Below are 144,179 nucleotides of genomic sequence, written 5' to 3'. Positions count from 1 at the left end.
CCAGATGGAAAGGAGATGAGAGGAAGGCAGGCAGAGGATAAATGTATGGATAGGTGGATGGATGGAAGATTTCTTGTAAGTTGTTTCAAATAATAAATGAAGTTCTGTGGGGAGGCTAATTTCATACTTCCTTGGTTCTATATGGTACGGTCTTTTAAACCCTTTATTCATCATACTGGAACCCCTAAGTTAAATGGATCTTTAAAATAAATATGAGTACATATTTGTATTTATTAGGTGGTGTTAATGGGGAAACAGATGTGCGACATAGGACTGTTACTTCTTTGTGTGTGTGTGTGTGTGTGTGTGTGTGTGTGTGTGTGTGTGTGTTCTTACACAAAGGAAAACAGACTTTTCAGGGTCTTACTTGTGTTAGCCTTTTGGAAGAAAAAATACAAAACAGTCTTGTGGTAGATTAAAGATTAACACATTTCATCTGACATTATCTTCCACAGCCCCCAGCTGTCCTACTACTTGATGTGGGAGTAGAGGTGCCATTCCCAGCAGATTCACCAGGCACACAAAAGGCAGAATACAGAATGTTTATAGAATTACAGAATGCTGTATATATGTTAAACCACTAAGTTTGGTTTTGTTGTTGTTGTTAAAGCCACCCTGGAAGGTGGCTTGAACAAGAAAGAAATGAAGATTAACAAAAGACGGATTTAGAGGTATACGTTTTTTGTGCACCTTCAAGTCATTTTTGATTCATGGAAGCCCTAAGGTTGGTGTGGCATAGGAGTTTGAGTGTTGGGTTGCAACTCTGGAGACCAGCATTCATTTCCCTGCCTGGCCATGAAACCCACTGGATGACCTTGAGCAAGTCACACTCTCTCAGCCTCAGGACAAGGCAATGGCAAACCTCCTCTGAACAAATATTGCCAGGAAAACTCCATGATAGGTGCTCCTTAGGGTCAGCATAAACCGGAAACCACTTGAAGGCAACAACAAAAGACTGAACCTATCACATGGTTTTCTTAGCAAGATTTGTTGGGGGGGGGGAGGGGGTTTAACTAAGCCTTCCTGTGAGGCTAAGAGAATGTGACTTGCCTGTGGTCACTGAGTGGGTTTCCATGGCTAAGTGGGGATTTGAAATCTAGTCTCCAGAGTTGTAGTCTAACGCTCAAACCACTACACTAGCCAGCTTGTAAAGGACCAGCACTGGGGGCAAACAAAGAGGCTGTGCAGACTGCCTCTAAGGGGCGGCCTGCAGCCGCCTCCATTTTCACCAGATCAGGGCTACTAATCTGGTCTTTCCAGTATGCAAAAAGCGGCTCCTTTCTGTGCTCTGGAAAGGGCACGATAGCTGTGGCACTGTGGCTTTAAGGTGCTCCTTTGGCAGTGTGCCACATAAACACATGCCAGAGGAGTGACCTGATGACACTTGCCATGTGGAGTAGCACGCGGCATCACGCTGCTGTAGGGGCGAAGTCAGAGTGTGCATCGTATGGACGCCACACCTTCATGGCTGGTCTGCATAGCCTCAAAGAAATTTTGCTACACAAGGCAAAGCAGTAAATGGTGCCTCCCTTCCCACACAAATAATCCAAGTCAAGCCAGTTAAGTTATTTTGGCACACAAGATAAAAGATCCACAAAGCATCTCTTCTCATTCTTTATATTAAAAATAAAAAAAATGTAAAAAGTAAAATAACTAATAATTTCCAGCCCTTTCATTGCAGCCAAACTTTGTCTAATACTATATCTGGCACCAAGAATACTTTTAGCTCTTTTGTGTTCATTTGATATTGGAAAATTGGGTGCAGATTACATTTTTAAAAACCGCACTTGTATACCAGAGGTTGGCCTTCCAGATGTTGTTGGACTGCAGCACTCATAAACCTGCACCATTGCCTACAATAAGACTGATAGGATCTACATTTTAACATCTGGAAAGCCACACCTGGCCACCTTTGCTGCATAAACAGTGCAGGATTTGTAATCAGGAGCAGAATTCACCATCCTGTAGTCTGATGAAGTGGATGCGGGTAGGAGAAACCTGGAATGCATTTGCCATGAGCAATCTGCAATTGGTGCTGGAGGGGTGTGTGTTTGTGCAGGTGAGAGTCTCTCCATCTGCAGAGCAGTAATGTGATAGAGCAGATCTTACAAAGCTAAGCAGCAGTGGCAAGCGGGGCACTGTCCATTGCACTCACAAAGAAGTCTCACATGGCAGCAACATCAAGTAGAGCTCACTTAATTCATTCTGTGTCCCTAACTTGGATAAAGACTTGGATAAAGTTGCATTTACTTAAAATGTTGCCTGCCTACTTCATTACATCTAAAAAATTGCACTCAGCCTCCATTGGCTTGTTGGCATACAGTGCCAATACAACAAGGAGTGGTGGTATGGCATCATTTATTTGCTCATGATGCACCCCAAAAGGGCGAAAATTGTATGGATCTTTCACAGTGCAAATCCACGGAGACTGACATAGCCAGAAATTTCAAATGTGACCTGTGTGATATATAAATTTATCCACAACCATACTTTCTTAAAAAGAGTCACACAAGGACCATCCAGTCCAACCCCCTGCCATGCAGAAACTCTCAATCAAAGCATCCCTGACAGAGGCACCCAGCCTCTGTATAAAAACCTCCAAAGAAGGAGACTCCACCACTCTCTGAGGCAGCATCTTCCATTATCAAACAGCTCTTACCATCCGGAAATTCTTCCTAATGTTGAGGTGGAATCTCTTTCCTGTAGTTTGAATCCATGTAGTTTGAATCCAGAAAAAAGGTTGCTCCATCTTCAGCGTGACATAATTTCAACTATTTACATGGGGCTATCATGTCACCTCTTAACCATCTCTTCTCCAGGATAAGCATACCTAGTTCCCTAAGTCTCTCCTCATAAGGCAGTTTCCAGACCTTTCACCATTTTGGTCACCCTCCTCTACCCATGCTCCAGTTTGTCAACATCCTTTTGGAACTATGATGCCAAGAGAGAGAAAGAGGGCCCACAACTGCCTGTAACTTGAGCCCATTGTTCTGGAAGCTCTTACAATTTCATATTGAATGTGAAAAGTGGGAGGTTGCCTCCTTTCATAATACTAGTGAAACTGGCTTGCAATAGAGAAAGGGATAACAAAGGAATGGCTGCTTTATGCAGTAGTAATCGACCTATGGGACTCACCCACTGGGATGTGTCCATGGCCAAGAGCCTCCAAAAGGATCTGGCTCCCCCATGTTTGAAACATAAAGCTGAGCTAGATGCTCCTCATAATTGATCCACAAAAACAATTATTAGCAGACACTAATCCTCCTTTGCATATCCTCCCAACCTGAGGCCCTGGCATCAACAACAGAACAACACAAAGATTAACATGGTAATGATTCCTGCCTACCCAGGGTCACATAGAGAGAGAAAGAGAGAGTGAGAGAGAGAGAGAGAGAGTCCAGCTCTCTTCTATGCCACCATTCTCTGAAGATGCCAGCCACAGATGCTGGCAAAATGTCAGGAATAAACTCTTCTAGAACATGGCCACATAGCCCAAAAAACCCACAAAAATTATTACATTGTTCGTCAGAGAAGGGAAGACATGCAGAGTGGCATTCTGCTTGTTTGTTCTTGTGTGCATTCAAGTCATTTCTAACTTATGACGACCCTAAGGCGAACCTGTCATGGGGTTTACTTGGCAAGTATTTTCAGAGGAGGTTCTGAAATCACCATTACCATCCTCTGAGGCTGAGAAAGTGTGACTTGCCCAAGATCACCCAGTGGGTTTCTATGACTGAGCAGGGATTTGAATCCTGGTCTCCAGAGTCATAGTCCAATGATTAAACCAGTACACCACACTGGCATTCTGCTACTCCCCCTATATTATATCTCTTTGTGGCACCAAAAGTGTATTCTCTTAGAGTAGAGGCCCTGTTAGCTATTGGCTTATTTTGAAAACTTCTTATGTCTACTAGACTTCCTGCACAGGTTGCTTTCAGTGTAGAATTAATATCTGAAAATCTCCATTATCTGTCATCATTTGCTTTTGCTCTCTCTCTCTCTCTCTCTCTCTCATACACACACACACACACACACACACACACACAGTGCAGCTGTATCATCCCTTTGTCTTCTCTCAGCATTCTGCTTCAATGAGCAACGCCACCTTGCGGATGACAAGGACACTGTCAAGCTGGTTTTCTCCATGCCCAAAAAATGAGTGGGGTGTGATTCATCCAGCTGCAGGGGCCCTATACATGTGCCAGATGCTACCCTGCTATTTGCTGGCCCCACTCCAAACTGTCAGGTCACAGCTGCAAGTCACAATCAACCTGGGAGATATGTACTACTGCACAAATGGTTGCAAATGAGGTTGTAACAATGAGTAATGCAGATAATGGCAGATTGCAACTCCCATCAGCCCTAGCCAGCATAGGCAGTTGAGAATGCTGGGAGCTGCAGTTTAACAACATCTGGAGGTCTGCATGTTTTCCACCTCTGAAATAATTAAAGGATGGGTGCTTCTCACCTTACACATCCTCCCAGTGCACATAATAAATATGCTCCAGTTCCCTCCTAATGGCCCCAGTACTGTATTATATCTCAGTGTGCCTGGGATGTGGCTAGCATGGTACACAGGCTAGGGCACTGGATACTGGGAAGCTCAGGTGTGAATCCCTCTTAGTGATTTATTTATTACAATTATTTATAGACCAGCTTTCATCATAAAAGATAATGAGGCGGTTTCCAAGGTAACACCAATAACAATAAAACACACTTCTTCAGGTTTATCTTCTGAGGATGGTGGGGGGGGGGGAGAAGGTGGGCTGACAGGGGCTCAGGCGAGCAATCTAGCTGGAATTGAAGGCTCTGAAAGCCACATCTGGCCAGCAAACCACTGCTTCATCCTCCCCTTCACAAAGCAGGACAGAACAATTCTTTCTAACCATCCTCTTAAATAGTCAAACTCAGTTACAAAAAGAGAGAGAGAGAGAATAAGAACTCCTTGCTGAGCTACTTTCTTGCCAGATCATATTGAGATCACGGAACAAAATGAGTCACAGTTGCCCCCAAGAAATCCAATGCAGAACTGAGGTTCCTCTGCCAGGGATCACTTTCATTTAATCCAGCCATCTGATAGGGAAGAAAAAGTACACTCTGCTTCAGGATTCTATTCTCCTGCTATACCAGCACGTGCATACACACACACACAGCATGAACTTTGTGCCCTGCTTCCAGTAATGCTGCCTAGAGATCCACTCCTCTGCTTTGACCTGGTCAAATTTTTTAAGCTTATTTTTTAAAAACAGCAAATGACATAGTGAGACCCAGAAGGCACCTATCTGCACCAGTGGAGCTATCCAAGCAGAGCTTTGAGACAGAAGATTAGAGCATAAATAGGTGGTGCTCCAAATCCAACTGAGTGAGCTTACCACATTTTGGAGTAAGGAAAGAAACAAACATTACCACTGAATCTTCCCCCTGCATTGCCATAAAGCCATAAAGAACAGAGTCTAAAATTACTTAACTGCACCCCCTGTATTGGGGAGAGGCTCAATGACTGCAGTATACTACTGAGAAGGCCCTTTACTGCCCACTCACCTTTGATGGCAATGAGCATTTGGGGGAAGCTTTTAGAAGAAGAGCATAAGATAAAAGAACAGAGAAGTGTTTATATCCTACCGTCCGGAAGCTCAGGGAGATCTATATCATTCTTGGTTTTAACACAATGCAATAAGAAAGTAAGAAAAACCCAACAAAATACTAACAGGAGTCTGCCATGTGAGGAGGTAAAAATATCTAACTCAATTGAAAACAAATGCACTCTAGTAGAGGTGTATTTTCCACCCCCAGCAAGTCACACTCTCTACCTTAGAGGATGGCAATGGCAAATCTCCTCTGAAGAAACTTGCCAAGAAAGTCCTGTGATAGGTTCACCTTGGTGTTGTCATAAGTTGGAAATGACTTGAAGGCCCACAACAACAAAAAGCCAGATAGGGGAAGAGCCCCCAACCTTATTAGGCAAGTCTTTCCACAGCCTTGAGACAATGGTAACAAAAGATCTGTGTTTTTTTAGCTAGAGATATTATGGAATGGTGCTAGACCCTTTTGAACACAAAGTATTCTGAACTATGGTCTCTCCCTGCTGGTTGAGGCAGAGGAAAACCACTCTGCAAATGCTAAGCTTGTGGTTGCTTCCTGATGAGCCCTAATTCAATTTTATTCTGTTTTATATGTGCCATGGTTCACAGGTAAATCACTAACCCTTGTAAGTATTTCATGCATGCTCCATCATCCCATTTAAATGCACTTGCCATGTGTTTTGGCCCATTGGTATGTAGGGTTAGCACACCAGTGAGTGGCAGCCTGCAAGCAAAACACTTTCCCCCCTCACACTGAGATGTTATTACAACTGCCTGCTGATGAAGCAACAAACCAAAACGACCGACAGGCATGTGGCCAAGATGGTAAGGAGTCACCTCCAACCAGTTCCCTCAATTAAACCAATCAGCCTATGGGGGAAATCCCTTTCTTTCCCTTTCTTTCTCTCTCTCTCTCTATCTCTCTTTCCCTCTGACCAACACCTGAGGAATGTGCCTGAAGCCACAGGGCTGACAGCTCCCAGATGCAGCCCCACCACAGCCGGTGCGTTTACAGCTAGCAACTAAGGGTCACGTATCATAAACCCAGGCAGTGCTACAGATGTCTTCATAACATTTTACAAGGCCGTGTGCAGCATTACCCATCATTCAACTGGGAGCGTGAGAGAACAGTAAGAAAAAGGATGGTACTGAGGAGGAAAAGTTTGCACAGAGTCCACAAATGGACATGGAAACAGTTAAAATTAGTTGGATTTCACAGGTCTTAAAATTGCGGTGGGGGAGAAATGGAGAAGAAAGAAGCTGCCAAAGCCCATTTCCTGACATGCACCACATCATCCTCTCAGCTTTGTTTCTTTGTCTCCTTTTGTCTAGAGGAGATGCATTGAGAGGGCCACAGCTGAACGCAGTCTCAAGACAAGTAAAAGCAGCAATAGATTTCCATAACCACAGTTTGGTATCCCTGAACAAATCAGGGCATGCAGAAAATCAAACAAAGCTGTACCTTTGTACATGGTGGGGGAAAGTGATTTCAAAGCAAGATTTGAGTTTGATCTGCTCAGTCCATAATAGTCCTGCATTTTCTGACACCTGTGATGTGGAGGGGCAGAAACAGATGTGGGATGAAAAAGCTAGACATGAGGTATGCAGTCTACACTATTTAATACACACACACACACACCTCTGATTTAGTCTCCAGTCTCAGGAAGCAGGGCTGGAAAGTACATCTAAGCAAAGCCTAGGAAAGTAATTGCTAGAGCACAGGGTTAGATGGACCACAACAACAGGTAAAGACCCAATTCATATCATGGTCTGTAATTAATTCAGATTAGTTTCAACTGTTTTATCAGCAGGACAGACTTTCCCTGATTCTACATTTTTTAAAAATTAAATTTGTTAATACATTCTAAAACAAAGCATGACAACAAACAGTACACCAGAACAACAGTAAACAAAGACAATAACCCAGAAAAGGCCCTGAAAATTATAGACAAAAGGTGTATTCAAGGATCCTGAAAGACATCTTTCCATAAAAATTTAGCTAAAATTGGGGGATGTCTAGAGACTAAATCTTGCTGGATGTATTCAATAAATGGGTGCCAAATCTTATGAAAAGTCAATCCAGAGTGTAAACCTCTTGCTCTGTTGTTATAATCTGCAATTTTCTCCATTAACCACAAGTCCCAGAATCCTTGATTCTACATGATGTGGTAAAAACATAAAGCAGACAAAGTATGAAGTGGTATATAAGTGTAGCTGCTATTGCTATTGCTAATGGTTTGAGTGTTGGACTACAATTCTGGAGATGAGGGCTGAAATCCCCACTTAGCCATGGAAACCCAACCAGTTGGTGACTTTGGGTGAATCACACTCTTTCACCCTCAGAGGAAAGCAAGGGCAAATCCCTTCTGAACAAATCGTGCCATGAAAACCCCAATGATAGGTTTTATTTAGGGTGACTGTAAGTCAGAAATGACCTGGTGGCACACAACAACAACAACAATGCACAGGAAGGCAAATCTGCAAAGACAATGTTTGGATCTGACTAATACCAGGTCTAATTCTTTCTCTATCTAAGTGAGCCTTGTTTACCTAGCCTTCAATGTCATGCATCTATCTTACCATTTTTCTAGATCTTAATGGTCAGCAGGGTATACCAGTGGCACCAACAGTTGCCCTGGAAGTAATAGAAGCACAAGTCTGGCAGAGACCAGCAGAATATCACAGTACATACCCCACAATTGTGAGGGTCTGTTAGGAAGATTTTTAACACCACCGCACCCCTTATGAGGGTTCATAAGCATGGAAAGCATGCCCTTTTATATAGACTGAATGAGATGCCAAAAATCCAATTACCGGGAGGAGGAATAGGCATTTTGAGAAAAAGGGGACCAAATTGCAGGATTTCCCTGCCAATACAGAGAATTACAATATGATTAAAATGAATTCGGGACTGTTGATGCATGTCAGAAAAGAACCCAAGTATGGATTTTCAAACAAACACAAAATTGTCAACCTCGCATGACATAAATTTTGACTATCACTTACTATATTTTGGAAACCTAGCAAATCTAGCACAGGCAACAGATTATCTTTCATATCATGTTGAAAAACTGGAACGTGTCCAAAGGAGGGCAAGTAAAATGGTGAAAGGTCTAGAAACCATGTCCTATGAGGAACGACTTAAGGAGCTGGGGATGTTTAGCCTGGAGAAGAGAAGGTTAAGAGGGGATATGATAGCCCTGCTTAAATACTTGAAGGGATGCCATATGGAGGAGGGAGCTGATTTGTTTTCACTTGCTCCAGAGACTAGGACCTGGAACAATGGATGCAAGCTACAAGAAAAGAGATTCCACCTCAACATTAGGAAGAACTTCCTGACAGTAAGGGCTGTTCGACAGTGGAACACGCTCCCTCGGAGTGTAGTGGAATCTCCTTCCTTGGAGGTCTTTAAACAGAGGCCAGATGGCCATCTGTTGGGGATGATTTGATTTGGATTTCCTGCATGGCAGGGGGTTGGACTAGATGGCCCTTGCAGTCTCTTCCAATTCTATGATTCTATGATTACCACCTCTTCTACACTCTTGTGGTTGTTGCTGTGTGCTTTCAAGTCATTTCCAATTTATGGCAATCCTAGGGTGAACCTATGAGAGCAAGTGTAGTGTAGCAGTTTGAGCGTTGGATGATCACTCTAGAGACCAGGGTTCAAATCCCAGCTTGGCCATAAACCCACTGGGTGACCTTGGGCAAGTCACACACTCTCAGCCTCAGAGGAAGGCACTGGGAAGCCCCCTCTGAAAAAACTTGCCAAGAAACCTTGTGATAGGTTCACTATGGAATCATAGAGCTGGAAAAGTCCCCAAGGGCCACCCAGTCCAACCCATTGCCATGGAGAAATACACAATCAAAGCACTACCGGCAGATGGCCATCCAGCCTCTGTATAAAAAACTCAAAAGAAGGAGAATCCACCATTTTCCGAGGGAGTGTGTCCCTCTGTCAAACAACTCTTACTGTCAAGAATTTCATCCTAATGTTGAGCTGGAATCTCTTTTCCTGTAGTTTGAATCCATTGTCCCATGTCCTACGCTCTGGAGCTTATTCCATCCTCAGTGTGACACCCCTTCCAATATTTAAACAGGGCTATCATATCACCTCTTAACCGTCTCTTCTCCAGGCTAAACATACCCAGCTCTCTAAATCTTTCCTCACATGGCATGGTTTCCAAACCCTTAACCATTTTGGTCACTTTCCTCTGGACATGCTCCAGCTTCTCAACATCCTTTTTGAATTGTGGTGTCCAGAACTGGACACAATATTCCAGGTGAGGCCCGAACAAAGCAGAATAGAGTGGCACTATTACTTCCCTCAATCTATACACTATACTTCTATTGATGCAGCCTAGAATCACAGTGCCTTTTATAGCTCCTGCATCACACACTGCCATAAGTCGGAAATGACTTGAAGGCTTCACAATGGCTGCAGCTGAAATGCGCTTTATGAGTTCTCCTTTCCTTCCACGGAGAGCTCCAGAAAGCTCCAGAGCCTGGGAATCCCCTGGTTTTCCTCTACACACTGCGACACCTGGTGGCCATTTAGGAAACAGCAAGTTCATTCTGGTGTCAAAGGCACGTCAAATTGATTAATACTTGACAATTAATAAATATGCACGGTAAATTCATAAAGTTTCCGCACACTATAACATAGCAATAAATGCCAACATCCTTACTATAGATTGACGGTGTATAAATACCGAGGATGTAAAATATGACCCCAGTAAAGAGTTTGTTATATCCTAATTGTGTATTCTACATTCACTCTTTATCTGTGTGTGTGTGTTTGGTTGATAACACACACACACACACACACACACACACACATCCTTATATATCCTTACACAGTGGCCCTTTCCTATATGTGGGGGATCCATTCCGGACCCCCCCACACACACACATATGGGGAAAAAACGTGTATGTTTAAATCTCATTATTTTCTATGGCGGCGTGTTCTGAGTTTCTGAGCCCTGAACAAGTTGCACTTGCTGCTAAGAATATCCTCTTTTATATCTCCATAAAAACTACAGAAAGAGCCCCTATCTCAGGTCCTGGCCAGGATACTCAGGGAACAGCTGATGCAGGGCAGCTATTGGCATGCGTGTGCCACTTGCTGGAGCATATTGCTTCCCTCTGAGGTCAGGACAAGGCACCCAACACTCAATCGCGATTCGCATGGCACAGCATGGCAATGGCAGTGCCAGGTGGCACAGCAGGATGTGTTAGGATGGATGGCTCCCAATCTCCTGGAAAGATTTGGAGCAAACAGGGAGTTATTTAAGATTAGCTTTAAAAGGTATATACCGTGGATTCTGGCGCTGAACAGACCAAACGTCATCTGATCTGTTCACACCAGAACTGGAGTTTGGGCTGCGTGTTATCCAATATCCCCACCAAGAACATGGGGGAAACCTGGTTTATTTGACCAGTGCAGACAGGGTCCCATTTACATCTGTTCACCTGTTGCCCTGCTGCAATGAGGATTTTTGATTAGTGGTGCATAGGATTGCACTGTTAAGTCACCACAACCGTGCCTGCTGGAAGCATTGCCAAGACATAAAGCCAAATTGGCCTTTATGAATTCCTTGGCTCAGGCAGCTGGTTTGCATTTGATCAGGGTCAGAGTCAACCCTGCCATAAGACAGACTGAGGCATTTGCTTCAGGCAACTGATTTTGAGTGTGATGGAATGATAGCAGATTGTCAGCTATTTAATTTGTAATTATACTTTTGCTGCAAGGGAAAAGCTTATATCCTGCCTCAGGTACTAAAAAAACATGGAGGCTATTCAGCAGAATTTTGGGCATGACTTTGCTTGCATGGGAGTTTAGTACGATGGTCTTGTAGTTACTGCAATCTTGTGCATCTCCTTCTTTGTGTATTTTTTTATAAACTACTAAACAACTATGTACCATTCTTTGGTTGGTGTGAGGAAAAATACACAAAGACAAGGATGATGCCCGTCACCACACAAGAGAGGGTAAAGGACTCAAATGTTTATTTTTATTTATTTATTTGAGAACTTATACCCCGCCCTTCAGCCTAAAGGGGCTTACAATTATTATTTTTAAGGTTCCCTGCCCTAGGGTTGCCATAAGTGAGGACCTCCAAACCAGGACAAATGTAGGACAAATGTAGGGCAACATTTTCAAATGTAGGACACGTTTTCATAAAAATGGAGGGCGTGCAATAAATTGAGTTGTTTTTTTTTAAAATGTTAATATAAATGCATGTTTTTTAGGCATGATCAAAATGGAGGACATTTTGGCATTATTCCTAGACAGATGGCAGAAATATACTTGCCCTCAGGTTCAACTGTACTTCTCAGAAGTGTGTACTTGGTCAAGGGACTGTGGTTTTTCTTCACTGCGCATGAGTTTGTAAAAATCACAGCAACTTACATTGGCCGTGCCTCAGAGGCTTGTTGATATCAATATCACCATCATCATCATCACTATAATTGTCCAGGAAAGGCAGACTTGTTAGCATTCAAAGCGCCATAAATATACAGAAAATGCACTTGCATATATTTAATAATAAAAAATAATGAAAAAAAACAAGGCAGGGGTGTATATATTTGATAATAAAAATTGTAATAAAATAAAAAACAAGCAATAATAAAATTAATGAAATAAAATAAAAACAAGCAATAATAAAATTAATGAAATAAAATAAAAACAAGCAATAATAAAAATTAATAAAATAAAAAATAAAAAGCAATAATAAAAATTAATAAAATAAAATAAAATAAGTATTTTATATTTTTAAAAATAATTTAAAAAACCCCAAAATACCAAGGCAGACCTAAGAGCCACTGATTCAGCTTTCCTCCTCCTCTTCCTCCTCCTCCTCCTCTTCTGGCCCAATTCTGCCCTGGCCTTCAGGCACCCTTCCTCCGGCTCCTTCCTCCTCCTCCTCTCCCCCCTCCTCCTCCTCACGATGGCTGGCACGCACGGAGGAAAGCAGGGCAGGTGCGCGCACTGCCACTGGCCCCTGCTGAGGCCTGGGCAGCGCGCGCCGAGGAGCCCGTCCTCTTTGGCCAGCTGGCCAATGGCTGGCTGGCCAAAGCAAGGGACGAGCTCCTGTTTTGGAGCCCCGCACACGTGTGCAAGCCCTCACACTGGAGGCGTGGTGGCGGCGGCACTTCTGCCACCAAGGAGGAGGGAGGCGGAGCCAGAGGAGGAGGAGGGTTGGCGCTGCCCACCGCGAAGATGACGAGGAGGAGGTGGGTTGGCACCGCAGCAGCCGCATTAGCAGCAGCGGCAATGGCCGGAGCGGGCCCCCGAACCGGGAACAAGGCACAGGTGGGGGCCCAAACCAGACCGTGACTGGGAGGGCCCCCCCAAAAGCGTGATTGTCACGGGGGCCGCCATGTTATGGCAACCCTACCCTGCCCTCAAGTTTACAATCTAAAAAGACACGACACAAAAGGAGAAGGGAATGGTGGTGGGAAGGGGATCATGTCCAGCAGTTCTTTGCTCCCTCTGAGGCCTGGACCAAGGCAGATGGACTGGAGGGAGAGCTCTTCGTCTGGCCAGGTCCAATGGAGCTGGCAGACCTCACTCTCCCTCTGATGACATATACTCAGGGAATGTACCTATGAGGCTGGGGGCCAATCGAGGCCTTTGCCCCCACAAATAATAATTTAGACCCCAAATCAAACTTTCTTTCATTCTCCAAATTTCTAGCATTGCGGAGAATGAGATAATTAAATAATTCACACTTAGATCTCTTCTATTTGATGTGTTCACATTCCCTGGGAACTTAAGCCCTTTTCTTTCAATAATTAACTATATTTTTTAATTTCAACTGAAGTTTTAAATTACGGCAATTCTAGAAATCTGAGGAACCAAATGGAAAAAAAATCAGGATGTGTGTGTGTGCCAATGCTCTCATGGTTTTTTGTGGGTTTTTCGGGCTATGTTCTAGAAGAAACATGGCCACATACCCAAAAAACCCACAAAAAACTATGGATAATAAATAGTAATAAATTGTTTGTTTATAAACCGCTTTTCCCAAGATCAAAGCAGTGTACAACATATCAATAAAAAACAATACCGTGAATAACATAGTAAGAATACACATGAATACAAATTAAATCCAAAATGTTAGGTAAAAAACATATAATTTATGTTCAACTTCCCAATGCTCTCATCTTAACCCACCCTATACTCCCCTTCACTCCAGTTTCCTTTCCTTGTTATGGTGACTCTAAGGCCATATCATATCATGGGGTTTTCTTAGCAAGATTTGTTCAGATAAGGTTTGCCATTGCCTTCCCCTGAAGCTGAGAGAATGTGACTTGCTCAGGGTCACCCAGTGGGTTTTATGGTCGAGCGGAGGATCAAACCCTGATCTCCAGAGTCATAGTCCAGTACTCAAACCACTCTGTCACACTGTTACTTCATATAAAATGTGACTGCCACTTTGGAATCACCACTGAATTGTGTTCTCACTGCCATTTGGAAACTATAGCCTATGCACAGCAACCTGCCCAATCACTCAAATGACTAATTCAGTGTCTATGTAGATGGCCCAGTTGCTTAAAAAATGGCAAGAATTATATGGTAACAGACACCCCACTCAACGTCTGAGAGATTTGGAGACGCTGTCTGGATGCCAGCACTAGATTGCATGGGGAGTCCTATGATCATGGATTTCTTTAGATTAGCTTACAATTTGTAAACTGCTTAGGGAGTGCTTAAGTGCACTGATAAGCAGTATAGAAATGTACTTGCTATTGCTATTGCTAAAATGAATAAGGTTTGACAAGTGGCAGGAAGGAGCTCAGTTACCGCGTGTGTCCACCATTTCGAAAGCTCTTTGGGCAGCCGCCATTTTGAGAGCATTATTTCCCCTTCTGTTGCAGCCGCCATGTCTCAGTTCCTCTCAGAACTGATTGAATGCCATCCTGCTGGCCGTATCCCTCTGTCTCAGAGCAGCCCCTACCCACTCAAATAGGATGGCACTCGTCCACAGAGTATTCACTACCCCATTCCAAGGCTTGGGACCCAAAGAGCAAAATGCATCCAAAAAGGCCTCTTCAGTGTCATAGAACTTGAGTAAATGTTGGGAGCTAGGCTGATGTGGCACTGAACTCTAAAGTGACACCTTTGCTTATTAAAAAATATTGTGTATAAAATTACCTCCAGGCTTTGTGTATAAGGTGTATACAAAACATAAATGAATTTCATGTTTACACTTGGGTCCCATCTCCGATCTCCGATATATATACATATATTAATGTGTGTGTGTGTGTGTCCATGCAAATAGTCCAAAATCCAAAACACTTCTGGGCCCAAGCATTTCAGATAAGGGAGGCTCAATCTCTAGTGTCTTCTCCCTCCCTGGAGTAATGAATAGTTCAGATGAAACAAGAGAAATGGTGGAAACTCTTTCCTCCTGTTTTCTTTTTATCCTTACTCTTTTTATTCTAGTAGTCCATCACATTCTCACAAAATTGTTAGTCTTTCTGAAATGTTCTGTGTTGGCATGATTTCAGATTCCTGTACCATATATATATTAACTGCATCAGGCATAACTAGGGTTGCCATAGTGCCGGAACTCCAAACCGGGGAAAATGTAGGACAAAATTTTCAAATGTAGGACACACAAAATTGTGTCCTACATTTGAAAATTATGTCCTACATTTTTTCCTCATGATCGCGGCGGGGAGCGGAGGCCAAGCGGTGAGGGAAAGCCTCCACTTAAGGAGGCTTTCCCTCCCCGCCTGGGCCCCGGGCCTCGCCGCGATCGGAGGCCAGGATCGGGGCCTCGCCTCCTTCTTGGCCCCCGCAGGGACCAGGAAGGAGGCAAGCAGGCCAGCGGCGATCGCCGTGGCCTTGCCTCGTTCCTGGCCCCCGCAGAGACCAGGAAGGAGGGGAGCAGGCCGGCGGCGATCGCCGCGGTCTCGCCTCATTCCTGGCCCCCGCAGGGACCAGGAAGGAGGCGAGGAGGCTGCAGGGAGGCGGGGAGGTTGGCGCGGCTGCGCCCAAGAGGCACCGCCTCCCTGCAGCCTCCTCCGCCCCAGGCCTTGCTGCCCTCCTTTTCCTCCGCGCGGCCATGCGCGGTGGAGGAGGAGGAGGGCAGCGAGGCCCCAGGGTTGCCTAGCAACCCCGCTGCAACCGGGCTTTTCCCGGTTTTTGGCGGCACCCGTGCCGTGACCGGGCAGATGCCGCCAAAACCGGGAAAAACCCAGTTGCAACCGGGTTATGGCAACCCTAGGCATAACACCCACCCACCAACACACACACCCCTTGAAATTCAAACTCTGGATAGAAAGGTAACAAACCCTAGAATCTTTTTCCATGGAGATATTTGTACCTCTCCCCAGGAACAGAAGGGGCAGAAAGGTGTTTCTGGGCTGACAAAAGGATTTCCCTTCAAGTAGAGGACATTCCCCCCTTGAAACTGCATTAAATAGGAGGAATAGTTTGTTCTGAAATCTTCAGAGATTTCTTATTTTCCCAAAGCAACTGAAATAGCACCTATGTAGATCTGTCAGCAGGATGTGTGCAAAGAAGAGTTAATACAGCCCTTCTTGAGTCATGAGTTCAAAACCCAGTGAAAGAGGTAAAGACTTGGGTTCTTCTAATATGAGAAGTCTATACCTTCTGCAGAAGTAATGCAAGTATAGTTACTACGTGAAGAACAGAACTCCTGTACCTTTAATATTTGTGTAGAAGAAGACATTTCAGCAGGCACTGTATGTAATACAAGCTTTACCTGCTGAAATTTCCTCTTCCACACAATCATTAAAGTTAAAGGAGCCCTGTCCTGTGTCTCACTTGGCAGTCCTACATGGGAGGATTTAGTCTGTTGCCTTAATCCAGAAACTCCACTGTTAATTGCTGTCAGTATAATATGTTTCCATGCCTCCCTATTAACATCTTGTGGCAATAATGGTGTAATGAGTATGATGTAGTGGTTTAAGTATTAGACTACAACTCTGGAGACCAGGGTTCAAATCTCCACTGAACCATGCAAACCACTGGGTGACCTGGGGCAAGTCACATTCTCTCACCTTCAGAGGATGGCAATGGCAAATGCACTCTGAAGACGTTTGCCAAAAAAATGCCATGATAGGGTTGCCATAAATTGGAAACAACATGAAGACATACAACAACAACAACAACAACAACAACAACAACAACAACGTCACTGCCTTAGAAGATGGTAGAGAAGCTTTAGTTAATGCAACTTCAAGATTGAAAACTGGGCTGCAAGGGTGGTCATAACTTTAAGTAAAACAAGTGGCTGTCTCAGGCAGCAAATTTTGGGTGGCAAGAAGGGAGAAACGGATCTCTTATTATTGTAATGATTATACTTATACCAGTAGAAATTACAGGCTTGTCTACTCAAGGGGGGGGGGGGGAAACCTGTACTCCCCCGGAATCTGGTGCGATAAGGCCACATGACATGATAAGGCCAAACTTGGGGTATACCACCTGAATCCAGGTTTTTAAACACAATTTTCTTTGGAGTCTTCAATAAACTCCAGTGTTCCCTGTAGTGTGGACAATAGATCAGCCCTGGATTTGGGGTGGGTGTGGAGGCAGGACCCATCACTGCCTGTCAAGCACCACCATTTACCTCACTGTCTGGGCTAGATCCCAAACTGGAATAGCTGTAAAAATGTTTTTCCCTCCTCGGTGCCACCCCACCACTGGCATCCAGTCCCTCGCTCTGAGGTCAGAAACAAGGCATCTATATCTCAATGGCGCCAAGGAGGGAAAAACCTTTCTGTAATTGTTCCAAGCCAGGAATTGTCCTGGACATTGAGGTACATGGTGGTGCCTGAAAGGCAGCAATCTGTCCTGGCTCTGCCAGGTAGCTTGATGGAGGAAAGGCAGTGATGGCGAATCACAGCAACATCTGGATTCAGGGCCATGTGTAGATATCTATTCCATGTCTTTGTGGAGAAAGAGGTAGTGTGGTTCTGCTGATTCCCACAGTTTAAATGCTGTTTTTGATATTTAAATACTTTAACTATTTGAGGCCTACTTACTTACATTACCTATTTCCATGAAATTTTCCAGACATTAAGATGTTCCTGATCCCTTAGCTGGGTATGACAAGTTGCTCCTGCAGATAAAGTGCTTTCTCAGTTGTGGCAGCTTGGCTGTGAAATGCTCTCCCCAAAGAAGCTTGACTGGTGCTTGCTTTTCAATGTCATTTTAGGGCTGGATAGAGAACCAGCGTGATGCAGCGGTTTGAGTGTTGGACTATGACTCTGGAGACCATGGTTTGAATCTCTGCTTGGTCATTGAAACCCACTTGGTTACCTTGGGCAAGTCACATTCTCTCAGCCTCATAGGTTGGCAGTGCCAAACACTTCCTGAAGAAACGTGCCATGAAAACTCTGTGATAGGGTTGCCATAAGTCAGAAACTACTTGAAGATACACAACAACAACAACAACAACAACAACAACAACAACAACATACATACACATTACTTTCAATCCTTTTTACAGTGTATATTTTAATTTTAATTTAATTTACTTATAGGGATCTGCCCCCGCGCCCCTGCCAATTTTATTATTGGCACCATATAAATTGTTGCTTTGTGTCTTCAAATCATTTCTGACATGATGATCCTAAGGCAAACCTATCAAGGGGTTTTCTTGGTGACATTTCTCCAGAAGGGATCTGCCACTGCCTTTCTCTGAGGCTAAGAGAATGTAACTTGCCCAAGGTCACCAGGGATTAAAAGCTTTTTCTCCCAGGAATCCTAGTCCAACACTCAAACTACTACCACCATGCTGGCTCTCTGTACTTCCGATAAATAAATGTCTTGGTGAATGAAGCTCTGGTTTAAAAAAAAATCACAGGCATTTAATTTTCACACATAGAATCTAGATAAACGTTACAGCTGATTTGTGATAACTATTTAAAATATAACAATTATTTTAAATTTTGCTTTATCTGAGTTTTGGAGATTTTTGTGAAAGTCCCCTGATCTGAATTGGGATTTTTACTAAATCATATTTTTTTAAAGGAGAAAGGGTTTGCATTGTATTTCTTTCTCTGAGATATTATAGTTTGTCAGGACAAAGGTCTAAATACAGACTGAATAGTGCTGGGTGTCCCCCCCCCATGCCTTAGCATCATCTATTCCTTTTGTTTCATAATAGTTGAAGAATGACCCACTCTTTGCATAACAATAGGACTGACCACCACAGCATGCATGGCTCAGCCTCTGCATTTCAGAACACTATCTCAGCCACAAGGAGGCACTAGAGGAAAAGCTCAAAAGAGCAGTGCCCTATTCCTCTTTTACAAGGTACTGAGTTTGCTCCCAATTCTCTTTGCAATATCTAAAGAAATAGACTTTATCAGTTTACTGAGCTAAGCATTTAAGCCCAGCTGATAAGGGAGCTATAGTGCATTGCCTGCAGTTGTTTACTACAATCTCCAAGGCTGAGGCAGCTGTAGCATTTTCAATTACACAGACCTCTTTCAAACCAGGAACTGCTTGATGTTCCTACACAACACACATCTGGGGTTCTAAAGCAAGGACTCTCATCCATCAAGGTATTGAAATATCCAGAACATCTTAACTTTCACAAGGCTGTTGGATCATGTGCCTTAGACCATGCTACAAGAGTACAGGTCTACCTTACAGTGGATTGCTGAGACAGTAATTCAAAATGCTTTGAAAATATAAAGTGCTACATAAACATAAGCCTCCACCTCAACATTTATCAGCAAAATGCCCAATGTCCTAACATATGAGTTATATGCAGATAAAATTCAGGTATGGAACACCAGTGTGGTGCAGTGGTTTTGAGCACTGGACTGCAACTCTGGAGAACAGGGTTTGAATCCTCCTCACCATAAAACACACCAAGTAACCCTGGGAAAGTCACACTCTCTCAACTGCAGAGGATGGCAATGGCAACCCCCTTCTGAAGAAACTTGCCAAGAAAACCCCATAATAGGTTTGCCTTGGGGTCACCATAAGTCAGGAATGACTTAAAGGCACATAACAACAATAATAGACTGTAAAGACTATGCATATGGTTTATATGTGCATCCAACATGCTGTAGTAATCAGGGCCATGTACTATCAGAGGTGCTGGGTACATTTATTGCTCTTTTCCATTTTGTCTCTGATCGCAGCATTTATCCACTTCCTATTGACAGCTTGCTTGTGTCACTGTGTGCACACTCATATGCATGTGTGTATTTGTATGCATATGTATGTCTTTATATGCACAAATACATGGCTGTGTTTACCTGCATGTGCACACATATATGTATGTGCAGGTGTGTATGTTCAACTTTCTACATACAGAGAGAGTCTGTTTCTGCTATTTCTGGGGAGAAATTGCAAGATCTGTTTCTAATTAGGGGTTAGCAGTATCCATGTCGTTCCAAAGATGTCTCTTTCTCCTCAGTAGGTAAAAAGTGGAATTAAAACCAGAGGTTCCCCCATGGAACTTAATAGTGCATGAAAAAGTACCCTAATCTCTAACTGAAAAATTAGAATTTATCCTGGGACTGGAGAGCAAAATTGAAGCACACTGCTTTCTATTACTACCCAGATGATGAAGGATCAGTGGGAGACTCTGCAAGCATATACATTCCTACATGTGTGCACACACAATTTCTCCACAAACAACAAGGTAAGAGGAAGACCAGCCTGCTCTGCCAAGAAGGAAGTACTGTATATATTCACGTATAAGTCTACAAATTTTAGTTAAAAAATTGACGCCAAACAACAGGGTTGACTTATCCATGGGTCAATGTAAGTACAGTCAGCCCTTCTTATACACAGATTTTTATACACAGATTCAAGCATCCATGGTTTGAAAATGTTCCAAAAAGTATACATTTCAAATATCAAACCTTGATTTTTCAATTTTTATAAGGGACACCATTTTGCTATCTCATTATATTTAATGGGACTTGAACATGCACGGATTTTGCTATCCACGGAGGATCTTGGAACCAAACCCCAGCGTATAACAAGGGTCCACTGTACTGTATTTTAACTCATCAAAAAAGGAACCATCCCCTTCTCTGAGTAGAGTGGTGAAAGACAAGAGCTTAATCCATCCCAAAATACATAAAAGAAGCACCAAACTCTCTCTACTCGCTCTGCTGCAGTGCCGCATCTGGCCTTTAGTCTCTGGGTGGGAAAATGGTGGCTGTGGCAGTGCTTTCTCCCAATGGAGAGCCAAGAGGAATCAAGCTTTGAAGGATTTTAATAAAACGTTTCTCTAAAGATGCCAGCCACAAATGCTGGTGAAACGTCAAGAAGAAACTCTTCTAGAACATGACAACATAGCCCCAAAACTATAAAAACGTTTGTATGTTTGTCAGCTTTTCTGGGTTAAAATCCAGTAAAATTATCACATAAAGTTAAAGGCTATAATCACTGCTTAAATAGTTGCCACTTACTATGCTTTCCCTTTTAATTCTTTTTGACATGTGTGTATTTTCTTAGCCCCACAGGTACCTGGTCACCTCCCCCACACATCATACAGCCATGATTTACTGTAGTTCCCTCTTCATCCAGCCTTTAGGGCAGGGGTAGGCAACCTTTTTGAGCCAGGGGCCGGGTTGGTGTCCCCAAGACAATGGGGGGGGGGAGCCAAAAAATAAATAATTAAATAATATAGAACAACATTTTCAAATGTAGGACACTTTTTAAAAATGGAGGACATGCGAAAAAATTTGATGATTTAAAAAAAATGTTAATATAAATGCATGTTTCTTACGCATGATCAAAATGGAGGACATTTGGGCATTATTCCTAGACAGATGGCAGAAATGGACTTCCCTTTCTGGCCAACCCCCCCTCCCACCATTCCAAACAGCACATTTCAGCACTGAACATGGCTTTACTTAACATGGCCTCTTGCATATTTCAGAGGCTTATTGCATAACCAAACTCTTTGGGTTTCACACTGAACATGGGTTCACATGGCTATGCATATTGAACATGTCAAGGTGGTCTCACAAGAAGTGATTTGCCCTCGGGTTCACTTGACCAAGTGTGTACTTGGTCAAGGGACTGTGGTTTTTCTTCACTGCGCATGAATTTGTAAAAATCACAGCAACTTACATTGGCCGTGCCTCTGAAGCTGGCTCATATCAATATCACCATCACCATCCTCCTCCTGCTCCTGCTCCTCCTCTTCTTCTTTCTCTGCCTTCCTCCCTCCTCCTCCTCTTCCTTCCTTCCTCCTTCCTTCTCCTCCCCGCGCGCCTGCGCACAGGGCCTTTGCCCCCTTGCCTGCCGCCAAAGGCCCCACGCACTTCCACGGGGCCTTTGGCAGCGGCAATCAGCAGCAGGACCGAGCAGGGGCTGGTCCCAATGGCTCGGCGGGCCGCATGTGGCCCGTGGGCCATAGGTTGCCGAACCCTGCTTTAGAGTGAGCACAAACAATTGTGCCTGCCAGAATGTTGTAAGTTCTTTGGCATTGTATCCCTTTGCTTCATCCATTACATCCTTTGTTATACGCCCTACATTTTACCCTCAACTTATTCACAGGTTATATCAAAATCCATGATTTGGGCGCCTAAACCTGCTCTCAACTTACACATTGACTTATAATCCAGTATAAACAGTAGCTTCCTTCCTCACTTTCTCCTAGAAAGTATGCTCAGCTCCAAATGACACCTACTACCCTGGGACTGAAAAGAAGTATGATGGCATCCTCCCGCTCAAATCTGTAGGAATCAGTTCTTATTCAAGCAAGACAACCAGACAGGAAAATGAGCCTACTCCTACAATCATAGACTCACAAAGTTGACCACAAGGACCATCCTGTCCATATCCATCCTCTCCTTAAAAACCTCCAAAGAAGGAGACTTAATTGGATATAAATCCCCCGCTTACAAGCTTACCACTCTGTTCTGGCCTTGAAGATCTGATCTCCTGCGTTCTTCTGTGTCTTTCCAACACTCCCTTTCCTTTGTGTGTTTTGTCTTTTCAGTTAGATAGGTTTTGTTATCAGGTTTACCCTCCTGTCTGTGAGCTGCTTTGGGAGAAATAATTGCCTGAAAAGGAAGATAAAAATATAACATCCAAACATGCCATTTGTCCATAGCCAACATCCTTTTGAAGGTCTACCCCCAGAAAGTTTTGTTCAGCAGAAGTCACACTTTTCTGTACCATTATCCTTTAAGAAATTATTTAATCCTTCTCTCTTTATTTTAAAACTGGTAATCAACTCAAATAAATTAAGCCAATCCCAAATAGTCCTGAATTAGTCAGCTCCTATCTCTGGCTGGGTTGGGGGCTTTAATTACTCATTTCCCCTCTGGAAGGAGAAAACAAGTGCCCATTTATTACTTTATTTTATTATATTAGGAACAGAATTTCAAATTGCACTCATAAAAATACGTGAAATACAGTATATATATATTTATATATAGCAAGCAATTGTTCTAGCTGCAAAGAAGATGCCAGTAACGACCCTCTCCCACTGGTGCCCCAGCAGGGAACAGGAACCGACTTATTAAGGGCAACAAGTCAGGACTGCTCTGGCTTTAGAGATGGAACAGGCAGCGCCTAAACACTCACAGTTCTAAAATGGGGTTATTATTTAAGGAGAGAAAGCTAGAAAACTCAGCATATTCTCCTGCATCTTGCTCTTGTTCTTGTGTGCCTTCAAGTCGTTTCTAATGTCAACCCTCACACAAACATATCACAGTTTTCTTGGCAAACTGTCTTCAGAGGAGGTTTGCCATTGCCATCCTCTGAAGCTGAGAGAGTGTGACTTGCCCAAGATCATCCAGTGGGTTTCCATGGCCAAGCTGGAAATTAAACCCTGGTTTCCAGAGTTGTAGTCCAACACTCAAACCACCAACAGTTAATTCCAGAAAAAATTATTTAAGGATAGACACTCCCAGAGCAATCTAACCATACTTACCCACCAGATAGCATTCTTCTGTCTACTTTTCAATCAGCCTCTTGACATTGTGCTTCAGGAGTCACTGTATGTGCAGTATCTATTAATTGAAGCCCACCATGACAAAAGAAAGGCTGGATGCACCATTGACCACAGCAGAGAGCATCTTCAAATGATCTCCTGGACTTGGAGAAACAGAATCACCATCAAGGGCACAAGAAGCTGTGACCAGTGAAGAAATAGTGGATTGGCTCTCTGAGGCTCGTGCAAGACCTGCTCTTCCCTCTTCTCTTTGGACATTCACAAGAATTCTACTAGAATTACACTTGTCCCTCCATATTCACTAGGGTTAGGGACATACGACCCCTGTGAATATGGAAAAACTGCAAATAACAAAAACACCATGTTTTTACCTGAGAGGACACCTCTTTAGGAATCTCAAGATCTTCCAGTGCAACTCTGTGGTCAACGTCTGACAGACACTGACCATAGAACTGCAGTGGAGGAGCTACAAAATGCCTACTAGAGTATTCTCTCTAGGAATCTCTAGGTCCTTCAGTGTGACTTTTAGTTAAAGTTGGCCATAGAGTTGCACTGGAGGACTTAGATATTCCTAGAGAGAACATATTAATCAAATCTGTGAATAATCAAAGCCGCAAATATGGAGGGATGAGTGTATTACTATTCCACTCCTAAAACAGTTACTGTTATGGTACAAGCTGCTATTGTTCCCACTCTGGATTCCATTGCATATGCATCTCACATTTCCTTGGACTGCAAATCCTGCTTCACCACTTGTATCCTGGGTCATGATTACAAACGTTTCCTAACAAAAATATACATGTCCACTTTAGAGTGGCTATTATTTCAGATTCTACATTAAAATTAACTGGGCAAGTAATAGCAATACTAAACGGGTAGCATGAAAGCAGTAAAAAAGTTTCATTATTGTTGTTCATCTTCATTTTGGTAATATACATTGAGTCTCCCTTACCTGCAATCCCAAATTCTGAAGTACTCTAAAATCCAAAATTGTCCACATGGATGGCTGAGATAGAGACACCATTGTTTTCTGATGATTCAGTTTAAACAAACTTTGTTTCAGGCACAAAAATATTAACAATATTGTGTATACAATTACCTTCAGGTGTATATGAAATATAAATGAATTTAATGTTTAGACTTGGGTCCCATGTCTGCAATCTCATTCTTTGTGCTTGCTTGTGTGTGTGTGTGTGTGTGTGTGTGTGCACATGCACAAACATTTCAAAATCCGAAACACTTCTGGTGTTAAGCATTTTGAATAAGTTAGACTCAAGCTGTATATCTAAGTACTTCACAATCATACCAGAAATCTACATTGCAAGATTTACTTTTTCTGGACTGCTGTGCTCAGAATCTTCCATCCAGCATATATTTGGTTTTGACCAGCATCCTGTTTCCCATAGGGCCCAAACAGACAGTTTGTACAAAGCCTACAAGCAGGATGTGTTGCTGTCAGTGACAAGTATTACCAGGCACATCATCAAAAGAAAGCAAAGCTTCCTTCATGCATGCTTCTATTTGGATTTCTTCCACAATCTTCTTCACAATACAAACCACTGTACAAATCTTTGCATTAGTTTTTTTAAATATATATACAAAAAAGTTCACCCATGTTTACTCAGTACCTAATGAGTAAGAAGAAGGACCCTCCCTCCAGTCCATCTGCCTTGGTCCAGGCCTCCGAGGCAAAGAAGATCTGCTAGACTTTTCCCTTCCCCACTGCCATTCCCTTCTCCTTTTGTGTCTTGTCTCTTTAGATTGTAAGCCTGAGGGCAGAGAAATGTCTAATTAACAATTTGTAAACTGCTCTGATAGCTTTTTGGCTGAAGGGGGTATTAATAATAATAATAATAATAATAATAATAATAATAATAAATAATTTGTTGTTGTTGTTGTTGTTGTTGCAAGCCATATACATTCTTAAGGCTGATTCAGTGCCAATCTTTCCTACAGATAATTAAGACAGTAGATTAGAAAGGACAGGTTGCTTACCTATAACTGTAGTTCTTTGAGTGGTCATCTGCGAATCCACACAAATGGGTTATTCTGTGCCTGCACAGCATTTCCAGATCCTACAGGAATCGTTAGGGAAGACTTTTTGGCAGTAGTTCCGCCCACCTACCATATAGGCAGGAGGTCTTCCCACCCTTTCTCAGTTCCAAAAGGTCCGCCGTAAGAGCAGACAAGGAAGAGAGAAGGACACGACAGAGGAGAAGATGGGTGGGATTTGTGTGGATTAGCAGATGACCACTTGAAGAATTACAGTTACAGGTAAGCAACCTGTCATTCTTCGTGGTCTCTGTGAAGCACACAAATGGGTTAGACTGGCAAGTTTAGTCCTCTGTGGAGGAGGGAGTGTCCTGGTAATAAATAAAATATTAAACCAGAAAACAGTGTGATTGTCAGTTATTTGACAGGTGCCAACTAACCTTAGTTCATGCCAGAAAGGACAACAGCTCTGCCAAAGGCTGCTTCACGTTGGTGTCAGGTACAAAGTCTGTAGTGCTTGATAAAGTTCAAAGGTTGTGACCATACCACAGCCTTGCAAATGTCCTCCAAGAGAATTCTGGAGAGGAAAGTTGAAGATGAAGCTACCGCCCTGGTGGAAGGTTGACGATGAAGCTACCGCCCTGGTGGAATAGGCTCGAATTTGATCAGATGGAGTCTTCCCAAAAATCTCATAAGAGAGGAGGATTGTGGAAGTCACCCATTTGGAGAAATGTTGAGGTGTGACTGGAAACCCCTTTTTGGGGCTGAAATAGCAGACAAAAAGTCTGGGAGAACGACGAGACGATGCAGTCCTGTCGAGGTAGAAGGCTAGCGCCAGCCTGAGATCAATAAAATGGAGACAGCACTTAGTGTCGGTGGTCGGGTTCGGGGCTAGCATTGGGAGAATGATGTCTTGACTGAGATGAAAGGTGGACACGACCTTTGGTAGAAAGGAAATGTCTGGGGGGAGGACAACTTTGTCCTTAAAAAATTTCAAGTACAGAGAGTCCGTACAGAGGGCACAGAGTTCACTACCAAGAAGGCTGCCTTCTAGGTGAGGAGCCTGAGGTCACAGGAAGTCAGAGGTTCAAAGGGTGAGGTAGTGAGTGCTGCTAAGATGAGCAGGAGGTCCCAAGCCGGGATCGGGTTCAATGCTGGTGGTCTTGGCAAGGCCTTTGAAAAATTTCTTCATGAGTGTGTTACTGAAGAAAGATGGCCAGCCGGAGAATTGATAGTGGGCACAGATGGCCGCAAGGTAGTATTTTAAGGACGAAATGGAGAGCCCAGAGGTGGTGTAGGAAGTCCAAGACAACACAGACATTTACTTCCGAAGAGGTGAGTCCCATTGAGGACAGGAAAGTCAAAAAATTAGCCCATTTAAGGTGTAGGAGCGCTGAGTGGAAGGCTTTCGGGAAGCCAGGATGATCTCTTGGACCACTACCGAGAGTCAGGTCAGGGCCGAATCCTCCACGCCACGGAGAGTGTCCATGTCAGGGTGGTGAACCCGACCGTCATGAAGGGTCAGGAGGTCGGGACAGAGCGGCACAGTCCAGAATTGGTTATTGAAGAGATGGAACAGGGGAGCAAGCCACGGCTGCCTCGGCCACCAAGGGGTGATTAGGATCGCGTCCGATCTGTAGGTGCATAGTTTTGCTCTCACTCTGGTGATTAGAGGAAATGGGGGGAAGGCGCAGAACTTTTTGCCAGACCACTGGAAGAGGAAGGCGTCCCCGCGAAAGGGACAGAGATAGTAAAGAGAAGCCCCCAGAGGAACGGGGCCCCGGCTTCTCTCCAAAGAAGGTCTGGTGGCCGAGGACGAGGGCCTCACGAGGAGGTACTGTTAAGAAACCCTCAGGAGGAAGGGGACTTTACTTACCTGGACCCTGAAGGGTGGAGGCAGCCAGGAGGGAGCGGCTTGGAAGGACAGTGGTGGGACTCCAAAGGAGACAAGTGGGAAGCGGGGCCTATTCCTAGAGAGCGTGAAAAGGCGGAAGTGGAGCCCCTGGAGAAGCATTCGGGAGGGCGGCGAACTCAGCAAGAGCACGGACCCGGCTCCCAAGAGAGACCCCAGCCCTGAGGAAGCTTATCTTGAGGACAGGCAAAGGGTTGGGATCGGGACTTAGAGTTATTATTGTTGAAGAGTTCTGTTTGGGAAGTTCCTATTAAAGTTTATGTTACTGCTGCACTAGAAGTGTAAGTTTGTTGCGCACGTGGGCTTCTGTGTGCTCAGGACACGTGTTTCATTTCAACGTGCAACCAGCCCCGTCCACAGTCACTTAATACTGTGATTTTTCTCCTGTGGAGAATATTAAGGCAAGCCTTCCTTTTCCTATGCCCTTGACCAGGTCTGTCTGTGATAATGGACACTTTGGTAGTTGTGCATTAGGCAAGGAAGCGTCTCTACCTAATGACAAATTTACTACAATGGACTACAGTGAAGAATAGGTGTACTTTTCCTCACTGCTAGCCACTGTCAGTCTATCCACATGAACCTGAACATGACTTCAGCCAAAATCATATGTTACAGCAGATGGAAATGTTCTGGAGTGTGTTTTCTAAGATTGCTTGGGATCTAAAAGCTGAAGGAGGTGATTCACAGTAATGTACCCACCATATCCCCATAAGGTAATAATCACAAGCATATTTAAAATGTATTATAAAAGCAGTTTGCTTTTTGAAAAATAAAATATTAATTGGTTAACTGCTGCAACTGGGGCATGATCCTCTGAAGGATATCAATCATAAAGGAGTCACACTACTATATTTGTACAGTATTTGTGCCAGGAAAAAGGATCAAGAGGTGGAAGAGACCACAAGGACCAACCTCTGACATGCAGGAATATAATCATATTTGGATTTTATTTATATTTATTATATTAGTATAATTTATCTTTGTACAACCAAGCTATCCCAAAAGAGTTCATACATGGGGCAGTCTTCTGAAAGATACTACCAGCTGCACTGTGTCTTTGCAAAACGTTATAAGCAGCAGTTATGCCTAACTACATATATTGTGCTTGTAGTGAGTCTTTATCACTTTTTATTATTAGCAACATTCCATGCCCAATTGCAGTTTTTGCTGTTTTCCATAAACCTGTGAAGCAGAAGGCATAAAATACTCTCTGAAAGGCAATTCCCATTATGCCATCCCACTTCACCACTGTTACACTCTCCACCCAGAAATGGCCCAAACATGCAAAAAGGACTATGCAGAAAGGCACCTTGATTGGCTAGGATTTCCAGCCTTTTTTATCCTCCTGCAGAATGTAGTCAAGATGTGATCTCATAATGTCAGCACCTTCAGTTTCCTGTTCTGCTCCTCTCTGTCCAAATGCCATGACCGAATGGCTGAAAAATGTGGAATCTATTTTCCACCAGGAACTACAAACTCCTGATTATGTTCCAGAAAGAAGAAATGAACAGAACTTAAAATAGGGAGATAAAAAGCCATCCTCTTGGAATGCCTGGGAGAGTTAGAAATCAGTGGCACTGCACTCCAGTGGTTCCAGTCCTTTCTCTCGGGTAGATTTCAGAGAGTGATGCTCAGGGACAGTCACTTCTCAAAAATGGAGCTTAAATGTGGTGTCCCTCAAGGCGCCATACTGTCCCCAATGCTATTCAATATTTATATGAAGCTGCTGGGAGAAATCATTTGCAGACATGGGGCAGGGTGTTATCAGTACAGTCGGCCCTTTTTATACACGGATTTTTTATACATGGATTTAAGCATACACGGTTTGAAAATGTTCCAAAAAAGTATAAATTTACCTTATGTTCCATTTTTTATTAGGGACACCATTTTGCTATGTCATTATACTTAATGGGACTTGAGCATACACGGATTTTGTTATACACGGGGGATCTTGGAACCAAACCCCAGCGTATAACAAGGATCCACTGTAAAATATACTTCTCCATGTCCTGGTCAGCAGCTATGACAAAAGATGGCATTTCTCCCATCAGTCAGTGTCTTGAGGGAGTAATGGGCTGGATGAGGAAAAACAAACTCAAGCTGAATCCAGACAAAACAGAGTACATACAGTAGGGGCCACCAAACCAGGTATAGGGTTGCAACCTCCAGTCCTGGATGGGGTCACGCTCTCCACAAAGGACTGTTCGCAGTCTGGGGATGCTCCTAGATCTGTTGCTTCACATGACGAACCAAGTGAATGCGACGATCAGGAGCACCTGTTATCAGCTCTGGCTGATAGGCCAGCTGCACCCTTTCCTGGAAGTAAAGGACCTAGAAACTGTAGTACATGCACTGATAACTTCACGACTCGATTTCTGTGATGTGCTCTACATGGGGCTACCCTTGTGCCTTGTCCAGAACCTTCAACTAGTGCAAAATATGGCAGCCAGGCTGGTTGCCGGAAAAACTAGGAGTCTCCGAGTAACAACGGGCTGCCTATTAGTTTCCAGGCACAGTACAAGGTGTTGGTTACAACCTTTAAAGCCCTGAATGGTTTGGGTCAAGCCTATTTGAAGGATTGCTTACTCCCATATAATCCACCCCGCACACTCAAATCATCTGGGAGGAATCTATTGCAGCCTTTAAAAACCAGACTACCTCCCAGAGGGCCTTCTCTGCAATTGCTCCCACACTATGGAACGGCCTGCCGGACAAGATCCGTCAAATTGCCAGCTTAGACAGTTTTTAAAAAGCTGTCAAGTTGGATCTCTTCCAGCAGGCCTTTCCTGAATAAAAGTGTCCGGCCACAGAATGATCGCCCCTCACATCATGTATTAGCCCAATACTCTGTCCTTGTTATATTTTATTGTTATTAACAGATAATCTCCAATTTTAATGGTATCATGTTTAATCCTGTTTTAAGGGGGGGGGGATTTGAGACATAATATTGAGTGTGTATATTTTAATGTGTTGTGAGCTGCTTTTATTGTCTCTTCACAGGAATGCAGGATAAAAATAAAAGTTTTTTTTATTATTTTATTATTATTATTTGAGACTAAGAATAGGTTCTAGTTCAGAAAAAGCTTTAGCCCACTGCTATGAATAATATTGTCACTCAGGGCCTCAGGTATGGTAGAGAAAGTAACCAAACTGCTTGCATTAGCACCACTTTCTTCTGCTGCTGGTGACTGCTCTTCCTCTCTGGAATGGATTCTAGATCTATGTGGCAAGTAGATTCAAATGCAGATAGGGTAAAGCTTAAAAAAATCAGGGGGGAAAAGGACAACAGCCTGTATTGAAAAGTAAACATTTATTAGAACCAATACAAGAAGTATGAAAGAGAGGGGATAAGGGATACAGGGCAGAAGAGAGGGGGTTGTTTTTGTAACATGTCAAATTGTACAACAAATAACTCCTTGTTTAAAAATTATTTTAACACTTTAAAAACCAGCGTAACATACATTAGCTCAGAATTAAAGGGATTGGCTAAAATGTCACCAAAAAGGAGGGCTGACACACACACACGCACACACTCTTCAACAATCTGTTGTGGATGGCAGCATGTTGCTAACATTGGTAGGGAGTTGACACTTCCATGCCTCACCCATCCCCCAGAAGAGGCTTCTTGCCAGAAAGAGCATTAAGACTGGGACCTAAGAAATTCAGGTTCTAGTCCCGATTGAGCCATAGAATTCATGGAGTAAGCCGGGACCCAGTCACTCTCTCAGCCTGACTTACCTTACACAGCATTATGCGGATAGGTAAGGTTGAGAGAGACTAACTGTCCCCACAATCTTGTCAGGATAAGAGTGGGGAGGAGGAAAGCATATGCTGCCTTCAGGTCATTGGAAGTAAAATGTAACTGTAACAAATACATGTAATATTCAATTATAGTTTCATTTCTTTGCCCAGCACTACTGTCTTAGCAGCAAACTTCCATGAGCCTTTCACACTATTACACTGTATATAGTTGTGCTTGTTTTTCCGTCTGAATCCAGCCAAGTATTCACAGGTCCTTTGAACTTTTACTTTTATAACGTTCGGAGCATGGTAAACTGTGGCTTCAGTTTGTTATGATCCATGTTTCTCCAACTTCGAACCCACCATTCCTAATCAGTGGCCATGCTTGGGGTGGGGGTGGGGGGCTGCATCCAGAACAGCTAGATGGACACCAAATTGATAAAAGCACCCAGTACAGACCACTTTGTCTACTAAATATATGGTTGGATCCAACCAGTAAGGGTGGTGGGTGGAATTAAAATTAAATCATAAGCCACAAAGAATTTAGCTCTCAAGAAGAAAAAAAATCTGGGCATTTGCCTCCAAAGGGATACAGTAGGTTATCCACCCAGATTTCTCTCTTGTTCAGCTCAAATTTATTACTAAAGAGCTGGCAGAGATGAAATTCCCAATGAATTGTGCCTTTTTGTCTCTTGGAAACCAGACTCTACAAATGGCATTTTTAAAGTTCTCCGATTTAGGAATTAAGGTGGCCTTCTAAATTTCAAACCAGAGAGCAGGAATCAGGATAGCCAAAACACAGCATTTTGCTGTGGGGATGGGCAGACCCAACAACTTTGGCTAAAGTTCCAGATAAAACTAAATGCACTGGGTAACCTTGCAATTAAAAGGCAGCTGTGACATAAGTAATCAGAGAAAATCTAACGCATGCTGAATAGACTTTTTTCTCTCTTTCTTTTCTCCTTCTGCCTTTTCTACTGTCCCCACTAATGGGAGGAAACAGAGTATCATTACAGCCAGTATAACAAGAAAAGATTTAGAGGCCACCCCAGGTAAAAATTAGACCATCAATCAAAAAATTAATGAGTTTAATTAAAACAAAATTAATTCTCTTGCTCTCTATTTTATTTCATTCTCCTAGGCAACTCAGGGTAACAATTCATTTTTGACAGCATGCTAAGAATGGGATGTGGCAAAGACTGAATCTGCAAATTGAATGTCTCTCCAAGAAGTTAAACGATAATGAACTCAGAAAGGGAAGTACTCAATGCTCCCCCAAAAAGACAAAAAAAATTAAATGAAAAAATAAAATAAAATACATGAACACAACAGTTACAAATCTTTTGTGAAAGCCCAGATTTGAAGTTCAAACCTCCCCACCTATCACACACACATATATCCCATCCCCACAACTTCCAAATGTAAGATAACACCAAAAAGCTAACATCAAAATGCTTTGTTTTGCCATTGAAACATTTGAGACCAGGAGCCAAAGAGTGAGGAGGTGGGATCAGTTCAGAATCCACCTAAATGCAGCATGTCTGGCTAGAAATCCTGGATGTTTTGAATCAGCTGGCTAATTCTACTGCACTAAGAAACACACACACGTTACAGGATTTTCAGCAGAAGGGAGGAAACTGAAAAGCAGGAAAAGACTTCCTTTTTTCTGGCACCTAGGAATTTGGCTATGCTTTTTGGATTTTATTTTTAAAAACTTCTTCTAGAAAAAGAGCTCTTTTGAACAGGGCTGAAGCACAGCAGTGGTTCACATTGTGAAACTTTGTAGATTTTGTTCCTTACATTTCCCTCCCTTGAGAAGTCTGAGAGAGATTTCCTGTTTCTCTACTACAGCAGGTTAAGCAGCCCTTCCATGTGTCCAGCTGATTCATTTTGTTGGTGCATATAACTTGACAAGGTGCTTTAAACACCTCCAAGCTCTTGTCTAATGTGTCCAACTGAGAAGGTTCTGTGTACTATATCTGACTAATGGCACATCCCCAAAAAAATAAAGGAGAGGGGGAAGACATGCTAATTATCGCTAACTATTCTCCCTACCTGGGAAAACACCTGTCACGTGTATACACTCACAAAGGGAAACTGGGCTGCATATGTGAGCAGATCTTTTAAGAACACATGCATGCACATCTCTGAGAAATCATAGCACAAATACTTGCATAAGAATAGAATTGTCAATGAGTCTTATGGGAGGGGGATTATTTAAAATGATGAACAATAACAGTATCAAACGCTTATCAATTTCCTAACAGGTTCGTGGTTTGCTTGCTTTTCAAAATGATACAGAAGTGCTTCCAATTGCCAGAGATTTTTTTTAGTTCTAGATAGGAACACCAGCAGCTTGCAAAAAGAGATAATGTTCGTGCTGTGTTGTTTGTGTGTGCATCCACTTGCATATAAGCATGTAATAGAAAAGAAGAAATTAAAAGATGTTCATCCCATGCTCAACTATGCACTCTCCTTAGTGATTTACCAAAACAAGAGCAAGAAGCACTGTCTGACCTAATCAAGCTGGTGTGCTTATCATAAGAAAGGGTCTCAGACTTGGTTCCTCAACAAGGATATTAAAGGAGATTTCTCTTATACAGTCTACATGCTCCAGAATTTAACTTGTTTTAACTTGTTCCTGGCCTTAACAGCCAAGGTAACAGTTGTTGCTAGAAGTGCAGGATGGAGAAATTTCAGTATTATTTAGTTTCTGCTGCAGAACTGTACAATGGGAAACATATTTCCAATTGCAGGATCCATATCTGATCCATGGATTTTCAACACATAAAAGATACTCTTATCAATATTATTTCCATTTGTTCTGAAAATTTCATTTTCTTTTCTGAAAAAAAACCTTGTTTTTTCTCCCCATGGCTTCAAAATTTTTCTAAATATAGCTGTACATTTAGCCACACAGCAGGCTTTTATGCCTGACAATTGTCCTGGAGGTAAGAAAGTTTACTGGTGGCATAAGAGTCACTAGCGGCAGCACAAATTCAACTCAGGTTGCTACATCGAAACTACAAACAAGTAGCAATTCCTGATAAAAGTGACAAGGCTGAGGCAATAGAAAGGGCATAGAAAAGATGAATAGATGTAACACTTCTGTTGTCTACTGTAGGGAAGCAGAGAACATAAATATTCAAAAAAGTGAAAAGCAAGCAAGCAGAGGTACCAAACAGGGGTTTTGCTATCTAACATTAGCAGAAAACAGCTCTGACTGTCTTCTCACTCAAAAAAGTAACTGTCAAAGAGAACAGGAAGTAATGAGGCATTGGTAAAAGAGCTAAATAAAAGCTAGAGCTTGAAAGAGGATCTACACTACAATTCTACAGAGTGAGTATATGATGTTTAGCCTACTTCAAATTGCAAGCTCCCATCAAGCATGTATGGCCCTTAATTGGGATCCAAAAACTGAGCAGGCGAGAGGCTAGTGTTGATCAATGTTAATACTGTCAGTTTTGCCTTTTACTGTCAAAAGTAGCAGCAAAATTTATCTGGAGTGAGGGAGAGTGAAGATGGGGGGAAAAGCCTTGAAATCTCGACTAAACTACACAATACAGACATTCCATGTGGAGAAAAACATGCATGGGCACTGGAAAAAGGGAACACTAACAAGGGAAATTCTACTCTACTTGTTTTTCTGTGATTTGGTCCTCCAGCCCCTCATCATCAGGAACAAGAGGAAAACAACTGCTGGAATGACATTATCAACAGCCCCCAAATACCTTAAACATGGAATTGTCTGCCTGCCACACTGCTGTTGGTGAAAACAACTGGTCTAGGCACCAATTACAAAGAACACCAAGACCAATCTGGAACCATTCTTGCACTTGAGATGCATCTAGATTGGTGTGCTATGTGATAAGGCATGACCGGGGGTCCCTGCTAGTTAAAGGGTGCACACAAAGTTATTTTCCTTTAAGATGTACCTCTGATAAATTGCTTCTAATGGAAGGAGGTGTAGGCCCAGATCCCAGAACAAAAGAGCTCTTCTGAAAAAAGATTACTAGGCTGAAGAATATAGGAAGTTGGTTTACATCAGCTCAGACCATTGGTCCAATTAGGCCAGTACTGTCAACACTGACTGGCAGCAGTGACCTTCCAGGGTTTCAGCCAAGACTCCTTCCTAGCCTTAGCTGGAGATCTCTGCTCTAACTACTAATCAGGTCTCATCCTGCTTAGTTTCTGAAATCAGATGAGATCAGCTATGTGTACACCAGTATGGTAAAGAAGCACCTCAGGGATTCATCCTAATTTTGGAATAACAATGTTTGGCCTTTTTTGGAACAGGCAGTGGCAGAGAAATATCTCAAGTAGGGCATAAGATCTGGCTGGGCTGCACATCAAGCAGTGCATGGGTAATGCAAATCAAGAAACACAAAGAGGAGAGCATGGAAGATTACTAGATCTGACAGGTTGAAGGGAGTGGGGGCTGTCCTGACCAGCTACTTGGTATCTGCTGGCTTCCTCCTCTGATTTACCTGTTTTTGACTTGAAACTACAGAAAATAAAGAGTGTTGAAGGGGAACAGCTGGGGTTCATGCAAGTGAGGAAGGCAGTGGGAACCAGGATGAGAACTGTTATTCAACATCCTGGAACTCAATGCCCAATTAAGATCAGCAGATCTGAAAACAACTAGAAATAGCCCACACATTGTTCTGGCTTAACTGACATTTGAGAAATCTCAGAATCCAAAACATATGTCAAACTAAATGGATCTTCCCCAAATGCAGGCAGCTTCCTGACTCTTTTACTACAACCCTCCAGAGCAATAGGAGACAACATCTCTCCACATGCAAATTGGAGAAGTGAAGGGGCCAAACCAAACTGCCAGGCAGGGGAGGAGAAAAGCTCTCGAGGTTCTGAGAGGGATTTCAAAGTGAGAACTAATTTTGGGGGGATTATGGGACAAGGGGAAGGAAGAACACACACAGCATGTCAATTTCTTAAAGTGAACCAAAACGCAACTCCCACTATTTATGTAGGACTAAACCAACCAATATCAACATTTCTCCTGTTGAGCACAGTAATAAGCACACTTTTTATGGATGGATTTGGGCAGAGGGGAAAGGGGGAAGATATGTACAACTATACGGACAGATGGGGGACCCCCGCCAGTTTAGCTTTTCACTGCTTCCCGCTCTTTGTTTTCAGCATCTTCTGGATATGCATGCCAGGTCAGTCTCTCTTCATAAAATGCTATCACAATTTGAGGACACTTCACATTGGCTTCTTTCGCTAGAACCAGGTCAGCCTCATCTGTGTCTTTCCTGAAGAAGGAAGCAAGAATAACAAAAGGAGGACTGGTCACTAGTTGATCAAGCAGGGACATTCCACTTAATGGGGTAGAACATGAAGAGAAATTACATTCTGGGCACATATAACCCCAAAGACAGCAGTCATGACCAGAGGACATAAACCCACATAATTTAAGCTGTCAATTACCCTGGGGACCAGAAGGGCAGGCAACTCCAGCAGTTGAAGATTTTGAGCCACTACATGTGGTGAGTATTTTAGTTTGCATTTTATGTACTTGCCTTGGCCAGGTTTTTAAAAAAGTAAAGATACTTTGGTTAGCAACTGCCTTTCTTTCCAAGACAATGATGATCAACTTTATTTATACCCCCCTCCTCACAAACCAGGACTCAAGGCCACTTACAAATTAACATTAATACAATTTAAGTATACAACAGATCAGCATTAAAAGTGAACTAAACTAACATTTAAAAACAATTTATAACAGAATTTAATGTGATTAAAAGGTAGGTTTTTTTTTAAAAAAAAAAGAACAATTAAGACTTCAGCACACTCTTAAAAGCTTTTATAACCTCCCTTCAGTCTTTCCAGGAACCTTCCAGTAACCTACCTAGTCTTCCAGGTAGGCCAACATTTAATCAGTTAATTGGATCAAAAAAGCTTTAAAATGTTAATTGCCTAAAATATGCCTTCAATTAATAATTAAACAAGTAACAAATTTTTATAACATTTTTTAATACAAGCACTTTTAAATTATGCAGCTGGCAAACACCATTTTCTTTCATTGTCATTTTGGGAGGATTGATCTGTAATGCACACAGATCCACACGTAAACATTTGCTCACTCCACATGGAGCATCATATTTTGTATTTATGTCTCATGAATAACAAATGAGGAAACCACACAGAGAAATACACAATTGTACAAACCACCAGGCAAAGTGAACAAACTGGATGAAACATAAGCTTGCCTTTTGTATTAATAGACAATGAGAAGAGGAGGTAAGGAGGCAAAGAAAAGAAAGGAAAAAAGAAAAGATCATCTTAGCCAATATTCTAGATGTCCACCTGCACATATTTTCTGTGTTTCATTTTAGGTTTAAGAGATTCTGTGTATTCAGCACGAGTTCTTATAAAAAAAAACTTGTGAAGAACTGTTGATGGAGTAAACTGAAAGCGGACAGAGCCACCTCATTCAATTCACTGGCTTTGCATCTTTTACACCCAATGGAGATTCTACTGACTTGGCTTCTTAAACAACAGCATCCACTTCCAGAGCTAGCATATTCTTATAATAGTTATCAGTCCAGACAATCCAGCACAGATTAGGGTTAAAATTGTAATCAATTAACTGATGCCATCAATCACCAATCACTACAAATTAATATCCATCTGCCACTACTAAACACAATTAATAAAAGGACATGAAAAGCAAACACTTTGGGGCCAGAATTCTTCAGCTGTCTGTCATTGTAGAGACCTCTGAGCCATGATGACTCCAAACAGTACTAAATCTGACAAAAGAAATTCAACAGTGGTTGGCCTTGAACTTGTTTAATATATGTATATATATTTCCAAATTTCTGTATTTGTAAAAAAAAAAAAGAGAGAGAGAGAGAGAGAGAGAGAGAGAGAGGATATTTACATGATTTTTTCTCACAAGGAACAAAAACTTTTACTTACTAAATATAAGTCATAAAAGATCTTCATGACAGACTCTGTGACTTCCATTGGGCTTATTCCCAAGTAAATGCAAGGGCAACCTTAACTCAGTCATTAGTGAAAAAGCCAGACAGCAGTGACTGCATTTTATGAATGAGCACAGAATGACAATAATTGCATAGATAAAATTAAAAAGTGATTGAATACACAGTATAGAGTCATTCAAATTAGTGTAGTGAAACTCCACAATTTGCTTCTATGTTTTACAAGAAGGGTTTTTCCTGTTCCCTAGAAAAATATGAGATTTTTCAAACAGTCTAATGTATCAGACTTAGAACATGGATTGTTCAGGTGCTCATTTGTGAATCAGCAAGCCCTGGCTTAAAATCTATGCAATGTGCAAGCCACATTTTCTTAAATTCAACTCCCATTTGTAAAAGAGCTATATCAGCAACTCAATTATGACTATTACAGTAACCACTGTAAAAAAAGGTATATACATTTACAACAGTGTATATAAAATATGATCATGCTAATCTGCAGAGCAACAGTCTTCCTGTACAGATTTTTCTCTCTCTTCAGAAATCAGAGTAGATGAAAAAACAAGAAGCCTGGGTATTCAGTAGCAACCACCAAGTCTCTCTCTGATGTGCTGCCCAGGAGCTAGCTACTGTTTAACTTGGGCTTCATATATGTAGCCATTGTTTCATAGTGACCATAGGACAGGGGGAATATGCTAAGGATGAAGTCCTCCAGCTGGGAATTGTAACCACTACTAGCGTCTGAAAAAGTATTTGCACTGCCAAAAGACTCTCTCCTCCTGCTTTTCAACAAATGAACCAGGTGAGTGTGAAATGTCCAGTGGGAAGTCTTGTGTGTGCTTTTTTTTCCTGTTTCCCTCCAACCCTTTTGCCAAAGGGCTGTGTGCAGATGGGTTCCCTCCCCGCCTCCACTCTGCCTTGTGGAGAACAGCGCCATCCATCTCAACTCAGCCAGCCTGAGAGAAAGCTGAGGAAGACAAGGGCTTATTTTCCTCAGCTGTACGGTAACAGAGACAACACAAGGGCTCTCCCAGGATGGAAACCTGATTTGGGGGGGGGGGGGGGGGAGGGCAAGGAAAGTGGAGAGATGGTGGGAAGCAAATAGCAGCTCTCTTGAACACAGCTGTGCTATAACCTCTGCCAGGCAGATAAGCCAGGCTCAGAGCTCTTTGTCTGGGCCCTGGCGCTCCCTTTCTCGTGGGGAGGAGGGGCAGCCCCTGCATATGCAGCACAGCCTTTTCTCTCCCTCCCCATCCACAGAGGGGCTTCCAGCTGAGATAAGCCCAGGAGGAAAAAACAAGAGGCAAGTCCAAACCTTTCCAGATGGATTTCCTGTGCTTTCCCTAGGTTTGGACCCTGGGGGAGGGGGGAGAATGATGGGGTTACTGGAGATGATATTCTTGCAAGAGGGAAACTCACAAGCTGGAAGGAGACCACATTTGCCAAGCAGAGGCATCACACCCACACGAGGGAGAACAAAGAGGACCATGGAGCAAACGATCCCTGGGCCCTTAAAGCATGGCATCTCGCCCGACACAGTTTTACCGGCTCTTTTGAAAAAGGAACCCTGAGAATGGAGGGGTGGGAGGGAGAGAACAGAAACCCAGACAATCGGCTTGACTTTTGACAGAGAGAGATATGTACCTATTTTGAAAAGCACACTCACCATTTCATGAGGAACATCAAATCTCCACAGGAGTCTGTGGCTCCAATGATTTTTTCCGGCTCCAGTCCTCTTTCAAAGCCCCTGGCAATATCGGTGCTCTGGTGGGAAAAAAGAGAGAGAAAGAGAAGAGTTAAATACAAACATTCCTCCTCCTTGTTCCTTGGTTATTTGTTAGCTTCCTTCAACCATGAAGCAGAAGGGTTTCAAAGGGCACCAAGAACCAGGTGATAAACAGATGCTGTACATGGCTGGCTGGCAATTAGGAGATGGAGGAGGCCTCAAAAGCTCTTCTGTTTGCAGCATTATTAATAATTATCAAACATTGCTTCTTGATTCAATATTAGAAAAGGAGGAGGTGGGGGGAAAGAAAGGTAAAGGGGAGGAGAGGGGGTGAAAAAGAATGACAGAGAAGCCACTGAAGAGGGGCTAGCAAAAAGGATGGGCAGATGGAGGGAATTCAGTCATCTTGCCTTTGCGGCAGCTGCAGCTGCAGCAGCAGCCATTCGTGATTTCCAAAGCTCCCCATCCCTGCTACGCCTCCCCCGCTCCAGAGCGCACCACCTCTCTGGGCAATCCCCCGGTCCTTGAGGTCTTTGTGCCGGTGCTGCCGCCGTCAATGGGTGTGTCCCATTCATGCGGGGCTTGGGGAGGGCTGGGTTGCCTCTGGGGCCTTTTGGGGGGGAGGGGAGAGAGGCTGCTGCTGCTGCTGCAGTCAAGAGCTTAAGCTGCCACCACCGCTGGGGCCCCAGACAAGGGTCGGTCAGCTCCCTCTCTGCACATACCATCTGAAGGCTGGGAACAGCTTTCAGGCGCTGCAAGCCTGGAGCCAGCGAGTGAGCCAGTTCTCTCTGCTCTGCATCACCACCACACGCCAGTCTGCTCCAGACCCACACATTTGCTGCTTCCACATACTCCCAAGCACATGCCGCTATACAGACCACAAGGCTGCATCCACACGGCAGGTATAAGCCAGTTCAACACCACTTTCACTGCCATGGCTCAAAGCTGTGGAATTCTGGGCACTGCAGTTCAGCATTGCACAGCTCGGCTCTGGTGCCACAACCAACTGCAATGCCCACAATTCCACAGCCTTGGGCCATAGCAGTGAACGCGATGTCAAACCGGATTATACCTGCCGTGCGGACACAGGCCAAGCAGTTAAATGGCTGGCAGCTCCACTTTTTCTGAGGCACTAAAGCCAGTCATTAAAGGACAATGTAGAAAGAAAATAAAATCTCTTCTTCCACCTCCACCCCTTTCTGTTTTTATATATACAGTCGGCCCTCTATCTCCACCATTCTAGCACCCACAGCTTGAAAATATTTTAAAAGTACAGCTGACCCTGCATATCAACGGATTCTTTATGCACAAATTCAAACATCCACAGCAAACCTTGATTTTGCCATTTTATACAAGAGACACCATTTAACTCTGCCATTATATTTTATGGGATTTCAGCATCCACAGATTTTGATATCCACAGGAGGTCCTGTAATCAAGCCCCACCCAGCAGGTACCAAGGGCCCCCATATATAGATTCCAAAAAGCCAACCTTGATTTTGCCATTTTTATAAGACACCAATTTGCTATGCCATTGTATTTAAGGGGACTTAAGCATCCACAGATTTTGGGATTTAATGGGAGTTGAGCATCCATAGAATTTGGAACCAAGCCCCAACAGATGGGAGGAATGCAGATTGCAACAGGACTAAGCCCACTGCCTTAAGGACTGGGGATCCCATGGGAATTAAAAGGAATTCACAAATCATGCAACCTAAACACAAAAGAAGCGTGTCACAGTAATTTATTTCTTGGATACTTCATAACGCAAAAGTGGCCCAGACCAAACTCATTCAGGTTGGGTTCAGCTAACTTTCTCCCGATTGTAGCCAAAAAATGTCTTTTTAAATAAGTGCACAAAAGGGGGCTAGAATTAGTATCTCTGGTGGTGGGAATTCTAAGTGGTGGTGGGGGGAGGGGTTGCACTGCCTGAAATATGATGGTGGAAGGTATGGGCCAAGATGGGGGGGGGGGGGGAAGGAGCTCAGTGAAGAACAAAAATGAATAAAAAATGTTGCGAGAAAGGGGTTCAGAAGCATTACTGGAGGAAAATCATTTAAAAAAAACCATCTAATTCCAAAAATTATTGATGACTGTTGAAGATAGCTTCACATTCAGGTTTCTATAGCTACTGCATTTTTAGCAGCCTGAAACGGTTGTTTTTTTTTAAAAAAGGATTGTTAGCTAAATAAATGTTGTTGTCCAGAGCAGTAATTGGATGGCTTGCTAGCCAAACAATATTAAGAGCCATGGTCTTGACATGGCTGAGTGAAATCTTCTGTAGCTACTACTATTTATCTTCTTTAAAAAAAAGAGTCACAAAATGGAATAGATAGGACAATGACTTTAGTCCAAAACAGAATGCAGAAATAATCCAGCTTGTGACACTTTAACTGCCCTGGCTCAGTGCTAGAGAATCCTGGGAACTGTAGTTTATTGTGGCACCAGAGTTCTCTGACAAAGAAAGCTACAGTTCCTAGAATTCCCTAGCATTGAGCTAGGGCAGTTAAAACAGTTTCAAATTATTTCAGCAGTATGTTTTGGATTTGTGGTAGCAGATAGTCACCAGCAGTTTGATATATCAGACCAAGTTACACATGGCAACCCAGATTTTGCATATGAAATTTTCCCAGTCACATGACATGCATGAGATGGGTATGTAATTTCATATATTCCAGAACCAAGAGTCTAGATTGGTGGACATACAAAACAGGCAGGGCGTTCTCATTGGTTCAAAACACACTACAGAAATAATCCAGCTTGAGACTTTATCTCATTGCTAGAGAATCTTGAGAACTGTAGTTTTATGAGACATTTAGCCTTCTCTGTCAGAGAGCTTTGGTGCTGCAATATATTACAATTCCCAGGATTCCTTAGCACTGAGCCAGGGCAGTTAAAGCGGTCTCAAATTTATTTCTGCAGTGTGTTTTGGACCTTTTGACAAGCACCTAATTTTTGCAGTTCCCTCTCTAGCACTGCTGTCCTAGGGGGCAAGAATGGCTCTATCTTTGCTCGTTCTTTGGCAAGAATTTCTTCCATGTGGCTTCAACTCACTTTCATTATGGGCAGGATTCTGTTGTCTGATGTTGTAATGAAATCTCTATTAATTTGGTTTGTTGTTTTGAATGTCTTAAATGTTCTTTATGGGGCCCTCTTTGGCCCAAAGGCAAGTTCTAAATACCTACATAAATTTTTTAAAAAGTAACATCCAAAGGGTCATGATGGGGGGGAAGGAGACCCCCCCCAGTAATTTTTCTTCACAAAGTTCAACTGTAGAAAGAGACTAATGGAATGTAAAGCATTTAGCATCTCCATTCAAATACTCCAATTGTGCTTTAATTCACATGCCCCACCATGTATTGCATATGATTTGAAGATCCATGTATAAACCACACCATAGAACAGAATTCCCGAAGTGTCCTGCAACAAAATAAAAAAAAAGCAAGAAACACAGTAACAACTAACAATACGTCAACTGCTCAGCCAACAGTATGCTTTTGCCACAGGGTGTACTGTGTGCTGGGAAGTGCTGAGGATTCTTCATCTGAAATACTAAGCCCTTGAGATGAAGCACACACACCTTTCCAGACGTCCCCTTGTGGTCCTCTTCCTGAAAAGCCTTATAGACTCATATACAGAATCTAGAGCAGGGGCTCCCAACATGGGGTGTGAGATGGAATTTCACGAGGTGCAACAAAGTACGGCTAGTGTTTTTGAGCGGTGAGTCACAAGTCATCACTCATTTTTTCTGAGTAAAGTAAAATCTAATTGTTTTATTTAGATTTACATTTTAAGCACTGAGTTAAAAGCTTATTTTTTTAAATTTCAATTTATTTACCTTTATTTTTTGATCATCTGCAGTAATGCAAAAACTAGAAACTAGACTTCTTCGTCTTTAAATGTGGTATTACTTTTGTAGGGGTTACAAACATTAATCAAACATTTCCTAGAAGTGTGGGGCATAGAAATGATTGGGAACCAGTCAATCATGCGGGCATCCAGCTTGGCCAGCTAGATCATGTACAAAGCAGTAGTTGCTCTCCTACTACAAAACTCCACTCTCTTGGAAAGGCAAACTCTGTGTCAGGATCCAAGTCCCTCAGATTTCTTTTCATGATGCAGACAGAAAAAATGCTATTCTTGCTTGTACAGTAGTGTTTTAATGCTGTATTAATTAAGTACTGGACGATGGGAATTGTCACAAATGATTGATAGTCTGGCTGTCTACATTCCTTGGGATAGCCGAGGAGCAGATGTGTGGGGAGTAGAGAGTATGCTGGGAGCTTCAAGGCCAATCTCATGAGAATTGTTAGGGGGCTGGAAGGAGAGGCAACCCTGGGAAAGAGGCAATGTGGAAGTGTTTTGTTTTATGGGATAATAAGGCCCTCGCAAAGCATGCAATTGTTACATATTTTAATTATGCTGGTTAACTGCTTGTACTTCAGTTATACCAACATACACCTGCTGGAAACATGTTTAGTTTCTGCTGGAAACATGTAAAGTTTTCAAGTTCACTACTAAAGCATGAATTTCTAAACTGAAGTAACCCTGGACACGACTCTCTGGATCTTGGAATGCAGTTTCAGCGGTTGAACCAAGCTGTATGTGACTTCCAAAAATATTCTTTAATTGTTGACAATTCTTTAAAACAAATATACTTTTAGCAACCACCACACACCCTAGAGCTCATGAATGGAGCAGATTAGAAGCATAAATAGCACGTGTTCCTGCTCCGCAATTACCAATTACATTGAACCATGGCCTCTCTCTAAAGTCTTGGACAACAGACCTTTCTATCTTAATGTGAAGTTCACAGCATGCATCCATAGATTTTGTGGGGTTTTGGGGCTATGTGACCGTGTTCTGGAATTATTTATTCCTGACAATAGGTTACTGATTAAATAGACATAAAGTCCCCTTGCATATCCTCCTACCCTGAGGCCTTGCCATTCAATAACAGACCATCACACAGATTAACATGTAAATCACTTCTTCCCAACGAAGGGTCACACACACATATATATACTCCACTCACTTCCATCCCAGCATTCTCTGAAGATCTCAGCCACAGATGCAGGCAAAACATCAGGAATAAATTCTTCCAGAACACAATCACATAGCTCAAAAAACCCACAAAAAAGTTTTTCTTTTACTTTATCCTCACAACAAACCTGAGAAATAAGTAGATTAAGATTAATACAGTAACTTGTACAAGTCTGCCCAGTGAACTTCATGGAACTTTGGTATCTACTCCATCATACTCACTTCCATAGGTGTGGGATGAATGAGTACACTGTCAGCTAGGTTTTTCCCCTTTTATTCTTTTCAGTTAAAAATGACTCATAAATTAAAGAAGTTGAGGAGAGTCTCTATGATGGTTTCTGTTCTAGTATACAGCTTTAATAGTTGTGTGAAAGAGGGGATTTTCAGCAGGTGAGGCTTGCCTGACAAGCTCCCTGCTGAAATCCCCTCTTCTACAAAACCCTTAAAGAGCCATGTTGGTTTTTTTCCACCTGCCTCCTTCTAAGATTGGTCAGATATAATGCTTAACTATAACTAAAGCGATACCTCAACTACAGAAATGATGGCCCACCAACCATTCATGTGCCCCCATCCCTCCAATCCCTGGGCCCTATCCCATTTTTAGAAAATGGGCAAAAAAATCACCCCAACACACCCCAAAATGCAGTAGTTTACTTACCTGCAAACACCATAACCTCAAGTCCAAGGACTGCCCAAATATACAGGAAGTAAAAATCAGAGAAAAGCTGTTTGCCATTTGTGTCAATTGGTCAATCTGGGTGTGAAAGATGTGCCATGCAGGATGGTTAGGCCTTGCCCCAGCTAGTTGCCCATGAATTACAGCCATTATGGGTAGTGACTGCAAACTGGAATGTAAAATGGCTTCAACCAAATTTGCTAACCATTCTTAACTGTAAGCAATGGCTACTACTGTGCTTCTGTTCTCAACAGCATGTACTTGCTGGAACAAATGGTGTGCCATCTATTTAGGCTACTGTTCAGTCACAGATCCTTGAATGATCTTAATTTTGGTCCCATTGTTGTTAACTGCCACCAAGTTGACTTTGATTTATGGTCCTGCATGAATGAAAGACTTCCAAGCCACTGTGTCATCAACAGCCCTGCTCAAGTTTTGCAGACTCAGGGCCATGGCTTCCTTAAGTCATTCCATGTGGAACGCCATTCTCCTCTTTTCCTACTGCTATCTACCTTCCCAAACATTGTCTTTTCTAGGAAATCATGTTTTCACATGATATGTTCAAAGTATGACAACCTCAGTTTAGTAATCTTGGCTTCTAGGGAGAGTTCAGGCAAGATTTACTCTAGGATTAGTTTGTCTTTTCAGCACGGTGCGGTATCCATAAAATTTTTCTGTAGCACATTTCAAATGAGTTGATTTTCTTCCCATCAGCTTTCTTCAATGTCCAGCTTTCATAATTACAAAATACAGATATGGGGAATATGATGGCAAGGACCATCCTAAGTTTAATATTCAAAGATATATCTTAACACTTCAGGAACTTATCTAGTTTCTTCATACTATTCTTCCAAGTCCTAGCCTTCTGATTTCTTTATTGCAATCCATTCTGATTAATGACTAAGTCAAAGTATGGAAAATCTTGAACTATTTCAAAGTCTTCAATGTGTACTTTAAAGTTATGTAAGTCATCTATCATTATTTTTGTTGTTCAACTATAAACCTGTCTTTGCACTTTCTTCAGTAATCCTTTCAAGTCTTTGCAATTTTCTGCTAGTAGTATGATATTATCTGTATATCTTAAATTATTCATGATCCTTCCTCCAATTTTCATACCTCGCTCCTCTGACTCCAATCCTGCTTTGCATTTGGTATGTTCAGAATACAGTTTAAACAGATAGAGTGATAAAATATAATGTTACCTTACCCCTTGCCAGCTGGAAACCATTCTGTTTTTCTATATTCTGTACTGTTGGTCCTGAGTACAAGTTATGTGATCCACAGTTTTTCATTAAAGGCTTTGGTATAATCTAGCAAGCACAGGCGGATTTTATTTTTAAATTCTTTGGTGTGCTCCATTACCCAATGCATATTTGTAATATGCTCCCTAGTATGTCTTCCTTTTCTGAACCCAGGTTGGAGACCCGGTATTTTTCATTAAACACATAAAAATAGCCTGAAGAAGAAGAGCCCTCCCTTCAGTCCACCTGACACCATCCAGCCTGGGAGGGAGTGAAAAGGCAGGCCCAACTCCATCAGGCCTAGCCAGAGCAAGAAAAAGAGCCCTCCCTCCAGTCCATCTGCCATGGTCCAGCCTCGCAGGGAGAGAAGAACCACTGGACTAGATACTCTTCCTCACCACCATTTCCTTCTCCTTTTGTGTCATGTCCTTCTAGATTATAAGCCTGAGGGCAGGGAAACGTCTAATTAAAAATAATAATTGTAAGCCATTCTGGGAGCCTTTAGGGCTAGGGTGGGGTATAAATACCATAAATAAATAAAAATCTTTGTTGTAGAATTCTGAGCATTACTTTGCTTGCATAGGAAATTAATGCAGTGGTCTTGTTGTTACTGTCAATTTCTTGGTTTTCTTTCAGTTTGTTTTTCCCAAGTTTCAATTATAAAAACTATTAAGGATTTGGGAAAGGTGATAATTAAAGGTGATAAATGGAAGAAGATCTGACATTGTAAGAAACAGCCCTCCACTTCAGCCAATTCCCATTCATCTGCATATCTTAACTAGCTATTCCATTGACACATTTAGAATTTTCCCCATAATTCATTTAGCAGATGCTTTGAAAAGAGTGATGTCAAAAGAGCCACATACACCATTCCCATTATATTTCCTTGTCTCCTGAGGAAAGGAGTTGTGTTGACTTTGTGCAATCAATTTGCCTTCAATCATGCTTTTCTCAGCAACCAGAAAAAGCACAGTCACACCTGTCCTGGGATGGCACATCATCACTGATTCAGTTTATGAGTGCAGAACTGATCACTGCTAAATCCATCTGTGGTAATGGACTCAGTCTAAGAGGCAGAAATAAACCAAAATATCAGCAGCCAACACTTCTAGGAAATGATCATTCTGTCCCACTCAAACCTAACCTTTTTCCCTCACAAACCCTATCTCACTCCTCAGTCTGGTATAAGCAAGTCTAGATTTCACCTGTACCTCAACAGCTGCACTGTATTTGGATAGCCATCTATAAGAAAGAAAGAAAACAGGTGAATCTCTTAAAAGGTGTTAATTTAATTATATATCAAAAGGATATGGCTTGAGACAAGTGTGGATGATTATGGAGGATGGGTTTTAAACCAAGATGATGTAAGGGGGAATGTTTGAGCTGGAAGAAACTGGATACCAGATGACACAAAGTAATCAATAACACTTTTGAGTAGTCCGGGGGAAAGATAATTTGCTGTGCACTGCATAACAATAGATTAAAACAATATGCTGATTTCATGATAACAGCTAGCAAGCATTATATAATACTAAGGAATGTTGCAAAAATTGGATGCAGAGCATGCACATGAACTTGGTATGGATATGGCAGGTCACATTATATGAAAATTCAGTAAGGCTGCTTAATTGCTGTTGTTTGTGCAAGTACGTCTGTTTCCAGTTACGTTCAATATGGGTGTCAGCACTGTCTCAGCAATAACTAGAAGGATGAGACAACTAACGAAGTGTTCCAGGCTCCTATATCTTTTAGCTAATGGCTGGCAGAATGATATTAAGACATTCGGCCCTCTCTAGATATTGTTCAGCTTCCGTTTCTAAGTAGCCTTAAGCAGCATAGCCAATGAGGAGTGCTGGAAGCTGTACCTCAACAATACAGAAAATTGCAGAATTCTGATCCCTAGTTTAAACAAGTTACAGTGGACCCTTGGGGCTCACTGGAGTTTGGCGCCAGGATCCCCCATGAATACCAAAATCTGTGGTTGTTCAAGTCTCATTACAAAGGGGTAGTAAAATGGTGTCCCTTATATGAAATGGCTCAACCTCAGGGAAAGACTGGGTGATGTCTCTCAGCCTCAGGGGAAGGCCAGGACAAACCTTCTCTGAACAAATCTTGCCAAGAAAACCCCATGATAGGGTCACCATAAACAGGAAACGACTTGAAGGCACACAATCACAACCTAAAATGGCAAAAGTAAAGTTTGCTTTTTGGAATGTATATACTTTTGGAATATTTTCAGCCAAACTCTCTCATCACAACATAACCACCTAAGCTAAAACTGGGCCAGAGACAACTGGGTATACTTCTTGGGAGAGAATAGGAGGATGAGATCCTAGCAGTAGCATAAAAGACACAGTGGTTGTCAGTCAGGTAGCTCACACCTCCTTTTCCTTTTCTTAGTGCTAGCAACTGGAAAATCGACTTTCTGGACTTCAACTCTTTGGATCCTCCAAGATGGGAGAACTGAGATCTGTTAGTCCAAATTATTAATGTTTCCTAGCTGTAGTTACAAGAGCACATGGTGGCATGGAGCAACAACCAGCTAGCCAATTTTCTTCCGAGTCAGAAAATGTCAGTCTTGCTAATGCATCTCTGTAACTCATTTCCTATCATGTATGGAAGAGGTTACAGGAGAAAGGAACCAGATCCCACCAGAACATTCCAGAAATGTCTGGGATACTGTAGTGTACATTTCCCCAATATAGTGCCCTCCAGATGTTTTGGACTACAACCTTACCCAACCCAGACAACATTGCCGATGGGAGTTGTAGTCCAAAATGTCTGGAAGGCACCAGGATGGGGAAAACTACTCTAGGATATATATCCATAAAACCTATAATAATAATAGTTACAATCAAAATAAAACATGGTAAAATAATAACACAATCCCTAATCCACAATTTAAAATACAACAGCACAAAAATCAGTTATCAAAATTGCAATAAAAATTACAGTAAAATTTAATCCCCTTTGCAATGAGGCAGTTTAAGGGAGAGTCAAAGAAGGAATAGTTGTGGGACAGTGGAGAGGGCCCATGTATATAAAGAGTGGGGCACTCTATTGTAATTTGATGTATTTTACTGTTGTAACCCGCCCGGATTCTTCGTGATTGGGCGGGCTAGAAATAAATCTTTATTATTATTATTATTATTATTATTATTATTATTATTTCCAGTCATGGGTGAGAACCTTGCTGTTTCCAGTAGCTATTTCATCATTCTGACTGCTGAAATAGTCGCCTCCAAAGACTAAAGTGTCACTTGATTCTGTGCTTTAAACCATAAGCACTATTAAATCTTAAACCACGGTTACCATTGAAAACATTTAAGCATTGTTTGCACCCAGTTCTTACACACAAGCCCCGAAAAAGGTGAAGCACCATGTCCAAGGAGGAATCACAGCAAGTTAAAACGCCCAAAGAGATAGGATGCTTCAGAAGGAACCAAGCCACTCATTTTCACAGTGGACAGTTTTACTTCCCAAACTTTAAGGAGAATACATAATGGGTTATAAAACTGTAATCCAAACGCACTAAGGATAACCTGCTGGATATGAAATATACAACCTTATTACCCCTTATGATTTCATTAAGGGCCAACCGTAGCAGTGCAGGTTTGAATCTCCACTGACTTAGCCATAATTTTGTACAGACACAGCTGTAAAGGGCAGGGCATTTCTTCAAATAAGGTTATAAAAAAATAACGAACACATAGAACTGCAGGAGATTTTTCTCCTCCAGGAAGGGAAAGGCAAGACATAAAATGTCACTCAACAGATCCTAATTTATACAGAATTTCATATGTTCACATTCCCCTATAAAGATGTGTTTTAATAACCCATGTTCTCATGTCTCCTCATGCATTGGCTAGAGAATATGGCAAATTTTAAAATAAAAGGAGAGAAATGCTATTAAGCTTTTAACCAAGGTGATACATTCGACCTTCACAATACTTCTAATACATAGAATGTAGTCAGCAAGAAGGGTGCCTTTCAGCATCATATGCAAAAGCATATGTATTTTGTCAATCTATGATCACAAGGTGGGAGAGGGGACAGAAATCAGTATCCTGAGAATCTTGGTTTTATTTAAGCTTCTGGTTGTTAAGATTGCAAATACAGGATGAAAGCAAATGTACAATTCCTCATAAAATCTCAGAAGCAGAACAAATTTCGGGAATAGCATTTTAGTGCCTTCCATATCTTTTTGACACCCACTCTATCATTAGTAAAAGCCATGGGAGGATTATATGGGCATCGTTTACACAGTTAACAGAATTGTGATCTTTTTAAAATACAGAGTAAAAACAGGCTTAATTGTGCTGAGGTCACATGCCTTTTCTATGTGAATCACATGGATTTACTCCACAAATCCATTTCCTATGGCCTAACTTGCTTGGGTAAAAGTAGATGGAGGTTTTGAAACATGGAGTAATGTCTCTTGAACAAAAGTATGGCAGGCCTCTCTTTGTCTGTCTGAAATGAGTCCTCTCTCACTGCATCCTTGAACAGAACTTTGTAACATTTCCACAGGGCATGTGCTAGAGAACAACCCCCCAGCACCTTTCCTCACAGATTTCAAAGTGACTGGTATGGAACAAAGGGATTACAAAGGAAGAATGGAAAGGGAAATTGTGAGACATTCACCAATTTCAATCCATCAGCAAAGATATGATGACTTCTTAACACAGTAGATACATTAACAGGCTGGTTTTTTGCTACAGTTGCATGTATCACCTCTGTCCAAAGTAAAGCAAGAAAAGACTTTGCCTTCACTGAACTAATTTGCTTGAAAGGAAAACATATTGCTTTCCACAACTGTCAACAATTAACCAGAACCTACAAATGCTAGAATGTTTATGTTAAATCAGGTGTTTGAAGATTTATGACCGATGTGACAACTGTTGTCATTTGCAACCCATTTCACTTTTATCCCACTCCCACATGTATGTAACCATAGATTTATAATGGGACTTTGAATACTATACCTCATTGCATCTGAGGATGTGAATAGTTAGTCACTGGACTCTTTCCCCTTATTTATTCTTCCTGTTACACTAAAAACAAAACAAAAACTCTAACATGGCAAGGTCTCTGAATATTAGCACCAGGAGTGAAAGCTCCATGGACAATTGATTTTTAGCAGAGGAATCTTAAACTCACCTCTTGTCATTCACCTCTTACAAACAAAAACGTAACAGCAAACTGGACCAAACACAAACACAATATAATAGAAGTTCATATATCTAAGAAGGTATTTTGGTATGAGCTTGTTTATTGGCACAAGAAAGCTTGAAAAGGAATCCTGCTTCAGTCAAGCTTTCAAAAAGTAAATTATATTTCTTCAGATCCTAATCTGCTTAAGATAATTCCAAGATGCTTCTGGTTTGATTGTTAATTTTATTATAGTTTAAAGGCCAATTATTTTACTGAATCTTTTCTTTACAATGAATGGTGGCAATTAGCTTGTCTTGTTTTACAGGATAGTTTTTACTGAGAAAAGGATGAAAGTGGGAACAAATGAAGCACAGCCGACATGTTCTCAGTGTCCATTATTTTAAAACCTTTGTCCAAGCACTGTGAAAGCTAAGAAACATGTGCCACTAGCATATATTCACACTTTTTCTTAGCAGAAAAGATCTAATTGTGGGGGTCAAGAAAGATCTTGGGGATTGGTAAATAGAAAGACAGGAAGCTCACCTCTCTCTTTTTTTTGGCTTTGATGTCCTCAGTATTGTTGGCAAGACTGGACTTCCTCTTGGCACCCTCTGATTTCTCCCGGAGCTTGTTTTCACCTTCCTTCATTTTTTTATATTTTTTCATAAACTCAGAAATCAGTTCAGGGCAGTCAAGGTTCTTCTCAGGTTCCCAAGTATTGTGCTCCCTGACACAATTTTAAAAAAGGGTAACAATGGGGGTGGGGGGGTGGGAATAAGAAACAGAAGACAAGTTGAATATGTTCCCATCTAACATCACAGGCATCAGCAGAGAAGTGTACACAGATATGCTCCAGGTTCCTACTTAACACCAAGACAGAGTGATTGGTTTTCATTATCCTTTATTATCAGCAATTTTTTTAAAAAAAATCTGAGTGAACACAGTTCAATGACAAATTATGGGTAGTGACGTCCATGGTAGAAGAAATTCTAAGAACAGAGAATATCTAAACATCTTATAAAGTTGCTTAAGAAATTTGTTATTTCCTCATGCCACCTTTTTACATTGGTCTTGCTCTTAAAAATCAATTTCTAATATTTTGGCACTTGAAACATGTTTTTAATCCTATTTTAGAGGCTAACCTCTAAATAAAGGATTATATATTCTTAAAAATGATTTTCCCAAAAAGAACTTTAAACAGTATTCACAGGAATGGGTTGTAAAGGCATTATCATCACACAGTTATTTAGGTTTAGGGTGACATCTTGCACTTCAATGTTGGATGAATGATAAAAACACAGAAGACCTATTCCTGAAATGGTGCTTTAGTCTTTAACACAAACTGCCCTAAGAACAGTGCCTGACATATGAATACTACAAAACAGAAACATTATAACACAATCTTCATTTGGGTCAATCTGAACGTCAAAATGCAATGAGTTTGCTTTGAGTTTCAGTGAACTCTTTTCAGGCATGGGATGATGAAAAAAACTAAGAAGGAGAGTGGGGAGAGGGAGGGAGAGAGAGAATGAGATGGGAGGAATATTTGCAGAACAATTTGGTTAGTTTGTGTTCTGTATATGGGATCACAAGTTGTACAAATGTATATGGGTACTGAAAAGAAAAGCAAGAACATGCCACCCTTTAAAAATATAAAGATCATCATAGTTTCCAATAGACCAAGGCTTGAGATTATTAGGGGGACATGAAACCCTTTTAATTAAAATGATGCAAACTCAAAGGAGTGCAGAAAGCTTATGAAGGTTTGCAGGCTTGCCCCCTCAAATGCTGCACACTGAGGCAAGGCCACAGTGCCTGCTTAGTATTCCCTTTCCTGAAATGAGGTAGTGTGCATCCATTTAAACACTAGCTTCAATGCTGATTCTTATAGATACAAAATCAGGGCTTACTTTATGGAATTGTCAAGCAGTCTGCCAGATACTGGGGTCAAATATCCAGGACACATACATACATATATTGATATACATATCTACACACATATAGAAAGATAGATAGATAGATAGAGAGAGAGAGAGAGAGAGAGAGAGAGAGAGAGAGAACTAAGTTTGCAAAAATTACTTGAAATTAACTATTCCGGATTGGGCCAAGTAAAGAGGGCAGTGCATAATCTGGTCAAAATAATAAACAAAATGAAAATCCCCCATCAAATTTGAGGTTCTGTTGCTTGATCCCTGCCAATTCTGTGTGGCCCATTTTGGCTTTGAAGATTTCATCACAACTTTCAAGTTTAAGGAAAATTAAGCGTTAAGGGCTAGAAGATTTTTGCTGTTGTTTTAAGTGAAACCAGAGATGTTCAGGATGCTTAGTTTCACATCCAGTACCCAAATTCTGTGCTTATATAGTTTCAGATTTAACCCAACCCTGTATGTACATAAAAGGAATGTGGTTAGCATTCCTTTTTCTAAGCAGCTGCTTAAGAGCAATCCATAGAAGGGCCATCAGAGTATTTGATCAAATTGTCCTTCCCCCACAAAAAATCAGAAAAGCCAAAATGAGAAGGAAGACTATTTAGACGATAGTGCTGGTGAATAACTCAAGTGGAACTACCAACTCTGTGAAGTGAGAGAGGGAACGCAGATGCCAGGATTTCCAAAAGATGCTTTATGGCCTCAGGCCCTCACCTCGTGACCCACTCATTTAAATGGATGCACGCCACTCTTGTCTGGAGTGAGGAAAGCAAGCTCCCACCCATGAAGGCTCTTTTAAAAAAAGAAAGCTTGAATGAGGGCAATGGAAGTCAAATTTGAAGCACTGCCTGGAGCACTGCTACTAAGAAAGTTCAAAGCCCATGTCAGAAGGAAAGTTGGACTTACTCAGAGAATCCTTTCCACTTGAGAAGATACTCCACTTGACCCTTCACAACACGCCTGTCTAGAACCTTCTCCACAACATATTCCTCCTCATCTTCAGAGGACGAACTATCTGCTGTCCTCTTGTTTCTCTTTCCCATAGCGCAGAAGTTGCACCTAATGCACCAAGGCTACCCAATTCCTGCAAATCGGAAGTGAAATGTTAATTGGTGGGTCACTGAAAACCAGGTTTGTTTCCAGAAATCATACACTGCCATTGCCCACCAGAATGATACACAGCTCAAAGATCTCATTGTCTGCTTACTAACACTGAGAGCCTATATGATAGATCTAGAGGCAGAAGAGACCAACAATGACAATAAATAAGGAGGCATGTGATACACATATACTGGCCTTTTCTTTCAGGTTCAAACAGAGTAATTTTGAAAGGTGCTGGATACAAATGTAATACTCCATAATGCAACACACACACATACTTCAATTGACAAAGTTTAACAAAGAAGCTTCTTTTTACAAAATCTTTTTACCCCTGTCCTTTCATTCATCATCTGTCTAGCTTGAAGCTGTTTAGAAACATCAGCAATGGGAGGGTGATGAAGGACAGCTGGAGAAAGTTGAGAAACAGATATTTCGTGTCAGGTTGTAGCATAATGTTTGTATTAAGAAATGCAATAAAGCCTGAGTCGGGAAAGAATGGTCTTTCTATTATAGCCAAACCTACTGTAGCTGTTTGACTGCCTACAATATAGGCAAGATAAACAGCAACAAAATCTTAGATTTCCTAGCTTAGCCTGTATGAATAGCAAACCATAGTAGAATGGAGGAGGAAACAGACAAGCTTGCCCCACTAGCAACCAGCCATATGTTTTTAAAAACCACAGATCTAGATATTCAGCCACCAGAATGGAAATCACAAGTGGAGGCTAGTGAAAGAAAAAAGTCATCCCCAGGTACATTTAAGATGAAGGCTTGCAGTAGTTTCTAGAAGTTTCAAAATGCTTTTGTTTACTTAGCCAAGGCTTTCTTGACCTGCTTGTTTCAGTCTACATGTATCTATGGTTAGTTTGCCATCCCTCTTCTTTCCATGTTATTCCTGCCTCTGGTACCAAATTTTCTGTTTAAAAAGTCATGCCCAGGAACACATCCACTTTGTTAAGTGAGGTACACTTGCACTAAGGTCAAGTCTATATACATGAATGAAATATCTATGGTGCTGCTTCTAAGTGCCAAGCACTGTTCCCCACAAACTGACTGTGATGCTCAGCAGTAACAAGAGGCAATATTTACCTTACTTTAGAGAGAACTGAAGAATAAGAAAATATTATTTTATAAATTTTGAAATACCAGCACATAGCACTGCAGATCTTACTAGAGTTTAAGAATTGTCTGGCTCCTCATTACAATATGTATCTTCTAATTGGTGGGCCTGAGCTTCTAAACTCCAATGCTCATTTGTATCATTTGCGAATATACTCATCACCTCTTGCAAAAGGAAGTCACTTCTAAAAGGCAGCTGAAAGCTATTGCTTCTATTTTGCATTAAGACATAGAGAAATTTGAACAAGTAAAATGATGCCACTTCCATTTTTATGACAGTCCTCCAAGACTGCTCTTGGTCTTTTCCAGTATGACATGTGAGACTAGGAAGAAGGCCAAGACCATGTAGTATGTACATGGGAAGATGAGTTTTGAATCAAGATTCAGCACTGGACCCAACACTAAGGTTGCCAAAAGGTAAAAACAACCAGGCCCCTGGCCCTTTAATAGGTGTACAGAAAAAAGGGTCCTTTTTGAAAATCTGACCAAACTGCACAATGCTGAACTTTTTGCACCTTTGAAAGGCCAGATCGGGGTCATGGTGTGAGGTTGCCACAGCCCTGATCTGGCTAGGAAAGGGGCGGCATCCCACCCCCACCGGCTGTATATACAGCCCCTAAGAGATCAAGTAGGAATTCATAAAAGTTGCTACTTAAAGACTTTGCCACTTCAGATATTTCCTATAATACAGGAATTAAAAAGAGGCATGAATGTAAAGACAATTAGTGTATACCAGTAATTTTTCCCCTTTTCACACATGAGTACCTAAGAGAAAATTACAAAGTTCAGAAAGTTTAACACTTAGTAGAGTGGTAATGATGAAGATGGCCAGGACTAGCAATGAAGGCAACTGTGTTATAAGGTTAACTGTGGACTACAAGTATAATGGGGGAAGAAATGGATGTTAAGGAAAACAAATTACTGTACACCAAGTTTTTTTTCTGTCCTCTACTGTACAACCCCTTGGAGCTTATGGCCTAAATCCAATGGCAGACAGCCACTAACAGAACTGTCTCCATAAGTGGAGTCGGGAGAGGTATTATCTCTCCTCCACATGGCAGCCCTCCAATATGTTCAGAACCTGTTCTGGAAGGCTAAAATACCCTCCAGAGCTGGTTTTCAGGTGGCACTGCTGAAGTTAGTTATCCTGTGTTGGCACCACAACACCAGTACAACACTTGATTTAACCAAGAGCCCCCTAAACATTAAACATTATTTCTCAAGGAAATCTAGCATGTATAATACTTAATTTTGATCTGATGATCATCTGCAAAAAATATACACTCATCCCTCCACATTTTTAGCTTTGATTTCTGGGGCTTTGATTATTCTCTGATTTTATTAATATGTTCTCTCTAGGAATATCTAGGTCCTCCAGCACAACTCTGTAGTCAACTTTAACCAAAAGTCTCACAGAACGACTTAGAGATTCCTAGAGAGAACACTCCACTGGACATTTGTAGCTCCTCCCGCACTATTCTATGGTCAATGTCTGGCAGATGTTGACCACAGAGTTGTACTGGAGGACCTGGAGATTACGAGAGGTATCCTCTCAGGTAAAAACTTTGGCGCGTTACAAACGGCCATAAGGGATGTCCTAGTTTTAAAAAGGGGCGTCACTTCTTGACGTCCCCAAGCCTAATACGTCCTGAGGACGCACAAGATGGCGGCACCCCATCTACATGGGGGCCACCATGATGGTGTCACGAACGCACCGCCTCCAAACAAGGCGGCGCGGATGTGACGCCATCGCGCCGCACGAGGGCGCTTAGAGCGCCCTTTACGCAGCGCAAGAAGGAGCTCCGTTTCGGAGCTCCTTCTTGGCTTTGCGTCGCTGGGCGCAGCCTTCAGATGGCTGTGCCAGCGACGCAGAGGAGAAAGGGGCCAAGTGGCCCCTTTCTCCTCCTCCCCGCCACCGCGGGGTGTCCTTGGGGCTTGAAGCCCCAAGGACACCCCTTTCCAGGCTGCGGGGAAGGGGCCTTTTGCCGCTTCCCGGAAAGCGGCGGATCGGGGCCTCAGCGGCTGCCGCTCTGGCCACTAAGGCCCCGATACACCGGGGAAAGGGGCGGGTACATGCCGCCGCTTTTCGGCGGTCTGTAACCCGCCATAGTGTTTTTGTTATTTGCGGTTTTTCCACATTCACTGGGGTCCTGTGCCCCTAACCCCAGTGAATGTGGAGGGATGAGTGTAAATATGTACACCGAGAAAATGAACATAAACTGTTTAAATAATAATGGCATAATTTTTATAGAGTAGGGAGAAGAGATGAAAGAAAAACAAAAAAGGGAGATCTTTAATGTTGAGTCTATTTGAACTACTTGTTCAAATGCTGTCCTACTTCTAGTCACATTATCTTAAATGGGCATCATCCCTCTTTAAATTTAAGATGACTCTCAAAAGAAGAGTTGTGTATATATATGCTGTTTTTAGAATATTCCTTCTTCAATTGGATATTGTGGTGTACATTGTGATTTTTTTAAGTAGTTAAATTTCAAAGGGAGCCCAGCACAAACAACAAAAAGCTTGATTGAGAAGCAGAGATGAAATAACTTAAAATTGAAATTGACTGATTCAACAGGCTAGAGCTTCAGTGTTCCAGCTACAATAAACTGGACTGTGGCCATGCTGGTATTCATGGATCAGTAGTTACAAGTTCTGTCACAGCTAGTTATAAAAAGGCATATTTTTCCAGGGATTTATAACTGGGCTATAAAAATTCACTGTGGCTTGAAATATGGGCTTATGAGGTCTCAGCTCTGACTGAAGTTTAATACACCTCCCCCCCCACCCCACCCCAAAAAAAGAATGTGTCTGTGGAAGAGAAATCAATTACACCATTTGAGTTACAAGACCGAAGGAGGAGGGGAGAGTACCGTAGTTATAGTTTCTTTGTGCTCTTATAAATTACACAGCTCCCAGTTTTAACAAGTTTGAATTTAGTAGATGATTAGTCCATAAACACTGTGTGGTCTAGCGCTATCTGATACAGAAATGCCATTTAACTTTTACTTAAAGAAAGCCCCCAGCCCCAACCTTACTGCAAACCTTTGTCACTGTGGACCACACACCACAATCACAATTAATTACTCATTCCACATGCAGACAAGAAGGGACGTGTTACAGCCTTGCATGAAACAAAGTGTAAAAACTTATAAATAGGAGTTGTTAATAATTTCCCAAAACTAGAGAGACATTACTAGCCCCCTGGAAAATGCGTATTTTTAAAATTTTAAATTAATATGCAACAACAAGGTTGCTTGTTCAAATGGAAACCAAGGAAATTCTAAGTTCAAGCAGGCTCCCATTTCTGAATTGGAATTTCCTGACTTGTGTCATCTGGGGCCACTCAACTAACATACTGAACCGGTTATTAGAACACATTCTTGACCTAGAAGTGCCCACCTAGTAAGGTCAATCCCATGAAGCAACAGAGCAACTGGCTAGCCTGACTTCCAAACAAAGAGTTGTATCCTTTTAGGGAGGCCATGGTCCTGGACAAGTACAGTCCCCAACTTCAACTATGGGCATTATTTTTTTTAATTATACAAGTTATGTAAACTGGTATTATACATAAAGAGAAAAATCATATGGAGATAAAAAGTGAAGAAAATATGCAAAAACAGCTTTTGCATTTTAGTTTTCCGTCTGTTAAGGAAAGTTGTCCAATACCTACAGGATTCTCCTTGCCCAAGGCTCATCCCACAAAGGATGTGATTATGCACTTTATTCACCCTCTTGCTTTGGAGGTACTAAAGCTACAGGGAAGCAAAAGGAAAAGAAGGGTTGGATGCTTCATCTGACAGACCAACCAAACTGCCAACAATGTTTGCAATCCTGCTGGTTCTTTACACCAATGTTAACAACAGGCTGTGTTAATCTGTGTTATTTTGAAAAGCTAAAAGAAGTCAAGTATCATATCTCAGAGAAAATCATCCCAAATCTATTAAACATTCTGAGAAAAGAATATTGGAAAATAACCATTTGCATTTTGATTATATGATTTTATTTGACTTGTAAATCTTAATTGGAGCATTCCGGTCAATGAATACTCAGGAACAGGTGATAGATTTTTCTGTTCCCCTTGCTACCTTAGGCTACAGAGCAGAACCAATGATGACTAAACAGTATTCAACATAACATGGGTGGAACAGAGCATTTCCCATCCTCCACTTAATATCTATAAAGTATCCCAACCTAGAGGACTTTGAGGGTGTTATAGGAATTATAAACGGAAGGAGAATCCATTTTGCTGGTAGTGTCCATTCCACTAATGGACAGAAATAGCCAGATACAACCCACTGAACTGATTCTTACTAATAATGTACTGTATTTTCCGGTGTATAAGACAACTGGGTGTATAAGACGACCCCCAACTTTTCCAGTTAAAATATAGTTTGGGATATACTCGCTGTATAAGACTACCCCTCTTCCAACGCATATCAGATTTGATTTCAATATGGTAATTTTAATTCAAATGCTTATGACATGCAGGTACTTAGCAGGAAAATTTGTTGTATACAAAGCCTGCTTGGATTGGTCACCTCTCCCTGCCTGGCCAGTGCTCCCTGTCTCCAAGACTATCAGAGCGGTATTGCATACCGGCTCTTTTTTCCATACCCCGGGCGTCCCGGACGCCTGCAGCTTGCTCCACCCTTCAGTTATATACGCGGCGACTGCAGATTCTCCAGTCTGGCTCAGATGTTTCAGCACCTGCCCTATAAGATGACACCCGGCGTATAAGACGACCCCCAACTTTTGAGAAGATTTTCCTCGGTTAAAAAGTAGTCTTATACGCCAGAAAATGCAGTACATACTTTATTTCATTTTTTATTGTTAGCACTTGAATTGCCTTACCTAAAATTATCCATTCTTCGAATTTCCAATAATCCCCAAAATAGGAAATAGCCATACACTGGGGGAAAAGTTATCTCTATGAACTACAATGACCAGAATCCTCTAAGAGCCCCCAAATCTGTAACTCTGACAAGTTCTGCAAATGGCATTGTATGACTATCCACTGTAAAATGCTTTAATTTAAAGCCAGTCATGCCACACTGCAGAAGTAGCTAAATTAGCAGAGTCCAGGAGGCCTTTCAAGTCATTTGAAACACGCCTGTAAAATAAGTGTGATATACTCTGCAATTGACATTTATTAAGCTAAGTGATAAAATATATTACACTGTACCACTACAATAATCAATAGCCTACAAATATCTAAGAGTGGCAAATTAACAGGCTTGTGAAGTCATATCTGTGGCTAACCCTAGCAAACCATAGTAACGCTATTTTTAAAAAGACATGTAAAACATTTAATACCAATGGTTGAAGGGTGCAAGCAGGGCATCTGATTGAGCCTAAATCCACTTTTCAGCAGGCCTAATGACCCAGGTTAAAGTACATTTTGGAGAAGTTATTTTTCTGGACTAAAATATGAGAATTGCTAGGTGGAATAGCCATCCAATTCTTGAAATAAACAGTTTTTTAAAAAAAGAAGACTACATTGCCTAAGTCCTGAAACACATAGGCTAAATAAAGTAGCTTCCGTATGCTTTGGATGCATGCCATTTACAGAACACACACCTCAAATATGGCCAGAATCCATGCTGAGGCCATGCTCCAATCCTTCTCAACTAGAGCAAAAAGGAGTTGGTGTAATCTGGCTCCTGGTGGTGCAGCTAGTGTCCTGTGACCTGAACTGCTTGCAGCCAGAGTGGCCTCAGGCCGCTCCTTTCCAGCTGTCTGCTTCGCCCCTTGAATTCTGGGACAAGGACACCTGGCATTTTTATAGGGTCCAACACTCCTTACAATTAAGCTTCAGAGCCTGGGAATTATTTAGACACTGAAGAAAAAAGTCATTCAGTACTTTCTGGATAGCATACCTGAGTATATTAACATGTGAGCTTCTACGGATAATTACTTCATCAGATACAGTACAAGGATAATGAAAGCATGAATTAACACACACATACACATGCACACATTAAGATTACAAAAAAATAAATAAATGAAAACAATCCCATCACACCAAGATAGACAGGCCTAGTCACATGAATAACCCCAATGCAACTATGTAAAAAAGCAAATTACTATCTCATATATTTCTATTCAACACTGTTCACTTGAACAAATCTGAAGTAAGTGGTGTGGATATTATAGGGTTATTAGGTCCATGCTCACTCATAATGAACCTTTATTTTTGAGCTGGCCTTTGGGGGCAAGGTGGAATTAATCTTTGGCCTTCAAAGAGTTTGGAATCATTACATTTTTGAACTACATTCTCCTAAAATCTTGCTAGCCAATATGCTCATTGCAAATACTGGACTGGGAATTTTTCAAACTGCAGTGTAAAAGTTAACTTTATAAAACTGTGAAACCTCAAGATATTCATCTGGTTTAATTTATTTTAAACCTGACTATTTGTAACTTCTTGTGCTAGGATCCCTACCAAAGGGGGGGATACTACTAAACCAGCACTGTGGCCCAGATTCATGAAAATAAAAATTGTTTTATGAGTAGATTTTCAACTTGCAGCTCAAGAGTTGGGTCATAAACTTTGGCTTTATTCCCCAACATAACTATTGCCAGGTCTTCTATGCTTGACCATAGTAAGCAATAATAGGAGAAAGGAAAAATAATTAGCAATGTGTGTGTTTTATATAAGCTTGAGTGCCATCTGTTATTTGTAAGCCATATGGAGCTCACATTTACAATACTTGAGTAATACTGTAAAGCAATTACTGTAACAGACCATTTATGATTTAAACATTTAGTTACAAAAACATAATCAAGATATACATTTCCTATAGTAACTCTAGTCCACAAAGTTTTCTTATGCTTCCCACAAAACACACAGTTCACTATTTGATCCAGAAATAATTCCTCTGAATGCCTCCAGCTTTTAAATATTTTAAATGTTAATACAAGTTCCACTGATGAGACTGAAAAAACAATCATGTTAAATTTGCCCATCTACCAAAAATAACAGGAAAAATGGGGAAATTAATGTAAACTGCCTTAATACAAAAGAAGCAACCTAATTAGAAGCCTACAATCACATATTTTTGTTTTTACTTAAATTAAATTTAGTTACCTTAATATTGAGTTAAAATATATTAGCAGACAGCATTTTTGTCCAGTGTGTCTGAGACTGAAACGTATTTACAAGAAATCACAGTGCGTGCATGCATGCATATATATATATATATAACTGACCACCAGTTTAGGAATTAGTTCCAGCTGCAGGATTACACATCCCTGCTTTCTCATGTACAAACTCTCCTAGTATCCACCCTGCAACACTGTGAATGTGGAACTTTGCAAAACTTTGAACCTTAGTAAAGATTCCAAGGAATTTGAGGGAGTGAGGGTCCCCCCCCCTTCTCAAGGTTTTTTAAAAATCCTGAATAGAATGACCAACAAAATGTTTAAGACAGAGTGTGTACATATACTCCGATATATCTTTTGCTTCCCCATCCTGTGACTTCTAATCACACATAGGACCTGAATGTTGGAAAGGACCTTTCAGATTCTGCACAGTATAGACCATCTCCAGTAATGCAGTCTGGGATTCTGCGAAGCATATCCCTATTCTGCAATATGGTGTCAAGGCCCTTACAAACAGCCTCAACATCTAATGCGTCTTGCCCACTTTGCATTCCTTCATCTTCTGTACCATGTGAAAGACACAGCTCTATATTTGGAAATACATTAAGAAATAAAGAGATGTGTGAGAGAGCAGAAAAGCTCATCTCAACCCATACAATATTTTAATTTTTATATGTTTGAGAAAACGATAAAAATAAAGGATCATAAACTGCAGGTTGTGATAGCTCAAAAAAACCAAAATTTATTACACAAAGCTTCATAAACAATATTAGTACTCAACAGTCTTCCATCACTACCTCTTTTCCTCTCATCGCCCGCCCCCCCAAGAAATGTGTATTTTCTGTCCCCACATATAGAGATGGCTAACTTTAATTTTCTTTGTTTTGCTTTAATGGTGATGACTTCTTCTGTTTTCATTGTTAACCTTCATATTAACTGGTAAAGAGTAAGACACTTAAGAGTTTATCAGTTTATAACTTAATCTGCAACAATTTAAAAAAAATAGTAGTAAATTCAGCAAATAAATGTCCAGCTAACATCCCTATAAAATACACTTTCAATTGTCCACAAACATGGATAATTTTATGAGCATTTTTAAATTATACATAGCAATGTACTTTAACATGCTAAACTAACAGTAAAGTCAACATGATACAGTGGCCAGACTACAACTGTGGAGACCAAGGTTTGACTCACGGCTTGACTAGGAAAACCCATTTGGGAAGTAAATCACACACTCTCAGCCCCAGAAAACCCCACGATAATCTTAGCTCTAGAGTCTCCATAAACGACTCGTAGGCATCAACAACAAAGTAATAAAAATCAAAGTACACAAATAATATAATCTTAATAGTTTTGGAAAATATTTAATTTTTTGCCACTTACATAGTACTTCTGTCACATTTTGTGGTACTAAATAAAAATATTACCCTTCCCTGATTTTTGTATGAACCACCAGCCACTTTTTTATTTTCAAAAGTAAAAGAGTTACTAGTTCTATAACAACAGCAACAACAATAATAATTTATATGCTGCCTCTCCCACAGGATCGAGGTGGGTTACAATATAAGATAAAATACAGTATAAAAGACAACATATTAAAATACATTCTATTAATTCCCTCCCTCCCCCGATTATGGGTGCTTTTGAAAAAGCATTGCATTTTTTCCCATTTCTTTCAAAAATTGTGGTTTTTTTTAAAAAAAATTGGGAGAAATCCCTGTTCTATGACAAATATCTGGAAATTCTGCATTTATGTAGAATTGAGTGAGCCACAGTGGTACAGTGATTTGAGCATTGGACTCCAACTCTGGAGACAGAAGGTTCAAAGCCTGCTCGATTGTGGCTACCCTTTGGATGATCTTGGCAAGTCACACTTGCTCAGCCTCAAATGAAGACAAAGGCTAACCCCTTCTGAACAAATCTTGCCAAGAAAACCCCCATGATAGGGAGACCATAAGTTAGAAATGACTTAAGGGCACATAACAACAACAACAACAAACACATTCAAAGAAGGAATCATTTTCCTAATCTGAACAAAAGGTTTTGGACACCCTATTTAAAGAAATGACAATGGACGAATTTAGTATATTTACTTTTGTAACCAAGTCATTCCTGTCGGTTAGAAAATGGAGACTCCTGGTTGAGAACCAAGACAATGAAATGGTCAGAAGCTCCACAAGAATCTAAACACAACTGCAATCATTGCATAATGCGGATTTTCTCCTTTTGGTCAGAATTTACCTTTTTGAATTTAGGAAAATTAGTTGTGTTAAACAGTCAAATCTGCTTCCTTCAATTTGGGGGCTATTTCTTTTGTTTTCTAAAATATTTATAAACCAGCTATCATCTACAAACATATCTAGGAAAATATTTAATAAAAAATCATAAGATACTGAACTGTTTAGGGCCATTTCTCATCAAGGTTGAGCAGAATTTGTACTCCAGGCCCCAAAACAGACAGGCCAAAAGCGGCAGTTTCTGCCAATCTGGGGGCGTGGCATTCAGGTGATGCATGCCCCTGGATCCAGCCAAAGCTGCACCACGGCCACCTCTAAGACTGGCCAAACCCAGCACAAAAAGGAGCACAAAAGAAGCTCTCCTTGCCAATGGTCCATTGAAGACTGCAGCAGTGGGGTCTCATGCCCAGTGGGAAGCAATTGGAGGGGAAGCAGCCTTTGGCCGCTCCTTTTGCCCCACCTGTTCAAGGCCTGGGTGTCATAACAGTAAATCTGAAGAGAATAAGCACATTTTCATTATATGCATCATGTGCAACCCTTTCAATGCATGTTTATTGGAGGGAGGTATTCCAGAAAGTGGAATATACAGCGCGCCCGCGTCATACGCGAGCGCGCCTTACGCGGCTTGAGCATACGCGCTCAAGCCGCGGCGTGCACGGGGCGTCGCGTCCCATTCAATTGAATGGGTGCGTGTGCCCGTTGCGCCCCGCGCGCTGCCGCCCCGCCGTGCACGAGCCCCATTGTTTACAATGGGGCTTGAGCATAGGCGGAATTCGCCTTATGCGGAGGGATCCGGAACGGATCCCTGCGTAAGGCAAGGGCCCACTGTACCACAGAAAGGTCCCTTTGCAGGCATGGGACAACCTTCAGGAGAAGATGAACTGTTGCTCTTGCACAACAGCAATTACAGTGCGCCTGCAGGGCACCTGTCTCCTCTATCAACCTACTCATTTCGGTACAAGAAATCCCTGTTGGACTATGACTGTGCCTAAATACATTAAAGGCACAGAAAGATCCCTTTGCAAGCAATCCTGTCTGATTTTGGAAGCTAAGCAGCTTCAGTTCTGGTTAGTTTTTGGATAGGAAATCACCACGGTATATCAGGTGCTACAGGCTATATTTCAGATGAAGGAACTGGCAAAACCATCTCCAAGTAGCTGCTGCTTAAGAAAACTCTATCAAATTTATGGGGTCACCAGTCAACAAATGACTTGAAGGCACATACAATCATGGATACCAGGCTAGTACTTAAAATACAAAGCTGTGTTATATCAGAGTGGAGAAACCTCAGATCCTGGAGGCAAATTCAATCCTTCTCCCCATAACCTCATGATTTGGTGATTTCTCATGTTCCCCCTCACTGGAATGTTATCCCCAAAACTTATCTGAAATTGAATTTGACCCTGAGCCTAACATCTTCTACTTGTATTTAAAGTGGAGTGTATGGACTCAGTGGGTTCTGCAGTAGCAGTGAGATAACAATCACATGGCAAGCCACTGTCTCACTTTCTGGTAACAATGCTCCAAGGAAAGACTTGCATGATCCCCCTCCTTAGGCCTGCTTTCCTACGTAAGGCCCAAAACAAAATTCACAGCTTGCTTGTTTGACAAGCTCTGGTGAAGTCTCAAGCATATATTCAGAAAAGATGGCTAGAGCTTAATCTTCAACCAAAAATTTGATGAAGAGTTTGGCAGTGCCTCTTTAAATGCACTGTATAGTTTTGTACTCTGGTATCACTCCAATGCATTTGTCAAACAAATTATATTTAAGCTATATAGCCTAGAACTTAGACACATAAAACCAAAATAGTATTGAACTTTCATCCACCCCGTGCAAGGGTACCCTTGGCAGCCTCTTAACCATCCATTATAATCCAAAGCAATTTCTCTCTGTAGCAATTTAAAAGCTGTAAAAAATATAATGGCCGATGACAGGAGAAACAAACCACACCAGAAGTTATTGAACCTTGTAGGTTCTCTCAAGTGTCTCTATTGACATTTAAGTGTGAGTTATTGTGCCACAATATCATAAAATGTGCTCAGTGTTGCAGATATATTGTTATTTAAATGGCATTCCCCCTCCCCCCCAGCTCCAAGGAACAGGTAGCATCTTCTTATAGGAAGAGAAAGCTTTCTTATAACTTTGATGCTCTGGAAGCGGAATCTTTGTTACTTAACTGAACAAACTGATGTAGTCACCCCACCCCATTAGTACTCAACTGATTAACAAACACAGAATCCAACAGACCTGAATTTCAGAATTAAAATGTATGAATAGTGTAATAAGGATTTTTTTTCTCATCACTAGCCATGACACAGTCAGTCTTGAAAACTAGTTTCATGTTCTTCACAGTACACAAATTGCCCTTATTCTCATCACATCCTAAATACAGGCAAACACTGGGAGGAAAGAATTCAATGCACCTCATGTACTTCTGGACAATGAAAGCCAATGAACCACAAACTTTCTCATTCTCATGCATAAAGTTTGTCTATCAATGTTCAACACACTATCACATTCTTGACTGAAAACCAAAACTCAATCACGCCACAAACTTGTGTACCAGATTTCCTTGGGCTGCGAAAGAGTTGTGTATCTCCATATAACAAGAAAAGAGAGTTCACCCAATCACTGGAAAGAACTTCTTAACTATGAGAGTTGTTCAAGAGTAATCGACTTCCTCCAAGGCTGGTAGATTCTCCCTCTTAGAAGAACTTTAAACAGAATTGGATGAGCATCTTTCAGGAGTTGTGTATTACTGCATGGCAGAGGATTGGATTATATGGCCCTTGCAGTACCTTCCAACTCTATTCGATTCTATTCTACTATCAAGAGATCATAGATAAAATTATATTATATAAAAATATATTAATAGACAAAAAACATTAAAATTCATGCAGGCTGGCATTCTGGAGGACTATTAACAATGAAGATGATTACGAAAGGTATAGATTTAGTCCAACAGTTTCACTTCACAAGGACTCTGTTGTCTTTGTGTGCCTTCAAGTCATTTCTGACTTATGGTGACCCTATCATGGGTGTTTTCTTGGCATCATTTTTTCAGAGGTTTGCCTTTGCCTTCCTTTGTGGCTCAGCAAGTGTGACTTGTCCAGGGTCACCCAGTGGATTTCTATGGCCAAGTCAGGATTCAAACCATGGCATCCTGAAGTCCTAGTCCAACACTCAAACCACTTCACCACACTTATAAAATATATGTCACAAGCTTTCAAAGCTCCAGTGGCTTCTTCATCAGGCAAAGATGTTAAAAATAATGCAGGAGAAAAAAATTGACAATGTTAGTCAAAGGTCTGCATTTTCTCAAGATGGTGTTCTGATATCTGTGCAAGCAGGTAATTCTCCCTGGCCCTGTGGTACTGGGAGACACAAAAAGAGACTTCCTATGAGATCCAGAATGTCTCAATCCTTTGTGAGCCCACAAGCTCCAGTCAAATAGCTTATACAGGTTGAGTCTCCCTTACTTGGAATTCTGAAATCTGAAATATTCCAAGAACCTGAACTTTTTTCATGAGTGGCTGAGATAGTGACAACTTTGTTTTCCTATGGTTCAACGTATTAAAACATATGATAAATGAAACCCAAAATACTTTTGGTCCCAAACATTTCAGATAAAGGAAACTTATCCAGTACCAAAAACATGTAAGTCTTTGTTCTACCGAAGAACTGCAAGAACATCAGTAGAATATCACCTTCATGCACACTCTTAGCAACTGCATTTATCACAGTTTCAGAAGTTCACAGGGAAGTCTGGATCTCTGGATGATTTACAGCCACATTCCAGTGATTCAAGATGAACCACTCTTAGGAACATTAGCATTTAAATTGTGACAACTAGCCCTTACCATTAACACTCTATCGAGATAAATATGGGAAATTTACATCTTGTTCTGATGCATTTTCCACACATACTCAGACACAAAAGGTGATCTTTTTGCCCAGAAGATTTGTCTAAACCAGCTTTCTTCCTTTCATACACAGTCCCTCTATATTTTGCTACTTTAGGTTAAAACAAAAATCTGCTACTAGCCCTCTGAAATTACTGAAGCAGTTCTCACACAACTTTCTTGGGACGTTTTTGCAAAAGAGGAGAAACAACTCAGGGAAGTTATTTCTTTTGGTCTACAATGCCCAGAGGCCCAGCCAATATTAGTTTAAGATGAATATTCATATCAATATTTGAATTATTAAAGAGAGTGGCCCATTAAGTCTGTTCCATTCACCATGATTTGGAAATTTACACCTCTGACTTCCTGCCACTTAGTGGCAGACCAAAAAAGTAACTCTGCTGTCCACCTCATCCAGCACATCAAACAAAAGAATATATCTCAGCAGCAGAGAAAAATAAGGCAAACAGGTCCAGTGAGTTGGCTGGCTAAAACAACTCACTGATACCTCTATCCAGTGGTCACCAAGTGTGGCCAAGTTAACTGGTTCAGCCAACATGTGTGTGTGGAGACAATTGATATCATATGGAAGTCTCTCAACTGACTGCTCACTTCCACAGTATCTTAGTTCTTTGACTTGTAGTATGAGAATGCTACGAGAGCCAGTGTGGTGCAGTGGTTTGAGCATTGCACTCTGACTCTTGAGACCAGGATTCAAATCCTGACTCAATCCTGGGAACCCACTGGGTGACCTTTGACAAGTCACACTCTCTCAGCCTCAGAGGATGGCAATGGCAAACCTCTTCTGAACAAATCTTGCCAAGAAAACCCTGTGATAGGTTCACCGTAGGGTCGTCATAAGCTGGAAATGACTTGAAGGCACACAACAACATTATGAGGATGATGTTACTATTGATACAATTATTTACCTTACAAGCTTGTTGTAAGATTTACTGGGATATTATCTGCAAAAAAATTAATGCTTGAACAAACACACACCCTGCGTAAGGGAAATACCACGAATGCTCGAGCCCCATTGAAAACAATGGGGCTCATGTATGCTGTGTGCGCACCACAGGCGCACACATTATTGCCACTACCAGCGCGTGGCTTTCAGCATAAGCTGAAAGCCGCATATGGCTCACCCATGTATGATGCAGGAACACTGTAGAATCAGGATACATTAACAATATCCTCTCAGATATATAGCATTGATCATTAGCCCCAATTTGAAAGACTTGTGAGATGCATATCAGAGATTAAAACTTTCTTTTTGTCATTGCAGACTCTTCTTGCTGTCAAGAGGGTAGAATATGTGAATGGCAAAGCCTACAGACTTTATAATTGCACACAGATCAGAAATGTCATGCATCCATTTGAGTCAACAGAAACTGCTTGTAGCAAATTACTGCAATACAGCTACCAAAAGAGATTTATTTCACATTTTGACCCTATATAAGGTCTTCATGCCCCTAGGCTAATTTTTTCATGGCAGATTTTATCTTTAAGCATTTTTATCTGCCTGAACAGAATCTCCTGTGTTAGAGGTGAAAGTTTTTTTTATTCCTCACCATAAGGAAAAAAGTGTGCTGTATTTGACAAACTGCTGCAGCATTCATTAAGTTCAAAAAGGATAAAAGATGCATCACAGTCTGTCCAGTGAACACTCCTCTTGCTCAGAAAGTGCAGCAAAATCAAAATATTATTTCTTCTAAAAAACACAAAACACGCTTCCCCCACAGTTGAGATCTGCAGAAGAACTAAGAGGCTAAACAGACCGACTCAAAGGGCCAGTGTCAGGGTTGAGTGGGGGCCGCATGCCCCGACTCCACCCCAAGCCACTGTCATGCTGCCCACCTGACTGCAGAGGGTGGCATTACAGCACTCATTTGGCGTGGCTTTCAGACCGTGGCAAAGGTGCCCTTTTTCTGCTCCTAAAAAGAATGGCATTTTGCTGCTTCTTTTGGGGCAAGAAAAATGTGGGATTGAAGCCGCGGCATGGTGCTGCAAGTTGCTCCTATGGGACCAAATTCGACTGTGCTTTACCTACTCTACATATATTTTCCTAACAGCAGAAGGACACTGAAATGTTCATCTGATTATTACTATTCTGTAGAATTCAGAGACATAGCTGTGTTAGTCTGGAACATCAATATGCAAAGGGATCTTTTAGTATTTTTGAGACTGAGTGGCATAGGTTATAGCATAAGCGTTCACAGACTTGGTCTACTTCCTCAGATGCACTGAGTAAAGTTCCGGATGCCCAGGAAGGAACTTCTATGTAGTGTCTAATTTGTGTCTCCTCATCCTTTTATTATGCAGAGAACTATTCTATCTATTCTATGTAGACCTCAGAATGGTAATGTTGGCTGCAGAGCATATGCCACTTTGGAGGATGTAGAGGTCTATGAACTCTTCATAGATCATTTTCAGTTCTGTAATAGAATACTGCTCATATCAACATACAGAGTGTCACAGAGATCTATGTAGGTGGTTTGAGTGTAAGAAAATAAGGTAAAGTAAAAATAATGGATCCATATTTTGTGTGTGTTCATATATGCTATTAAACATATAAAAAGCTGAGTATGTTTAACATCTATATTATGTAGTATGTGAGAGAAAATTCTCTAGAGAAAAATACAGTACGCCTCAACTTTCATAGGGGTTGGAGATGCAGGATCACTGTAAAGGGGAAAAACCAGAAGTATTTTACCCCTTTCTCAAATATGCATGCTAGACTTTGCTGCTACAAAAATCTCCATCTCACCTCCAGGCTGCCTCTGCCGCACCTCCATCACCCCCACCTCCAGTCACCAAACTTACCCCTGTACCTCCTAGGATGGCAGCACTAATTTCCTGCAGTGCCCTCTTCTCAGGGAGAAGGAAGATGACATGAGATTACAGTAACAACCACAATAGGGAAGCAACAAGGCCCCCTTTGTAGAGTTGCCATAGCTGAGGACCTCCAAACCAGGATAAATGTAGGACAAGGTTCAAAAATGTAGGACTTTTTTTTTTTTTTAAATTTCCTGGCCAGGAATATTAAAAAAAAAAAAAAGGTCCCACATTTTTGAACCTTGCCCTCCTTCTCCTTCCCAGCTTGGGAGGAAGCCTCGGGCTGCTCCCAGGCCGGGAAGGAGCATGGGGGCCGCCTGTCATCACAGCCATTGCCGCAGTGGCAAGCGGCCTCCTCCTCGGCCTCTGGGGCTTGGGAGAAGCTCTCCCAGGTTCCTCTGGAGAGGCCTTCGAGGACCCCACAGCCGGAGCTCCGACCGCGGAGCCTCTTCCAGGGCCTCCAGAGGGGCCTGGGAGAGCTTCTCCCAAGCCCCAGAGGCCTTGGAAGGACTGCTCCGCAATCGCGGAGCCTCTTCCAGGGCCTCCAGAGGGGCCTGGGAGAGCTTCTCCCAAGCCCCAGAGGCCTTGGAAGGAGTGCTCCGCGATCGCGGAGCCGCTTCCAGGGCCTCCAGAGGGGCCTGGGAGAGCTTCTCCCAGGCCCCAGAGGCCTTGGAAGAGTGCTCCGCGATGGCAGAGCCGCTTCCAAGGCTTCCAAAGCCTCCAGGCCCTCGCTGGGAGGGGGGTGTCCCGGGGGCGGGGCCAAACCGGGGCGGGATCGTGTGGACCCGCCCCAAACCGGGAAAGTTCCGCCCCCAGGCGGGATATGGCAAGCCTACCCCTTTGCCACCTTTCCTGCTTCCCCCCGCCCCCACTCCTGTCTCACTCTAGCTGGAAATATCGCTGGTTGTTCCTGCTTCTGCTTATGGGAATGCCCCCACACACAGAGAGAGACAGTGAGAAATTGCACCTTTTAAAAAACTGGGATGTAGTGGCTTAGTATTAAAATGCCAATTCTGATGATCAGAAGAAGGTTGGCAGTTTTAGACCCAGGTGCTGCATGATGGGATAAGGTCCTATCACTAGTTCCAGCTTCTGCCAACCTAGAAGTTCGAAAGCATGCAAATGCAAATAGATATATAGGTACCACTTCGGTGGGAAGGTACAGCATTCGGTGCAGTTATGCTGGCCACATGACCACCACAGGCCAGTCCTCGGACAATGCTGGCTCTTCACCTTAGAATGGAGATGAGCACCGCGCCTTATTCGGTTACGAATAGACATTCATGTCAAGGGACTACGTTTACCAACCTTTTAAAAACTTTCTACAGCGATGAGAAGATCTCCCCAGTATGTAACATAAACAGGGAAGGGGAGAGAGACAACCATGTTTCATTGCCTAAGCGGTTCCTTGTCCAGCACAGCAGGAACAACCAGCACCCCTTTGCCTTCTTTCCAACTTCCCTCTCCTCACCCTTCTCACTCTAGCTAGCCTCAGCTTAACATCGTAGGTGGATGCCTGAGAAGTCAAAAGCAACAGGGGTAGCAGGTACCCCGAGTGAGTGGTGGGGAATGGAGGGGCCGCTGAAGTGGCACTCAGGCTGAACAAGACAAACAGAGCGAATCAGCCAATGAGAGGGAAAGTGAGTGAACAGGCAAAGGACCAGGCAGACAAGCCATGTTGGTTGCGGACCACACACACCATGCCCTGGAGAAGGCTGTTGGCAGTAAAGCAGATAGAGAGGAGGAGGAGGGCAAGCCACTGCTGCCAGCAGCCCAGTCCTGCTAAAACTGCTGCAAAGATATCCTTTATGACATCTTCTTTCTCCTTGAGGAGAGGATAACACTGTAAGAGATTTCTGCAGCAGTGTCATCCTTGGAGGTGCAAGGGGAAAGGCTTGGAGACTGGCAGTGAACTCACAAATGATCAAATCTACAGAAGTAAAACCATGAAAGTTGAGGGCCTCCTGTGCAACAAAAGCACCAGAGAGAAAGGAACAAAACTGGGAGGAAAAAAGGTAAGAGATAAAGATATCACATTCTCAGTGAAATATGTGTGATGAAGTTTCTCAAATGATAGAAACTGTTTCAAATGCAAAGCAAACACTTTCACTAAAAAGCACTTTTAAAAAAACTATTAAATTGTATATATCACCTATCATTTCACCAAAACAAAATTGCCAGAAATAGAATTAAAAGAAATAGAATAGAAATAAGGAGTATCTAATATATTAAAATAAACATAGGAAGTACAGATAGAGAGAATTCTGATTATTAGGAGTAAAAGCCTAAATAACAACTGAATCTCATACTTGTTTTGTCTTTTAGATTCAAAAGGTTCAGTATTCTGTGCATGTTTCTAGTTTACAGGCAGTTTTTTCCCCCTTTCTTTCTGAAGATCTTGCTGGAGGAACAAGACCCCTGGTGCTTGTCTCCCTCCCTAATGTCATAGTGAACATAGAAAATCGCTGAACAATGACATTAATTGCTGAATATCCCTCCTTTTTAAAATACACTGGTGAATGCTAACAGTCACATTTTCAATGTGTATCCACATTCTCTGCCAATATTTCTGAATTCTGGGAACTGTTAACATTTATACATGGATGTTAGCACTTGCCCAATTTTGAACATTATTGTTATGTTGCTTCACTGAGATCATTCATCATGAAGTACTAACCTAGTGTATAGAAATACCCATACAATTGTGAGCCTGCATGGAAGCAAAGACACATCTTCTCCTAAACACACTCAAGTTGCTTTTCTCTAGAAAAAGTAGTCATCATTGTGATTGGTTTGCATTCATTTAAAGAGAAAATCTGCAAGAGGGACTAATAAAAATTAAAATGACCACAAACATATTATATAAAGTGCAAAGCTATCATCTAACACATCCATTGACATTTTGTAGCTCACATACACCCAACTTTTTCTAAAGCAAGAAAGCACCAATCAGTACTCTCATCAGTTATCTGAAGGATGCAATGCATGAACAGACATTCAAGGCCATGGCCACTGGACAGGCATTTATACACACAGAGTATGCATGTGAAACATTGCTCCCTTAGTTATATCAAGGCAATATGTGCTCCATCTGTTAAAGAAGTATGTTTCTATATGTTTTAAAAACGCTTTAAAGATTGTATTTTCAACTATATGTTCATATATTCTGGCTGTTCCAACAATTTTCAGTGATGTATTTTGTGAACTCTGGCTTTTGTCATGAAAGAATGAACTTATATTTTGGGAAACAGCAGCTTCTTAAAGCACACTGCATTCATTCTGGCATCTTGTAATGCTATTGAAAATTCACATATGCTTCTTCCTTCTCTGCATCTGAGTTACCTGACGTTCAGGTGGCTTCGTATTGCTCTGTAATCTTCTGATTCTGACGTTTATTTTGAAACAGACTTCCTAAGACATAATTTAAGGATAACATTATTAAAGGGGCAAAATTAGAGTTGATGCAAATGTTTTAAAAGATTCTTTTTACACATAGATATAGCAAAATAGTACTTGCCCAAGGGAGGGGGATTACTCACCCTCAGATGTGTTCTGAAGTCTGTAATTGAATCAAATATAACTGTAGTCTTTTTCTGATTTATGAAGCATGCACAGTGCCTTGACATGCTTCCCATCTTCTGATGCATAGAAAACTAAGATCTTTGCTCCCATTTAAAAGATGAACATGACTGTCTTAGGGATGATAAAGTAAGTTTTCCCCCTCTCATTTCATATCTGATTAAAATTTTGGATGCTTCTTCATTTGAATAAAATCAGAACAATAAACGCTTGCTGCCAGTTCCCCTGTTTTCTCCAACAGAAAGCACTCAAAATCCCACTATTTTCCAGAAAACATTTGCACACTACAATGGACTTCATGTGGTATAAAAGGCTGAAAACGAACCAAGGAAATCCAGCCCTGAATTTCACTAAATGACCTTGGAGAATAGGGGGGACACTTTTTTTCGACCTAAACCACCCCATCAAGAACTCTTAAGGATGAAAGGGGACAACTACATACCTACCATGCTGAGCTTCTCATAGAAATCATGGGATATGGACACAACAAAACAAAATATAGTACTGAGTTCTATTCACCATAGCTGTAAAAAGCAGTGGTCCAGGCAAAATGTCAGCATTCCTGCACACTAGCACTTGTCTAAACAGAAAGCTGCATTCTGCCTATGTAACCCATGTGCCAGCAAAGTCACTCCTATGGACCAGAGGCCCTTTTGAAATGGCACAGAGTGCCACACATTGCAGCTGGAGGGAATAATTTGGATGCCATGAAATAGATATAAATAAGGAACTGAAAGCACATACCCAAGCAGAAAACGGAAAGGAAACAAGTTCCACATGCTCTAAGATGGTCAACTGTTTATTCAGTGTTTAAAAAGCCCAACTTGTTTCCAAGGTCATCTAGAATATGTATATATACAGAAATGCTACACTGTCTGGTCCCTTTATCCCTACTGTCTTGTAACTTGGAGAGTGTTTACAACTCCAGTGATTTCCCTCCAAAGGTATGTATAACTTTGATAAGATTTATAATAATTTTGTATCATAATTAGATGAGCGGTGTCTTATCTTCTAAAGTATTTATTTTAAGTGTATTTATATTTGTTTTCAGCCCCTGAAGAAGGCCTAGTGTGGCCAAAATGTGTCGGGCTTTTTAATCCCTGAATAAACAATTGACCATCTTAGAGCATGTGAGCTTGTCTCCTTTCTGTTTGCTACCATGAAATAGAGACACAGAGACCCCGAAGAAGTGTAAATGTTTGCCGCTCATGCCAAATCTTCACTGGAGCTACATCCATGTGTTTTAGGCGTGCCCTTCTGTGGTCCTGTGGTCTCTGGAATATGTCACAGACTTCAGGAAAATCATGGTTTTAAATATTGAAAGCTGCTGTGTAATCATAACATTCTATCTTATACTAACCTGCTTTACAAAGAATTGTTTTTTAAAATGCCAGCACATTGTACTACAATAATAATCATTCTCCAAGACCTATCTGTTTGTTTGTTTAAGAAGTAGTGATGTCTTAAACAGAAAATTGTCTGACCATTTACGACAGATTTTAAAATTCCAAGAAAAGTGAAAGTTTAAGTGGTGAAGCTTACGTGTTGTTTTATGATAGTATCAGCTCCTCCTATTTCGGAAACTAAAGGCTGTGATTGTATTTATGGGAGCATTGCCTTGCTGATTCACCCAAAATTCAGAAGGCAGTGTTAATGTATGACTGGCTCCCCATGGTTGTTGGCAGGGAATAGCAGGACACTGTCAGCTTTCCCATCACTTCCATACCCCAATTTTGGGTACTAATACTATCTTCTCAGTGGTTTGGATTAACACTAACTCAAGACATGTGTTTAAGAATTTTTGCCTTGTAGTGATACCTGACAAAATGATCATAAAGGTTAGCATGCAACATGACAGTGGAGGAACATATTGCTCCAAGCCTCCTATGCATCATATATAGAAATGCACCTGGATATCTGGCAGCTCCAAACAGGTTGGTAACATAAATTTGCAAGGCTCCTTAATGGATGTAAAGCAGGCATATCTTCTGACTACTTTGGGTGTACTGATCTGACAACAACAGAGTCTTCTACACTCTAGTTGTACGACTGTCCTACATTCTTTATTCTTCCCTCTTAATCTCTCTGGGTTTCTTCCCAATCAACTGTCTGGGCCCAGAAAACTTAAAATGGGCACAGCTGCATGCTGCAATGCCTTGTACACACCCAGTTACTGTTGCCTCAGAGAACAGAATACACATTCAGAAACTTGCGTGGAAGGGTCACTAAAACAACATACTACATACAGAAACTGGGTTTGCAAGAAGGCCCTTACCACCTCAACTCAGCAAAACATAGTTATTACTGGTATCTAGTATCTATTAACTTGTTTTTTTTAACACTTCTGTACTGGTGTTTTTTTCATGATACAGCTTGTCCCAACTAGGGCAATTACAGAATTAAGTACAATGACAGAATTGAAACAAGAATATTAAAACAAATAAAACCAAGTGTAATTTTTTTATCTTAAAATAAAAGCCACTAAAAGCCATGAAAAATAAAAATGCCTTTGCTGCTCATCAAATGCCATCAGAGATTATATTAATGACAGAGGTGCTTAAAGTGCAGCATCAAATGCTTTTTGTGACTCCTCAGTGCCTTCCAGAATTTTATTTTTTAAAAATTAAATCTGTGGCTTGCTACGAGTATTTGGCATGTAACCCCTAAATGCACTTACACTCAATGGAATAGTCAATATTACAGTTAATACTATTGTCAATTTAGTTACTTTTAGTTCAATAGCAATAATCAGTACCATAATCACTAACGTATTAAAGTCAATTTAAATATAATTAAGCCACTGTGGTGTACTGGTTTGAGTGCTAGACTAAGAATCCGGAAAACCAGGGTTCGAATTCCTTGGGTGATCTTGGGCAAGTCACACTATCTGCCTCTGAGGGAGGGAAAGGCAAACCACCTTTGAACAAATCAAACCAAGAAAACCCCAAGTCACCACAGCTCAATGGGACACACACACACACACACACAATAACCAAGTATGAACGTTTGGCTTCAACTTGATAGATGGGAGGATTGTAATGAATTTCATTACTCTTCATTTTAAATTTAATTCAGCTCTTTTACAATGTATTTTACATAAATGTAACTATCTGCAGTATTCATACCTCCCCCCCAAAAAAAAAAAAAAAAAAAAAACACTTTAGGGGGGGAAAAAAGCATGGTCCTCCAGTACTGCCCAGGTTGAAAAGTGGCCCCCAGCACCACAGCAGCTGTTTACCCCTGCATTAGCATAACCTATACGTAAGCAATTATAAAAACAATGGAACAAACTTGTAAACCTCTACAGTTTATTTACTTCATCATCATAAACAATTAGTCTATATATATTGTTACCCACAAAATGGAAGAAATATTAGTTGCAGGAGTTACCACCCCCACCTCTTGAAACTATTTTTTCAAACACAATTCCAGATACATTCATGTACAAGCATTTTTTTTTTTTTAAAGGCCTTGCTTCCGGTGCCAAAACTTCTAAAATCATTTTCAATGTTTTTGGCAACTGTTATGTGTAGCTTGTAATTATAATGTTCTTATAGCATATTTTTCTGAAAGTGAAGATTTGGCGCTGCTTTGAATTCCTTTTCATATTGAACAGGAACTAAAAGGTATTTCCTGCATTATGCTACAGCATCTGCAGGCCCTCCCTCCCCCATGCAGCTTTTTAGTGGGATTCAGTGCAACATGAAGTGCTATACGCTGGAAAGGGAAACCTAGCAAAAGAAAAGCCCTTTCCCAACAAGCAGATGAGATTTCTGCTTGCAAACTGTGGTATTTGAATCCAGCCCATTATGCTGAGCTTCAGTATTTTAATGGAACTTGAAGAGGGTGGGGTCAGATTTAACACAAATTCTTTTAGCAGGACCATCTGGATTGTCCAGACTGATTTATAGTTTTAGATCAATTTAGACTTGAGGGCAGGAATAGCTTGCGGTTCAAAACTCTTTTGACAATGCTACCCTTTGGGTTGTTTTGTTCTGAAACTAGATAGAGTATATCTGAAAAATTATATAGAACATCTCTCAGGTTCCATGTACTGTACTGCTATCCTGAAGTTTAAACAAAAAGATGGATCCAGAAATTAATACTTTTTAGTGCATCAGTTGTGGTGAAACTACTGTCATGTTTTCATAGATTTTTCCAGGGAAAGGGAGGAAAGTCTGAACTGGATAAAAGGAATACCAAGTGTCACATCATTCATTTTAGGGGTTGGTGGACTTTTTTAGCCCTTTATCATCAGCGTGCGCAGAAACGTAATATAGAAACAGTATGGGTGTTGGTTTTTAATAGGTTTCCATATACTAATTTTATTTTTATTAATTTCAAATGACCACCCTCAAAAATGTTGAGGAATAAAGGAGGCTTTCTCCTGTATGGCTGTCTTCTTTGTTTTTCTTGCATGATTTATCAATCCTGTAATGTTCAGAAGCAATTTATCTTGCCTTCTAACACCAGGCACACAAATCCTTCTATCTGAAAACAATACACTGCACTACAAATAGTATTAAGCAATGGACATTTCTGAACGTGAAACCGTCAGCAGCCATCATACAGAGAAACAACACAGATGTTCAAGCCTCATAACATAATTTAAACTTCAAAGTAAGATGTAAAACTATTCTGGAAAAAAGGAACTTAGATTCTTAAACATTAACTCATTATTTTGGCAGACACAGTAAAATTTAAATAAAAAATATCACTAGTCACTTGCAGTTCAGCCACTTAAAGGATATGAAAAGGGTTTTATTAGTACCGCAAATCAGTAATAAAGATGTTTTGCTGCATATTTCAAGTTAGCTTTGGACAGTTAATAAGCAAATCTGCTTGTTGTTCAGGAAATGCTCAGACAGCCTGCTGAGGAAGACAATATACAGAAAGCAGATGAAAGTTATATTATTAAAATAAAGGTAAATGATAGTTGCCAATTTGAATGTTGTAACTTAATTAGCTTCTATTTTAATGTTTATGGAAAAATTCATTAAGAAAGACTATGCTGTACCAAGCTATTTGTTCATTTTGTAAATATTCCCATTGTGTAAACAGGATCTGACTAAAGAAATAATCTACATTCTGGAATCTCTTCCAGTTATAGTTGTACCCTAGTTTTTTAGAAAAGGAAAAATACTGATTTAACATTGTTAATTTCACAGTGTCTTTTATTTAAAAAACCAGCTTTAAAAGGAAATCTGAATTTAATACAACTACTGTACTTTGAAGAGTACACATACCTTCCCAAAACTGTATCATTCCCATTTATTAAACAGGTTGACTAAAAAGGTTGCTTTTTACAGAAAAGCAAGCAGTAAAGGAAAATATGTAAAAATTTAGCATTATATATGATACAACAGTCATATCCATGTTATTCTACAGCAGAAATCTTGGCTTACTAAACACAGTTATCAACTGCTTGCATACCAGTATGCAAAGGCCACTTTCTCTTACGCTCCTATGAACTGGTAAATTAATCAGAGAAAAGAAGAGCCTTGTGTGACATTCAAACTAAGGATGACAGTTTAATAAATTCAAACAAGCTACAACTCGTTTAACTAGCTTTAATCCAATCTTTGTTGTTACTTTGTAAATCCTTGCTTATTTGGGCGTAAATTGAAGTTAACATGAAGGCACAACAAACTTCAGGTCATCCCTGACTAACTTTTCTACAGCTTCCCATCCTAAGATCAACATTTTCAATAGCATAATGTTTAGCAGTTGCTGCAACCCCAATCCAGCTTTGGAAGAGACGGCTTTTGCCCAGAGTCTCCGTTATCTGAAATACAAAAAATATTTTGTATTTTTCTGGATTTTGGAATATTTGCATATGCATAATGAGTAATCGTGGAGATGGGACCCAAGTCTAAACATGAAATTCATTTATGTTTTGTATACACCTTATACAGGAAAGCCTGAATGCAATTTTATACACAGTACTTTTTCATAATTTTGTGCATGAAACAAAGTTTGTATACTCTGAACCATCAGAAAGCAAAGTTGTCAATATTTCCACCACCCATGTGGATGATTTTGGAGTATTTTGGATTTTGAAATAAGGGATACTCAACCTATACCATTAGGAGTTTCACATTTGGATAAGCAACTTGTGGCCCTCCAGAGGATGTTGAACTGAAGCTCCCATCAATCCCAATGGCGAGGAATGCTGAGAGTAGTTCAGCAACATCTGGAAAGGTTGCTGCTGTTTGGCACCATCACATTTCTGAGATTCGTAGCTTTTAAACTATTGTTTTGCTGTAACAGCAACACAAGTTTGAAGGCATTCTGGGTGTATTTGGCAAAGTATGGATACACACAAGAGTCAGAGTGGTGTAGTGGTTTTGAGTGTTGGACTCCGACTCTGGAGACCAGGGGTTCAATCTCCATGTGACCATGGAAACTCACTAAGTGACCTTGAGCAAGTCACACTCCCTCAGCCTCAGAGGAAGCAAGAGCAAACCCCCTCTCAACTAATCTTGCCAAGAACCCCCCTCCCTTATGTTTGCCTTAGGATCACCATAAGGAAAGGACTTGAAAGCACACAACATGCAGAAGCATGGAGAGGTTTTCAGATATTCAGTGTTGTGTGACTAATAAAAGGGTTTGTGGCCTCACAAAGATTGAGACATCCTGGATCTCATAGGATGTCCTTTTTTGTTTTGCTAATGGAATTTAAATTTCCAGGACTTGAAAAAGGAAGAATGGCCTGCTTGCAGAGATTTCCCTCCATACTCAGAACACCACCACCACCACCATCTTGACAAAATGCAGGCTGTGACTGTCATCTTTTTCTTTCTTTCTCTTGTATGATTTTAACACCTTTTGCCTGATGAAGAAGCCAGTAGAGCCTCAAAAGCTTGTAATATGTATTTTGTGCATTTTGCTGACCCAATAAATGTATCACTCTCTCATAGGTTTTGGATATTATTGAACAACAACATGGATATACATACACAGGAAAGGAAAAGGTGTTAAGATTTGTCCTGTTGTTGGGCTGTAAAAGGGGCATGGAAGGGTCAGATAAAATTAGTAATGACAGTAAAGATCTCTTTAGAAGTATCCACGTAGCCATGTGAGGTATATGTGACTGGGAAATATGTACAAACCTTGTGGTTAGGTTATGTGACTTGCTGTGTGCCATCAAGCCATTTCTGACATATGGAGACCATAAGGTAAGCCTATCATGGGGTTTTCTTGGCAAGCTTCTTCTGAGAAGGTTTGTCATTTCCATTGAGACTGAGAGAGTGTGACTTGCCCAGTGGGTTTGCAATCTCACACAGGGAATCAATGCTGATCTTGAGCGCTGTAGTCAAACACTCAAACCACTACATCATGCTGGCTCTCTTTTGTGACCTACTCTTCCTTCTACTTTTTAATACTTTTATTATTATTACTATCCAATGTAAATTTTACATGTTTATGTTTATTGTATTCCATGTCACCTTGTTTTGTTAAATTCTACCTTACGTGTTTATTGCATTGTTTGTGCACATTTGTATTTGTTTGCCAGCCAGTCATATTTTAAGTCATTCAGAGTAAAGCACAAGTTCAAATCCCAGCTTGGACTGGGAAATGTCTCAGCAAGCCTCCTCTGAACAAATCTTGCCAAGAAAACTCCATGATATGTTTTTGCCAGAAGTCAAAAAAGACTTGATGGCACACAAGAAATTATTATTGTGTTTAATAAAAAGGGTTATGTATGGCTAAGTATGAGACCCAGTATGGAGTAGTGATTTCAGCAATGGACTACGACTCTGGAGACCAGGGTTGGATTCCCAGCTTAGCCATGAAACCCACTGTCACACTCTCTCAGCCTCTTCAGGGAAAGTCAATGGCAAACCTGCACGGAACAAATCTTGCAAACAACATGACAGGGTCACCACAGGGTGGAAATGACTTGAAGGCACACAACAACAGATACACGCAATCTTGTTTGTCTGTTGGCTGTTTTATTTTTGCCATGTTTTGTTTTTTGTCTCTCTGCATACACACATTTTTTTAAAGGGCCAGCGTGGTGTAACGGCTTGAGTGTTGGGATAAAGACTCTGGAGACCAGGGTTAGAATCTTGCCTCAGCCATGAAACCCACTGGGTGCATTTTGGGCAGTCACACTCTCTCAGCCTCTTCAGGGGAAGGCAATGGCAAACCTCCTCTGAGCAAATCTTGCCAAGATAGTTTCGCCTCAGGGAAGGAGGCACAGCAGAAGAAACACACACAAATGTATCTATTTCTGAGGTATAGACACACACACATATAACGTATATATTTCTGAGGTGTATATGTGTGTGTATACATATACATATGAGATGTATTTAATATATCTTTTTATTTTGTGTCGGTCTACGACCGTCATGAAATCATGAAGGTAGGTAAAACCAGGGGCTCCTCGACGCAAAACATTAAAAGCAAAGGTTTGTGATTCCAAGGGTCAAGATAAAGACTCTCCTGCGAGAACACGGGCTCCCATTCCCGAGATAAAACGACTTGGTTGTGTTTCTGGTGACTGAGAAGCCAGAAGGGCATGATGGATGGAAACGGGATTAAGCCGCGAATTGGCAGCCACACAAAATGGGGGAGGCGGGGAGAGAGAGAGAGCAAGCAGCGAGGCTCCTCCTGGCGGGAAAGCCGCAGACCTTTCTTTGCGCGCGCGCCTCCCTCCCCGTAATCCCGGCCCCCTTGCCCCCGATGCCGCCTCGCTATTGGCCAGCGCGCCTGTCCTTCAAAACACCACTGCGCCAGCCCCACCCCCCAGCAACCGCCGTTGCTCTCAACGTTCTACGGTTCCAACCGCCTCAACGGTTCCTAACTGTCACTCACGCTGGTCCGTGGCCCCGCCCAGCGACAGCGCGAGCCCCGCCTCTCCTTTCCAACGGTTCCAATCACGCCGAGGCCACGCCCCCTCCCTTCCCCTCTTTCCCTCTCAATATAACGAGCCACCCCGCCGAGTTATTTCCCGTAATCGCTCACCTGAGAGAATATAAAGAAAGAGAGTGGGGGAGTGGGGGGAACGTAACGCCTCGGCGCGAAACCAACTTCCCCCTCCCTGGTTGGTAACACCGCTCAGCCGTCGCGGCCGCTCCTGCGCAACGCCCGCCAAAACAGCGACGGAGTGCGCACGCGCCCAATCCACCCTCTGACTCCGCCCCAAATTTCTCGGCGCGAGACAGGCGAGCGCGCGCGCACACAACGTCCGTTTCTCCCTGTCGCTCCTCTACCCCCCCATCAGATTCAGAGTTACTATGTGCGCATGCGCGACTTGTATGACCTTTTTCTTCCCCGCCTCGCCCCCTCCGGAGCCTCACCGTGTGTCCTGCTACCCTTGAGGCAAGCTTTTATACCTCAAGCGGCCCGCTTTCCCCCTTTATTTCTACCCCGGCTCTCGCCTTCGCCTCCTTCTCCGCCAACCGCCACGCGTCAAAAGTTCTAATAACTGCCAAACGTTTTTTTTAAGAATCCCCAACTTAATTCCCGCCCCCGTTAAGATGAGTGAAATGAAAGACAGCCAACCCGACAAAATGGAACCCTGTGGCGCCAGCCAATCAGAAAGAAGATGCGCCGCGCCTTGGCCAATGAGAGAAAAGCTACCTTCCCAGTCCCCGCAGCGTAGCCGAGGGCGTGAAACTAGTTCACCACCGGAATGTGAAGAGTGACAGGGAAACTAGCCAATAGGAAGCGAGCGTAGGTGTGGCGGGAGACGGAGGGGAAAAGGGCGGGGTCGCCACACAACCGTCCAATAGCAGGCGGCCCAGCTGGCCACTGACCAATGGGAGCAGAGACGGGGCAAGCGGCCGGCCAATGGGGGGCGGGCACAGATAATGAGGCGTCGGCGCGCTGCTGACTCTGCCTCTTTTTCGTTTCGGCTGTAGAGGGAGGAAGCTTGTGTCGAGGGCGTTAGGCCTGCGAAGCACCGCACCATGTCGAAGTCTGAGGTAAGAAACCCCCCAGCACCACGCGGGCCTCCGCCCAAGGCGTGTCTTTTCCGACCCCTAAAACCTGTGGCTTGTATTTTGTGGAATTATGTCTCCTTTGCCTTTAGGGATCCTCCGGTTACGGGTGCGATATGTCTCCTAACGAAGTAAGTGCTCACAGCGACCGACCTTCCTCTCAACCCCCGCCGAATTTAGAGCCGCTACGGGATGTTTGTGTCTGTGTGTCGGTTCTGAGCGCGATTTATTTCTCGCTGTTTGGGCCTGCTTTTTTCCTCTTCCATCTTGGTGTGCGCATGCGCGCTGGCTCCCTTAGAGGCAGGCGCCATTTTTTACAATGCGTGGCATTCCAAAGCCTCCGCTGGTGCTTCGTGGCCTGTAATTGCTGCGCATGCGCTGTGAGACAGGGGAAGCTAGAGCTGCGCACATGCGCGGTGGGTGTTGCGCGGAATTCCCCCCCCCGCCACGTGCTCGCGCGCTTTGTCTGCAAAGCCCTCTTGTTTCATTGCCTTTTCTGTCGCCTGAGGCTGCATCCGCACTGCGGAAACAATCCGCTTCGGGTGCATAGGTCCAAAACACCATAAGAATGTGGCAATGGGGTCCAAAACACTCTGTGGAAGTAATCCAGTGTGAGGCCCATTTAACTGCCCTGGCTCAATGCTAGGGAATTCAGGGCATGGTAGTTTTGTGAAATGTTCTCTAGAACCTTCTCTGTTGGGGGCTCTAGTGCCACAATAAACTACAATTCCTAGGATTCCCTAGCCCTGAGCCAGGGCAGTTAAAGCGGTCTCAAAGTGGGTTGTTTCTCCAGTGTGCTTTCGACCATAGTTAACATATGCTCTTATAGGAATTCAAAGAGCCTACTCTCCATACATTGATTGGATACATAGGATACAAATACACCTCTTTTCAGTAATTGGATACAAAACATATACATATTTCTTGGCCCTGTTGGTTCAATCGTTGATATCTTTTCATATCAGGATTGTTTTTCAGTCACTCTCACATAGTCTTAGCCTGGCATTCCTTATTTTGGCTAAATGGAGACACTAAGACACCACTAACAGCAATAAAGGGGCCTTGAAGCTTCAGGAGGAGACCTCTTTGACCCATCTCTAATCCATCATGCAGACAGTTCTACTCTCTTAACTCATTGTTATCTATTACTTTACTTCTAGGCATTCTAGCTTTTGCTGTTTTGTTAAATTTTGTCTTCCTCGGTTTCTGCAGTGTGGATGCAACCTAAGAGCAGCATTCTGGTCTCGCCATTTTCATTCCTCCCTCCTTTCTGCAGCGTATTGTCCAAAGCTGGTCCTGTTCTTTCCTCCATTTTCTCCTTTTTCTCATGCTTGTGGCCCTTGGTGGGAGGACATATAAGTAATGCCTGCTTTTCCTTCCTAACAAGACCCAATGGTGCTTTTTTGGGGTGGATGGTCCCCACTAAAGGTACATGGAACCGGGGGGGGGGTGGACACCTGTATTGACAACTAGAGAGTCCAGACATACTGCAGAGTTTGCCTACCTTGGCTCTGTCCTATGGAAACATGGGATTTGTAGTTTGTTGTGGCACTAGAAGGCTAAACATCTCACAAAACTATAGGCCCCAGAATTCCATACCATTGAGCCCTGGCAGTTAATGCAGAATAAAACTGCATTATTTCTGCAGTGCAGATGTAGCCTCAGTCTCTCCCAATTTTCCTCTTTGTCCTTAGCTTAATTCATGGTAGTTAAAGCAGTGGCAGACTAAAATGTGCCATCCTAAGAGCCTCTATCCTCAGGCTTTAAAATATTTTTCTTTGCCATGAAGCCTGAAAACCACTGTGGTGATGCCATGAGGTCTCACTTCTTCACTACCTCCCTTTTTTCCCCTGAAATGGCTTGTTAGCCAGCCTGCTATTATCTTTGTCAGAAGTGCTCATGGAAATATCTTAAGTTTTACAGGGAGTTAGGGTAGATTTAATTTGAGGCAGCAAATCTTAAAAATTATTTCTGCACTTCCTTACAAAATTGTGCTGCAAAAAGCAGTACATTTAATAAATTTCTTGTTGCTCTTGGGCATTGTTTTGAGTGTAAACATTGGGAGACTCCCAAAAGTGACAGGTTTTCAGAAATAATAACATAATCTGAAATGCTAGGGAAGGTGTGCCTAAGTGCCATCAGCATAGTTTTAAAGTCTGTAGTAAGAATAAGTAACATATTAGCCTCACCAAAGCCTTTGGCATGACAAGAGTATTTCCACTCATTTAATTCAAAGTTCAGTCCAGTGGACATACGTTAGGGAAGCACCCAACCAATCTCCTTGATTATGTTATCACCCTGCTTTTCTCTGTTTTAGTCCCCAAAGGAGCCTGAGCAGCTGCGTAAACTGTTCATTGGTGGCCTCAGTTTTGAGACGACAGATGAGAGCCTTCGCAATCATTTTGAACAATGGGGGACGCTTACAGATTGTGTGGTAAGTTCCTCCATGAACTTGGACCCAGTTTTTTATATGGAAAAGGGCTAATTTGAACTGGATTTGGTGTTGCTATTTAATTAACAGCATACCTAACAAGTGGTATAAGAGGAATAGGGTGTCCAAAGCATGTTTGAAGGGCTGGGGTTAGTACTAGCCTTTTTATCTTTGAACTAATGGAATGGGACTTACTGAATAGGACTAATGTGAAGTGAGTAACATTGCAAATGAAGAATCCATTAGCCCACCCATCCCAGACACTTGGTATATATTCTATGCTTAAAGGATACATGGGCAGCTTAGGACCATAGGGCTGCGTGTAATTTAACAGGATTTCATGCAACCATAATTTCAAAACCCCATTTAAAGTGTTCAGTTAAGGTCTCTGCAAGAGTGAGCTATCTGCTCCCTAACAACTTCTGAGGGGAAGGAAGGTTAGCTGAGAAAAGGGTTGGTTTTGAATATATTTGCTCTGTCTATACACCACTGGGTTCAGTGCTGCCCAAACTCAGTATGTTACGCTACAAACAAACCCCAAGAGATGAGGTTGGACACACCTGGTTTACACTTAAGCCAAAGCATAACACTGACTTCAGTATTTCGTTCTAGGTAATGAGAGATCCAAATACTAAGCGCTCCAGGGGCTTTGGATTTGTCACTTACTCAACAGTGGAGGAGGTTGATGCTGCCATGAATGCCAGGCCGCACAAAGTTGATGGTAGAGTTGTTGAACCAAAAAGAGCTGTATCCAGAGAGGTAAGAACTGCTGTCTGTTGTATTACTATCAAGCTGACATTCTGTACTCCTTTCTTCTGGGTGAAAGCATTGTAACCACCATAGGTTTGCTTAGCTGTTTATGTGTCTGTAACATTTTGTTATCTGCTTGAATCTGAAGCCCACTGGATTTGTTGAGTAAAAGGTTGCCAGGAGTGCCTCTGAATTCAGTGGGAGAAATTCTCAAAGCAAATTTAGGATTGTAGCATTGATGGCCACTAGATCCATTACATCTTTGGGGTATAAGACAACCAACTCTTTTAACTAAAGCTACAGCATGATCTCTATAGTAACTTTTTCCAGTACAAATAGCTGAAAAGGAAGGTTGCACAAATTTGACATCTAGCTTGTCCTGCCTTGCTGTAGGATTCTCAGAGGCCTGGAGCCCACTTAACAGTGAAGAAAATCTTTGTTGGAGGAATTAAGGAAGACACAGAAGAGCACCACCTGAGGGACTACTTCGAACAGTATGGCAAAATTGAAGTCATTGAGATAATGACAGATCGTGGCAGTGGCAAAAAGAGGGGATTTGCCTTTGTTACTTTTGATGACCATGACTCTGTGGACAAGATTGTCAGTAAGTATACCAGTGTTTGTTGTCGATATATTCTGGTTTAGATATTTGTTTTGGATATATTGTTACAGTGGCAATACTGTAAAAGCTTTTTTCTCTTGCATTTAGTTCAGAAATACCATACTGTGAATGGGCATAACTGTGAAGTCAGAAAAGCTTTGTCAAAACAGGAAATGGCCAGTGCTACTTCAAGTCAACGAGGTGAGTTTCAGATGTTTGTATGTAAAGGCATAGACATGTTGTTATGGAATACCTTGTAGCAACTGTGAGACTGTTGTAGCAAAATCTTTCATAAACTTAGTTTACTTCCTGAGATGCATGCAAGTGTAGGAAACATTACACAGTTATTCTCAGGTGCTAAAAAGCCGTTTGCATACTGTTTGTGTATAAATGTGAACTATTGATGCTTTTCAGGAGTGCTGATTGTTCTTATTATTGTTAGGCCGCAGTAGTTCTGGCAGCTTTGGCAGTGGACGTGGAGGTGGATTTGGTGGCAGTGACAACTTCAACCGTAGCAGCAACTTCGGTGGCCGTGGTGAGTACTACTGCTTGAAAATAACCAGTTATAATATTTTCTGAAATCCCTTTAATTTTAAATACCATTTCTCAACATATTTGGATTATTTAGTCCTTGCCAGCATCATATGTCTCTCCACACAACACACATGGCGGTTGGCATCACGGCGCTCCTCTGGTGCTGTATCCAGATGACACAGCACCAAAGGAGCACCAAAAAGCTCCAGTGGCTATGGTGCCCCTCTGCAGCACAAAAAGGAGCCATTGGCCTGTTACAGACTGCCAAAATAAAGCTGCTTGGGGTCTCTTTGGAGGTATGCTATTTAAATGATGCATGGGTCCTAAGAGTCCGGAGCCACACTCCATTCCTAAGCACTGGAATGCAGCTTTGGTGCAGCTTCCGGATTCTTAGGATGCATGCATCATTTAAGCAGCATACCTCCAAAGAGACCCCAAGCAGCTTTATTTTGGCAGTCTGTAACAGGCCACTTTTTGCAACTTTTTGTGCCACAGAAAGGCCAGATCGGGGCCACAGCATGTAGTGGCTGTAGGCCACCCCTTAGGGGCTTTCTGCTCAGCCGCTGAGTTCCTAGTCTTGCTTACAAATTCACTGCTAAAAGTGCTAACAGCTGTCTTTGTTTTAGGTGGGTTTGGCAGCCGTGGTGGTGGAGGAGGAGGTGGAGGAGGTGGTGGTTATGGAGGCAGTGGAGATGGCTATAATGGATTTGGCAATGATGGTAAGTTCATATCAATCACAGTGATTAAGTAGTCTTTATTATAATCGGTTGGGCAATGTCAGAGAATCTGTGGGCATTTCTGTTTTTTGAAAATCTTCAGGTTGAACCAGGCCTAAAATGCAAAATACAAAAAAAGCCAGAAATAATTAGGAATAAATTAGAATTTTGCATTTTGTTGGGGGAAGGGGGCTGTGACTTGTTTGAAGTGCAAATTTTTAGGTGCAGGAAAAGACAATTTTGTTAAGGAAAACTTTTTTTATTTCATTGGCTATATATCTCTTGTGAACTATATAAATGTTTTAAAAATACAAATCAAGCATGAATTATAAGTTAATTTGAACACAGTTAGGACATTATGGGTAAATTTCTTCCCTCAGTAGTTGGTGCTAGCTGATCTGATAAGGTCGATAGAATTATAGTTGAGCAGGAATGGACTCCAGTTTCTTGATTTGCTTCCTTAGTTCTGTTTTTCACCCCACCCTTGATGAGACAGATCACATTTCTAGGTTCCTTTGGAATGTTTGTGCTTTCTTGGAATTTTAAGTCATGAGAGCTTAGCCTGACCTGCTTGTAATTTTTATATTGTTAACTTTCTATAGGCTATGGAGGTAGTGGCTCTGGATATTCTGGAGGAAGCAGGGGTTATGGCAGCAGTAGCAGCTATGATGGCTATAACAACGGAGGTGGTGGCTTTGGTGGTGGCAGTGGAGGTAAGTGTTGTATTTATCCTTCAAATGGCAAAGAATTGATACAGGGAACCTAGCTAGACTAATTATAGAAGGCATTTCCTTAACTGCTTATGTTGTAGACCCTGTCCTTTAAAATCCTTAAGGAACAAATACCCAAAAATATTTCAGATAGGTTTATTTATCTGCTGTTAGCAGATAAGGTGCTTTTCTTTAAGTATTTGGAAGTGTGCTAGTGACAAATAGTTATGGCTAAAGTGGTTTGTCATTTTTTGAAACTGAATGAAATAAAATATGTAAAATGTTTAAAATGTTATGTAGTTATGAACGCTACTTTGAAATTTAGAGTCAGAAGTTCAAAATGTGTTACTGTCAGGTTCAGTAGATTACTTTGTATTTTTGGAAGAAATTATTTTCAAGTAATACATCCTACATATGCAGTGGCATAAAATAAAACTGACTACATAGAATGAACACCATATTTGCAGGATTTACCAAGCAAGGCACAGAGGAAAGAAGTTATAGCCAGAGTGATGAACACATTTATATGAATATGTGCTGATCATATTCAGCATAATGAGAAAAGAGTTGTTAATCTTTGTTTGGTGAGTTAAAAAGTTATTTTTGTCAAATATCTCTGTAATAATAAGTGGTTTATTATTGCTCTTCTCAGGAAGCAACTTCGGAGGTGGTGGAAATTACAATGACTTTGGTAGTTACAATAACCAGTCTTCAAATTTTGGACCCATGAAAGGAGGAAACTTTGGAGGCAGGAGCTCTGGCCCATATGGTGGGAGTGGTGGTAAGCATCTGAAACTTTACAATTGGAGTCAAATAGAATAGCTGAGCTACCCCAGATTCTGCCTTGATCTTTGATTTCACTGGATTTGTCAACACCAGAGGTGTTGAATATTTGGATCATTAGCCCTTGACCATAGGTTGGTCTTGTAGTCTCTAGTTCCTTCTAAACTTTTCACCTCTGTCATGTATAGTGAACTAGGTAGTTGTTCATTTAGCTTGCAGTCCCTATTTTAATTTTTACTCCTTTCTCACCCTCCACTTGTTGTTTTCTGAGAAAAGAACACTTTTTCTTTCAGGTGGCTACGGTGGCTCTGGTAGTGGCAGTAGCTATGGTGGTGGAAGGCGGTTTTAATTCCTCGGGTAAGAAGTTTCCCTTTAGCCCATAGATAAATATGCAGTACTTTTTGGAATTGTAACATTAACTTTTAATGTAGCTGAGCAAGCTATTGTAGTTTAAGTATATATAGACTAAAATATATGGATTGGCGATTGGTGGGAGCAAATTTGCTATTGGATTGTAGCCTTGAGTCTCAATGTGTTTAGATTAACAACTTTATTCCATATTATTCAACAGGAAACAAAGCTTTAGCAGGAGAGGAGAGCCAGAGAATTGACAGGGAAGCTACAGGTTACCACAGTTGTGAACTCAGCCAAACACAGTTGTGGCAGGGTAGAACTGCCTCATGAAGACATGTTAGACAAGCGCTTGTTTGCAAACATCAGGACTGTATTTGTGACTAACTGTATAACAGGATATTTTAGTTTTTGTGTTCTGTGGAAAGTGCAAAGCATTCCAACAAGGGTTTTTATGTAGATTATTTTTTCCAAACGAATAATGTTGACTGCTGACTGTAATAGACTGATCATGACGCTGAATAAATGTGTCTCCTTTTTTTAAAATGTGCTGTGTAAAGTTAGTTCAATATAAGTTAACACATACTGGTTGTAGCTGCCTGATTGAAATACAGATTTAGCTTAAAACATGCAATGCCTGATGACGGGTATGCTGGATTAAAGATTAATGGCAGAGTTGTCCACATTTGTGAACAGACACAGCAACCAGTATATATTTTGCTGTAATTGAATGTGCAGCTGGAAATGGTTCTTGGGATACTGGTTTTAGCTGTGACACATCCTTGTGTAGCCTGCTGTACACACTAATATCCTGTTGGTTTGGGGATGTTGCAGAAGTATATCAATAGTGATTTTGTCAGAGAAGTTTTAAATCCTCAGTTAAGTCTTACATATATAAATTCTAATAGCTGACTGCCAAGGGTTAGAACTTTCCAGTAATAGGGCAAGTAATACAGATCCAAATGGATTGTTTTCTGTTTTGTTCTAATAATAAGGGGGGAATGGGTTCTGTCACTGAAGTGACAATCAAAATACATGATTTCTTATCCATAGATAGCTGAATGTTTGGCATTTGTTAATGAAATGTTAACCATTAGCTAAAATTTATAAGAGGGCATATGTTAAGATTCACATTTCATGATGAGGATAGGGGAACTTCAAAGGAAACTCAAGCAGATTCCACATTAAAATATCATAGTTAAATTTGTATGTAATAGACAAACTTTCTTTAAAAGCCACAGATGTCTAATGACTACACAGTGTGCTCCCCTTCGATATTGTACTGGGTAGATTCCACTGCTTATGGAAAGCAGTCTCGATCATATAAATTGATATAATAAATCCATTTTATCTTTTTGGCATCAAAGATGCTACTACATTTCTAGAAGCATTTAAGGTAAACATACAGTTCTTCCAAAACGGTTTTCCCCCTTCTCATTGAGGCATCCAAAGCCAGTTCTCATCTCAACCAGTGTTCTGTTTGCATTTGAAATTCCATAAAACATTGTTGAATAATCCTTGGTTCATTCTGTGGAGTAAGTCATTGTCATATTCCCCCTCAGTGCAGTTCTGCAGTAGAAAATTAGCCTTCTGGATGCCTTTTCTTTGGCTTTGTTCAAGTGTTAATTTCTTAATGCTCTTCTGTCCGTTTGGTGGACTTAGAACTGCACTTAATATTTGAGGGTGTCGTGGCAGCATTGGCATAGTGTTACATTATGTTGGTCCAATTAATCAGCAAGAACTGAGCGCACCTTCAATATTTCTATCCTAGCACCTTGTAAAATAGGACCGATCTGCTGTAAACTTGTTCAAAATTACTACAGAACATGTATATGGCACATGTGTATATATAAACTTCTTTTTGACTGGTTAACGGCTTAATTTAGAATGCAAACTTAATAGAATTGATGGGTTTTTACGTGGCTGAGTTTGCAATAGCAGGTGGATCCTTATTCTGTTGAGGGAGACAAGACCTCAGGATTCATGAAGTAATACTCGTTTTTGGCATGGTAGCATAACCACAACAGAGGAGAGCAAGCACATCAGCACCTGAAAACTAAGTAGCTTTACAAATCCGGGAGGCATGCAGATGGTTGAGCTACTAGGAACGGCTAGCAAGCATAGCTCCGAATGGCTTCCAGCTCAGACGCTACCACAGCTGAGAGTAGACACGTGTGTTGAGTCGAGTGGACAGATAAGCCAGGTGCAGGCTTCTGCTGACTAGAAGGGAGTGCTCAGTGACCACCGGAAGGAGGCAGACGAGAGTAAGGATCCTTGCTCTTAGGACTAGCAGTCAGACGCAGAAGGAAGGAAAGGTTATATTTCTGTACTGGTAGGTAAGACCAGATTTTACTTATGTCCTATACAGTTTTGTTAACCTGCTAAAATATCTTGAGGCTGAGGTTACCTTGTAAATACCAATTCAGTTGCTTTAAACTTGCCCAGTGCTGTAATTTATGAGCATTAGATGAACAGAATAATGATTTTGTATACTTAAAAACCCTCAGTCATGGGCCAGAAAACAGTAAATGAAATGTATTTTATGGAAGCACTGACTCTTATTTCCCCCTTTGGGTGGCCTTGTGGACTTAAAATATTTAGCACAGTATCACAGTGCACTGGCTGTATTCCTATAATGGCAGTTGACTGTTTCTGGGGGTGGGGACACGTAATGCAAAGTAGCTGAATGTGATAATGAATGCTAAACACTAGGAGATTTTTAACATGTCTTCCTTTTTATAGGAGAAGAAGAACTGCCCCAGTGCAACAGTGCCACTGTGCCGGGATGATGGACTAGGATGTGTTCGGAACTCTGTGTTTTTAAAGGGTAAGAACAACCCATCTGAGGAAGTCATTGGGAAAGTAAGGATACTATAATGGATAAAAAATCTGAATGAGCATAGTCAAGAGGTCTGGACTGAATTTAACATTTTATTAATTGCCTTGATGGGGGAAAGTTGGTTTGCTAGACATGGAGGGAAGTTTCAGTATCTTTTAAAAGCAAAACAAATATACTTGAATGCGTTTCATGTTTCACTGTTTTGTTTTGTTTTCTGTTTTGCAGGACTCTTCAATTTAGCATAACATAAGCCTTTCAGAGAAAGTTCAATGGCTACTGTGTAGCTAGTATGTACATACTATTCTTAAAAATATTTTTATACTGCAATAAAAAAGATTCTTCCAAGAACTGTCTTATTTTTTTTAGATCTGTCAATGCATAAAGCATTTGAAGGATTCCACACCATTATTCTGACATGATTTTCCTAAACAACTGACATACTGAAATGGCTTGAATCTAGTGGGGAGAAGGGACAAGCTGTGAGATTTGGCATCTTTCCCACTCCACCTGCAGTTCATGGTGCAAGTTTTTCTGCTCAACATAATAAAAACCAGTAGCTAGGGAGCCATAATTTACTCACTCATGTGTCAAACCATCTGAACAAACAAATTCTTAACTGAACAGATAAACAGTAATTGAAATTGAAGTTCTTTCCTGGTCTGCCTCCTAAGTTCTTGAGCTAACATTCCTCTGACTTTGGTACAGTGCTAAAAGAAAGTGCTTGTTCAGAATGCTTTCACTGCAGTAGAAAGAAGGGGTCATTCAACTATCATTTAACTAGACATTGCAGTTTTTTTGTACAGAGAAGGAATATGTACAACTGTTAGGAATACAGGGTTGTGACAGGAAATGGTGCTTTGTGGGACACAACACCCACAATATCTTTATGGCTTGGGCCGACATGTTTTGTCAAGCACTTTGATATATCTTATAGAATTCAAGTGTCCTTTTTTTATTTAATTGCTGCTTTAACCTGGCTTTTTAACAATATGCATTTAAAGAGTGCATTCTTTTAGTTGCGAATAGTCTATTGTATAGCCAGGGTAATTTAAGCTTCTCTGAAATATATTAGTTACTTGCCTTTACATTTATACTACCGAAGAATCATGACTTCCCCATGGATGTGTCCCAAAATAAATTAACAGTTGTATGGTAAAATGTTTTGACATAGCTACTGCCTAATGTTTATCATCACACTTTGGTCTTTGCAATCAGCAAACTTAAGAATTCTATATTAAGGTAACTTGGATACTGTCCAGACATTGTGATTATTACTGGATGAATTATTATTTATAAATGTGGGGCGACCTTAAATGGCATATTTCCTCTTCCCGGAACTTAATACAAGTCTGGTCATATCACTGAAAAGTTCCTTAAAAATTTGGTTTGCATAGTCAGTCTCTGACTGAAACATTGTGTGGATTCATGGGACGAGTCCAGTAGGGAAAAGAACTTGGCAGGGGGAAATCTCATCAGTCCTAGAGCCACAGGTTTCTTCCTTAGCCTTGCCTGTTATCTGTTTCTCCTTAGTCTTGCCACTATGCAGATATAGCCCAAAGTGGAATTGAACAAGAAATTTGTAATTTAAAAGAATGATTTTTTGAACATATGACTGGATGAACAGTGATATCCGCAAGAGAGTTCTTGGTTATGGTGCACATATGCTTATTAGCTAGCTAAAGTGAGCATGACAGGTTGGGGGTGAGTGGTCTAAGGATATAAGTTTTTAAAAGCTCTGGACTAGTCCCGGCAAAGCCCCAACCCTACATGGTAGTGGTTTTGTGTGCTTTGTCCTGGATTGCCCTACATTTGAACATAAATGCAACACATTGTCTCGAGCTCTGGTCAAATATGGGTACTGCTGAGACAATTTCTCCATAAGCCCCTGGATAACGGTACTTCCTAATGTGATTTGGCTTAGTCTATCTCAGTGTCCCCTTCAGTCAGTAGAAATATCTGGTTGTTCATTTCGTGGCACAAGGAAGACACTGCCATCAACAGTAAGTTGCAGCATATACTCCTCAGGAGAGTAGGTGTTGCCAGCTTCATCACGCAACATGCAAAAGACTTGATGGTACAGTGCTCCCAGTTTTTGCTTTGTGAGCATCAGTGTCCTATTAAACTCGCCACGGTCCCGTAACAAGCGCTGCCGCTCACGACTCAGCTCATCAAGCTCCCTCTCCAGATGCACCAGTGTCTCCAGTTTGCGTTTGCGACAATTTTGAGCTGCCACTTTATTTTTGCCACGGCGGCGGATGTCCCGGATCAGTGCCAGCTGAGGCTCAGTCAAGGGGAAGCGTGACACCAGCTCATTGAAGTCATCCACTGGCAAGTTGATGATTTTATCAACAGGCAAGGGGATTTTCATGGCTAGGGCCCGCCGTTCATCCCGACTACCAGCCAGCTCACCATGTGGGCCCTGTCCCTTCTCCAAAGAATGTTCTGGGTGTGGGCCACAGATGGGTATCTCGGGGACTGGAGCCAGCATTGGGTATCCTGGGGCATGGTCCATAGGGTACAGAGAGGTATACTCAACTCGCTCCAGCCCCTCTGCCTCCAAGGACTCTGCATCACTGTAGTTAAGTGACAAGCCAGAATCTGATTCCAAGTCATCCTGAGGCTTACAGGGACCCTGAGATCTATAGCCATTGCTCAACTCTCTGTTTTCCAACATCCCTGACCCTCTACATGCACCCAGGCTGGCAGGTCCCAGAGACTCAAGGGAGGAGATGAGCATACCAGTATAGCTGTGGAGAGAACAAGAGCCTGGCAGAGTTTCTGGGTATGTACTTTGGTATGTGGGAGCAGGTTGGCTGTAGTTGGGCATTGAACTCTCTTCTATCCCTGTGCAGGGTCCATGGACAGGAGGTGGCACCATCTGTTGGGTATGGCCACATATAGCAGATTCATAGCATGTTTCCGTTGGCATATCAAGGCCCTGCAGAGATGAAAAGAGGCTAGCTGAGAAAAGGCATTTGGTAATATCTTCCCCACTTGAGAAAGATGCAGATGCATGGTAGGAGAGAGGCTTAATTTAGATAAGAATGAGGTATAGATCTTAGGTAAACATAAAGGTTTTACCTTTGGCAAGATTCTCAAGTTGTTTCTGACTGTAGAGGGTGGTACTCATTTCTGTTACTAAGCCAAAGAGGCTGCATTGTCAAAGATGACTAGCCAGCATGGCCGCACAGAATGCTGTTACCTTCCCACCAAAGTGGTACCTATTTATCTACTTGCATGTCTTAGCATGCTTTTGAACTGCTAGGTTGGCAGAAGCTGGAATTAGTGACTAGATCACCATCACATTGTACGTGGGCCTCAAATTGCCAACCTGCCGATCTTACAATCATTAGTCAATGTCTTAACTGCTGAGCCACTGATAATAGCCAAGGATTACCTGCTACCCCACAATAACCATCCAGGACTGTTCTGTGGGTACTAACCTCCAAAACTCACCACCCCAAAAACATATCTAGGTTGTGAGTGTTCCCTCTTTGTTTAGAGGCAGGTAATAAGTGGTCCACTAGATGTTGGACTGCAGCCAGCATAGCCAGCAGTGGGGCAAGATGAGGGCTGAACTCTGGGATGCTACACCTGTGATCTGGATGATATTAACTTGTGCTCCCCATTCACAATTTGTCAGACATAGCTCTTATTACCAAGAAGGTAGAATCAGAGGCATAGCCATATTAGTCTGGAATATGTGCAAAGGGATCTTGTAGCATCTCTGAGGCTAACTGTGTGAAAGAAGTTGTAGCACAAGTTTTCAAAGACTTGGCCTATCAGATGCACCCGTTCACTCCATCTGAGGAAGTAGACCATGTCTACAAAAGCTCATGCTACAACTTGTTTCACACAGCCTCAAAGATGCTACAAGATCCCTTTGCATACCAAGAAGGTAATTCTCCAGAGACAGCCCCCTCCAATGCCATTCACTTCTGCTTGCCCCGCCACACATATCATCCAACATTTCAAGTTTGTGGGAGCGGATGGGGAACTAAAGTGGACTGTGCAGGTGCCTACCTGGCTACGATGGCTGGCTTGATAATATCCCCCCTGAGAACAAAAGGCCGATTCATCCCACCACACAGATCCCCCATTGTACACTATTTCCCCCTACCTCTCTTCTCTCCAGACAGGTGCTGAATGGGGCAGTGTTGGGAGAGTCAGGATTAAAGCAGCAGCTATGTGTAATGGATACCTGCCATCCCACAACTGGGACTCGGTCCACATCATTATAGAGGGACTAAACCCCTGTATGCCTAGACAAGCTTTCTGCTACTCTAATCCGTGCTTCCTTCTCCTCCACCTAATTATTAAACAGTGCAATCATACGTATGCAAGAAAAGGGTGATGGGTAGAGCAGTTTGCCTGTGAGGAACGGTTAGCTGTTTGGGTGTTGGATGTTTTAACTTAGGGGGGAAAGCACCTAACAAGAGATATGACAGAAATGTACATTAGGCAGGGCATGGTACAAGTAAGGGATGTGGTGGCTTAGTGGTTAAGATGCCACTTCTGATGATCAGAAGGTTGACAGTTTGAGGCCTAGGTGCTGCATGATGCGGTGAGCTCCTATCACTAGTCCCAGCTTCTGCCAACCTAGCAGTTCAAAAGCATGCAAATGCAAGAAGATAAATAGGCATCACTTAGGTGAGAAGGCAACAGTGTTTGGTGCAGTCATGCTGGCCACATGACCACCAGGGCAGTCCTCAGGCAATGCTGGCTCTTTGGTTTAGAAATGGAGAGGAGCACCGCCCCCTACAGTTGGTTACGACTTGACATTCATGTCAAGGGACTACCTTTACCATTAAGGGGTAGAGAGTGTAGAAAAGCTTTCCTTCCTCTGATGCATAGTGCTAGCCATAACAGATACAATGAAACACTTCCAAACAGCACATTGCTGAATTGTGGAATTTCCTACCACAAAGTGTCATAGATGCCAACTTGGACAGCTCTGAAAGAAAGATTAGATACATTTATGGAAGTTGGGGCCCCAAAAACTACTAGTCCAATGGCTGTATGTCACCTGCAGTATCAAAGGAATAAAAAGGAGAAAGAGAGGGTGAGAATGTGGCTGCACTTTTTAAACTATCTGGTTTTTGTTTTAGCATGAACGTTTGTGGAAATAATTCTACTTCTTCAGATGCAGTACAGAGTAATATTAAAGCCACAGGTATAAAGCATATTTATAAAGATGTGGGAGTGAGAAAGACTGTGGTAAGATCCAGAAAGGTGCAAATCATGTCACTTGCCCTACATTTCTTTCTAGATCCTACTACATTCTGTGTACGCTCCCACAACTGTGTAACTCTGTATACCTGAGGCCTTAGTATCATTCAGTACTGCATCTGAAGAAATGGGTTTATATTCATGAAGATGCAGTGTAGGACCTCAAATATACACACAAGTACAAATCTTTGGGAAGGGCATTACTATGTCTGCATCTAAGTGAGTTGCTAGATCTGCATCTAAGGATGATTCCAAATGGCACCTTTTCATCCTGGAGAGAAGTAACCAGGCTCTGTCCTGGGCCCAGTACTGTTCAACATCTTTATCAATGACTTGGAGGAAAAAATTGGGGGAATACTTATCAAATTTGCAGATGACACCAAATTAGGAGGAATAGCTAATACTCCAGAGGACAGGATCAAAATTCAAGATGACCTGAATAGACTAGAAAGCTGGGCCACAGCTAACAAAATGAACTTCAACAGGGAGAAATGTAAGGTACTGCACTTAAGGCGAAAAAATGAAATGCACTGATATAGGATGGGGGACACCTGGCTTAAGGAGACAACAAGTGAAAGGAATCTAGGAGTCCAAGTAGACCACAAGTTGAACATGAGTCAACAGTGCGATGCGGCAGCTAACAAGGCCAATGCGATTTTAGGCTGCATCAATAGAAGTATAGTGTCTAGATCAAGGGAAGTAATAGTGCCACTATATTCTGCTCTGGTCAGGCCCCACCTGGAATATTGTGTCTAGTTCTGGGCGCCACAATTCAAAAGGGACATTGAGAAACTGGAGCGTGTCCAAAGGAAGGTGACTAAAATGGTGAAGGGTCTGGAAACCTTGCCCTATGAGGAACGCCTTAGGGAGCTGGGGATGTTTAGCCTGGAGAAAAGAAGGTTAAGAGGTGATATGATAGCTCTGTTTAAATATTTGAAGGGATGTCATATTGAGGAGGGAGCAAGCTTGTTTTCTGCTGCTACAGAGACTAGGACCCGGAGCAATGGATGCAAGCTGCAGGAAAAGAGATTCCATCTCAACATTAGGAGGAACTTCCGGACAGTAAGGGCTGTTCGACAGTGGAACACACTCCCTCGGAGGGTAGTGGAGTCTCCCTCTTTGGAGGTCTTCAAACGGAGGCTGGATGGCCATCTGTCGGGGATGCTTTGATTTGGATTTCCTGCATGGCAGGGGGTTGGACTGGATGGCCCTTGTGGTCTCTTCCAACTCTATGATTCTATGATTCCAAAATATTGTCTCTAGTAGTGAGGTCTGGTGGAACGTGTTGGAAGATTTTTGCATTCTCTTTCCCCTTCCTTAGATAGATAGGGATTTCCTGCATTTCCTCTCATTCAGACAACCATGTGATTTGGTCATTTCTCCTTTGGGTCACTCCCCCTTTGAGACTAACAGATTCTTTCTCAAGATTTTCAACTGAACTGTTGCTTTTCCATCTTCTTCCTCTTTGGAAAGATGATGACATGAAGATTTCTTTTCACCTGAACTATTCACTATCAAGATTGGGATATAGTCTTTTATGTAAATATAGACTAAAGCAATTACCATAGTAAACTTATGTTTTAAACTACAAGCTATGTGTTTGTTGTTTTTGAGTCTGTCTCAATTCCTAGGAAAGGATAGTTAGACAAAAGCACATTTCTGCTACTCTGCTAATTTAAAGCTAGGCCATAATAGGCTTGGCTTTGACATTTTTAATATTTAAACATTTTTGTTTCCATAAAGGCTTGAAGCCTTAGGAAGCTTAAATTGCCCTGCTGGGAGCATTAACAGAGACACAGCATCCGAAAAAATTTGGAGGTTTATCAGCAGACTGGAGGTAGGGATGCCATATCCTGCCTGTAGGCGGGACAATCCCGCTTTGGGCAGTGCCGACCAAGTCCCGGTCCAGTTTGGCGCCAAAACAGGGATGGCACCACCCATGGGGGCCTCCAAGGCCTCACTGAGGCCTAGGAGCGCTCTCCACGGTCGGAGCTCCGGCCACGGAGACGCTCCCTCCCAGGCCCCAGCGAGGCCTTGGAGGCGACTCTGCGATCACGGAGTCCTCCAAGACCTTGCCGGGGCCTGGGAGGAGGAGGAGGCCGCTTGCCACCGCGGCGATGGCTGCGATGACGGGCGGCCCCCGCGCCCCTTCCCGGCCTGAGAGGAGGCCGAGGCTTCCTCCCAAGCCGGGAAGAAGGACAAGGTTTAAAAATGTAGGACTTTTTTTTTTAATTTCCTGGCCAAGAAATTTTTAAAAAAAGAAAAAAAAAGGTCCTACATTTTTAAACCTTGTCCTACATTTTTCCCGGTTTGGAGGTCCTCAGGTATGGCAACCCTAGCTGGAGGAGACCATAAAGTTTTCAAAAATGATAGATCTTTTTTGAAAAATCAAAGCAGCTCCATAAGACTTGAGTATGTTTAGTATTGAATGTTTTGTGTCATCTGGAAAAGAGGATGGCATGGCCAACTTGAATAGTTTGTAGGGACACAGAGAAGAAACCAATCCATTATTCAAATGTTTCCAGATGTCCAAGGTGGCTTCTATCATCTTTTTTTTAAAATATCAGGCTAGGCAGAAGGTATCAGAATGATACAACATCCTTCAAGCTTACAAAAGATGGAAAGAAAAATGCAAATCTCACTGGAAATGAAAATAACAGGATGCAGGTGCAGCATTTAGCCCTGGGGTAAAGAGCTCCGTTTCTACTACTGTTTTCTTGGGATGATTTGGGGGATACAGTTGGTGAACCTGTATCCAGCCATGGATAGGACCCAGGCTCTAGGGGTGATAAGGGCCCTTTATCTTTCTGCCACCCCTCTGTCCTCTTTCTGCCTTTGTAGATCCCACATCCTCATTCATATGATCTATCATATGTTAATTTATTCATTCATGTTATCTGCTTCTGCCATCTCCTTCCACATTTCCCTTTCCCCACTCTACCAACACCAACACCTCTTTCTCTCACAGACACCTTTTCCTTTCTTCCCTATTGCAGCAAGGTGCTGGGTGAGGGGCAGATTGCTCTCACAGAAGTTCTGAACTGATAACTTACCAGGAACTTTTGAAATCCATCCAAAGGCCACATAAAATTAGCCTGAGAGCCAATCTCTTCTCGTTGTTCACCTCCCCAGTCACCACCTTCACCTCTTGCAATACACAGCAAAATTATCTTCTTGTTAAGTTGCTGCTAAGGCTAGCATTATTATGTTCATACAGTTGCCCCCAAAATTCACCATTTACGCTCTGACTAGCCCATGCTTACCTGCAGCTCTGAGATAGACAGGATCTCTTGCCAGGTGAGCTCCATTTCCCCTTGTGAACCAAGCTCTCCTGTTGCCAGTGGGTTATATAATGGGAGAAAGGTACCCCGAGGCCATCCTTGCTGGGATGGGCAAGGGGACATTTTGTCACACCGAGTCCTACCCAGTGTCTGCTCCAGCAGACTGCCCCTGAAATCAGCCGTGACAGACAAGTTCTGCAAGGTGAAAAGAAAAACAATTGGATCAGATTGGTCCCATCGCAGATTCGTAATGCCCCAAATCACAAGAACTTCCCTTCCACTCATGAGTTACCTGGAGGTGCAGTTGAATTCTTAGGCTCAGAGTCAGAAGAGGAGGCTAGCTAATGTGTTGTAAAATGATTTAGATTATGCATTCTGGAAAATGGAGACTGGTGATAGTGCTGGCTGTAACAGATAAAATGGTTCAGCCCGGTTTTCCCTAGGACATATGTGTCCCACCCTATTTTGTCTTCGTTTTCTGTCTCACAAGCTTTCTGTTTTGGTTTGTATTTCGGCTTTTGACTTTAGTCATTATCTGTCAGTCAGTTGTTTTGCCAATTGTGGCTTGCATACAGACTAAATCTGTTGAAATCAAGGAGGCAGATTAGTCCCCACATACAGTCATCTCATTTCAGTGGAACTTAGATCAAGTAATTTAGTCTATAACCCATAGTATTTGAGTGACATGCCATCTTATTTCATGTTTTCTTACCATGTCACATGACCCAATAGGTCATCAGGGAGAAGAAAGCAATTCCCATGGGTTAAAATGAACAGCTAGGACAGCTCATATTGTGGAACACAGTGTGAATGTTCTGACTTTTCTGATACTCATCTAGTGAAGTATCTAGGACCTTGTTGTTGAAATAGAAGTCCCTGTGCCAACTGCCACAGCTATAATGGCAACCAGCAGCAGCCTGATGCTGATCACACTGGTGGGGCTTTTAATTCCATCAGCATTCAATTGGATCTCAGCCAGTCGCATTGTTTAAAAAATAAAACAACTCAGCAACAAAGTAAAATCACATATTTTAAAAATTGCATTAAAAATAATTGCAGTCCCATGGAATATACTCTAAAGGCACCAGATCTCCTCTGAACCTAGAAGCTAACTAAGGTCAGCCCTGGTTAACACTTGGATGGGAGACTGCCAAAGGAACACCAGGTTACATTTCAGAGGAAGGAAATGTCAAATCTAACTCTGAGTATTCCTTGTCTAAGAAAACCCTATGAAATATGCATGGGGTTGCCCTAAGTTGATAGGCAACACATGCACATACAAAGAGAAGAGGCAGTATGACTTGGAACAGCATCACACTGAACTGCGTGGCTTTTATCCCGTGATGTCTTTCATTAACAGAAAGGCATTTCTCATGGTACATACAAGCTCTGTTGTTTTCCTGCAATTTTTCCATCCCATTCTCTCTACCCATTGTTTCCATTGATCCTCAGCAGCAGCCAGGGAGGTGCAGCAGCACAATAAGCTGCAATGAGTGAAAGGAACCCCCATTGTTGGGCTCAGAGTGTAGGTCAGGGAGACTTCCTCTAAAACTGGAAAGCCATCCAGCATTATAATAGCCATTCACCTCTAAGCTATGCTAGATATCATACCTTCCAATTGTCCTGATTTGGCAGGTAGAGTCCCAATTAATTCTTTGCTGTACCACTTTTTCAGCTGCTTTTAAAATGTCCTGGATCTTCTCTCCTCCACTCCCTACTCTCCCCATTTGTCATCAGTTGCTATGAGGTGATTGAGAGGGCGGTTGCGATCCAGCTTCAGGCGGTCTTGGATGAAACGGATTATCTGGACCCATTTCAAACTGGCTTCCGAGCGGGTCACGGGGTTGAGACGGCCATGGTCGCCTTGGTCGATGATCTCCGTCTGGGCATTGACAGGGGGAGCGTGTCCCTGTTGGTGCTCTTGGACATCTCAGCGGCTTTCGATACCATAGACCATGGTATCCTTCTGGGGCGCCTGGCTGAGGTGGGAGTCGGGGGCACTGCGCTCCAGTGGTTCCGCTCCTACCTCTCTGGGAGGTCCCAGATGGTGCAGCTGGGGGACGTGTGCTCCAGCGAGCGGGCCCTTAATACTGGGGTCCCTCAAGGAGCCATTTTGTCCCCCATGCTATTTAACATTTACATGAAACCGCTGGGAGAGATCATCCGGAGATATGGGGCGCGGGGTTATCAGTACGCTGATGACACCCAAATTATTTTCTCTATGTCTCCGACTGATGCAGTGACCAGGGATGGCGTCTCTCCTCTCGTGGCCTGTCTGGAGTCAGTAATGGGCTGGATGAGGGAAAACCGACTCAAGCTTAATCCAGAAAAAACGGAGGTACTAGTGATAGGTTCCCCTGGACCAGGAATGACGGTGGTTCCACCTGTCCTGAATGGGGTCACGCTCCCCGTGAAGGACTCCGTGCGCAGTCTGGGGGTGCTTCTTGACTCTTCCCTTCACCTGACTGCTCAGGTGAATGCGACGGTCAAGAGTACCTGTTATCAGCTTCGGCTGATTCGCCAGCTGCGCCCATACCTGGCTCAGAGGGACCTTGAAACTGTTGTACATGCTCTGGTAACTTCGAGACTGGATTTCTGTAACGTACTCTACATGGGGCAACCCTTATACCAAACTCGGAAGCTGCAACTGGTGCAGAACATGGCAGCACGACTGGTCACTGGTGCTTCCAGGACCAGCCATATAACACCCGTGCTTAAAGATCTCCATTGGCTGCCCATTCGCTTCCGAGCGCAATATAAGGCGTTGGTTATCACCTACAAAGCCCTAAATGGCTTGGGCCCAGGATTCCTGGAGGACCGCCTCTCCCCGTACATTCCGCCTCGCACCCTCAGAACATCTGGGCAGCAACTCCTGAAGGTGCCTGGGGCTAGGTTGGCTGCTACTGCCAGAAGATCCTTTTCCACAGCTGCCCCAGCCCTCTGGAATACGTTGCCCACGGAGCTCCGCTCATCTACCACCCTGGCCCAATTTAGGAAGGGCTTAAAAACCTTCCTATTTAATCAGGCATTCCCCGACTAAACATCCTGTGGGCCTCCCTCCTCCCTCCTCTCTCGTGGCCGTGAGGTTGGGCTTAGGGGTTTTTTTATTGTTTTTAAGGATTGTTGTTGTTGTTAATGTGTGTTTTTAATTTTGTATCTTGTTTGCACTTTGGTGCATTTTGTTAGCCGCCCTGATCATTGGAAGGGCGGGGTATAAATAAAAATTTTATTATTTATTTATTATTATCAGCGGACAACATATTAGTGTAAATTAACTAAGGAATCCAAGATAGTGGTTTGCCACGGATGTGATAGTGTCAGATTTGACTTGTCCCCAAATCAGCCAACATTTAAGTGTTCTCTTAAACCCCCCCTACCTTTTCCCAGCCAGCAAGTGCACTTTCCCCCACATCAAAGGGTTCTTTAAACCTGCCACTTTTCTTCCAACTCCTCCATCTCTTGTACTGATTCATTTCTTCCAGAAAATAATGCTGTTTTGTTTACCATCAAGTCTTCCCTCAGGAAGCTAACAGAGTCAGAAACTATGATGTTTATCACACTATACTCTTAAAGTGTTACTATTCCACTTTGACTCCTCTAGCTGCCTCCTGTTGCATTCTGGGATTTGCAGTTTTAAGGAGGGGTATTTAGAATTCTCAGGCAGAGAAGTTCTCTGCCTGAGAATTCTAAATACTCCTTAAAACTGCCAATACCAGAATGTAACAGGAGGCAGCTAGAGGAGTCAAAGTGGAATAGTAGCACTTTAAGAGTATAGTGTGATAAACATCTAAGACTCTTCCCTGTCATTGTCCATTCGTCCCCGCTTTGCATTTTGTCCCAAGCAAATTCCCCCTCCTTTCTTGCTTCCCTCCCTTCGTGCTTCTCTCTAGCTAATTATAGCACTATTTCCCCACATCAAATTACTTCTATTGCACTATATCCCCTCCTATTTCTTGTCATGCTGGATTCATAACTTCTGGGTATGACATCAGTTGATTTGAATTGCCTCAAACTGAGTTCAGGGAGGAGAGGAGGGGAGAGATGGACTCTTGCCATTCCCAGGTGGCTCAGATAAAAGTAAACTTGCTGCAGCCTCGCCTAGCTTGTCTGTTCTTCCTCATTAATTACTTTTACCATCTTGACCACACACTGAGGTTGCCTGGCTAGCCAGGTCCCAGTTTTTAATCTGTAAAATCTTGGGAGGATGTGAGATATGGCACAGAGGTCTTTCTAAAAATTTCTCTTGTGTTTTTCTACCTCCACTGACCTTTCATCTGGAATATACAGACCAGGCAAATAGGGATATTGGGAGGCCTAGTTTGGTAGAAGACTCAAGTCCAGCAAAGCTAGGGTTGCCATAAGTCAGGACCTCCGAACTGGGACAAATGTAGGACAACATTTTCAAATGGAGGACACAGTTTTAATAAATGGAGGGCACGTGAAAAACATTGATGGTTTTTTTAAAATGTTAATATAAATGCATGTTTCTTAGCCATGATCCAAATGGAGGACATTTTGATATTTGACAGAAGAGGACATGTCCTGGAAAAGGAGGAGGAGTCTGGTCACCTTGTCTCTGGTCCAAAATACACTGCAGAAATAAAACAATGCTGGACTGAAATGCCCAGAGTTCCTCACCAAAGCTGCATCCACACTGAGGAAAGAATCCAGTTCGAGAGTGACTTAACTGTCCTGGGTTTGTGCTGGGGAATGCTGGGAATTGTAGTACACTGTGGCCCCAGAGCTATCTCTGACAGGGAGTCCCATAACCCTCCAAACGTAGTTGAACTGCAGTGCCCAGAATTCCTCACCAGGTGCATCCACACTGAGGAAATGGCCCAGGTTGAGACTGCTCAGTGCTGGGGAATCCTGGGAATTGTAGTCTATTGTAGCGTCAGAGCCATCTCTGACAGAGAAGTCTCAATGTCTCCCAAACACTAGCATTCCCAGGATTCCTTACCATTGAGTTAAAGCAGTCTCAAAGTGGGTTATTACTCCTGCAGTGTGTGAGAGAGATAGAAAGGCTAGGGACTGGATTCATTCATTAACTCACAAAAGGAGGATATCTGTGTCCAAAACACACTGCTTGGACTGCCAGGGCTCAGTGCTATGGAATCCTGGGAATTGTAGTTTATTGTGGCAATAGAGCTCTCTGACAGAGAAGGCCAAATGCCTCACAGACACCAGAATTCCAGAGCACTGAGCCCTGGCAGCCAAAGTTAGAAAAAATACACAGGGGCAAAATAAATATTGAAAATGGCCATGCACCTCCTCCTTCTCCTCCTCTTCCTCATCATCATCCTCATCATCATCCTCTCCTCGGTGCCAAAGGAAATGGCCCTCTCCCCCCTGCTGCCTTGCTGGGACCAAACAGAGGAGGAGCTCCTCTTCCTGAGTCTGGCAACCTCCTGTTGCCAACAAGCCTCGAAGATAATTCCCCAAACGTTTGGCCAAAACTCACCGAATCCCCCCCATATCTCACCAAATATTCAGTCAAAATCCCTGAAAAGTCCCTGTAATGTTAATATGGCAATAAAACGTAGCCCTAATTGAATAAAAATAATTGGAACTTATTTCAACTCTCAAAATTACCATTAAAACAAACCACCAAAATCACACCAAAGGCTCTGAAAAGTACCCATTTTGGTGTGAAAGTCACCAGATTGGCAACACTGCGGTGGCGGCCGGGAGTCAAGGAGGAAACCATGCAGGGACGCCCCTTAGTGGTGAAAAACCGTGAATGTCCCGCCGGCAGGAGGGTTATGGCAACCCTAAACAAAGCCCATGGAGGAGTATGCTAAAATTTCTAGAGTAGAGCAATAAGAAGACTCAAGTCTCCTGACACTTCTAAAAAATCTCTTAATATAATATCTTCTAATATCTCTTAAGACAGTTCCTTTACAAATAGGAACATTGACTGAACTGTTCTTGGAAGGACGAAGTTTTCAAGTCCTTGGCTCTCGCAACCAGTTTATTGAATCATGCATGGTTACATTTGTAAAGATTCAGCATTAAAATACATATAATTCCAGTAACGGGGCACATGTGCAGGTGTGTGTACATGTGAAATATGCTATGAGCACTAAGGCAGTGAATGGCAAGAGAAAAAAAAATGTGCTTATGCCAATACCCCTCTACAGCTTCAGTGGGCCCAACATCTGCAGAAAAAGCTAACTGCAGCACTGAGTGGTAACCAGTGACCTTCTCTTACTGGCTAATTTTGGAGAATCCTGTTCTCATTTTCTTAGCCCAAGAAGTTTGGTGTAGTTGGGCCCATTTGGTCTTTGATAAGCTCCTCATGCCCTGTTCTCCACACACACACACACACACACACACACCCTTACCTCAGAGCAGACTCTGTGAATCTGCAGCGTGCAGCTGCCTGGATCAGACATTCATGAAGCCACAAGGGTCCCCACTCTGTTCCTGCAAGAGAAAGATAACAGTCCTCTTATCAGCTGCCATGAGCTTGCCCTGGAAAGGGTGGGAGCTGTTCCCCTCCCCTTCTGGCAACTGGATGGTTGGAAGTGAGCCTCTCACTGGTGGACATTGTGATAAGAGACTGGGTACAGATCCACTCAAGGTGTGTGAACAATTGGAAAGAGAAAAATGTCTATTTATTTACAGATAAATACATAGGAGGTGGCTGTGGTGAGGCTGTTACTGAAAAAAGGCTTCCCTGGATCCTACATTTCTGAATAACTATCCATCAGTCTCTAATATTTCATTCTTGGGCAAGGTTCTGGAGCAAACAGTCTAAATCCAGGTAGACTTGTTTCTGAGATTTTATTTGACATTTTCTATCTCCTTGCAAACTTAACAAGTTGGGAGGGAGTATCATAAAGGATCTCAAATTCAATATCATTGTTGTTCTGGGGTTTCTCAATGGGCTGAGGAGCTAAGAAAGTTTGGCTACCTGGCGTTGATTCCAAATGGAAGTCTCCAGGTACTATTAGGTAAAAGGCATAGGGAAGTTATTCTCTGTTTCCTTCTTCTATTAAATGTTGTGGTGAGATAAAAGAACATGGAAGAAGCAATGGGCAAACAAGAGAGAATTAAAAATGCTTAATAGTATTCACTCCCCCACCCTATTCCTGTCAATTTCTGTGAAAAATATATACTGACTATACAACAGAAGTCTTGCCTGGAAGCTCAGGGTGGCTACTCAGATAGCTAAAATTACAAAAATAAATTTAAAAGAGAATGGGCAAATGTCAACATGAAGCAAACACAGAGATCAGACATAAATGACTGATAGCTCAGCTATACTACATCTTCCGCAACAAAGAGAAGCTTGGCTTGTTGGTGGTTGAGCAACCTTTCCATGAGGACTGGATAGTCAATTTTGGATTGGGCGGCAACTGAAGAAGTGAACTGAGTATGTATTCTCTCTCAGTTATGTCTTTGTTTTCTGTTAAAAACTGAAGAGCTATTAGCAGTCAGTGTCACCTGTAGAGTGCTAGATATGCCCACAGTCTGTTCATATAAGGTAGCTTCCTATATTCACCATGAATGGAGGTCATGGTTTAATATACATCGCCCCATACAAATTTCAAAGTGCTTTTCCCTTGAGTGTCACAGGCTGAATAGTAATGTCTTTTAAGATGGAAAAATATCTTGGAGCACATTGTCTTAATGTGTCTACAGAACTATCTTAAATAATTATCCCATAAACACAAGCCTGGAAAACAGGTTGTGGTTATGTATATGTACAACAGCAACCACACAATTTGCACCAGGGCCAGCCCTATCAATAGTCAGATTGAGGTGACATCTCACAGTTGCCAGCTGGAAAACTTGAGATGGCTCCTGTACTTTTAATGGGTGCATGGAAGAAAGAATGTCATTAGGGCCTGGCTGCAAGACAAGCAACACCTGCTTGAAGTCCGTCTTCTACAAAACCTTTGAAAGCACTGGAATGGTTTGAGTTTTGTTTTAGTGTTGCAACTGGCAACACTAGGTGACAGATGCTGCAGCCATACAGCCATTGGTCCTGATCTCCCTGGTTGCTAGAAAATGGAGCGGTGAATATCACATAGCCTGGCATAAGCCACCTAAACTAGCCTGATGCCTCCAGGGTGGTGAAGGAAACTTTCCCACTTTGATGTGTGGGAGTAATTTTGAATTGCCAATCCATCTGGCTTTCCTAGATATCTAGGGCCAGTCTTGATTCTGCGTCAGGTGGACAGACTTCTGTTAGAAGTCATAAAGTCAGAATCAGATACTGCTGAAATGCAGCTATTTCTGAGGCAGGGTGGGGCAGCCTTTGCCGTATTTATCTAATTGTTTATTTTGTTTGTGGGGAACAGCATGTCACAATGTTGTCTATTACTAACAGGCATTTATTGAAAATTTCTGGAACACAGAACAATATCTCAGCATAAGAATGGGAATGGGCTCAGGGTTATTCTGATATCATCGATGACAGTGCAGAGAAGAGACATTCCTCTTAGCATCTGCTCAGAGCTAAAAAATTCCTTTTTTCTACCTCTTGCAAGGTTTGTTGTCTCTAAGATCTTTTGGGTTTACCTCTAAAAAGATTCACAGTACACAAGAGTTGATCCATTTGAACTGGAAAAGAGTGATGCAGGGATACCAAGCTGAATTATATTGGTGGTCAGACCAATTGTATTGGTGATCACATGGAAACACAGAAAAGCCAAAGGATGTGAAATTAGCCTCAAGGTGTAGTTTCCTGAGATCCTTAGTTTACAATTCCCTGCTTTGTTTACAACTTTCCCAATTTACTTATGGAGCAAGTTACTAGTTCATATGGCTGAAAAAGAATGTTCAGAAGTATGTGGATAATGCCTGGTGAAATTTCAGGAGCCAGAGTTGTTGAATAAGATTTCCTGTGGTTAAGGGTGGAGATCACACCACTACCCTTGATTAACAAAAGCAGAATAAGTTATGCAACACAAGAGAAATAAGGCACATTTGCGTAATTTATATTGCATGTTTTATTGTGTATGTATGAGAGAGAGAGAGAGAGAGAGAGAGAGAGAGAGAGAGCATTAGGATGGCCCCATATACATTACTAAAAGAAATGGGGTGGGGAGGATGTATTGTCAAAATAAGGTAAGAAGGCTTGCATAAAATTTGTGTGTATTAATTTATAGATGAGACCAGTGTGATGTAGTGGTTGGACTACAACTCTGGTGATCTGGGATTGACTCCCCGCTTGGCCATTCAAACAGTCTCAGCCCCAGAAAACCCCGTGATAGGTTCACTTTGTGGTCACCATAACTTGGAAATGGTTTGAAAGCATACAGCAACAAAACTTATATATATGGAAACTTAAAATACTGTGATTTAAAAGCATGAGTGACCTTTTTTTCTGTCATGTATCCAGCATTGCAAGAATCGGGAGGGCTCTTTATGCTTCCAGCCTGTACAGTCCAGATGCATGGGCCTGCTTCAGCAGCTGTGCTGAAGACTACACACAGGGTCAATCCTACCATGGGGCAGAGCAAGGCAACTGCCATAGACAGCTGATCATAGGTGTCATGAAAGAAAAGCAAATTGTTCCTTATTTGTTATTGTTGTATGATTTGTCCCATGCATGGGGACAGTGGCATCACACCAGGTGACGCCACTGCTACTCAACCACCTACCTTTTGCCAGAAATGGACTGTGGCATTCATCTGCTTCCCTTTTAAATGCTTTAAGAGATGGGGGGAGTCGGGGGAAGCTCAGTGGGAGGAGAAAGAAGAGGCCCCAGATATTTTTTAAATTAAAATTTCAAGTTTCAAATTTTTAAAAAATATTCCTTTAATCTTTTCTTTAAAAACATCACATTTTAACCAAATCTTCACTATGTGTATGTAAAGACATTTAGGATGTGCATATGATATTGTAATTTGAAGGTATAATTTTAATTTTGCTAGTTGTTTATGTCACAACCATTAGCATTACATTCAGTGGTATATGGGAATTACGATTTACAAGTAACGCTAGTGCAAAAAAGAATTACTAAGGATTCTGTATGGTGTGAAACTGGAGGTGGTCAGTGTGTGTGTGGGGGGTGACACCATGAGTTACCGCACCGGGTGACACCAACCCTAGAGACGCCACTGGATGGGGAGAAACACTTGGGAGATTTTCTGCCTCAGGTGCCAAAAATCTTGGCTGGCCTTAGGGTATTTTGTCGTTGCTGCTGTGTGCCTTCAAGATGTTTCCTAAGGCGAACATATCCTGGGGGTTTCTTGACTAGATATGTTCAAAGGGGGGTCCCCATTGCCTTCCTCTGGGCTTGATGATATGTGACTTGCACAAGATGACACAGTAGATTTCCATGGCTGAGTGGGATTTGAATTCTGGTCTCCAGAGTATTAGTCTAACACCCAAATGATTACACCTCATATTATGCAACTTAAATTTGGTGTGTATATGCATTTGCTGCTATGTGTGAGGCAGCAAAATCTTGGGCGTACGATGAATGCATGAAAGAAGTGGAGTGGTGTGTCAAAGATTGGAGACACTTTTTATGTGGGTATTTTCCATGCCCCTATACTGTGCTATAATAGCAGGGCCAATGAAAGGTGATGATATAACATCTGGATAGCCCCATGCCACAAGACTCAACAAGGGAGACCTGTGAACAAAACCTTAAGAAAGGCAGAAACCTTGCACACTCAAGGTGTTTTAGATTATGGTTCCTATAATCTCTTACTATTGGGTATACAGGATGAGGCTGAAGAGATTGTAGGCCAAAACATTTGGAGGGTCAATTCCCCACATCTGTTTTAAAATGTTGATTTATTTTTCAGCAGGGAACATGTCAGAAAGAGGACCACAACCATGATGCTTGGAGGAAGGCCTTCAGGCACTGAGATCCCTCACCAACCCACGGCTGGTCTTTGCCTCATAGGGCAAAAATACCCAGACATTATACAGGAGATAATGGTACTATGCCAATCATAAGTCTTCAGAGTTCTCTTGTTTGGCTTTTTCCAGTTGGCTCCAAAGTTATCATTCATGGAATCATATTTCCACTCATAAAATGACCCTTTTCATTTCTGGAAGGAATGAAGGTTCCTAAATAAAAGTGTCCAAATAAAAATTCCTGGAAGGTTTTTTTCTGAAATCAGAAGCTCCTTTTTGTGAATGGATAAGTATTTTGCAGCTAGTCTGAACGTTCTACACTGTAGAACATATATGGCGTATGCACTTGTTTCTGTATCCCAGTGCCTGCTTCACCTGTCTGTTTGTAAAAAGACTATTGCAAACACTCTAAACATAACCAATTATTTTGCCTGCAAAAGAGACCATATAAAAATTGCAGATAGCAAGCTCTGTACAGAAAAGGCATTCTCCCTGCTCTCTTACCAATGACCTACCTAGTGTATTTGACATCCAGTGCAGATCATTTTAATACCCTCCTCCTTGATTTAACAGCCTTTTCCAAACAGCAAAGGATGGAGACTCCCTTCCCCACCCAACCAGTAGAATGTCAGACCCAAAAGACACTTTGTTCCACCAGCACATCAGGAGACACCCACCTCTGAGGTGTTATCCAGTGCAGTTCACATGCCCTGCAACCCCCAGTGATGTCCCTGCCTCTTACACTAGAGAAATGCAATTTCAAAAATGATACCATATTAACATATGTATCTGCTTCAATATTAAGAACATTTCCCCCCAATCATATACAAAGACAACTGGAGCTAAACTTTAAACAGCTAAAGTGACTATAATTCATTTTGACAGATTTAATTTACTTGGAAGCAGCTCTATTATTGTTATGAGTCTGGTCATCTCAATTATTGTGAAGGGATGTTGCAGCAGTACACTTTGGTATCTGATGCTAGAGGAGTGGGGGAAACCAAACAGTCCAGTAACAGCAGCGATGACTGATTCCCATTGCAATCAATGGAATGTGAGTAAATGGTCAACTACTCTGCAATATTCTCCATGCAGATCCTAGTGGCAATAATTTTTAAATAGACTTACATGCAGGAACTGGAGGCATTGCGAGTGCCCTTTCCCTCCTATATAAAACTGAGAGGGTGCCAGAGTTGGGACAGTCAACATGTCTCAACCCATGTTATTTTATTTAAAATTGTGGGCTGAGGTGGGAAATTTACTGCAAGAAAGTTGGTTCCTCTTGGCAATGTAAGGTTTAGTCCAGCTCTTAAGTCCCATTTAATTGCTTTCAATTGAGAAAGAACAGTAAGGGCAGAACACCAGTTTTGTATGCAAGACCTCCATTATTTCAACTTTTGTATTGCTGTTAGCTACACTGATCACTATTTGGAGTAGAAAAGCAGAATATAAATAAGCAGAGATCAGTGAGAGCCAATGTGGTATAGTGGTTTGAGTGTTGTGCTACAACTCTGAAGAATTCCCTTTGTGGGAGAAAGGTGGGGTATAAATCAACTAAATCAAAAATAACAAATAGCATTATAACTGTGTAGCACTAAAGAGCCTGTATCACAACTAACTTTTGCTGTACTTGTTCCCCCAGTTTTAAAAATGTTATTGCCAGAGCATAATAGAACTGGGTGGGTTTCAGAATAAAACTGGGGAAAGATTAAATGCCCAGTGCAACTCTGTTAGTACTTTCTCTCCAAGAATTCCCTATTTTCCCATTGTTAAAAGAAACAGAAAAAGCAGAAATCTCTATAGAGCAACATACTTGGCTCACTTCTGCTTGTGATAGAAGTCAAAGATATAGCCATATTAGACTGTAGAATCAGTATGTACAGAAATCCTGCAGCACCTTTGAGACTACTTGAAAGAAAGAAGTTGGCAGCATGAGCTCTCATAGAATTAAATCTACATCCTCAACTCAAAGGTGCTACATGATCTCTCTGCATACAGATTCTGCTTGTGAGTTTCTGATCGGGGACGATATTGGGCACTGTATAGCCATGTGGCATCATGGACAGAACTAAAAAAAAAGACTGTGCTAAAACAAGCCCATTAGTCTGAGATTTATTATTTTTTTTAAAAGCACTGGTTTAGTTCAAGGCATTGCATTAATCTACAGAATAGCATAACAGAACTGATAAAAATTCTGGCCCATTTTGTTTGAAATCTGAAGGAATAACACACAACAATAACAGCAACAACAATGGCTCTTCATGTTTGGATGATTTAAGAAACTCACAAAATTGATTTATCATACATGTCCTCACTTTTCCGCTAAGAAGAATGCCAAACATGTGGTAGGAAGAAAATTACTCACATAATTTATATCGGTCTCATACCACTTCAGCTATCACTGTAAATTCCAGCAAAGACTAAAAGTCTTCCAAGCATATTGTGGCCTAAAGCTTTCCTAGGCCAGAATTCACTACTGGTCCGTGTAATGGACTATGGCCCACCACAGCTGATGCCACAGTAAGTCTAGGAAGACTTTAAGATGCCATGGTATTCTTTGCTGTTGTATTTTGCTGGGAGTTGATCTCTTAAAACACCCTGGAACACCACCGCCTCTTCTTCACAAAACTGTGGGCCTGAACAGACAGACCAAAATAAAGCTGCTTTGGGTCACTTGTATGCTGTTTACAGTAAATGACACATGCATTTTAAGATGCCAGAAGGTGCGCCAAAGGTGCGCTCCAGTCCTTAGGACTGGAGTATGGCTTTGGTGTAGCTTCTGGCCTCTTAGGATGCATGCATTATTTAAACAGCATACCTCCAAAGTGACTTGAAGCAGCTTTATTTTGGCCTGTTTGTTCAGGTCCTATAATACCCAAGGTTCTATGGGAAGAGAGAGAGAGAATACTAACTGAGTGTAACATCTGTAAAACAATTTGGAGGGAATGTAGCTCATGCAGCACAGCATGTGGTTTGCATGCAAAACATTCTAAATCCAATCTCTGTCATTTCCAGATGCAGAGTGGAAAATACTGTATAACAAAAAAGGCAACAGGTGACGAGGAAGACTTATTCCTGCCTCAGATCTTGGACAGACCCTAGCAGTCAAGAGTAAAAAATATCAAATGGTCAAATGGTGTTTACACATCTCACAAGGGAATTTGGAAATGTTAGTAGTTCAGATAACAGCTGCTAAAGTCACCACAGCCACCAGTGTCTGGAGAATTCTGGGCCCTGCTGTCTCTCAAAATGCAGCTTTCCCAAATTTTGCATGTTAGGTCTAGCAGTGTAAGTTTTCTGGTGTATAAGAGTGCTATCACCAAGCCATTAAATTCTGGCTGAGAGTAATTGATTTAAACCGTGGCAAACAGCTAGTTTTAGCAGGTCCTTCTGCCAGGGAAATGGAAGCCTAGCGTTCTTGCTATTCTGGGAAGCCCCAGGGATCTGAAAGCTAACACAGTCGCCTCTTCTTCCTCCATCCCCTCTTTGTGGTTCCTTATCGCTTCTCACCCCTTGCTTTTTCTCCCTGTGCACGTTTCGACATGAGGTCAGCCCTGCAATTTCCTTGCCCTCCATTTGGGATGTTGCACAAGAGAGACAAACCACACCCAGAGCTTTTTTGAACAGCTTCAAGGAGAGAAGAAATTATATTAACATGAAGAATTATGAATTAAAAATAAAAATGTCTAATCAACAATTTGTAAGCCACTCTGATAGCCCTTTGGCTGAAAAGCTGGATATAAATAAATTTATTATTATTATTATTATTATTATTATTATTATGTCTTGAGCAGTTTCCAAACTACTGGATCCCTTGATTGGTTCCTTGTGTTTCCCCCAAACAATGAACCAGGCAAATTAAATACTTTATTTGATGGCTGATGCCAATTCTATCAATAGCTGTCTCGCTCATAAACCTAAGTAAAACCTCCAAATTTATAGGCTGTTTACCAGATCTTGAAACCAAATAACAATAATTTGCACTGTGGTCGTGAGATGCTTTCAGGGCACAACGTGATCATATGTGAAGGAGTAAATCAGGCTTGTCCCATCCTTGGATTCCCAGACATTGTTGGGCTATAATGTTGTCCAACAACATCTGCAGATCCAAAATTGTACAAGACTGGACTGGTGAGATTCATTATCACAAGATGTACTGATGATGCTCTGTTTAGAGGGCTTTAAAAAAAAAGGGGGATTGTATTAGCAGAAAAGTCATCATTAGCTGCAATAAAGGAACTGAGCCTCTTTGTTCAGAGGCAGTGTAAAATGGAGTACAAGGTGGTAGCTAGAGGCATAAGAAGTTGTCTTATTCCAAGTAGGCAATTGGACCATTATTAACACTGACAGGCCGCACCTTTCCAAGGTTTCAGGAAGGATTATTTTAATACTTTGAGGTGCAAAAGATTGAACCTGAGGCCTTCTTACATGCAAGTTCATCATTTGAGTAGCCTTAGCTTTGAAACTGTATGCTCAGGTTTCTGTGGTAGGCAGGAGTGCTTTTGCACATTTAAGATTTGTGAGCCAACTGTGCCTGTTTCTTAAGATATCAGAGCTGGCCACAGTGGAACACACCTTAGTTATATAATGTTTGGACTACTATAGCATGCTGTACAGGAACTTCAGCTGGTCCAAAGAGCTGCAGCCAGACTGTTAACTGGGTTATCAGTTACCAAGTTCATGCTACATCCTTGTTGAAACAGCTCCACTGACTGCTAGTTTGTTTTCGGGCACATTTAAAAATTCTGGTTATGGCCTATAAAGCCCTATGTGGCTCAGTACCAGGCTATCTGGCAAAGAGTATCCCCCTGTATGAGGCAGCCCAGGCTCTGAGATCATCAGGAGAGGCCTTTCTTTAATTCTCACCACCACTGAAATCATGGTTTGTGGGGACACAAGAGCCTCCTTGGTGGCTGCCCTTAGACCAGCGGTTCTCAATCTGTGGGTCATGGCCCCTTTCACAGTGGTCACCTAAGACCATCAGAAAACATACGGTATTTATACATAACACATAATAATTTATGGTTGGGGTCACCACAACATGAAGAACGGTATTAAAGGATTGTGGCATTAGAAAGATTGAGAGCCGCTGCCTTAGAACTCTTTTCCCAGGGAGGTCAGAATGGATCCCCCCCTTGTCCTTCTGTCAGCAGGCTAAAATGGTTTTTATTCAGAAAGGCTTTTTAAAGCAGACAATTTTTAAAGAACAGACTTGGGAGTGCTGTATTGTTTTAACTGAACTGTTTGTAATAAGTTTCTAAAATCTTTTAAAATTGTATTTTATTATTTTATTGAAGCTGACTTGTTTTAATACTGCAAATAATATAGTACTTTTAAATTGTGAGCCACTTTGAGTCCCAATTATGTTTGTTTTTAAAGTGGGATATAAAACAAGAACAGCAATAATAATAATAATGATGATGATGATAATAATAATAATACATGCAAAGCATCAGCTCTATCATGGAGCTACATCCCTGCTCCCAGCAGCATGGAAAGGCCATCACCCTTATGTCCTCCTTGTGGGTTTATAGAGGCATCTAGCTAACTAGTAATATAAAGAGAAGATGAGATTAGAAGGCAGTGTGGGAAAGTTACATTTGTAGGCTACAATACTCAGAATCCCCTGGCTAGCATGACTACTGTATACCAAGGTGGCAGAGGTGGAATTTATTGCCTCAAGATTTAGAATAGAGGCATTTCAGTGCAAAATATTATTCTCACACATGCCCAGCTGCAAAGCTGGGAGGAGGTGAGGATGGAATAACCTCAGTGTGGTGCAATGATCATATGCTGCAGGAGAATGGATGTGACTGATGCAACTATGTAGGTGGGCCTGATAACATGCTGATTCCTTGGATCAGACCCACACAACTAACTATGACCTCATGACCACATTGCCTAGGTAGCATATGATAGGAAAGGCCTCTCACATGTCCCACTGGAACCCTCAAGAGGATGAGTGCCAGACAGAGTCAAGAATACGGAGTTAGACAGTCTGGCCTGGAAGATGGCAAATTCCTATGCTGATCCTTTCCAGCTGGCCCATTAAACACATGCCTCCTCAATGAGTTGGACTTTAAAACATTGGCTGCACTACAGTGATGACTACAGCACGGTTTCATGATAGAGCATGATTCCACAAGTTGGTAGTGAAGCTGAAGAAAAGGTCTATAGCTTAGCAGTAGAGTTTCAGTCCTTGGTCTCTCCAAGCACATCCAGCACAACTCCTGCTTGGACAGCTTCTGCCAGTTAGTGCAGACAGTGCTGAGATAGATGAAGCAATGACCACTTGGTTCACCATAAAGTGGCTTCCTATGTTCCTATGAGATGTTGGCTGCCATTCTGGAAATCAAGGGCACAGGAAGGATCCACACGGCAATACCTTTACATTACACAGGAGCAAATCACCCTGCAGTAGAGAGGAATGCCATCCAGTAGTACTGAAAAGACAGAGGGGCCCAGCTCAGGGAAATAAAAGAATAAGAACCAAACCAAATATCTCTAGCTAAAAATTTTCACCTTAACACAGGACTCTCTGCATGCTGGCTTGGATTTCTACTACCAGTAATATTACCACTAATTAAAACATACAACTTTCTTAAGGCAGACTGATATGCCTGCCATAATCGGTTCACCCCTCCTTCCCACACCTTATAATAAGGAGTTCGCTAAACCTCACATCCTCCTGAAAGTCCATAGCCTTGCACATCTGAAATGCCAGAGTGGGGGTGGGGTGGATGAGCAGAGGAAAGGCACACTAAACATATTCAAAGATACTAATTTCTTTCATCCTGCCGTTCTACCAAGGAGCTCAGAATGTTTTGTTTTGTTTTTTAGCTTAATAAAACAACCTTAGGATGTTGGTTCAGATAAGAAATGGCATACACTTGCAGCTATTTAGACAACTGAGAAATTCAAGGGGCTGGCTTCTCCTCATCACTGGCCAAGGGGATAGTGGCTGGAGACAAGCTTTAGATCTCACAAAGGTTGAAAATTAATTGAAAGAGGCTTTGTTTGGAATCCACATACTTCTGTACAATTCCTGCCTCTGGTTAAATAGATTTTGCAGGTTTCTGAAATAAAACCGGAACCTCTTTGCAAAAAATTGCAGTGTAATTCAGCCACTTTCATACTCAGTGCAGAATAAACCAATACACAGTATCCCCTGTCTCTTGGCAAAGATGGACATCTCAACAGATGACTAAATGAACACCACTTGACTACCTCTAGTAATTATTCAGAATAACCTGGACAAGGCCATTGATGGTGCTTCATGGGCTGAAAAGGCTTTGAATTTCAGCTGCCTACAACAAACCAAATGTTTTAGCCACTGCACCACCTTGTCTCAAACACCATGCATGTCCCCAGGCTCTCAGCCAAAACAGATTTTTGGGACTAAGGCTTGGGTTCAAATTAAGTGCTGGGTGGTTCACCACAGATGACACTGCCCAGTTCCTCAGAATACTAAAGCAACATTTACCAACTATGCAATACTGTAACAGTCTGAAAGTCAGTGTTTTTCCCCCTAGTATTTCCTAATCCTCTTACACTGTAAGATGAAAAGGACTTCATAAATATGCACAATGTGGATGCCATTATTGTCAAATGTGAGGCAAATATTTTTTTTCTCCAGTTGTTTTCTTCTGCTGGAACCATTTCCTATCGCAGCTTCTCAGGCTTCTTGTTGATGCACACAACAAGAATGTACACGCAAGGGCTTTAGTGATACATACTACTTTTCTTGTTTTTGTCATTCCATATTACACAGTCGTATTTATGGATCAACTATAACACAACTCATATATACCTCAATGTTAGATCTGGATTGTTGGGAGAAAGACACAGCTGTACTTCTGAATACAAACACAAACCCATGCACAACAATTACTTGGGACTATGTGTGGTTATCAAGACCCTCCTAGCAAAGTCAAGAAATAAACAGCAAAGAGAAAAGGACTTGAAATGGAACAAGTGTCTACAGCCAGGGACCACATTCCACCAGGATTTGCTTCCTAAGGGAAGATTTCAAAGGTGATGCTTGGCCCCAAAAGGGCAATGGCCATGCCTTCAGTTTTAAATGTTCACCTGGAAATATGAATCATTCAGTCTGAGAGCACTGACTCAGGCTCCATCCCCTCTCCCCAGCCATGCATTCAGAGACAGAAATTACCCCCCTCCTCCATTAAGAGGAATAGGAACAATGGTACCCTTTCAGGTAGTGGCACAGTCCCTTACCTGCAGGAATTCCTAGCTGCTAGCCAGGTGTGCAGCTTGGGATGGGGTGCAGGGGGAAGAAAATGCTTTCCCACCCAGGAGATGCAGGGGAATAGGTCCCCAATTTCCCCAGAGGTGAGTGATGTTCCCCTCTCCAGGCCAGGTTGCTAAGAGCCTTCAGGGTGCCTCCATCTCTACTGTTGCTGCTCCCATACACACTCCAGGTGGCCAGAGCTGTACAGTCTGTGCCCCGCCTCACTGGGGGCTGCTGATATTACATAACAGGAGCCGCCCCTGTGCAAGGGGCAGGGAAACCACAGCGCCAGTGGTGGTAGCGTGGCAGCAGCAAAGGAGATGTCCCAAGGGTTCTTCTCCCTCCCACAAGCCTTGCATTGCACATTGCCTCTCCAAGAAAGCCTACAGATCACTCTCATATCTAAAGCTACCAAACACCACACACACACACATATACTGAGGAAGAAGGAGAACATGCAAGGCAGACTGTTGTTACTATATGTATACAGATGCAAGGAATCCAGAAAACAGGACAAAAAAAGAGTGAAGAAAGTAAAAGTGTGTACACAAGACTTCACTTCATGACACAGGCATGGACATGGTGAACCAGCACTGTAATATGACTTATCTCTCCATCCTCTGGATACTTGACACATGTACTATACTTAATTGCTTACACTGGGTCACAATAAATAGGAACTTAAAATGATTATGGATTGCTATAGAATGCTATTAAAGATATGGGAGTGCCACTACGTTTGATAGTTCTAATGAGAAATTTGTAGTTAGGACGAGAGGCAACTGTTAGAACAGAATATGGAGAAACAATGGTTCCCAGTTTGCAAAGGAGTCAGGCAGGACTGCACTCTATTGCCCTACCTGTTCAATTTGTATGCAGAAAAAATATAATACAAAGAGCAGACTTAGACTCAGGAGGAGGAGTGAAGATAGGAGGAACATCTACAATCTAAGGTATGCAGATCACACCATACTACTGGCAGAAAACGTCACAGACTTGGAACAATTACTAAGGAACGTCAAGGAAGAAAGGATTACTGCTGAACATAAAGGGTGGAAACGATGGAGAATCTACACAAGTTCAACCAGGATAATGAGGAAATCGAAATATTTAAAAGATTTCCCATACCTTGGATCAAATATTGATCAGAACAGAGACTGCAGTTAAGAAATGAGAAGACAACCAAGAATAAGGACAGCCATGAAAGAACTAGAAAAGATCCTAAATTGTAAAGATATACAACTGAGCACTAAAGCTAAGAATTATCCAAACCATCATATTCCCCATCACAATGTATGGATGTGAATGCCGGACAGTGAAGAAAGCCAACAGAAAGAAAACCAACTCATTTGAGATGTGCTGCTGAAGAAGAGTGTTGAGGATACCATGGACAGTAAAAAATACAAACAAATGGGTCCTTAAACTGATCAAGTGTGAAATCTCCCTGGAAGCCAAAATGACAAAATTGAGGCTGCCATACTTTGGCCATGTCACGAGGAGGCACAACTCATTAGAAAAGATAATAATGCTAGGGAAGGTAGAAGGCAGCAGAAAGAGAGGGAGAGAGATAGACTCGATCAAGAAGGTCATGGGCCTGAATCTGCAGGATCTGAGCAAAGCAGTAGAGAATAGGGAGGCTTGAAGATGTTTCATCCACTGCGTTGCGATGAGTTGGGTCCAGCCTGAGGGCAGTTAACAACAAACAGTGACAGGCTACAACATCATGCTCTGCAACATTTCCCAGATGAAATTAGCTTAGATATTTGAAGAAAACTGTAAAAATGTACCAGTTTAATGGACACAAGTACAAAAATATAACAGCTTAATGGACACAAATACAAATGTGTTGGCAGGTGCACATGTGCTACTCTGTAGTGCATATAAAATGGCTATAGTTGTAATCTGCTTATTTAAAACATACAACAGACATGTGTGTGAAATTGTTGCCTGTAAACTATTATGCACCTAATTGAGCCTATTCTGTAATGTCTATAGTTGTGAGGATGCCCTCTAGGACAATCCTGAACTGGTAGCCCACAAAGAAATTAAGATCAGGGTAACAGTCTATCACCTGGCCAAAGTAAGTGTTGAGTTACAGCCCTAACTATTTGCTTTTCTCAGCTGCCTTTCTCTGAGAATTTGCCCTCAGGATTTTCCTGAAAGTAAAAAAAGCAGCCTATTTTGTCCACTTTCTGTGCAGGTTAATGTTGGATTAATGCACAATGCCCCCGATGTGTCTGAAAACGATTCTGCTTTTGTGGGATTTTTCTAGGATTTAAATCCTGTTTCTGAATGGGATTTGGGCACTTAGCCTCCTGTGTGATAAACTACTTATGAAGAGTTATTGGAGTATACTTTTCATTAACTCGGGAATACAATGGGTTACTCCCAAGAAAGAGTGCACAGAATTGTAATCTCAAACTGGCATTTTGGGATGGTGAACCAACAAGGCCTGAGATGTATTTCTAACATTCTAGGTCTGCCCTCCACCCCTTGTTCCTTCGTCGACCACAGACACATCTCTCAATACTGCCCACCACAGGAAGGCAGTTAACTGTGGTTTCTGTGGTGCTTCATGTCTCTCTCTGCCATATGGACAACTTAAAACCCTCAGGGGCTGGTAGACCTATTTCTGGCTATTCCCTGCAGGGTCCTCTGAGTAAAACAAAGGAATTCCAGTATGTATGATCCTCTCCAGAAATAAATAAATAGTTTATGCTAGGAGCTGTGTACATTGCAACTTGATTTTAGGACACCAGTTCATAAGGGGAAATCCAGAGGTAGGGTCATTTTGGCAGTAGTCTGCTAAGGGTGTAAAGGAATCAGTATTTGGATGATTCCTTTATGGTCAGCCACCTGATGCCACAGAAGGTTTACCTTTTTTTCCTTTATTGACATTTGTATCCTGCCTTCTCTTCACAAAGGCTTGTAAAGCTTTTCCAGGACTAATCCACTGGTGTGGGTAGTTTGTCTTCACAGCCAATCTGTAAGTTAGGCCAGGTTGAAATAGAATGACCAGACCCAAGATCACTGTGGAACTGAATGCCTTTTTCAAGTGCCAGTCCTATACTGCAACCACTCCACCTCACTGGCTCTGGACACCCCTTTTCTGGAAGAGTTCATCCACTGCCTTAAGCAACTGAATGAGAGAGATTTAGCTGTCAGGTGCAGATACCCTTCCTAGCCCCATGCATGGCATGGGGAGGGGGTGCTTTTTCAGCTATGAGGAAAACACACGTTCCACGTGCTCAGAGACACTCTTTTGTTGTTTTCTCTATCACATAATAAATTGAGCCAAAGCTAGCCCAGCCCCTTCCAGCAGCTCTAGGAGGAGGGACGGCTATAAGAGGACATACAAGGCCAAGTGGCACCTGGAAGGGGCCCTAAGCTAACCCTTTCTAGCCACTGAAGCAACTCTACACAGTCTGCGGGATATTATGAAACAAGCAGAGGAGGTGGAGAGGCAGCTGGCAAGGCCAGGAAGGAGCCTTGTGTTGAATTAGCAGCTCCTCACCATGCATCCGCCTTCCTAACTTCCTGCACAACTGGCTGACAGGCTTCTGTGGCAGTTATTCCTGAGCCAAACGCTTCCCCAACACCAACAGTCAGGATCCCCCAGAGACCTATCTGAATGCCCTCAGCGGATCATAGTCACTGGTACCCCTCCCCTTCAAAACCAGACACCTTGCAGCTGAGAAAGGCAGAGCTGTACTTTGACACCTACTTACTTGAGAGTAACTGCATTAAAAATCAGTGAGATCTACTTCTGAGTAGACGTTGCTAGGACTTCTTATTGTGCGCCTTCAAGTCATTTTTGACTTACAGTGACCCTAAGGAAAACCTATCATAGGGATTTCTTGGCAAGTTTCCTCAAAGGGGGGTTGCCAATACCATCCTCTGAGGCTCAGTGTGTGAGACTTGCCCATGGTCACCTAGTGGATTTTTATGCTCGAGCGGGGAATCAAACCCAGATCCCCAGAGTCATAGACCAACACTCAAGCCACTACACCATGCTGGCTCTTTTTGCCACAGATATCCCCAAAGCTATCAGCATTGGACTCTAGAGGCTTTTTGAGACTTCCAGAGCTGCATTGTTCCATGAGTGCGTTCTGCCACAGGGATGGGGAATGCATGATCCCCCAGATATTGTTGGACTGCAACTCCCATCTGTCCTACCCAGCACTGCTTGTGTTGAAGGATGATACAACCAACCAACATAGGGTCCAGGCCTGATAACATTTTCCTTGTAATAATTTCTGAACTTTTATTGCCTTTCACTTTCTCTGCCTCAGCAGTGCCTGAGCCAGATCACTTGAAAAGGCTGGTATCTTTGGCAGGCGACTCACCCTTAGGGAATTCCAAGATTACATTCACACACACCATCTCCTGAAGACTTTCCCTCTAGGGATGCCAAGTTTGTTTGTTTTTTAATTGGTCCCTACTAGTACTGACACCCAGTGTACACCCTATACAGTAATTTGCTGGCTGGACTAAAACTGTTCAGATCGCCATTTTAGGCAAGTCACACTATGTCAGTTTAAGAGGAAGGCAGTGGCAAACCTCCTCTAAATTTTGCCTCAAAAAGCTCATGAATGCTTCACCTTAGGACTGCCATAAATCTTGAAATGATCTGAAGACACACAACTTCTATTAATGTGCTTTCAACAGCAGCTTGCTCTGCAGTCATTAGCAGGTGGTAACACATGCTTAAAAAAGATCTAAAGACCCTAAAGCAGTCTTTCTCAAATAGTGGGGCGGGCCCCCCGGGGGGCGCGAGGCTCTGTTATGCAGAGGTGTACTTATAACAATTTTATAGACAAATGATACTATTTACAGTCACGCGGGGGGCGCAAAATGTTTTCTTCTTCCTAGGGGGGGCATGACAGAAAATAATTGAGAAGCACTGCCCTAAAGGCACCAGATCCAGTGTGATGTTGGAAAGAAAATAGGTGTATGACACAAACCACCAGTGGATACCAACTGCTGTAGGTCTTTCCCCTGCCCAATTAAAGGGACAGGAACCTCTATCCTCTTTATCATGTGGTCATGCTATTCTACATTTTTACCTCCCAGAGCCAAAGCATGTTCAGTAGCATAGAAATGGTCAGTGATCACAAAGTGATTTTGTGATCAGGAGGCACAAAGGTATCATCTCTTCCTACCTCCTGCAAGGCGTCTCCGTTCCTCAATTATTTTGGGGGAAGGGGGAAACCTGGATTTTCCCAGTAGTAATATACTGATGTGAGCTAACTGTGCTATAAGGCAAAGTATTTTGAGGTAGGCTGGTTTGAAACGGGCAGTTAAAATCCATTTTACGGAACTCCACTTGCATCAGAGGCCAGATTTTTTCCAAAACTTTTATCTTTTAGACAAGTTCTTCAATAATGTATATAACTCCCCCCCCCGAACAAAAGCTATCTATTTGTACATACTTTTGTATGTACAAATTTTTTTTTGATGAACATTATTTTGTTTTTAATTTCAGCAGGCCTTGGTAATTTGTGATTCCCTTTGTTGCTGGGCAGAAAAGACTTTCTGTCTACACATCAACAAGCACAGGCGTGTTCACTTCCTTGTAGCGGATCAGGAAATAGGGGTAGCATTGGCAGCTCTTGAAGACGACAAAGATTTTGGGGTCAGAGACACAATCCACACAGGAATCGTACCAAATGCGAGGCTTCCTGCACCTCGAATTGCCTTTCATCCAGTACCCTGTCAATACTTTAGCCAGGAACATGTGGCGCATGTTATCTTTGGCTGTTTTGGCATAGGAGTGTGAAATATTGGCATCTTTTGCAAAGTAAATGCCTTTGCCATATACACTACCATTCAAACCTGACAAGTGAGGATTAAAGTTCTCTGTGCAAATAGGCTTTATCTGAGTTGCTCCCGTGCCATGGAAAAGATGCCTTTCCAGGACAGCCACGTTATCTACGATGCATGTCTGAGACATGAACTCTTTCTGCCTGGTGGGAAAGAGAAAGAAGAGATTAAAAAGATCCCTCTTTTTTTCCTAAGTCAAATCAGACCACAGTTTAGGAATGAACAACAGGATGGCTTGCAATACATGTCCTCAGTTCTACATGCAAAAACTGACCACAAAGGCCATCCAGTCCATCCCCTTGCCATGCAGGAATATACAATCAAAACCTTCTTGACAGACAGCCATCCAACCTCTGCTTAAATATCTCCAGGGAAGGAGACTCTACCACTTTCCCAGGCAGTATATTCCACTGTTGAACAGTTATTACCACCAGGAAGTTCTCTTAAATGTTTAGGTGGGATCTCTTTTCCTGTAGTTTGAATCCATTGCTTCATTTCCTAGTTTTAGGAGTATCAGAAAACAAGCTTGTTCCATCTTCAATATGACACCCCTTCAAATGTTTAAACAGGACTATCATGTCACCCCTTAACTTTCTCTTCCCCTGGATAAACATAATGAGCTTCTAAAGGCTCTCCTCATAAGGCATGATTTCCAAACTCTTCACCATTTTGGTTGCCTTCCTCTGGACATGCCGCAGCTTGTTCACATCCTCAGAGGATGGCAACGGCAAACTCCCTATGAAGAAACTTGCCAAGAAAACCCTGTGATAGGGTCACTATAAGTCAGAAACAACTTGAACACACACCACAACAACTACAACAAGTGGGATACTGGCCTGTTTTTCATAGTTTTAGGCATGTCCTGAAGACCTGGAACAAGCATAGGAGAGGAGGCTAGGATCTGATATAAAAGCAAACCGGGCAATTAGTGTCACATATAATACCACTTGTCACCTCATATATGCTTGCCAAAGTTGGTCATTGTGTATGCGGTACACAGCCAGCACTAATACCCGCTTCTCTGGCAATGTGGCATGGAAGAGCTTTTTCACTTTGTGGCTGGCCATCTCTGATGCAGATACTTCTGTCATGGTAAAAGCAGAATTCTCTTGAGGTGGTGGGGGCCATGTTGCAGGATAAGGCCCACAATAGAAATCCAGTGGGTCATCTCTGGGGTTGGCTATAGGATGAAGGAGTGAAGAAATTGATCTGGAAAGAAAAACACCAAAGAAAACAGTTCACACTTCTAATTATTCTTATGCATCCTTTTGTATTTTAACAGGTGGGAAACAGTAGTAGCTGCCTGGCTATGGTAGCTTTATTTCAGTACCATTAACAGCTGTATGGCTGCATCCACAGTGCAGACATAATCCAGTTTGACACCACTTTAACTGCCATGGTCCAGCACTATGGAATTTTGGGAATTGTAGTTTGGCAGTTAAAGTGGTATCAAACCAGATTGTTTCTGCAGTGCAGGTGGGCTCTATGTCAGGCCTAAGACTCTGGCTATAACTTCTAGAATTCCTCAAATGACAGGCCTGCAACCTGGGCAATTCTGTGATAATAGTAACTTCTTAAGCTCTAGCCTGGATATGTGTAAGAAATAGTTATATGTATTATATATATGTAAATGTAACAATAATATGTGTTATTATGATGATGTACTTTATATAATACAGGTAATTATTTCTATTCATGCACTTACCTCCAGCTTCTTTCTTAGGTCCTTCTTCCTGCCCTTTCATTTTCTAGGACCTAAATGAGCTCAGGAAATTGTGTCCAGAGCTCTGCCTACCCCAGCTCTCTTAAGAGTAAGGGCAATGAGCAAATCATTGTTTGAGGCTTTATTATTATCGCAAAGTCTCTAAACATGTTACTATATAACAATTGCTTGATTGTTATGTGATTTATCCAATACACAACCATACTTCATGATCTGGAAATGCCAGCAATTGTAAATTACAATTACAAAACATACCTAAATTACAAATCACATACTGGGATACACTATCCACCCCACCTGTTCCTGCGTTTTATAACTGAAGTAGGAATCTGTGTCCCTCCACCTATTGTTGAACTCCTATTCCCATCAACTTTAATCAGCCTGACCAATGGTCAGGGAGGACAGGGTTGTAGTTCAGCAACATCAGAAGAGTCTTTATTTCTAAAACATCTGTATTTTGAATATCCACTATACAGTTTTCCAGGCTTATTGAGTATTTTAAGTTTAAAGTGATCAGAAATGTTGATTTCTTAACTGAATATTGCTCTGCAATTCATTGTCTGAAGGATTAGATACACAGATCCACTGAGGGTCCAACAACTCAGAGAAAAATGAACCCGAGCCAGACTCACCGCAAATAGGGCACCATTGAGGTGCAAGTACGCAAGATGGGTCGGTACATGATGTTGCGAGTAAAGCCTGAGCGGACATTGCATTGGGTCATTTGTTTGATATCCACATTGTAGAGATGACCGTGAAGATAAAAAGCATGGTTCCACATGCCCTTCTCAAAAGCAGCCACAAGTTCTCGTGCAATGGGCTGTGAGGGAAGAAAACACTACAAGTCTTACCTGACTAAGACATCTTCTTTATACATGGATTCAGCCATCCACAGTCTCAAAATATTCAGAATATATATATATATATATATATATTCCAAAATGCAAGCCTTGTATTTTGCGATTTTATATAATAGACACCATTTTATTATGCTATTGTATTTAATGGGCCTTCGGCATTTATAGATTTTGGTGTCCACAGTGGGTCTTGGATCCAAACTCCAGCGGATACCAAGGGCCCGCTGCAATTAATAAATAACAATTAATAAAAGAAATAATTTAAAGAGACTAAAATCATATTAAACATATTGACATGTTAAAACAGGGTTAAAGACTGAGACAGAAAAAAGGCTTCAATGAATAGCTATATTTTTACTGGACGCATACATTAAACCAGTGTTGGTGCCAATCTGGCCTCCAAGAGAAGGGGGTTTCACAATTAGTGTACCATGTCCTCACATAGCGTGTTTCCCTCATTGGTGGGAAACAGAAAGGAGACAAACTACATATGCTGTTAGATGGTGAACTGTTAACTCTTTTTTAAAAAGCCCTATATTTTTCAGGTGATAAAGAAGCAGGCCTTCTTCAGGGGCACTCAACAAAAATCCCAGGAGTTGTCGACAACACTCTCCAAAGGGCTGTAGCATTGAGCATTACAGACGTATCATATTAAAAACAAACCTGGCAGGCAAATGGTGAGAAGCACATTTATCTTTCAGTCTTTACATGACACTGATGCATTTTTGTTCTCTTCCAGTTGTAAAAGAGTGAGAGAGTGTGGTAAAAACGTCCTTTTTGCAAAACTGGCTTTTCCAACTTGGCAAAAGGGACACCTTTACAACAGTTTTACAACCCTCTCCCATACTTTTACAACTGGAAGAAAACCAAATGCTTCCATGTCAGTGGAGACAGAAAGATAAACCCGCTTCTCTATGCTGAATATATTTGGAATATGATAAGGTTCTTAGACTAATACTGAGAGGGACATAATAATGGTTAAACTTATGCTTTCTGCTTCTGTACATAGCTTCTGCAAGAGCAGTGATCCGCAATAGACTTATTGAATGAACAAGCCGCTGAACTCCAAGATAAAACTCCACAGCCCCCACTCTTTTTTCCTGTAGCCACCACTCCACACCCCCTCCACCAGAGCCATGAGAACACAGCACCGTGGCCTTGAGTTAGCCTCTTCCCAGCTAGTTATCTCTTTGCATTCCAATCCCCAAGTAGGTCCCAACACAGAGATATAGAGCCAATAGGAGAGCGCATGAACAGTGCCTAAACAGTGAATGCAACCAATTACTTGTCGTCTAAACAATAGCCAATTAATTACCCCTTGCCTAATCATGTGTGTACTAATAAGCCAATTAAGCTAATGCTACGTAAACAATGAACTGTGTTTTGCTATAAAAAGTTTTGGAAATGGCTATTGGGCACGACAGCAATTTTATCGCCATTCACTGGCGTGCTGTCATCTTGGCCAAATAAACTGCGTTTTGCTTTGGACACTTCAGTTTCCCGTGTCTTCACTGAAGGACTCCCCTTTCAAATGAACATGTTGGGAATGCTTCCCTAACAATACTATACTGCTAACACTAAATGTGAGCACTTCCATTTATCCTCTGCCATGAATGTGACAACATCCCAAAAGTCTGTAACATCACACGCACACCTCTAGCAGAGCTCAGCCCTTGGGGAGGCACATACTGGACAAGGTGCACCCTTAAGTATTGAAGGCCAATGTCCACTCAAGCACCTTGGTTTCAGACTGTAAGCAAATTGATAGCTGCTTATTATTTTAAAAAATCTTGTCTTCACTACCATTCCCTGACTGGCTGGCCTAAGACAATCTACTGCCTTAAGAAAGGACAGGACACTGGTGGACACATTAGTGACATGGGCACACTTTTAGCGGACCATCAATAAACTTTTGGACGTTTATATACAACTGATGCTGTATTGAGAAAGTTAGGTATCCTGAGTCCAATAGATTTCAATGGCACTTAAGAGGACAACTCCCTCTCTCTCTTGATAGTATTTATCATATCTAGGATGGCCAGGACTCCTGTACCTTTAACAGATGTGCAGAAGAAGGAATGTGTGCAGCAGTTGTTCTGCATCTGGCTGTCCTAAATGTATCCTGTTAATTCTGGAGCAAACAGAGGAGAGCCTCTTTTGTTCCTCTTACCTCCTGGTATTTCATCCATTTATCACATTCCTTCCAGTAAACCTTCCACTCTACATGGAAGTAAGGGTTGTACGCTGGGTTGCTGCTGTTCGACAGACGCCTGATTTTGTCATATAACACATTCTCTCCTAGCACCATGCCATTAAAGATTAAGGAACAGTAGTCTCCATTCCTGTAAGGCAAATAAAATAGAGCCCAGGGGAACTAGGCATAGTAAAAAATGAAATGGAATGTATAAACAGAGCAATACCAGAGTAAGCAAGCTGAAATGAACAGGAATAAGATATTTTAACTCTAATAACTACATAGTGTTCTACTCAAGAATGAAAAGACATGAAGAAATGGGGTGGCATTAATAGTGAGGAAAGACATAGCAAGAGCAAAGAATATAACACAAAGTTGAATTGAATCATGTCAATAAGACCCCAAAGGAAACCTAATAAGGGGCTCTACAGACTGCCCCTAAGGGGTGGCGGAAGGCCACCCCTTTCATGGCTGGATCGGGCCACAGCAACCTCACACCATGCCCCTGATCTGTCCTTTGAAGGGCACAAAAAGGAGCTGCAAAAAGTAGAACATAAAATCAATCATCACACCGAAATACAACTGGAAGAATTTCAACAGAATTTACAAAGTGCGAAATAGATTTACACTATTAAATATAATCAACGGGGAAGGAGAAGAACTATGGCCAGAAGCTAGGGAAATAATAAAGCAAAATGCAGAAACATGCTACCTATGGCCAAAAAGAAAGACAAGAAACAATGGATGACAGACAAAACACTTAAAGTTGTAAAGGAAAGACAAGAAGCAAGAGAAAAATAAGAAAAGAATAGAGCCAGAACCACAAATGCAACTGTTCAAACAACTAGTCCGCAAGGATAAAAAGAACTACTATATTAATCAATGCAGATAAATAGAAGATTGCAACAACTAAAGGACTATTGCAGTAATTTCCCACATAAACCAAGTTATCCTCAAAATTCTGCAGCAGACTCCTACTGTAAATGGAGCGAGAAATTCCAGAGGTACAAGCTGAATTCAGGAAAGGAAGTCGTAGAGGGACCACGCTGCAAACATGGGATGGATAATGGAGTGCACCAGGAAATTCCAGGAAAAAAATCCTTTATAAATTACAGCAAAGTCTTTAACTGCATAGATCATGAAAAGCTATGGAACACTCTTAAAGAAATGGGAGTGCCAATACATTTGTTTGTCGTAATGAAAAAACTGAACTCAGGACAAGAGGCTACTGTCAGAACAGAATATGGAGAAACATAATGGTTCCCAGTTGGCAAAGGGGTCAGGCAAGGCTGCATTTTATTACCCTACTTGTTCAACCTGTATGCAGAAAACATCATATGCAGAGCCGGTTTAGATTGGGAAGAAGGAGTGAAGATTGGAGGAAGGAACATCAACAATCTAAGGTATGCAGATGACACCATACTACTAGCAGAAGACTTGGAACAATTACTAAAGAAAGTTAAAGGAGAAAGCATAAAACCAGGTTTACTGCTGAACCCAAAGAAAACAAAAATGGAGGACTCACCTAAATCCAGTCTAGACAAGAATAATGAAATAGTAAAAGATTCCCCAAACCTTGGATCAATCATTGATCAGAACAGAGTCAAAAATAGGATAAGACTAGGACTAGAAAGAGCAGACAAGATCTTAAAACGCAAACATAGAAAGCTGAACACTAAAGAAAGAACAGTCCAAGCCACTGTATTCTCCATCACCATGTACAGATGTGAGAGCTGAACAGTGAAGAAAGCAAATAGAAAAAAGGTAATCTCATTTGAAATGTGGTGCTGGAGAAGAGTACTGAGAATACTGTGGAAAGCCAAAAAAATCCAACAAATGAGTCACAGAACGGATCAAGCTTGAACTCTCCCTGGAAGTTGAGATGATTAAGTTGAGGCTGTCATGCTTCAATCACATCATATGAAGGCATGACTCATTCAAAAAGACAATGATGCTAGGAAATGTGGAAGGCAATAGAAAGAGAGGAAGGCCACATACTAGCTGGATAGACACAATCAAGATGACCATAGCCCTGAGCCTTCTGGATCTGAGCAGAGCAGCTAATGACAGGGTGGCTTCACAGGTTCACAATGAGCTGAAGTGGACTCAAAGGCAGTTAACATCAACACCCTTGAATTCAGGTTGGGAAAATACTGGCAGTCAAAGCAATTCCTTTAAGACCGGGGCTATAAAGGTTTTATAAAATGTTCCAGTCAGTCATCTAAATGTTGCAGTTTGTACCAGCTAACATTTCCCATCCACCTTTAAGGGCAGCCCCATGCAGAATGCATTGCAGTAATCTAAAGGAGACATCCGCAGTGCATGAACTGTGGCAGCCAGCTTACGCCTGTGCAGGAAAGTCCCTAACTGCAGAACCAGTTAAATCTGGTCCCAGGCACTTCAAGACTTGAATCCACTTGAGCTTCCAGTAATCAAAATAGATTTAGTATTCCTAAGCTACACACCTGTAGCTTCAGGGAAATGCAACCACATCCACAGCATGCTATTTACCAAACTCCCCAGCTTGGATGTCACTAGTTCACAGAAATTCAGTTTTAGTTTATTGGATATGCTTCAAACTGCATCCAGCACTTGTACAGCCTCAGCTGACTTTGTGACATGGGAAACACAGAGCTAAGAGACATCAATATACTGATGACCCAAACCCCAACATTCCTAATGACCTCCTCTAATGTCCTCTGTTGGCAGCAGCACCCACGCATGGTATAAAAGCAGGTTGATATGGAGTACACCAATCTTTCAAGTGCTCTGGTCCCACATCATGGAAGGCTTTAATGCAGGCATGGGGACAGTTTCTCCTCCAAATATTTTAAAGAAAACCTGTGTCAACCTGCAACATGGAATTATGGGAATTGTTAGTCTAAATAGCTGGAGAATCATTGTTTCCTAGCCATGTTTTAAAGGCTAGCTACAAAACTTGTTATTGTGGCTTGAAATGCTAGCAATGGAAAAATACCTTTAGGGAACCACTGAGCTCATACTTTGAAAACAACTGAGTACAAAAAATACAGACTTGTATGTAAGCTAAACATTGTCACCAGAAACCCAGTAAAGGAGTTATGTCAGCAACTGGTAAAAGAGAAATAAGCCCTTCTTCTGTAGAATTGCTGGAGGGAAAGCTGGAGAGAGCTCCTTTACCATGAATGGTAGTGTAAAAAGGGAAATTCAGGAGTGTTGCTTATTATCTGGTTGCATGCATGGTAAGCAACACCAGCTGCACTTCACTCTTCTACACAACCATTAAAGATACAGAAATCCTCTTCACTTATCATTCCAGCTACTCTTCTTTCTGTAATGGAGGGTGGCTATATGAAAATGAGGACAGGGCTCCTATACTTTTAATAGGTGTGTGGAAGAAGAAATTTGAACAAGTGTGGCTTTTCATACAAGTGTCACTAGCTCAAATCCCTCTTCCACACACCTGTTCAAAGTACAGGAGTCCCTGTCCTCTTTTCATGTATCCAGAATCCATGGAATTTATCACATGTGGGGAAAATTGGGGATTTAAATGGGCATTATACAGCAATATTCACACAATCGTGGTTAAGTTTTTTTACACACATTGTGATTAAAGATGACTTATCCCAGAAATAACCAGGTTCTTTCCTGGTTCTTCCGAGGATAAGTCATCTTTAATCACAATATAGTGTGAAAATCTTTACTGTGATTGTGCGAATATTGCTGTATAATGCCCATTTAAACCCCCGATTTTCCCCATATGATAAAGTCCATAATGTCAACCCTCTAGAATCTTCCTGCTAGCAAAAGGTATAAGGAGCAAGATTCAGCTCTCACCTGTCTAGCAGCTTTGCTTCCGTCACATTCTCGTCACAGTATAGCCTCTCCAAATGGTGTTGAGCAGAAAAGCTGAAACTTAGCCATACAGAATCTTTCCGGCGGCGCCACTGCCAATGGTAAGGAAATGGGGTGTGGTGACATGGACATTGTCCCTGCAGTGGACAACATCCTAGCAGAAAGTCATCACAGATCAGCACTCCATCTTTCTGATGGACATGATAGAGTGGAGCATCATCAGAATGTAGAGACTCTATGATTGTGATTCCCAGCAATTCATCCTGAAAGGATTTCTGAGCTAACTTTGTCTCAGAGTATCTGGCCTGTTCTGCCATCTGTATGCATGCCACAAATTCCAGAGTCTACCTGGTTTACACCTTCTGTCATAGCCTTATCTGGCCCAGCCTTATTTGGTGATGGGAAGTGAGATTGGCTAGAAAAAAGTGTGAGCAATCTCACTCTCTCTTACACCTTACTCCCTCCTGCAAGAACTCTTCCATTGGCCCCAGGTGGGGGTCTTTATTTGTTTGGCTTGTCTTCACCAATGCAGACACCAAACATTTTATTCCATAAATGAATCCCTGTTTTGGTAGTGGCAAAACTTTAGGCATAGGATACACAACCAATAACTGCAAGCCACAGCAATAACACCTTTCAAAAGATTTACTACTCTAATAAAAGTCTTTTCTGTTGTTAGAACTCTCAATTAGATCCCCCAATGGGGAAAACAGTTTGTTCAGGTCTACAGTAAGGCCCAGTTAAGCAATAGGAGAGCAAATAAAGAATAAACAGATCCCTCTAGGCCTATCTAATCATAGTCCCAAAGATATTTAATTAAGCCTTATATTTTTCCTGTTAACTTCCTCTCAGGTCTTAGGTACACAGTTCTCTGCCTACTGGCTAGCTTTTCTTCTCAAACAGATCAAACTCCACACTCTGGCGGTTTCTCTGCTTCTGACTCCCTGCTTGAGTTCTTTCTTACTGGCCTCCTTGTCTTGCTGCTCTGCTTTCTCATTTCTTCAGTTTCGCCATTGTATTTCCAGCTCCCCACAATATCATTTCCAGGTCTCTCCTTCAGTTTTCTTCCTCCTCCACTCACATGGACACACCTCCACTCCTACTTTTGCTTTCACTTTCTACTCTCTTCATGCCTCTTGCTTGGACCAGCAAGCAAGTAAAATGTGTCATGCATTTTACAAGAGACTGCACCTAGTATAATGTCAGCATGTTAAAAACGACTAGAAGGCACACAACAAGATCAACAATTGAACATTCACTCCAATATATCAATGTAAAATAACATAAAAGCACTATGAAACTCATATACGTGTGTATCAATAAAATAACATAATGCAGTGCTCCTTCATCACTTATTTCTCTTTATTAAAAAGGGAGATGATCATGCACTACTGCCAGGAACAGACAACATGCCAGCAACTTTTGCAGGGAAACAAAGATAGGAGAGGGCTCCTCTCTTCGGAGTTTCTTGAGACACTTGATGGACCACTGCTGGAAATCAGATGCTGATCTTAGTAGACTTTTTTCTCTGCCCCAGCATAGTGCTTATATAGCTTCAAGTGATAGAATTCAAAGATATAATAATAATAGTAATAATAATAATAATCAATTTTATTTATACACTGCCTTTCCAACAGATCAAAGCGGTTTACAAAAATGCATAAACAATTACATAACACATACACAACTAAAAATTCACCCCCTTACCTTAACGAAATACAGTTAATCAAATTACAGTTAACATCAGAATACAGTTAAATTATTACATTAAAATATATTAAAATATACCCTTCAAGGGTGGACTTGTCCTTGCTCCCCCCCAAAGGGGCAACCCTGCCAGTGGCAGGCTCGCCACAGCAGGCACCCAGCCTTTATCCCCTTCCGAAGGGGAACAAGTGTTCCTGGCTGGGTACCTGGGTCCTGGTCCTGGCAGGAAACAGTCTGAGGCCATCAGTCCACCAGGTGAGATGGAGCATGCAGGTAGCAAGCAGCAAGTCCACACAGCAGCAGGAGGTATTACACCTCTCTTTTCTGGGGTGGTGGGGTGGCCTGTTGTTCTCTCCTCTTTCCCCATTTTGTGCTGGCTCTGCCATGTTAGTCTGTAGAATCAGTACATAGAGAGATCTGGTAGCGCCTTTAAGGGCCCATTCACACTACCAAAAAAATCGGTTCTCAAACTGATTCAATCACGTGAAGTTCCTACTCACCCCGAATCTCACACAAGCGAATCCGAGGCTTGCACACCCGTTCCGTGGTAAATGGCCCCTAGCGCGGTGTTTTTGAAATCGGCGCAAATACCGTTTCTTTTGGAAAACCCCGGGTCCTGGGAATGAGAACTTGGCCTCGATCACGATTGAGGCAAATTGAGGGAGGGATTTGGGTCAGAGGGTGGGCAAAGGGCAAGGCATTTCCTCCCCTCATCAGAGGGGAGGGGGAGGAGGAAAGAGCCCTGGGAAGAAGAGAGCAAGGGAAGGCATTCTTTAGGAGCCTCTTTTCCCTGCATCCCCTGCCCAAAGCCCTCTGTCGCTGGGCATTCCTTCCCTTGCAGGAGGAAAAAATTCAGGTCACGAACGGAGCTCATGTCAGGCAAACCCCCCCCCCCCTTTTCAAATTCAAACAATTTTTTTTGAGCAAATATGCGCATTGTTTGTATTCCAGAAGCAGATGGAGCCAGGCTTGCACTTTATATCCTTGGATCTCCTTGCCTTCTGCAGAGGGGGAAGCTACAAATGTTGCAAACAATCAATGTTACATTTTTAACAATTTTTTTTGAGCAAATATGCGCATGGTTTGTCTTCTTGAGCAGATACAGCAAGGGAAGCAAAGGGAAAGCTAATGTTGCTTTTAAAAGCATAAAAAAAATGCATGGCAATCCCATCCTTTGCCTGGGACAGGGGCAGATCTGACCCAAAAGCCCACAGGTTTATAAAAAAAGAGAGAGAGAAAAAGAGAGAGGCATCTCTCTCCCTGCTTCAGCTGCTGAAACCCCTGTGCCTGGCTCTTTAAAAAGGGAGGACACTTTCCCCGATGCCCTGCAAACGTCACCATGACGATAGCTTGATTGGCAGCGGCCACCTCACCAGCAGACACAGAATGCATTCGATTTCTAATTTGCAGGTCAAAATGCATTCGATTTCAAATTTGTAGTGGGCACTTGGTAACGGAGCGATTCGGGGGAGGGGCATCCGGATCAGCCCAGTTCCTTCCAGGTCTTTTATACCAGTCTGAATGGGGCCTAAGACTAACTGAAAGAAAGAAATTGGCAGCATGAGCTTTCGTAAACTTCAGTCTACTTCCTCCGAGGAAGCAGACTGAAGTCTATGAAAGCTCATGTTGCCATTTTCTTTCAGTTAGTCTCAAAGGCGCTACAAGACATCTCTATGTATTTTTTCAAGTGTTACAAGTCATAATGCTTCTTAGAGGCTGATATTATGTATTTACACTGAACCTGTACTAGATCATAAAAAAGCACCTTCCTTAGGTATATATAAAAGAAGCTAGTAGTAGTTCCACTGAATTCCAGATGATCCTTTTATATTTTCCCCTCACTTGCATACATGGAATTACCCCAGGATCTTCCAGTTCTTTCCATTTTAAACAGTTTAGAGCAACATGTTTACATGGGATATCACGCTGTTCCAAAACCTTGGGTATTTCCTCTCTGCAGAAAATATGGGAAACACCAATAGCAAAATAAGCGAGAGAAACACTCTTGATTGCTTCATACCTTGTGCAACTGAAAACCCACCGACCTCCTTTCATTTTGTAATCAGGTTACACTTTGGGCAAAAGCACATGTCCTGACTTGCTCTTGGCCCAGTGACTCCTCCTGTTCTCCAAAACATCCCCTTTTAGGAAACAAAATTAACATTCCATAGGTGCCTCAAGCAGTGTACATTAATAAAAACAACCACCAAGTACCATCCTGATCCACTCGGTTAATTATTCCTAAAGGTCTAGACAAAGTTTCTTGTATAACAAAAATCCTCTTCCTTCTTAGATGTTCTCTCCACTTTATGTTGTTGGTGTGTAGCAATTTTGACCAGTTGTATGGCAATTGTAGCACAATTAGGTGCAAAGCATAAAGGTTGTGTTGCACTGAAAATTTCAGCAGGAGCATAATGTAACTGGAAGTTACACCACAGCGAAACCTACTCTGCTGTACAACTATGGAAAGTGCAAAAAGAACCTTCTCCTTTTTCACATCAGGTCATCCTAACGCATGTAGGCACAAACAAAAACACTGCAGTTGAAGGTACAAACTTGTTGTGTGCCCTCAAGTTGTTTCTAATTTATAGCAATCCTGAGGCGAACCTTTCATGGAGTTTTCTTGGCAAGGTTGGGGGGGGGGGTTGGCCTTTGCCTTCCTCTGAGGTTGAGAGTGTGTGACTTGCCCAAAGCCACGCAGTGGGTTTCCATATCTGAGTGAGGATTACACAAGTAAAACTCTTCTGCCATGTTAAACAATAACCGATTTAAAGAGCATAAACTTGGCTGGACTGGGGTCCAATTGATAATGTAGTTTTCAGTCCATTAAACAGTGTAGCACAATAAATCTGCTACTTTTAAAGATGTCACAAGACTCTGTTGTTTTTTCTTTAACTTATTTATTTTTTCTTTAGCTTTCCAAATAGCTTATGGCAACTATCCCTATTGAATTCATTTTCATTTGTGGCTTGGGGGAATGCTAGTACTGTAATTATGTGTAACCCCCATATCTTTTAATCTTTTGGCTTACTATTACGAGTTCCTCAGCTATGGAGTCTTTGGACATTGAAATGTTACAAACTCTTGAAATTTAAAGGCAACAAAAGAAGAACAAAATGAAAACTGACATTGTGTTTTTGTCCGTTTCACATGATGATGGTGATGATGACTACCATCACCATTATTATTGCCTTGAAACAGCAATAGGACTATAAATGTGAAAGAAAGAAAGCCTGTCATTTCCAGTGCAAAACATGCAGCCTTGTTATAGTGTTAGACTTCCACCAATGCAAAGAAGCATGAAATTGATAAGTATTGACTCTAACAGGAGGTAGCAGAAAACTGAAAGGCAGCCATTCCTTTCCTTTAAAAACTAAACAGAGGGAAAATTTCCAGGCCTTTTGTCAGTGCGCCATGCTTTCTCTTTCCATAAACAGTAGCAATAATGAGAAGCAGAAGCTGTTATGGGAAAATGAATGGTGAGGCGGAATTCCCCCTGAAGACTGCTGGTAGACTGCCTTCCCTGCCACACAAGACAACAGCAAAAATGGCAAGCAGGTTAAAAATCAACAAAGGTGGAAAGGGGTTGCCAACTGAAGGCACACAAGAATACAGTTAATGGAAAGGGTCAGTTTTCCCTGCCTATCTTATGTCTTCTGAAGACATAGAGCCAGTCCATGGGGATTGCAATTAATACCAAGCCAAACTAATGCTATCCATCTAGCCTCACTTTGATCATCTGGGCTTCCAGGGAGAGTTCTGGCTTGACCTGTTCTAGGATCCATTTGTTTGTCTTCTTGGCTGTCCACTGTATCTTCAGCACTCCTCTCCAACAACACATCTCAAATGAGTATATTTTTCTCTTATTATCTGCTTTCTTCACTGTCTAGCTCTCACATCCATACAGTCGGTCCTTCTTATACACGGATTTTTTATACACGGATTCAAGCATACACGGTTTGAAAATGTTCCAAAAAAGTATAAATTTACCTTGATGTTCCATTTTTTATTAGGACACCATTTTGCTATGTCATTATACTTAATGGGACTTGAGCATACACGGATTTTGTTATACACGGGGGATCTTGGAACCAAACCCCAGCGTATAACAAGGATCCACTGTACATGGTGATGGGGAATACAGTGGCTTGGACAATTGTGACTTTAATGCCCAGTTGTATGTCTTGACTGTATAGAATGTTCTTTCACAGCTGACCTTCCCATTCCTAGTCTTTTTCTTCTTCTGTAACTATTTTTATTTCTTCATTGTCTAGGTTGAAATTATGCATTTCCTTAATTTATGTACAGTATTTTAATGCTCTCTTCAAATGCACCACTTCCAGAAAGCCTGTGGTCTCTTTGAAGTCATTAATCTGCCCTCTCGTGGTGACTTACTGGTGGCAAGCACTTATAGTAATACCTTGGGAGACACCTACCAAGGTTTTGTTATAGTTCTATAGCCATGGTTTAGTTCGACTGATATCTGTAGAAGAGCCTTAAAACAAAGGCAAGGGAAACTCTTTCAGCATGAGACAAGTGTGTGTGGGGTGTGCATTCCAGTGGTGAGCAAGCCTGAAGATGTATGGTCCCAAACACCAGCATACTGTATTTGGGCTTAAATCCAGTACTCCTTGTAACTAACCCCTCAGAGAGGTCTTTCCCTATTTTTGGGTGGTAAAACTTGTAGAAGAGCTTGGAAACAATATAATGTTATATCATGGGGAAGGTGATGTAGACCAGAGAAGATTAATTATCTCTGTTGTTGTTGTTGTTGTGTGCCTTCAAGTAATTTCTGACTTATGGTGACCCTAAGGTGAACCTATCATGGGTTTTTCTTGGAAGTATTGTTTCAGAGGAGGTTTATTGTTACTATCCTCTGAGAAGTATTGTTTCAGAGGAGGTTTATTGTTACTATCCTCTGAGGCTGAGAGAGTGTGACCTGCCCAAGGTCTCCCAGTGGGTTTCCATGGCCAAACCCGAGTTCGAACCCTGGTGTCCAGAGTCATATAGCCCAATATTCAAACCACTAGGCCAC

At 41.9% G+C, this 144,179-nt stretch overlaps 4 protein-coding genes across 13 annotated transcripts; 1 reads left to right on the top strand and 3 right to left on the bottom strand.

Annotated features, from left to right (window-relative positions):
• Nucleotides 1-30,694: 30,694 nt before the first annotated feature.
• Nucleotides 30,695-85,200, bottom strand: CBX5 (chromobox 5). 4 transcript variants are annotated; one of them, XM_089481135.1, is made up of 6 exons: nt 85,065-85,200; nt 75,520-75,588; nt 54,782-54,959; nt 52,491-52,674; nt 39,774-39,871; nt 30,695-36,418 (listed from the first exon to the last, which is right to left on the bottom strand). In XM_089481135.1, exons 3-6 carry the CDS (start codon nt 54,916-54,918, stop codon nt 36,268-36,270), a joined length of 570 nt encoding a protein of 189 aa, XP_089337261.1. In that variant the 5' UTR covers nt 54,919-54,959; nt 75,520-75,588; nt 85,065-85,200; the 3' UTR covers nt 30,695-36,267. The 4 variants fall into 4 exon arrangements, with proteins under 4 accessions (XP_089337261.1, XP_089337270.1, XP_089337244.1 ...); XM_089481144.1 differs by lacking the exon at nt 85,065-85,200 and adding an exon at nt 84,730-84,909; XM_089481118.1 differs by lacking the exon at nt 75,520-75,588.
• A 383-nt stretch (nt 85,201-85,583) lies between these two features.
• Nucleotides 85,584-95,769, top strand: HNRNPA1 (heterogeneous nuclear ribonucleoprotein A1). Of its 5 annotated transcripts, XR_016272016.1 has the most exons (13): nt 85,584-85,691; nt 85,799-85,837; nt 88,024-88,140; nt 88,750-88,896; nt 89,281-89,491; nt 89,597-89,689; nt 89,931-90,023; nt 90,649-90,741; nt 91,341-91,451; nt 92,101-92,229; nt 92,525-92,588; nt 95,325-95,409; nt 95,647-95,769. XR_016272016.1 is itself a non-coding variant. In XM_089481092.1 (12 exons), the coding sequence occupies exons 1-11, from the start codon at nt 85,677-85,679 to the stop codon at nt 92,578-92,580; spliced, it is 1,104 nt and encodes a 367-aa protein (XP_089337218.1). In that variant the 5' UTR covers nt 85,585-85,676; the 3' UTR covers nt 92,581-92,588; nt 92,803-92,891. The 5 variants fall into 5 exon arrangements, 4 of the variants coding, with proteins under 4 accessions (XP_089337218.1, XP_089337203.1, XP_089337229.1 ...); XM_089481092.1 differs by lacking the exons at nt 95,325-95,409; nt 95,647-95,769 and adding an exon at nt 92,803-92,891 and having other exon boundaries at nt 85,585-85,691; XM_089481077.1 differs by lacking the exons at nt 92,525-92,588; nt 95,325-95,409; nt 95,647-95,769 and adding an exon at nt 92,803-93,128 and having other exon boundaries at nt 85,585-85,691.
• Nucleotides 95,501-123,317, bottom strand: NFE2 (nuclear factor, erythroid 2). The gene is made up of 4 exons (XM_089481034.1): nt 122,994-123,317; nt 110,276-110,357; nt 103,914-104,126; nt 95,501-98,359 (listed from the first exon to the last, which is right to left on the bottom strand). Exons 2-4 carry the CDS (start codon nt 110,324-110,326, stop codon nt 97,361-97,363), a joined length of 1,263 nt encoding a protein of 420 aa, XP_089337160.1. The 5' UTR covers nt 110,327-110,357; nt 122,994-123,317; the 3' UTR covers nt 95,501-97,360.
• A 4,810-nt stretch (nt 123,318-128,127) lies between these two features.
• LOC149322653 (protein mono-ADP-ribosyltransferase TIPARP-like) lies at nt 128,128-138,523 on the bottom strand. Of its 3 annotated transcripts, none has more exons than XM_089481047.1 (6): nt 138,402-138,523; nt 137,420-137,529; nt 133,580-133,751; nt 131,185-131,372; nt 129,784-130,038; nt 128,128-128,972 (listed from the first exon to the last, which is right to left on the bottom strand). In XM_089481047.1, exons 1-6 carry the CDS (start codon nt 138,432-138,434, stop codon nt 128,546-128,548), a joined length of 1,185 nt encoding a protein of 394 aa, XP_089337173.1. In that variant the 5' UTR covers nt 138,435-138,523; the 3' UTR covers nt 128,128-128,545. The 3 variants fall into 3 exon arrangements, with proteins under 3 accessions (XP_089337173.1, XP_089337182.1, XP_089337192.1); XM_089481066.1 differs by lacking the exon at nt 128,128-128,972 and adding an exon at nt 129,370-129,699; XM_089481056.1 differs by lacking the exons at nt 137,420-137,529; nt 138,402-138,523 and adding an exon at nt 136,069-136,114.
• Nucleotides 138,524-144,179: the final 5,656 nt, after the last annotated feature.

The sequence above is a fragment of the Sceloporus occidentalis genome, unplaced genomic scaffold (assembly GCF_023333645.1).
Source record: "Sceloporus occidentalis isolate IW3139 unplaced genomic scaffold, rSceOcc1.0.p SCAF_1, whole genome shotgun sequence".
In the NCBI taxonomy this organism is placed as follows: Eukaryota; Metazoa; Chordata; class Lepidosauria; order Squamata; family Phrynosomatidae; genus Sceloporus; species Sceloporus occidentalis.
The sequence above is the reverse complement of the archived record's forward strand: the minus strand, read 5'-3'. Positions and strand labels throughout refer to the sequence as shown.

Excerpts from the sequence above, each read along its gene's own strand:
- NFE2 (XM_089481034.1), bottom strand. The coding sequence starts at position 110,326 with ATGTCTGATCCAGGCAGCTGCACGCTGCAGATTCACAGAGTCTGCTCT. Across the intron at positions 104,127-110,275 it reads TTCACAGAGTCTGCTCTGAG|AACTTGTCTGTCACGGCTGA; the intron begins GTAAGGGTGTGT and ends TTCACCTTGCAG. Across the intron at positions 98,360-103,913 it reads TGTCTATCTCAGAGCTGCAG|GGCCTTGATATGCCAACGGA; the intron begins GTAAGCATGGGC and ends TCATCTCTGCAG.
- LOC149322653 (XM_089481047.1), bottom strand. The coding sequence starts at position 138,434 with ATGAGAAAGCAGAGCAGCAAGACAAGGAGGCCA. Across the intron at positions 133,752-137,419 it reads GAAGCAAAGCTGCTAGACAG|GAATGGAGACTACTGTTCCT; the intron begins GTGAGAGCTGAA and ends TTTGCCTTACAG. Across the intron at positions 130,039-131,184 it reads TCAATGGTGCCCTATTTGCG|ATCAATTTCTTCACTCCTTC; the intron begins GTGAGTCTGGCT and ends TTTTCTTTCCAG.
- CBX5 (XM_089481135.1), bottom strand. The coding sequence starts at position 54,918 with ATGGGAAAGAGAAACAAGAGGACAGCAGATAGTTCGTCCTCTGAAGAT. Across the intron at positions 52,675-54,781 it reads AAGTGGAAAGGATTCTCTGA|GGAGCACAATACTTGGGAAC; the intron begins GTAAGTCCAACT and ends AAATTGTGTCAG. Across the intron at positions 36,419-39,773 it reads TTGATGTTCCTCATGAAATG|GAAAGACACAGATGAGGCTG; the intron begins GTGAGTGTGCTT and ends TTCCTTCTTCAG.
- HNRNPA1 (XM_089481077.1), top strand. Across the intron at positions 88,141-88,749 it reads GGACGCTTACAGATTGTGTG|GTAATGAGAGATCCAAATAC; the intron begins GTAAGTTCCTCC and ends ATTTCGTTCTAG. Across the intron at positions 89,690-89,930 it reads TGCTACTTCAAGTCAACGAG|GCCGCAGTAGTTCTGGCAGC; the intron begins GTGAGTTTCAGA and ends TATTATTGTTAG.